Source organism: Cydia amplana, chromosome 9, assembly GCF_948474715.1.
Source record: "Cydia amplana chromosome 9, ilCydAmpl1.1, whole genome shotgun sequence".
NCBI classification, from domain to species: Eukaryota; Metazoa; Arthropoda; class Insecta; order Lepidoptera; family Tortricidae; genus Cydia; species Cydia amplana.
In genome coordinates, this window is record NC_086077.1 from 8529007 (window position 1) to 8673185 (window position 144179).

Below are 144179 nucleotides of genomic sequence, written 5' to 3' on the forward strand. Positions count from 1 at the left end.
GTTCTAATTAAAAAAATATTAACGTTAGAGCATTCCTGAGATGAGACCATTAGATTTTAGGGTTTGTCCAATGGCTAAGGTCACCCTGTATAACTACCTACACTAATTAACGGTTCCTGGCTCTACAAACTTAGTTTTAGAATGAACCGACCAGCAGCCAAACTCGACATATTCTTGTTTGACGATTCTATAGGTTGCTGGAGCATATTGACGCAATTTGTCATACAGAGCTTTGACATCACATCTGTAGACCCCTTTAGTTTCCATGCCGATTTTGGCTTATTCTATGGATCAGTTCGCTGGCAGTTTTCACTAGTATTGATCACGTGATTGGTCTACTAGGGATATCTTCATAGTCGGATGTGAGTTCCTTAAATGAAGCTGCTTCGTGTTTGATATGGAAGCTATTCTGAAACTAGTAAAAGCTGGCAGCAAATCAGAGCATCCAAGCGAAGTTTAATCCTAAAAGTTGTCAGAATGGTCCTCTCCAGTGCGAAAGCCTCGCTACTGTTTCAGAAACATCACACATCTACTTACATTTATAGTACAAGCTCATTATTTCCTACCTGGGCTACTAACAACACTAACCATTCAAGTTAATAAAGTATCTAAAACTCAAGTTCTAAGATACTTTCATGTACCTACTATTGTAGACACAGAGCTAATATAATTAGAAACATTTAATAATGTTAATGACTTAAAAATAATACATAAAGCGCGTTCATGTTATATTTAACTTATCGCAACGTTTAAAACGCAAGACTGCTCCAAATCCAATCTACTTAATTCATTTTTTTACGAGTCTAAAACGTATCAATCAATCAAATAAATGTATCATTATAAGATGGAAAATTGAATAGATTGGACGGTTATAATGGTTTTTTTCTTAACGACGAGGCAAGACATCACAAGACTGGTCAGGAAATTTTTATAGTTACGAAATAGGTACCTATTTGTTTGTTAGGGATCCAATTTTAAATCGACCCTTGCCTCACTCCATCGTTGAAAAAGCACCTTAAAACATCTAGAGAAAACATCAATATTAATGTTTTCTCAACGGTTATCAGCTTTTTTAAAACGTAATAATAATAAATAAGCAATGAGCTTGATGACTTAGGTATGTTAAACACATCTTATGTACATACTTGTACTATTTTGTACTAATACCTAAATTATGACATATCATTGGCATGGAACCCATATTATATAGACTCGGTTGGTAAGTGTTTGGAATTGTGGTGGTCATTATGTACCAATTTAGGGATAAACTTATTTTAAGTTAACATTTGCAAAGCATCGCATCGTTGAAAAATTAGTTTGTCGAATCAGGGATCGGAACCGGTTTTTGCAAAAACTTCGAAAAAAACACATTTTTCGAATTATTTGATACTCCAAATGTAGGAATCCGTTGTGTTTTTAGATTTTAACGACTTCGTATTATTAGATTGCCCAATAGAAATGAAATAATTAGCAAAGAACGCAATAATACCTTTTTCGTTCCCATACAAAAATACCGGTATCCGATCCCTGGTTCGAATAACGTCTTTACTGTCTAAATAAAATGATTAGAATTTTAACAACTAAGTAGGTAGGTACTTACACATCTCTGGAATTTTAAAGAGTGACTACCTGGACAGGCAACAGTCAAATTAAAATTCAATAGCTTTCAGGATTAACATAATTGTCAGATCCACATCAATTCCAACTACTAACGTACCGTAACAAAGCCATTACAAGCTAACAAAAAGCAATAAGCTACTTTAAAAAAATATATGTACTTAAGTACTTGGTTGCAACACAACAATACAATGACTAGACGATGTCTTTTTTTTTGGTACAGCGTAACAACTTAAATATAACAAAATAAGTATATTTCAATGTCTTTCTTCATGTCTTTATCGTGTGTCTTAATTCCAACTTATTTGAGCACATACCCCATAGACTAGGAATCCTCTAGACGGAGTTTAGAGCAATTATTTCATGAAACCGATGCTGCCAAAAATACTGGGGTGCGGGGGACGAGGCGAGCGAGTCCCGTGCCGTGATTGGTACAAAGACACGGACGTCACACAAAGACACTTTTACTCGAAAATGGAGTAAAATTTGTGGCAGAGATGGTAGCGCTACTATGCTCAGTCTAGAGAATGTCTTGTCTGTGACCTACCCCAATAAAAACAAAAAAACTAAACTAAACTCAAAACACAACACTGTAAACATAAATAACCATTCTGTACCTATTTGTGCGATTATGCACTATAAATAATATTCAAAAATAAAATATTGCGTTGTAAAATGAGCAACTTATTAAAAAATATATTTTAAGTAAATAAACTTTGTACTAAATAACCTCTGTTGAACCATGATTTTGTAAGGCAGTTAAGTCCAATTTTTTTAAATAATACCTATATAAATAGAATATTAAATTTGAAGTACTTTTTGGTACAGAACCAAATATATTTTTAAATAAATAATATAATGGGTTATTATTTAATAAAAATCAAACCCTTTAAATATCAAAGGAACCCTGATACTACTAATAATTTGTGCATACCTACCATGAGAAATTGTGCATTTCAAAAGAAAATGAACCATCATTATAAATTGTTCCCTACATTCAGAATGACAGATATTTATTAAGTACAATATAAACAAAACAAACGTAAACCCAAATGTGGCACCTTGATTAAAATACTGATATAAGATATTCGAAACATACTTCGCCCCGTAACAAAAAGTTTTAGAAATAGTTCTAACATTAATAATTGCTTTATTAAAATAGTGCCCGATTCAACAGTTACAGTTTTGACTTAGTGTTACGTTAAACTGCATTTCAACTGCTACCTTGAATCACAAAGGTCCAAGTCTGGCGTAATCTTATATGTAAGTCTAATTTACCTGCCTCCGGCCGGTCAATCAGATCTTCCTACATGATATACAACTCTTTTGTCCAAAATAGATTTTGATGCATATTAATAGGGTAAAGTCGCTTTTACAACGGGCTTTGCCTAAGGGTTTGGTTTCTTCCATTAACTAGCAGCTGCAGGCAAGCGTTGACGCATGGTATGGTCGCGTTCATAATTTTACGTGTATTATAAAAATTTTGTCTATGTTTTTCTTTTCTTTTTGTTTTGTTTGTATTCTTAGTTCGTTTTCATGTATACATTTTTGTATTCTCTGTTTTCTTTATTACTTCTTCCGTGTATCTTTTGCAATGTTTTAATATGTATATTTTTGTGTTATCTGTCGTGGCATCACCGAATGGGCCCTACGGAAGACCAGCGCTGGCTTTATAGCTAGCATTATGCTGAGTTGGGTCCATTTCGTGATGCACACTTATTGTTCTCTTCTGTTCTTGCTGTTGTTGTCTGTACATGTTCGTACATGTTTGTGATCGTCACGAATAAAAAATCTTTTATCTTTATCTCTAAGCACGTTTAGCACGCTTGGCTCTGTTAATGGTCCGAGCCGAAAACCTCCCTTTACTTAGCCCTATTACATACGCGGAGTCTCTTTGTGGTTCAATATAATCAGTTACGTCCTATCGGCTGTCTATTTTAGTAAAGCAATTATGTGGTTGGGTTATTGTATGGCGCACACGGCCGACGTGCCGGGCGCGTGGTCGAGCACCGCGCGGCGCCGCTTGATACCCTCGAGGTACACCTCGCGGTTGAACAGACCCGCTGCTAGCGGGACCCTGGAATTTTGGGAATTATATGGGACCTTGTTGTGATTGGTATAGCAAATAGTAACTACAAGAGATGTGAAATGAAAGAAAAAGCATGTTTTCAAATTGAAATCCGATGGTAATAGACGGCTTCGTACTTATTTTAACGTTTGACAATCCGTTTAGGTAGGTACAGTCAGCAGTAATAGTTGCTAAGCGGGTGAAAATTATCTTGACGCGACTTTATTGTGAAGACAATAAGAGCGCGTTAAGGTAATTTTGAATACCTCGCCCGCTTAGCAACTTCTGCTGCTGACTGTACCACAAAACATAATTACGACGGCGCTCAGGGTCATCTAGCTGCTGTTAGGATCCCAACTTTTTAGACTTTAAACAATTCTACAACTCTTTGCTAGCCACATAAAATACATATAGTCCCTGTACCTACCTTTTACGAATAAATGTGATGAAAGTGTTATTTTGCGGGTAACCGTTCTGACATTGCGTACTTTCATGTCATGTCAGTACCGGGACCAAGCGCGGCCGCAAACAAGCCACAACTTGACTACGTCGAGTTGTATAACTCGCACTTCATTCGTGACTGCACTGGAGCTGTCATTGTGGACCTTATGTCGTAGCAGTAAGGTATAGTTTGTACTCACACGTCGGTGCCGGGGCGTAGCGCGGCCGAGAACAGGCCCCACACCGGCTTATGGTCGCTGGTACATATCGACTGCACAGAGTTGTATAGTTCACACTTCAGCCCTGACTGCACTGGAGCTGTCATTGTGGACCTTATGTCGTAGCAGTAAGGTATAGTTTGTACTCACACGTCGGTGCCGGGGCGGAGCGCGGCCGAGAACAAGCCCCACACCGGCTTATGGTCGCTGGTGCATATCGACTGCACAGAGTTGTATAGTTCACACTTCAGCCCTGACTGGACTGGAGCTGTGATTGTGGACCTTATGTCGTAGCAGTAAGGTATAGTTTGTACTCACACGTCGGTGCCGGGGCGTAGCGCGGCCGAGAACAGGCCCCACACCGGCTTATGGTCGCTGGTACATATCGACTGCACAGAGTTGTATAGTTCACACTTCAGCCCTGACTGCACTGGAGCTGTCATTGTGGACCTTATGTCGTAGCAGTAAGGTATAGTTTGTACTCACACGTCGGTGCCGGGGCGTAGCGCGGCCGAGAACAGGCCCCACACCGGCTTATGGTCGCTGGTACATATCGACTGCACAGAGTTGTATAGTTCACACTTCAGCCCTGACTGGACTGGAGCTGTGATTGTGGACCTTATGTCGTAGCAGTAAGGTATAGTTTGTACTCACACGTCGGTGCCGGGGCGTAGCGCGGCCGAGAACAGGCCCCACACCGGCTTATGGTCGCTGGTACATATCGACTGCACAGAGTTGTATAGTTCACACTTCAGCCCTGACTGCACTGGAGCTGTCATTGTGGACCTTATGTCGTAGCAGTAAGGTATAGTTTGTACTCACACGTCGGTGCCGGGGCGGAGCGCGGCCGAGAACAAGCCCCACACCGGCTTATGGTCGCTGGTACATATCGACTGCACAGAGTTGTATAGTTCACACTTTAGCCCTGACTGCACTGGAGCTGTCATTGTGGACCTTATGTCGTAGCAGTAAGGTATAGTTTGTACTCACACGTCGGTGCCGGGGCGGAGCGCGGCCGAGAACAAGCCCCACACCGGCTTATGGTCGCTGGTGCATATCGACTGCACAGAGTTGTATAGTTCACACTTCAACCCGGACTGGACTGGGACTGCGCTTAGACGACGTAGACCTGAAATCACTGAACCCGTCAATTTAAGGATTAGTAGGGCAAGGAAAGAAAGGGTGGGTGTAGGCAGAAAGTGAAGAGAGTATAGGGAGATAGTGGAAAGACAGATAGAAATATGAAAGAGTGCTAAGGCTGTGAACATGTTTCCCACTGTATAAAAGGGTTTGTACTACGAAGGTTAGTTCTATTAGGCAAAAAGGCTAAGGACTAGGTATGTGTATGCGTGCTGTAAAAATAGAAAAGTTAATAACCGGTAAATATTCACCTGAGAAGGCTGAGGAATTCCCAGTCATAGTCCTGGCCTTGAAGAGTATCCGATCGGTGTATGCCGGGGCGCGCTGCTTACTTGAAGTGTCGAATTGCTGACTGCCCGGATCGTACTGTAAACATTTAGGTATGATTTTAGTCTTAATTTCCCTAGGGCCCCACAGACGCGATATTCAGTCAGTAAAGAAATTCAAAATTCGAATCTTATCTTTAAAATTTCAAGGTTTTGCTGGAAAATTTCAAAGTTCAAACCCTACGAATCAAGGGCCTAAGTATCGTTACGTAATCAATTAAACTATCGTAAAAATGTGTCCGGTCTCACAATGACAGTTTATGCAGATTATTTTAGACACCTGGTCGGCTTACCCTCTTATATTGCCGACTAACCAAGATCCTGCCCTACCTCTGTGGTAAAATCATAGAAATGTAGCTAGGTTAAATAGTGTTCAGATAAAAGTCCTACGCTTATAGGCGTCTATTTAACGAGATTATCGCGTTATCATATAAAACAAATACTGTATATAGAGCCTGTTCGGAAAGTGAAGAGTCGTGGAATGTATTGGGCCCCATACACTCCACGACGCTTCTCTTTCCGCACAGACTCTAACTGTAGAAGTACATAGTTCACCTTGTAGGTGGGTGGGAAGGTGATGGGAGCCTCCCGGAAGTCCCTGAAGGCCGCGCCGTCCTCCAGCACGGCCGTCAGCTGGTCGGCGTGCAGCAGCCCGTGCGGCAGGTGGTGCGGCAGCGGGAACTGAAGCGGAACTAATACTGGATACAACTGTAGAAGTTCACCTTGTAGGTGGGCGGGAAGGTGATGGGCGCCTCCCGGAAGTCAGCGCTGTCCTCCAGCACGGCCGTCAGCTGGTCGGCGTGCAGCAGCCCGTGCGGCAGGTGGTGCGGCAGCGGGAACTGAAGCGGAACTAATACTGGACACAACTGTAGAAGTTCACCTTGTAGGTGGGCGGGAAGGTGATGGGCGCCTCCCGGAAGTCAGCGCTGTCCTCCAGCACGGCCGTCAGCTGGTCGGCGTGCAGCAGCCCGTGCGGCAGGTGGTGCGGCAGCGGGAACTGAAGCGGAACTAATACTGGACACAACTGTAGAAGTTCACCTTGTAGGTGGGCGGGAAGGTGATGGGCGCCTCCCGGAAGTCAGCGCTGTCCTCCAGCACGGCCGTCAGCTGGTCGGCGTGCAGCAGCCCGTGCGGCAGGTGGTGCGGCAGCGGGAACTGAAGCGGAACTAATACTGGACACAACTGTAGAAGTTCACCTTGTAGGTGGGCGGGAAGGTGATGGGAGCCTCCCGGAAGTCAGCGCTGTCCTCCAGCACGGCCGTCAGCTGGTCGGCGTGCAGCAGCCCGTGCGGCAGGTGGTGCGGCAGCGGGAACTGAAGCGGAACTAATACTGGACACAACTGTAGAAGTTCACCTTGTAGGTGGGCGGGAAGGTGATGGGCGCCTCCCGGAAGTCAGCGCTGTCCTCCAGCACGGCCGTCAGCTGGTCGGCGTGCAGCAGCCCGTGCGGCAGGTGGTGCGGCAGCGGGAACTGAAGCGGTGTGGTGTGGGACGTAAAGACAAACACTATCTCTGGAGTATAGGTTTATTCTGATCTATGATACTTATGCTAGGGTATATATATAGGGTACATGTGAGAGAGTGTGCGTGCACACTACACCTCCATTCCAAAGGAAAAAAAAAGATTATAAGTTTAAATATATAATAATCTTTTTTTTTTGTTCATATATTTAGTAAGTGTTAATAAGAGTAAATAGGACACAGTTACACAGTTTTAAAATTTATAACAAAAAAATTATGCAAATAAAAATATTGAATTAAAATCTACGAAATATCAATGTAACCCTTTTATCGTTTAAGGTTATAGATTTGAAAAAAAAAAATTGCAAAAAGAAAAACCTTAGTCGTAAAACAAAGCAGATATAATTAACATATGACAATTGCAAAAAAAAAACAAAGATAATAAACACAATTTCAGCACGCTTCGATGACGAAACGAAATTACAAAGTAGGTACATTACACAGTTATATACTAGTCATAAGAAAAATAAAAACACAAAGATTTATAAAAAAAAAACACAAAATAAAAAAGAAATCACATTATTCAAACATTATCACTATTATAAAAAACAGTTCTTGTCCATTTAGGACACATGTGTCTAATTAGTCAATCCTAGGTAGGTACCTTTACTTTACATTCGGTATTTATCATATTTTAATACATCAATACATCATATTCTCAAATCCATAATTGTTGTTACATACTTGCAAGTAGTTTCTTAATTATTCCGTTTTTAAGACGTCATTATTGTTAAATTTCACTTTATTTATTATATTATTTTAACTCAAAGTGTGCATCCTGTGTGCATCACTTGCGGCAAGGGTACACAACGCATTTATTTTGTGGCCGGCCGACCTTAATACACATTTATTTATTTATTTGCTCAGGATACAAGGAATTTATTTATTACGCGCGCACACCTATTATTTCATTATTTATACACTCAGGCAGTTCTTTTAACACGTCCATACATAAAACCTTCCATGTGTCCAAGGAGTCTCCACGATTGATGCTCGATCGAATCATGGTCAGACGCCAAGGATTCCGTGCCTGCCTTGTATCCTGGCGTACCCTCGCTATACCGTATCGCTCAAGGCCGCCTCTCGGGCCACCGAAGATGCGATAGGCATGTTCTATTTATATATATTTTACTTCATATTTCCCTCTCATACACAAAACATTCAAAAACCAACCGTATAACGCAACACCATGAAAGCTTCAACATGTAAGAATTTCAACAACTCTTAGTTGATCAGGCTAATCGTTCTTTGAAAAACTTATATATATCAGCCTTCCCAAGCACTACTTAAATAAAAACCAATTCCTTCTACACATATCAAACTATACCTCTCAAAACTATTCCATCCTATTTCTTTACATAAACTTCCAATCTCAAACATTTCTAAACCACAAGCCATAAAAATCCAGCTTTAAAACAATCCTAAGCATACCTATACCAACTAATAAAACTTTTCATAAACGATCACAATCCTGTTTTATTTAATACTTTTTTTTACCACCCGATTCATTTATCGTCATTTATCAATATTGTCATTATTTAATTTCACTTTGATCTTAAATCCGTCAAGTCCATATTATATGTCAACTCCAAACACATTAAATTACAAAAAAGAAATTGTCTTAAAATCAAAATAATCCTTAATTAATAAAACATCACTAATCTAGTATAATAATAATATAATATATGGTTAAAAGGAGGTATGGAGGTATATTTTTGCATTAATGTGTTAAGTTTTGTGAGGTATGATATATAAATTACATTGAATTCAAAAGATCTAAAACACTGCAGGAAGACTATGAAATTTGAGATGAAATGACAGACTTCACGTGCCATTCCATATATGGAGTACACGCGCCGCCGTCATGTGGGCTATAGGTATTGGAGAAGGATGAAGTAATTGTGTCATAATACTTAAGCAAATTTGAAAAAAATATGAATGATCACCGGAAAGCAAATTGAGGCAAGGAAAAATAATAATTATAGGAAAAAAAATTAGCACCAAAATACACTTAAGACTGAAAATTAATTATTATTCTCGTTATATAATGACCGCCCTTTTATCCATATTGTGTTTCGTCATCTAGCGGCATTATCATAAATGAAATGTTATCAATAGTTCATACACTTATAAAATAATTAGTTAATGAATGCCTTAAAAATGTACGATTAAAAACTTTAAAAATAGAAGTCACTTCAATTATGTCTGTTTTTCACTTTTTTACTACCACTGTGATACGCTGGATCTCGTGCCTTGGCTTAGGGCACCCGTAGCTGCAGACCACGCCCTTATCCACCGACACGAGCAACGCCCAGCAGCAACCAACATCACAAAAATTACAAGTCTCAATTTTATTTTTAATTTTTATTAAGGTAATTCTTATTTATGTCTCGTTTACAGTCACACCTTATTTTTCTTTAAATTATTTTGTTTACTTCACTGCTCGGGAAATATTCATACGCACTTTATTTTTTCCACTGTTTTTATTACTGTCTATTTACTTAGTCGAACGCGAGGTCGAACTTTTTTTTTTCCGTTAATTTTGTAACAGAGTTCCGTTAAATCACTATAAGTTCGGATCACTACTTATCAACTGTTCCAATAGTCCGATAGGTTTTTTTTTTTTTTAAATTGTTATAACACTTTAATTTATGCACTAGTTTAACTTTCAAAACTGTCCACACTGTGCAGTATCTATAACTGTCAATATGATTGAAATCAAATGTAATGTCCTTGTAAATATTGTTGATTTAATTTGTATTCTTCGTTTTCTTGTTGTTCGTCCTCTGGCTGGCGTGGCGCGCCGCCAGTGCAGCGCAAGGCCGCACTGGCAGGATCGCCATGTGGTGTGGGACGTAAAGACAAACACTATCTCTGGAGTATAGGTTTATTCTGATCTATGATACTTATGCTAGGGTATATATATAGGGTACATGTGAGAGAGTGTGCGTGCACACTACAGCGGAACTAATACTGGACACAACTGTAGAAGTTCACCTTGTAGGTGGGCGGGAAGGTGATGGGCGCCTCCCGGAAGTCAGCGCTGTCCTCCAGCACGGCCGTCAGCTGGTCGGCGTGCAGCAGCCCGTGCGGCAGGTGGTGCGGCAGCGGGAACTGAAGCGGAACTAATACTGGACACAACTGTAGAAGTTCACCTTGTAGGTGGGCGGGAAGGTGATGGGCGCCTCCCGGAAGTCAGCGCTGTCCTCCAGCACGGCCGTCAGCTGGTCGGCGTGCAGCAGCCCGTGCGGCAGGTGGTGCGGCAGCGGGAACTGAAGCGGAACTAATACTGGACACAACTGTAGAAGTTCACCTTGTAGGTGGGCGGGAAGGTGATGGGCGCCTCCCGGAAGTCAGCGCTGTCCTCCAGCACGGCCGTCAGCTGGTCGGCGTGCAACAGCCCGTGCGGCAGGTGGTGCGGCAGCGGGAACTGAAGCGGAACTAATACCAGTATTAGTTCCGCTACAACCAGATACAACTGTATCCAGTATTGTATTGTATCTGTATTGTATCCAGATACAACTGTAGATGTTCACCTTGTAGGTGGGCGGGAAGGTGATGGGAGCCTCCCGGAAGTCCCTGAAGGCGGCGCCGTCCTCCAGCACGGCCGTCAGCTGGTCGGCGTGCAGCAGCCCGTGCGGCAGGTGGTGCGGCAGCGGGAACTGAAGCGGAACTAATACCAGTATTAGTTCCGCTACAACCAGATACAACTGTATCCAGTATTGTATTGTATCTGTATTGTATCCAGATACAACTGTAGATGTTCACCTTGTAGGTGGGCGGGAAGGTGATGGGAGCCTCCCGGAAGTCCCTGAAGGCGGCGCCGTCCTCCAGCACGGCCGTCAGCTGGTCGGCGTGCAGCAGCCCGTGCGGCAGGTGGTGCGGCAGCGGGAACTGAAGCGGAACTAATACCAGTATTAGTTCCGCTACAACCAGATACAACTGTATCCAGTATTGTATTGTATCTGTATTGTATCCAGATACAACTGTAGATGTTCACCTTGTAGGTGGGCGGGAAGGTGATGGGAGCCTCCCGGAAGTCCCTGAAGGCGGCGCCGTCCTCCAGCACGGCCGTCAGCTGGTCGGCGTGCAGCAGCCCGTGCGGCAGGTGGTGCGGCAGCGGGAACTGAAGCGGAACTAATACTGGACACAACTGTAGAAGTTCACCTTGTAGGTGGGCGGGAAGGTGATGGGCGCCTCCCGGAAGTCAGCGCTGTCCTCCAGCACGGCCGTCAGCTGGTCGGCGTGCAGCAGCCCGTGCGGCAGGTGGTGCGGCAGCGGGAACTGAAGCGGAACTAATACTGGACACAACTGTAGAAGTTCACCTTGTAGGTGGGCGGGAAGGTGATGGGCGCCTCCCGGAAGTCAGCGCTGTCCTCCAGCACGGCCGTCAGCTGGTCGGCGTGCAGCAGCCCGTGCGGCAGGTGGTGCGGCAGCGGGAACTGAAGCGGAACTAATACTGGACACAACTGTAGAAGTTCACCTTGTAGGTGGGCGGGAAGGTGATGGGCGCCTCCCGGAAGTCAGCGCTGTCCTCCAGCACGGCCGTCAGCTGGTCGGCGTGCAGCAGCCCGTGCGGCAGGTGGTGCGGCAGCGGGAACTGAAGCGGAACTAATACTGGACACAACTGTAGAAGTTCACCTTGTAGGTGGGCGGGAAGGTGATGGGCGCCTCCCGGAAGTCAGCGCTGTCCTCCAGCACGGCCGTCAGCTGGTCGGCGTGCAGCAGCCCGTGCGGCAGGTGGTGCGGCAGCGGGAACTGAAGCGGAACTAATACCAGTATTAGTTCCGCTACAACCAGATACAACTGTATCCAGTATTGTATTGTATCTGTATTGTATCCAGATACAACTGTAGATGTTCACCTTGTAGGTGGGCGGGAAGGTGATGGGAGCCTCCCGGAAGTCCCTGAAGGCGGCGCCGTCCTCCAGCACGGCCGTCAGCTGGTCGGCGTGCAGCAGCCCGTGCGGCAGGTGGTGCGGCAGCGGGAACTGAAGCGGAACTAATACCAGTATTAGTTCCGCTACAACCAGATACAACTGTATCCAGTATTGTATTGTATCTGTATTGTATCCAGATACAACTGTAGATGTTCACCTTGTAGGTGGGCGGGAAGGTGATGGGAGCCTCCCGGAAGTCCCTGAAGGCGGCGCCGTCCTCCAGCACGGCCGTCAGCTGGTCGGCGTGCAGCAGCCCGTGCGGCAGGTGGTGCGGCAGCGGGAACTGAAGCGGAACTAATACCAGTATTAGTTCCGCTACAACCAGATACAACTGTATCCAGTATTGTATTGTATCTGTATTGTATCCAGATACAACTGTAGATGTTCACCTTGTAGGTGGGCGGGAAGGTGATGGGAGCCTCCCGGAAGTCCCTGAAGGCGGCGCCGTCCTCCAGCACGGCCGTCAGCTGGTCGGCGTGCAGCAGCCCGTGCGGCAGGTGGTGCGGCAGCGGGAACTGAAGCGGAACTAATACCAGTATTAGTTCCGCTACAACCAGATACAACTGTATCCAGTATTGTATTGTATCTGTATTGTATCCAGATACAACTGTAGATGTTCACCTTGTAGGTGGGCGGGAAGGTGATGGGAGCCTCCCGGAAGTCCCTGAAGGCGGCGCCGTCCTCCAGCACGGCCGTCAGCTGGTCGGCGTGCAGCAGCCCGTGCGGCAGGTGGTGCGGCAGCGGGAACTGAAGCGGAACTAATACCAGTATTAGTTCCGCTACAACCAGATACAACTGTATCCAGTATTGTATTGTATCTGTATTGTATCCAGATACAACTGTAGATGTTCACCTTGTAGGTGGGCGGGAAGGTGATGGGAGCCTCCCGGAAGTCCCTGAAGGCGGCGCCGTCCTCCAGCACGGCCGTCAGCTGGTCGGCGTGCAGCAGCCCGTGCGGCAGGTGGTGCGGCAGCGGGAACTGAAGCGAAACAAATTAATATATCGCTGGAAAGGCTCGGGAAAACGCCCGTCATTTTTAAAACATAACCATAAATTAGAACCTATTTATAAGTCGAAAATGTTCGTTCAGTAACTGGGGCATATTTAGGTAATCGTTGACATTGGTATAAGGAAGTCTCTGTTAACGGAACAGGGTTATGTTTTCTGTAGGAATTGTTGTCTGCTGTTTGGGAATTCAATAGGCTACATGACAATTTTTTTTTTATGGTATCAATCGATCGGGTTTGTTTTTAGGATCAAATGTCTATATGGGACCCATTGCATTAAAGTAACACAAAAGTCAGAAATTGTAGTCAAAGTCCGACAGTCGCACTTCACTCGCGAAACGCTCTATACAAAACGGCCAGAGGCCGTGACGTCATCGCCCACGTTGTAGGACAAAACAAGAAAATTGCGTTTTTGTCGGTGAAATATTGCGTTTATGTATATAGTTGCTATACAATATTTTTTTTGGTGAAATGTAAGGAATCGAATGGTACCCTTACTTTTATCGTTTTTGGAAGTTAAAAAAAAAAATTTGCAACTTTCAGGTCCTGTATTTTTGTAATTTTTCAATATTTTATTTTAATATCCACATTATTGTGATAAATTGCTCGTTTGCTATCTATTTTACTAGAATTTGTTATAAAATTCAACATGTGTCAACATCCCTATTTAGATGTGTTGTTTCTGGTTTCAGTTGAAATGATTATTATTTTAAATATTTGTAGGTAACGAGAAATATGGTAAGTGCCCCAATTTGTAGTCAGCGATTAGTCGACAATTAAGTTGGCAATAACGCCGATCGGCCCTGTCTAATTGGGTGTCCGAGCACCGATTAGTCTGCTAGTCAGTCAAATCCATAGTTGGTATATTGTCTACTGTCTAGCCGCTGACGTCAAAACTCGCCAAGACAAATGCAATTTAGATTTATCAAAATAAGATTTAAGTTAGAATTGAATGGGAGACCTTATTATTTGTCTCTGGTATCACTAGTAGATACTACTTACCTCTGTCTGCTCGATCCATCGTAAAACAGCAGCTCTCGGTTCACCCAGCCGAAAATTTAGATCACCGCACCAGAAAACGTAATCAAAGTTATTTGTCACATCTGGAAAATAGCAAGTGGGTTAATCAACTTTTTCTTGCCACGCGTTGCTATGGTTACGGTCTCCTGAGTCACTCTTCTAGGTTTTTCGTACCTATTTAAATGAACCAAACTTGCATTTTATGGTAGTCATATGACCTTTCCATAATGGGACATCTACTGAGCGTGTTAGTAGAACATGGTACAGCAGTTCTTCTAACAAACTATGCTACAATTGTCTCCTCGCTGATGGGACAGAATAACAACAAGAAATAGTTGATTGACCCAAGTATGGTGGTTAGCGTTTTTCAACACAATATTATACGGCGTATAGAACGAATAATATAAGCAAACCATGTCATTAATTAACCTTATAAGTTATAACATATCTATATGCTGATACAAATATACAGTTTCAGTAATTATGATGAATTTTATACAACTACTAGCGACCCGCCCCGGCTTCGCACGGGTTAACAAATTATACATAAACCTTCCTCTCGATCACTCATCTATTTAAAAAAACCGCATCAAAATCCGTTGCGTAGTTTTAAAGATCTAAGCATACATAGGGACAGACAGCGGGAAGCGACTTTGTTTTATATATGTAGTGGCACCATACCTTTACTTTTATGTCTGCACGGTAAATTCTTTGGTAAATCAATAGCCCTAATTATTCTCTTGATATCTGACACTCTCTCCTTGACCTTTTCCTGGTGTGCGGTCAAGTGCGCGGTCACGAACAGAAAGGTCGAGCCGAACAGCGCGAACGATATGGCCACAGCGCCTTTCGTTCGGAAGGCGGTACCCGGCCTTACGGACAGGCTAGCGTCCTCTGGTAGCGAGCAGAACCATATTAGATCTCTTCTTATGAATACTGTTAAGTGGATTGTTCCTGTGAAAAGAAGATCAATTTAATGAATTTCATCATGTCAATGAATGAAACTTCCAAACCACTGTTTTCTGCACAGAAAATTTTTAGAAAATCAAATAACGTTTGGCGGCTGGCATAAGGGAATGGCCGGTAGGCTTTAGTTGTGGTTGACTAAAAGTTTTATAACGGTCGAGAAATAAAATTAAAAATCCATGTATTAATCGGCTATAAAGAGTGAAACACTACCTACTCAATTTCATATATTATGATGATTCAATAGAATCAGATCAGACCAAAGTTTGGCAGCGATTTCGATAGCATATACTGTGCAAGTGTTAAGTAAAGGTCATCATTTCAAAGAAGTTTGACGTTTAAAATAACACTTGCGCAGTTTGGGCTATCAAAATCGCTACCAACTTAGCTTAGTCTGACTAGAAAATTTATTTTTCCACGATACATATTTCTTACGGTTCGGGTTCGGTTCGGTTAGGTTTTAAATTTGGAATAATCTAATCAGACATGCTATTCGAATATACGTAAATCGCATTAACTGAGCGTTCTTAATGAATCGATCTTGCTTTAATTAAGTTGATTAATTATGTTCGTTGTAACGCGCTAAAGAGACCGGTAATTAAAACGGATAACGTGAAAATTCCTCTAGTACGAGTACAGAGCCAAGGCTACTTGATATTGCTAATACCTATATAAGAAGAAGAAACCTGATTATGTATACAATATAGCTTGATACTATTTGCGAATAATATGTTATCCTATACGTCTTATAACACTGTGTCTTATATTAGCACATTGCTGGAGAAACTTGCATTTATCTACCTTATGTTAAGGGGACAAAGTTAACTTTACTTTAAAGTCATTTGTATGTCTATTGTTTGATGTGACGTGACATTAGGCATCTCATTGTTGCCAAAAAGAGACCAAGAATACCCCTCTCTTTCGGCTTCCATACGTCCGTACTAACGTACTAAGGTAACAGCGATACTCTTATAACTAACCATTGATGGACCTTATATATTCGCAATAAGGTTTAAAATATGACAGTTATAAGCGTGCACAATCACAATCGTAATTATAATTAATGTGTTTATGATGCGATCAAGTGTGATAATTGTTTTTTCATTTAGATTAGATACATCCTGAGTTTGTAAATATGTACAAACAGGTTTGTATATGTTTACTTCAACAACACAAAGGTTTGTTATTAAAGCTTAGAGATTTCTTCAAATTGTGTCCTTATGAGACAATAAAATGACTAAAAAAACGTTTCCATCATGTTTAAAGTGTCTTACCTAAATAATAAGAATGAAGAAGTAAATGTGACGGTCCTAGGACTTCTTGAATGGTTATTTCCCACTCTGTCCGCTCCGAATATGACTCCTGAGTGCCGATGGCGAATATGTCTGGGACATGTTTCACTTGGTTCGGGAAAATAAAATCGGCTAGCTCTCTGAAATTATAAAATGTCGCTTAACATTTCTGAATTATTTTATTTCTAACTATGATATTGATCACTGCAGCCAATAAAGATGTTTGAAAATACACCTTTGAATTGTTATTTCCTTTCAAGAACTAAGTGAATATTATGAAATTACTACACTGTTTCGTGAAGATACAAAAGTCTAGTGAAAAGATAATAATTCCGAATATTAGTAGCTACCTATTATTAATACTGCGCTTTCACTAGACTAATTTAAATATTTGACGAAATCTCATAAACATACTTGGGTGGAGCTTGGCCATTCATATTCCATGTTCCCACAAAGATTTTCACCTCCCTTTCTGGAAAGACGTGTTCCAACTCAGCAGCACCCAGAAGGGAGTGGGATGCTAGCCGCCCATACAAATAATTCCTGAAAAACATCATGTAATGAAATAAGAAATAGTAATATAGTGTACCGCCTCGGTGGAGAGTGACTAGCGGCGCGTTCAACGACCAGCGTCGAGCGTCCTAGAGCGACTAGTGTGTATTGAGGTCACTCGCATATGCTTGCAATTTTTTTTAAATAGACGCCGCGCCGAACGCCCGGCTGATCGCCACGGTCGAGTGTCCTTTGCAAATTTCTATTAGTTTATAGTCAGAATCCAAACTCAACAAAACAATAATATACATACGAATTTGAAGCCTACATATTTGACTATGAATTTTAAAGTACTTTAGGATCTTTGAACATTGTTTTTAATAGACAATTATTACGACAATAATAAAATCCATGCTACTAATAAATAGTATAACAGAACTATAAAAAACATTGTATGTTAGCACACAGAATAAGACACATTCTGTCAAACGGTATCATCTTGGGTCGTCCCATTACTTTTTCGTCAAGTTCTTAAATTAGACCTATTCTGCTTTCGTCACGCATTCTACATTGAAAGCCACTGACGAATGTAGAATGGGTGACGAAAGCAGAATAGGACTAATTTAAGAACTTGACGAAAAACGAATGGGACGACCCAAGATGATACCTGTCAAACAACTTTGTCAGTAGAAAAAGGCGCGATTATATTTTTCTATGGGACAATAACCCTTAGCGCCAATTTTTTATATTTTGCCGCTTTTTTCTACTGACGGAAATGGCTTGTCAGACATAGAAACAACCTATAGATGGTCAAGCAAACCTTGTCAGTAGAAAAAGGCGAGAAATTCAAATTTTGTATGGGACGATATCTCTTCGCGCCTACATTTTTCAAATTTGCCGCCTTTTTCTACTGACAAGATTTGCTTGACCATCTATATATACAGATTATAAAAAGCATTACAAAACCATAAAGCACATAAAGCCAGCATGAAGAATAAGCATTGACACAACCTCTCCCTCGCCTCCTGAGTGGGAATGAGCCGAAGCACCTGAGCAGCGAGCAGAGAGTTGCGAACCAAGCTGTCTGTGCTACCCACACGGGAATGAGATCTGGTTATTGTTGACTTTGTCCTGTATGGAAAGTTATGATGTAAGTATCTATACAGCGCACAACACATACTTTTACCAGTTATTAGTGTACATTTATTGTAAGTAAGCATCAATAAAAAAAATTTGAAACCTGACAAAAACACTGCCCACTAAATTTCAAATCAGACTTAATAAATATAATTCTAAATTAACCAAGGAAATGTACACCTTGATTTAGGTCTGCATTATTATCTGCATAATTATTACAAGAGAGAGGTGAAAAAAGCTGTGAATACAAGAAAACTACCTTAGGAATGAATGATTTTTTAACACATTCACTGCACCAATTAAGAAATTCATAATTAACCATACTTTGAATCAGTTCTTTCGACGCGGTGCCACGGTGAGCATGTTAAATGAACCTTTTAATTGCATTAAACCTCTGTCCTTTAGGGGGCTACTTCATTATTGATTTGTCAGAATGAATTTTTTTTATCAAATAATTCAAATTGATTAATTTTATTGTATTGTTTCCTGGCATCCTGCCACTGTAAGGTTTTAAAGTTTATGGCGTCTTATCTATTAGGTACAGTAACAATTAATAATTTTTAACTTACTTTCTTTTCCGATCTAAAGAACTGCTTCTTTTATCACTTTCAGGAGATGATGTGTGAAACAGTGGTTTGGTGTCATTAGATATTAAATGATCAGCTGATAATCTCTTGACAAACAGTTTACTCTTTGGTTTTATACCTTCAAAGGACCCTGAATGTTCAAAGTACTTTCGAGGATCGTCATTCTTTGGAAACTTAACGGTAACTTTAGGTATTTCGTCAGACTTAGTGTGTGAGACTGAGTTTTCACTGTTGCTAGTGACTGGGCTGCATGGTCTGGAATTGGCGACGGGTTTTGACTGTGCATCTACTAGACTCTTCGGCCGAGATCTTCTGAAGAACGTTTTACAGCACTGAGGATTGGTATCGTCGTCCTTGTGAGAGTGATCACTGCCCTGGCTTGTGTTGTTGCTAAACGGCTCCGATGCATTCTTGTGGTTATCAATAGACTCCAGGCTCGTATGAACTTGTAACTGACTATGAGCAAGGAATGGGTCGGCCGGGGAAATCGGACGAGACGTCGACTGAGAAAACTCATCATTGGAATCTGTATCGACATAGCAGCCAACTTTGGGTGACTTTTTAACGAACAACCGTTTCCGTAACGACAACTTCTGTTTGGTTTTGGTAGGTGAAGTGGTCATATTGTGTTATATGCCACCAGCTCTATTAATTTATGTTACTAATTACATTTTATAGAATTTTATATAAAATATAGACAACATAACCTACATCACTTTGAATGACATTTTGCGCTACGGAATCTGTCAAAATCTCGTGATACGTTCCGAAGTCTGCACATGCTTGTCGAGTCTATTTATAACATAAATATTCGTATAATCAACTGCACAGCAAGTTATACACAATGTGATTAATTTTATGTTTATTTTCCTAAAGTTTTGATGTGCACAACATAACTTTTCCATAACAACAGTTATGAATCATAATAGTTGTTATGGAAACCGTAACGTAGGCAGCATCATCACAAAAAAAAAGGTGCATGTTAAGCCCCCTCCAGACTATGTGCGTGAATCGCGGGCGAAGCCGCGAACGCGAGTGTGGAGGGGATTTTACGTAGTATAAAGTGGAGTCCAGACGAGACAATTTTTCGCCAATATGATGAAATTGTCCGATCAAATCAGGACGTGCGACGTGCGGACGCAAACGCCAATTTGCTCGCCGAATTCGACTGTCGATTATGACCGATATTACCGATAAAATGGGGTGCGTACGCAAGAATACCAATTTGTGACGCTAGTATTTTCGTTTTGGAGCGTTCTTTTTAACTTAGATGGCTCAAATATATCTTAAATTCGTGATTAAATTGCAGATTGGCGCCAATTTATTTTCTGATCAAATCGGTCGATTTGATTGTCCCGTCTGGACTCCGCTTTTTGCAACATGTGTACCAAATGTGTACCTACTATTCTACCATTTCTATCTAAACGACACCTTCCTTATACTGTGCTCCTACTCTATCAACCTAGGTACTTCGGGATCTTCAAAAATGTAGAAGATTCTATACGAAAAAAAAACTTAGTCTGGAGGTCTGGATAAAAATTGAAAACTTTTTACTTGTTTACTAAATTATTAAATATAAACGGTAATCGCAGCCAGAACGAATAACAATAAGGAACTAATCTGAATAGCTGAAGCTCCGCCCCCAGTTCCAGGAACGAGTAGGTTGTCTCCCACATATTCTGGCGTCGGTGACAGGCTACCTCCTACCACAGACTGGATTCCGTCACCTATTGAAAACAAATAAATAGTTATTTGTACAACAAGAGATCAAAGTTTGATATTTCTTCGAGTGCTTATTTTGAGTCCCGTGCAAGCGAAAGATTCTATATTAGATTCACGAGCGTAGCGAGTGAATCAAATTTAGAATCTTGAGCGTAGTAAGGGACTCAAAAGCGCACGAGATGTAAATAACTTTGATCTCGTGTAGTTCACAAAACTTTTCACCTCAGCAGTGAGAACATATTAGAGAACCCGAAAAATGTATTCCTTCTTCATCACTTACCTCTATTCACTTCTGTTTTCTTAAGATATACCAACAATTAAGTTTTCACCTCAGCAGCTCGAACAAGGGTACTTTGCTACTTAAATACAGTGAGCAAAATGCGATTTTGCTCACTGTTTTTAAGTAGCAAAGTACCCTTGTTCGAGCTGCTGAGGTGAAAAAGTAATTAAGTATTCAGCCGGTCAAACTAGTTTGTCAGTAGAAAACGGCGTAAAATTCAAATTTTCTATGGGACCATAACCCTACGCAACTAATTTTTTTTTAAATTTGCCGCTCTTTTCTACTGACGGCAATGGCTTGACAGACTTTACTCGCCCATTGGAGTAGCGATGTGACGAGTCTACTTTTTTTTCAATTCGAATCATTCGAATTGATTCGGCCGCTGATTCGAATTCAAAATCGAGTTGACTCGACTCGACGATTCGCGTGGTTCGCGACAAGGTCACAGGCACAGGCGCGGAGCGAGTTGAGACGGCGAGTTACGCGGCAGTTGTTGTAAAAAGAACCTTTAGGGCACGAAATTAAGGTTTATTTTTGAATGACCATACTAGCAGTGAACTCGAGTTGGGATACTTGGGATGGCGAATCAAGCGGCAGTTGTTGTAAAAGGAACCTTCGGGTCATGGAATTAAGGTTTATTTTTGAATGGTCATAGTACCAACTCGAGTTGAGACGGCGAATCGAGCGGCAGTTGTTGTAAAAAGAGCCTTCGGGGTACGGTTTTAAGGTTTATTTTTGAATGGCCTTAGTAGCAGTGTGATAGCGTTGACTCTGCTCGGCGAGTTGGCGAATTAGTGATTCATTCGTCGAGTTAGCTAGTGGTCGAGTTGATTCGAATTGCCAATAGTCTTGATTCGAATTAACTCATCTGTAAGCTGATTCGACTTATTCGAATCAGATAACTCGACTCGCCCATCGCTACATTGGAGCGCTTTAAAGTCCAGAGTGTCCAGACCTTTTACTTACTTATGGCACGATATTTCGAATGCAATGGAAGCGGTACATCGACAAACGCCAATCGAATAGAAAAAAATGTACCGGGATGACAGATGCTACGGAAAGTCACATGACTATTTCCAAACATTATAAAACTTTCGATTGGCGTTATCTATCAACGATTGTCATCTTGGCTATGCCCCCAGGTATTGCAGTAGCGAATACTATTAATTAATTAATGGGGATTATAAGATTTATAAGATTACGTATTTATTGCAATAATTACCTATATTGCAAAGGTCGTTAGTGCAAGCTCGATAATAAGTGCGGAATGTGGAGTCGGTAATGTCGTGGTTGAGGTAATCAGGGGTTTCCTCGCAGCCTCTGATGAAACTCGCGATCTCTCCTATAGGATCCTGGAAAAATGTAATAGGGTAAGTCAGTGAACTTAAAAACTCCTACAATATTTTATAGTTAATCTCTAAATAGACCGACTAGCGCGTACATCTAATAGCGCGACATCGAGTATGGACTTGCGCGAGAACGCAACTCATTGTAGCTGGTCAGGAAGCTCACATGTTTCTGTTTTTAAAATGCAAGTAAGGGGAGGAGGTGAGGATTAGATGTACTTAACATGATAGAGTGGTGGTCTACTTTAAATCAGCATCATATAGGTAATATGATCTTTTAAACATGATATTAAATTTCGAATTTTGGAGCAAAGTAATCACATTTTACGGTACCTACGTGACTGATAAAAATGGTAGAAAATTTTATGTATACTAACCATAGGATTTGTCACTAAATTAGCGACTCAACTTCACTGTTAGAGTCTGTGCGGAAAGAGAAGAGTCGTGGAATGTAATGGGGCCCAATACATTCCACGACTTTTCTCTTTCCGAAGTCCGAACAGACAGAGTATATCTTTTAATGTATGATTTACGGAAACGCCTAGAACAAAAGAATAGCAACCACCCTCTTACCATGAACTCCTGCCGCATGATGGTACAGTACGAGTAGGGGCAGTCGACGGTGCGCGTGTCGTCGGTCACCTCCGCGCACGACCGGTCGGTGTCCACGGACGAGAACGAGCATGCGTAGCATCTTAGCTCACCTGCAGAAAACATGGCAGATTATACAGCACCGAAGAGACGTGCGTGATTTTCAACGGACAAGTGCGAGTCGGACTCGCCCACCGAGGGTTCCGTAACCTAAAAAGGAAAAAACGAAACCCTTATAGGATCACTCGTGCGTCTGTCTGTCCGACCATTCCCCCCTTCCCCCTTTAGCTCCGAAACTACTGGGTATTTATTACCTAATATAGGTGACAGGAAAACCTATTAGAAATGTGCAGTCAAGCGTGAGTCGGACTTAATGGAACCCTTGGAACGCGAGTCCGACTCACACTTGGCCGGTTTTTTTAGTATTTGTTGTTATAGCGGCAACAGAAATACATCTGTGAAAATTTAAACTGTCTAGCTATCACGGTTTATGAGATACAGCCTGATGACAGAGACAGACGGACAGTGGAGTCTTAGTAATAGGGTCCCGTTTTTACCCTTTAGGTAAGTACGGAACCCTAATAAATGACGTACAAAAAAAACAGCGCTGCGGTTTTATTGGCCGGGGCTACGTAAGTAGGTATTATAGGTACCTACTAGGTGGGTGTACTACTAATAGTAAATGCTAGTATTAGTCAGATTAAATTAAATACAATAAGGTCAATGTGGCGAAGAGCGTCTATCAGGTAAGACCACCTACAAGCTTCTTCGTCGTCGCTTGTAAGTTGTAACTCTTGCATTTGTAAGTAGTTCATACACTACTCTGTATAGAAATTACGTACTTTGTACTTATTCAAATACGAGTCTTGTTGCCCCATGATGGTCTTCCCAACCAAAAATTTGAATATGCCGATCTTCGCCACATTGACCTTATTAAATAAAAAGTACCTACCAGCTACTAAAATGAAATGTAATGCTTTTAGCATAGCTGTTTTATTTGATTATTTCTATTATAATAAGTAAGTATATTTATGTACGTATGGCATAACATAAAAAAATTCAAATCATTAAAGCTCGACTTACCCATGGATTTTCCCACCAGCGCACAAAGCACTAACAAAATAACACTTGTATTCATTGTATTTCTTAAACAATTACTTAATCGATACTGAATGCATGTTATTTCCCGCTATCTTTGTTATCAATATCGTAAATGATAATCAAAATCAAAATGCGGACTTATATCAGTCAGTGATAATTGGCTATTTTAGCCGGAAGTAAATACCTATCCATTAGGTACCTATAATATATAATTAGTTTTTATCTAGTCAGCCCATGCAGCGAAGGAGAGCGGCGAGCGGCACTTTGCTAATACTGACCTTAACTGTGATATAAAAATGATATTAAAGTGAAACCGTCCATTTTTGCCCTTCCAAATAAAACACCTAAAACATCAAAAGCAGAATAGGATTGTGTAAACCGTAATCAGACTAAGACTTAACCCCTTACCTCCATCATCGCTATTCTGTGCGTTAGTTACGTTACGTGTCGTCAGAAAATTCACCACTGTCTCCCATCGTAACGTCATTGGGTCACGGCAATTTGTAACGGGATTATTACATAAATGCGACTCCAAGTGTGCGATGCACGATTGTGCGACATATTTTTTTAACCACACTGCAATTCTGCGAAGTGATATTGTGCGACATATCACTATTCGATCAAACTATAGTCCGGCAGTATTTTTGATCGAAGTTAAATTGTGCGACATATTACGGCTCGACAATACTTCTATAGCACGAAAGTATTTATGGGTCTACGGGTATTTATTTTTAGCATGGTTTCAGTACACTGTTTCTTCTCAAACACATTTCCTTCACAATTGAACTAGACGGAGCCCCGTTTCGCGGGGCTCCTATTTCTGGGCGCTTTGCCCTTCGGGCATCTGAAGCTACCTAACGAACCTAACCTACCTATTGATTTAGTATGACCTCCGTGAAAACATTACACTTGGGGGAAATATAGGTAGGTAGGTATTGTATAGGTTAGGTTCGTTAGGTAGCTTCAGATGCCCGAAGGGCAAACCGCCCAGAAATACTAATTAAGTTGTGAAGGAAATGTTTTTGAAAAAGAAACACTTAGTGCGGTGGGACTGTGGTAAAAATAAATAAAAAATAAAGTGCGACCACGGTTAAAACGCGAATATTTCGCACAAACGATGATTCGCTCAAACGGCACATCGTATAGTCGTGCATCGCCTAATAATGTTTCGCACGAGCAATAGTTCCCACAAATGACATGTCGTACAATCGTACATCGCCTAATCATACGTCGCACTAACAATACTTCGCACAAGCGTGTGTCGCACTCCCGTAGTAAACCCATTTGTAACAACGGCGAAAAGTTTGCAAGCTGCACATTTGACGTTTCTTTCTTACTGCACTGCTATTATGACGTCACAAAAATGGTGGCTGCCTTTTTCAATTCTTCTTTGAATATATAGGTAGCGATATATTATTTTGAGGAAATAAAAATACCAGTTGGCTATCGAAGATATACGAACTTATACGAAGATATACGAATTTGCTTTTTAGAAGCAAAAACGCTGCAGTTATTCATGATTTAAAATTATCTGACCATACTGCCCAAACTGTTGCCATACCTGCCTCAAATAAGAAAGTATTAGAATCATGGAATATTTGGAAACGTGACATGAACAAAAACAATTGTAAAAAATTTAGAGATTGCATTAGTAAATTATCTTTTAGCGATACATTTAGGGCAAATAATGCTGACGAAGCATTCATGGAATTCCATGAACTTATTACCCTCTTTTTTGAATTATGCTTCCCACTAGTCAAAATTAAAATACATAACACGAGAAAGACAAAATGGCTAACAACTGGGATTAAGATTTCTGCAAAAGCTAAACGAGATAGGTATCAAAGATACATACATTTCCCCAATGAGAATCACAAACAAAACTATAAAACATACGCAAGCCTATTAAAAAAATGCATAGTAACTTCTCACAAAATATCAAATGCAAAATATGTTGAAAGATGTAAAAATATTGTCAAAGGTACCTGGAATGTAATTAAAGAAAATACTAGTAACAAGGATTTACAAAACAAATGCATTGAATCAGTACTGGTCAATAACAATTTAATTTCATCACCTGACAAAATCGCTACTGCATTTAACAATAAGTTTATCGATGAAATTAATAATGATAGCAGACAGGGAACTAAATATACAAATAATGTTTTAAAATCTAGTTTATATCTAAAACCAACAGATCCATCTGAAGTCTATAGAGTTATTAAAAATTTACGGAACACTAATTCAGTAGGCTACGATAGCATTCCTACTTGCCTCATAAAAGAAAATGCTGACCTGCTGGTATACCCGCTAAACCATATCATTAATTTATCAATTAGAGATGGATGTTTTCCTCATAAACTTAAAGTGACAATTGTGAAACCAATTCTTAAAAAAGGTAAACCTTCAGATATGGATAATTATAGACCGATCGCCCTTATTCCTGTATTTTCGAAAATAATTGAAAAAATTGTTTACCATAGATTAGTTGAATTCATTAATAAATATAATATACTTACCAATACACAATTTGGCTTTCGAGCAAACAAAACTACGGCTTTAGCTGTATACGAGCTTGTTAAAATTGTCAGTCAATGTAGAGATGACAGGACTCCTGTATCTGCTATATTTATGGATATGTCCAAAGCCTTTGATCGAGTGTGTCACAAAAGGCTTCTGGATAAATTATATGCCTGTGGGATACGAGGAAATTGCTATTCATGGTTAAAGTCATATCTCCAAAACCGATACCAGTGTACTGAAATTCAAGCACATTGCCAAATAAATAATACATTCAACAGCTACAGGTCTGAATATAAAAAAGTAATGTATGGAGTACCACAAGGCAGCATTCTTGGTCCGTTACTGTTTTTGATTTATATCAATGACCTACCGGTTATAACAAAACATAAAATACTACTTTTTGCTGATGATTGTTCCATAATTATTCGTAGTGATGAGACTGAAAACTATGAGACAGAAATCAATAATGTGTTTCATGATGTTAATGTTTGGATGGAAACTAATAACCTTCAAGTAAATTTACAAAAAACTAAGCTAATGGAGTTTTACTCGCCACAGGGCAAACAAGTCCAACCAAAGATTAGTTATAAGGGTTGTGAGCTAGAAAACGTTAACCAAATTAAATTTCTAGGCATAATAATTGATACTTATAGTAACTGGCACCACCATACAGAGCATATTTTAAACAAATTAGCCAAATTCATATACCCTCTACGTAGACTAAAAAATATATCATCAGAACAAACAGCCTTACTTGCCTTCCACTCATATATAATGTCAAATCTGCGTTACGGACTAATAATGTGGGGAAACAGCAGCAATAAAGATAGAATCTTTACATTACAAAAAAAATGCATTCGTTCCGTTTACGGTATCAATCAAATGGAATCATGTAGATCATATTTCATCAATAACAGGATACTTACTTTCCCATCACTTTATATATATGAAATCTGCATATTTGTAAAAAATAATCCAGATTTGTTTCCTGTAAAAAAATCTAGTACTCAACCAATCCGAACCAAATACATGTACGATATAATACGCGCTAACCCTAAATCGGCACTATTTTCAAAAAGCGTTATATGTATGAGTATAAAGATATTTAATAAACTTCCCACAGACCTTAAAAAATTCGCATCATTACCCTTCAAAAAAAGATTGTTTGATTGGCTAATCAAACATTGCTTTTATAGCATAAATGACTTTTTACAAAGTTAGCTAGTTATTAAGTACCTACAATTTAATGATATGTCTATCTATGTAACTGTTAATGTTAAAAGTAGTTCTAAGACAACTTACTAAATATTGTACGCCTTTGTAAGGCAGGATATGGAGAACATGAAAAATTTGTACCACCTTTGTAAACCCATAACCATACAATAAATATATTTTGATTTTGATTTTGATTTTTGAACATTTATAAATAATTAACTTGTATTAAAAAAAATGTATTAGAATACATGTGTAAAAGTAGAGTTATCGTTGTCATATACAAAGAGGAATCCAAAATTTGAACAAGTTGAAAGAAGTCCGAAGGTAATTTAAACTGTCGTGGCACTGGTCGTGGCCTAATTAGGTTTCCGTTAGCCGTGGTGCAGGCGGTAAGGAATCTGTAATTACTTTAACCATGGGCCTCACCGGAACACCTTTACGACCAATTTTAATTAAAAACCTGACTAGTGATTGATCCAGATCCATGACCTAACTCCAATCACACGTACACTCAAATTACAGTAAAATTTTTCCTTGGAATTAGGTGGAAAATAAAGTAGAATTGTTGGTTAGTTTTTTTATTAACACTACCAAATATTTTATTATACCTAGAGTTTTACTAACATAAAGCTCAAAGAAAATAATGTAATCACCAATTTTTTCTCTACTATTTCTATATGTCGCCCATTCTAAAAACTTATTAAATAGGTACCTACCTACAATGTCAGCACTAAAAAGAAGATTCTATTTACGCAACATGCAGCAGAATTTACCAAACAAATTATAATAATTAATTATCTCCTACATCAACACTAAACGTTTTTGCACGACTAATTTTCCTAAGAATATCGTTTCTTCGTTTTGTCAATATTTCTATGAAGAGCAGACCAACAGAGAAGACAGTTCCGTAAAATAGCACCAGTAAGGCTGGGTAGCAGTCCACCATGCTCACGGACACGAAACTTCCCCCTTGGCCACTGCATTTAGGTCGTTTTTCGTATAGCAAGCGATTCTCCCTGGATTGTAGACCGTGTTCTTGGATACGTTTTGTTCTAGAAGAAAATTTAATTTAATGAACATGAATAAAATGTACCTAAGGGCTTCTAATCTCGTACAAATGCCGTTTTCCTCGTGTTTACGGACACGCTCACATACATATAACTACTTAGGGCTGAGCGGTGAATGGCTCAAACCTGGAAAGTGAGTAGGTATGTGTGCGCGAAATCGGCTGGACTTGAAGTCACATTTTTTTTCTTAGCGGTAGGGTTACCGCTACTCGTATCTGTATACCAACTTTGTAGTAACGAAATAATGTGAAATTGCAGGACTAACTGCGAAGTCGGTTAAAGAACTCACCCTAGTTTAAACATTTCCTTGTAAGGCGTATTTTTTCTAACCGCCAACCACGGGTCGATCACCTGTAAATACTGTATTTCCTTAAGCCCACACTTTTCGCTTTCTTGGAAGTACTTTCCTACAAATTTGTAGCCGACGCCGGTCTCCATATGGAATGCGAATAGACCCTGAAAAAGTAGGTAGTATTTTTTTAAAAGTTTCGTCTTTTAATTTAAACCCAATCTTTTAAAATTTCAAAGAATCATTAGTTAAGGTTGATGAGCTAGTATTCGACCATGTTTTTAAACACTCATGATATTGCTTATAATGTGTCACTGTCAGATCACTCATGGATGCGATTTTAAGAAAATTGAACCTTTATTTACTTTAACTTATTATGACTAGCTCAACCCATCAGTGGCGGCGCGTCAAGTAGGTATACATATCCATAGGCAATAAGCCGGGGCTAATTTGGCTTACATATTTCCTTTACAACTCTGCTCAAACGTCCAAAAACAGGCAAGCCGGTGGGAATCGGCTTTTATGAACGCGCCGTCACTGCAACCCATAGTATATTATGTACCTAATGGAGCGCTCATTTATTTCTTGCATATAAAATGTATGGCGTAGACATATAGTAAATGTCACCATCACAAGAGCTGCCATTAAAAAGTCGAATAGGTACTCAAGAACTCAAGATGATCATTATCAGTCTTAACCTTTCGCATTTTCTTAATGCCTTCTTCCATAGGCATGAACCTAGGTGTTGACCCACGCGGCGCCACCTTTGTTTCATAAATGGCCTTTCTGACAGGTTCCGTTGCGGTCTGTAAAAGAGTTAATCATAGACCTATTAACTAAATTTAATTATTTTCTTACTCAATTTTTTATGACTAAATTACCTATTGTCTGTAAAACAATAGATGCTTGAAAAATGCGTTAAATAAAACGTTATTGTATCTATTAAATACTACTAAAACTAATAAGTTCCTGAACTTACATAACCAGATTGCCGGTATTGTTCATAGTACTTAAATATGTAGTATTAATAGCAACAATAAAACCCAAGACTAGAAAAGAGCTAACAGTATTAAATATATCAAAAACGGGTCACTCACGTATTTTAAGTCGAAAAACGCTCGACATGTTTCACTTTCGTACCGAGAACCAACCCATTTGTGTGCAACCCATCGTTTGACAATAATGCCATAAATGAGGGTAGTTTCTCGTCCCCCCTGCCGCCACCGGCGCCTGCGCCGAGTCATCGAGCGCGGAGAGCTGCGGCCCGCAGTCTGCGCCGGTCCGTCACCGTAAACGCAAGCTCCTGATGACACATCTCGGTACGAAGTGAAACCTGTCGAGTTTTTCGACTTAAAATACGTGAGTGACCCGTTTTTAATATATTTAATATGTCTTTGTCTCACGCAAGTTTTGTGATTAAAAGAGCTAACAGTGTTAAGGATGACTCACGCTAGACCGGGCCGTGCCCGGGCCGAGGCGTCCGATGTCTCATTTTCTATGACGGCTGATCTGATCACGCGGTGCTTTCCATAGAAAACGAAGCGCAAGAAGCTCCGGCCCAGGCCCAGCCCGGTCTAGCGTGAGTCATTCTTAACAGTTTCCTATACACAGCATCACGTGATCACTGATCACCGTCACCTGTCATAGAAAAAGAAGTGTCGGGCGCCCCGGCCCGGGTCCGGACCGTTGTAGCTTGTAGCGTGAGTCGTTTTACCGAGTGGGGAGCAAAATAGGCACATTTTACGGTAAGATAAAACCTCAAAGTCTTTAAACTTACTGAAAAATAATATTTGTTGAAGACCGTGTCATGGACGCCGAACTTAATCCTGGAATGGAGAAGGTCTTCCAGTGTTTTTATTTGCGAAGAGCTGGACTGCAGGAGAGCCACGATGTTAGCAGAATACGAAGTATACAGGAACATCAGAGCCAGGAACAAGATCAGCATTACAATACGGCCGAGGGAGCCTGTTGGGTATTTAATGAGCCTTGAAATATGTTTAGGTAAAGTGTAATCCCGACTACTTCAGAAATCACTCCTAATTTCATCATAATACGAGGGCTGTTTGATAAGTTTTCCGTTTTCCAAATGTATTAATATCACGGGCCGAAAATATCTATACAACCGTTTTAAGCCATTTTTCAGAGGTGGGATTTTTTTTAAAAAAACAGCATTCTTTTGTTTTTTTCTCATTTGACAGCGATTCAGTGAAAGCGTGAACTTAAAATTGTGAAAATGGAGAAAGAGCAGTATCGGTCTGTAATTAGATTCTTGTTTTTGGAAGGAAAAACATGTGATGAAATAAAAGTAAGAATGCAAGTTGTTTACCATGAATGTGCTCCTTCCATGACAACCGTCAGATACTGGTTTAACGAGTTAAAGCGGGGGAGAACAACCGTCTTTGATGAGGATCGCCCAGGCCGCCCAATTGAGGTGACTACAGACGATATGGTTAAGAAAATTGAAAATATCGTTTTAGCCGACCGCCGAATTAAACTTCGAGAAATCGTTGATGCTGTAAATGTTCCAATCGAGCGGGTACAAAACATATTAGAAGAAACATTGGGTATGAAGACAGTATCGGCGAGGTGGGTGCCGCGTTTACTCACGGAGGAGCAAAAACGGAACCGACTGACTACTTCGGAGCAGTGTTTGGCCATGTTCAAACGTAACCCGAAGGAGTTTCTGCGTCGTTTCGTGACCGTAGACGAAACGTGAGTTCACCACTACACCCCGGAAATGAAAGGGCAGTCGAAGCAGTGGATTTTACCGGGTGAACCTGCTCGAAAGATAGCAAAAATCGTCCCAACGGCTGGAAAGGTCATGGCGACCGTTTTTTGGGATTCGCAGGGTATTATACATATTGAGTTCTAGAAAAGGGGAAAACGATAACAGGGCAGTACTATGCCAATTTATTGGATGAATTTGACGCTGTGTTGAAGGACAAACGACCCCATTTAAAAAATAAAAAAGTACTGTTTCATCACGACAACGCACCAGCTCATTCGTCTAGAGTTGTGATGGCTAAATTAACACAATTACGCTATGCCCTATTGCCTCACCCCCCGTATTCTCCAGATTTGACCCCATGCGATTTATTTTTGTTTCCCAACCTGAAAAAATAGCTAGGTGGTAAGTGATTTGGATCAAATGACGAAGTCATTGCCGTCACAGAGGCCTATTTTAATGACTTTCCGAAATCATACTTTTTGGATGGTTTATTGAAGCTTGAATATAGGTGGAACAAGTGTATAGAGCTAAAAGGAGACTATGAAGAAAAATAAATGCATATAAACCAAAATAAAATAAATTAATTAAAAATTAAAAAACACGACTGCAGTTTATAAGCGAACTGAAAAGCTAAAAATAATTTTTAGTTATGTTAGGTACTAAACTTAATGAATGTAAAATATAATATATAGGTAAGTGTTCTGTCAGGGTCGTAAACAGCAAACGGAAAAGTTTAGGCTCATTTAGGATCGTGACTGTACCTGCATATTTTATTTCGATTGCAGTCGGGGACCTTGATATATTGAATTTTTCCCATTCACAGGTCCCCGACTGCATCGAAATAAAATATAGAGGTACAGTCACAATCCTAAATGAGCCTAAACTTTTCCGTTTGCTGTTTACGACCCTGACAGAACACTTACCTATATATTATATTTTACATTCATTAAGTTGAGTACCTAACATAACTAAAAATTATTTTTAGCTTTTCAGTTCGCTTATAAACTGCAGTCGTGTTTTTTAATTTTTAATTAATTTATTTTATTTTATACATTTTAGTGACCATACAAACCAACCACATTTTTTATATGATTTAAGGCACTTAAGTTGCTTCAAGGAGCTTTCATCATGTTAATATTTGATATGTTAGCATAAAACGTGCTTAAAAACCTAAATAGGATGACCCAAAAACCAGACGTATTGAAAAGTGCTATGGCTTAATATCTCTGCAACTACATAATTATTTCCCATTAGTTGGCTTTTGGCCTTCGCAATTAAGATACTCAGGGAAGCTGCAGAAAGCATGCACCTTTCTTACGTTCCGGGCCTTCGGCCCTACGCGAAGCTCGGCCTTCGGCCTTTGCAATTAAGAATCTTGGGCAAGCTACAGAAAACGTGCACCTTTCTTACGCTCTGGGCCTTCTGCCCTACGCGAAGGTCGGCCTTCGGCCTTCGCAATTAAGAAACTTGAAAAAGCTGCAGAAAGCGTGCACCATTCTTAGGCTCCGGGCCTTCGGCCCTACGCGAAGTTCGGCCTTCGGCCTTCGCAATTAAGATACTTCGAGCTGCAGAAAGCGTGCACCTTTGTTACGCTCCGGGCCTTCGGCCCTAAGCGAAGCTCGGCCTTCGGCCTTCGCAATTAAGATTCTTGGGGAAGCTACAGGAAGCGTGCACCTTTCTTACGCTCTGGGCCTTCGGCCCTACGCGAAGGTCGGCCTTCGGCCTTCGCAATTAAGAAACTTGGAAAAGCTGCAGAAAGCGTGCACCTTTCTTACGCTCCGGGCCTTCGGCCCTACGCGAAGCTCGGCCTTCGGCCTTCGCAATTAAGATACTTCGAGCTGCAGAAAGCGTGCACCTTTCTTACGCTCCGGGCCTTCGGCCCTATCCGAAGCTCGGCATTCGGCCTTCGCAATTAAGATTCTTGGGAAGCTGCAAAAAACGTGCACCTTTCTTACGCTCCGGGCCTTCGGCCCTACGCGAACCTTCGGCCTTCGCAATAAAAATACTTGGGGAAGCTGCAGAAAGCATGCACCTCTCTTACGCTCCGAGCCTTCGGCCCTACGCGAAGCTCGGCCTTCGGTATTTACAATTAAGAAACTTGGGGAAACTGCAAAAAGCGTGCACCTTTCTTACGCTTCGGGCCTTCGGCCCTACGCGGAGCACGGCCTTCGGCCTTCGCAATTAAAATACTTGGGGAATTTACAGGAAGCACGCACCTTCCTTACGCTTCGGAGCGTCGACCCTATGCGGAGTTCGGCCTTCGGCTTTCGTTACTAAAATACTCGTGGAAGTTGCAGGAAGAGCCCATCTGTCTTAAGCTCCCAGTCTTTGCTTCTCGTAAAATATTGTTTCACAACAGTAGCACGTGTGCTCCGGGATTTGCAAAATTTTTCGTGCAAAATTAAAATCATCATCAAAGACCTGCCTTCTACAGTCATGAATGTCATGATAATAGTGTCTTCTATTCAAAGTCTCAAGTTAAATCTTATAATAAACAGCACAATATGTTTATTCAGAGTACCTGAGCATTTCTCAAATAATTTGTACATTTCGATCACATCTTAGATTTCTATAAATATTGGTATGCTGGTAAAGTACATGAAGCTGAACAGTTTCCACCATATTTCCCAAAATGTCCAAGAAAGTTTGTATGAAACATTCCTTTTTTGTTACCAAATGTGTAAGGAAATCTAGTCAATCGTTCAAACCGTTCCTTTCGTATTTGACACTTTCGCAATTGAAAATAACGTAAGCGCCACGTATGACGTTGTCGTATATAGCTGCAAAGAGAAATGTCATTAGCGCGATGTAGAACATTTCGTATTTTCTCTCCAACGATACAATTAAACATATAACTTATATATATTCGTATGATCGCCTTAAAAAATCCTTTCTTTTAATATCCCATTCAATAGATTTTGACAATTCATTTATCTTTGCGTTATACTTATATTTTGTAAAATCTTGTCCTACCAAATGAATAGTTTAAACCATATTTTGTGTACAGTTTTAGAATCGTCTTTCAAAATCCTTTATTTTAATACCCAACTCGATAGGTTTATTGGTTTTATTTTTGTTTCGGTTGCACAATTTGCAGTGCATAATCCGCCATATTGGTTTTGTGATGACGTCACATAGCCTATGTTACTCGGGATGATGTAAGGATTCCAATGATATCTCAAACACCTAAATCGGTTCAGGCACTTAGCTGTTACGGTGTAACAAAGAAACTTACATACCCACATACAAACATGAACCCTGAAAACAATACACTCTTTTTTTGGGGCAGTCGTGTAACAACTGATAACTTTTTTCATAAACGGGTACTTATCAAACAGCCCTCGTAGAGTTCAGTTTTGGAATTACCGGACATGCTCAACTTTTCGGTATTATCCTTATAGACCTTACACTTTACAGCTGAAGCTTCTAAACGGGCTTGATGTTCAAGATGAACTGATCACAAATGCCAAAAGGGTTCCCCAAACTTTTGAGAACAAGTAGGACAAATTAGGACAAGCAAAATTATGTGAACAAGCTCTAAACTAAAAGAAAGTTTTGACACCAAACCTTTCAATTCGACAGTGCTTCCTTGTTGACAAGCAGCCCCAAAAATCAAAAGAACCACATCAATCACACTTGCTCTTAAGATGCCGGAATCTGCTTCTACCTAAAATATATTTTCAAAGGGTTTTGCAAACTAATATACTTATATCCAACAAATTAATTATGATTACTAGATGTACCTATTCTAAAGCAAATTCAGATTTTCGTCGTCGGTCACTTCTGGGCAAAGAGAAAACCCGTCAAGGAAAAATACATTAACAATGCTTCATTTACCGTGTAAGAAATTGCATAGATATTATACGGGGATTTACCGACCGCAGATTGCAAGTCACTATACGATGCCACTCTAAGTTTTATTGACCTATACAAGAGCCCTTGAGGCCTATCTACTTGCAGAATAAATTATTTAATTTTGAATTACAACACGCACGTAATATCTAGTGTAAGTACCTTTTTATCTTCATGTCCGCGTGTCTTCTTCCATTCCCAAATCGTGACTATAAATAGAACTATAACTAGTAATAGAAGTAAGGCTATGGAGCTGTACCAAACTGATGCCCGAAAGGACAAAATGAACAAATTATTTTCATATGAGAGCTTTGGTTGCCGGAAAACAAATTTGGACCGAGTTGGAGTTGGGCTCGATATGTAATCGACTATGGATATCCGTTCTGATGTAAAAAACATCGGTGAGCCTGTGGAAATATTATTCTGTATTAGGATAGTTGGGAAAATGTCCAATTACTAGTAATCTATAGGATATTTTACGGATAGCGCGAAAACAGTGAATATTATTTTCATCCTACGATTTGGATGTTTGGTACCTACTAAATCATAATTTTCCTTTACCTACCTATAACATTCTCAAACATTAGATCATTAACAGTTTTGAATGATTCACGGTTACTAGTTTCACTAGACTTATATCGACCGGGATATCGATCGTAATATCGGGAGCTTAAAAACAATACCAAAGGTAATCACGGTTCATATCCCGGTCGATATAAGTCATTATAAGTCATTAGATCATTACCTCCAATTTCCACCTCTTCCCTAACCAAATAACCAGTCATTCCGTTCCAAGTGCCATTGACTCGATATCCCCAAGTGTTAGCAAACACATATTTTCTGGTCGCGTTGAGGAAATCTAATAAGTGGTTCGTTGTTGGAAAATTTACTTTTGTTATCGTGTCGGTGTGGTCGTTCCTGAACAATGGACAATGATTATTATTTTATTACTTATGATGACGCGTTGATGTTCTGAAAAGCAACGCTCAAGATTCCACTTTTCAAACCACTCGCTAATAAGCTCGTGGTTTCTTCGCTTGCTCGGGTATCAATATTAGTTGTCAAGCGGACCCCAGGCATGAGCCGTGGCAAAATGCCGGGATAACGCGAAAAAGAAGAAGAGCTACATGCATTGCTCCATTATTTGTGCCGTTTTCAATCAAAAGAGTACATATTGTTGGTTGTCAACAAAACGCTATTTCCATAAAGCTTAAAATTGAAATCAACCTTATCGACAACCGACAAAATGTGGTATCTTTAAGTTGAGAACTTCAAATTTGGTTCTTTCTTAAATACCATACCTAAATCTTCTCGTCTTTTCCTAATTGTTTGCTGAAGTTTGTTTCCGTACTTTATTGTCGACCATGGAATTAATTAGGTAATTCTACAAAAAGCTAAGAAATATGACATAAAAAAAACAACATACACGTTATCATAAAGGTGGTTAATGCTGTCATTATCGGTAAGAACGTAGCAGATTGCAAGTTCAAAACTCTCCAGGTCTAATCTACGTAAAATTATTTCTCCCTCCATAACTTCCTTTTGTAACCTTCTGCTTTCGTTCCAAGTGCCGTAAAACTCCTTCTTCCAATCCGTGTTATAACCTATTCTGTAAACTGCATAAAAACTGTACAACTGAATAACTTGAGGCGCATACGCATTCCTCGCTAAGAACCGTATACCCGTGTATAATCGTGAATTTACTTACTGGAGATTAGTATTACACATAAGAATTTGTTTTTGAATGCCTATTTGTAACTCAAGAATGCTGAGAAAATATAGCAATCAATTTAAATAAAATGGAGTTGCGTTTATATGGGCGTAACATTACGTTTGTATAGAACTTTCTGAATGGGAATTACTTTAAATATGTAGGTACTTACTAAGATGTAACCTGTATGATCCGTCTCCCAAATGATGAGCAAGTATTACTTCAGAATCAACCAATATATCGAAGTTAGCAACCGCGTTAGGAATATAGCTTTCAGACGTATCATTATTGCCAGAATCTATCAGTATCCAACGGAAGGGTGATCTGAAATGCTTGTTTAAACTGCTCTGAAATCAAAATACAGGCTGATATAAATAATAATTAATTAGATTTTTTTTTTATCATTAATCCTGTTAATAACATAAAGTTTGCTCATAATATTATTACACTTTGTATACATCAATGTGTAAAAAAAAGTACGGTAACTATGGTTTACTGTTTTTTTTTTTTCATTCTTAATTTTCAATAAAATGACAGTAGGTAATTGCTAGATTCAGAAAAATGTGATTTACGATTATAATACGCATCTCTGAGCCACCCTGGATAACTTTTACTATAAAGATACGTAGGTACTTTTTGAATGTAGCAATGTCTGTCTGTGTATTTTTTGTCCGTATGTATTATTTAATCTCCATTAAGAATTCAATCAAGAATCATTATTAAGAATATCAAGATACGATACCGTTCGAAAGTAGGAAACAATGTCCGGGCAATCCAGATCAGCTAAGAAGACAATATGCTGGTCCTGTGCATGTCGTTCGGGCATTGTGCCCGCCTTCAAAAACTGCATCATGGTTATTTGTGTCACATTTTCCCCTTCGAGTGCCGAATATAGTTGCAGTTTCAAATCTGTTAAATAACAATTTTTTTGAAGTCTGGGATATCTTTATCTCTTTTCATCCTTAAAATGTTTAAAAAATTTGTAACTAAAGTTCAGTCGTAAATCAGTGATATCGATAGGACGAAATAAACTGTTACGGATTTTCTAACCTATAATATAAGAAGTATAACGGTGCAAAATTAAAAAAATACAGTAAAAATATAAATAAAAACCAAATCGTGTAGATCTATTTTCGATCCGAATTATTGTCAGTTTTCTTACTGGAAGTCCAGCAAAGCATAGCGATCACGGCCGACGGGCGCTGCATCGCGCGGATAACGTCGGCAACCATCGCCGGCTTCGATGCTTCTTCCGCATGACAACCAACTGAAAATAATAATACTTACTTAACAGTTTTTTTTTTATGCGAAGAAAGATCAGTAAGTGTCGTGTTCTTATGAGAAAAATAGTAATAAAAAATTTGTGACGCGAATTTTTTTTGGCCTTTTTGTGGAGGGCCGACCAACTTGGACGAATAAAAAATGTTTTTTTTGAGACAAATTTTTTACTTCTACTTTTTCTTAATCAGAATACGATACTGCACATGGGGCTTAAACGGATCCCTACTACTTTTGTTACACCTTGTATATTATGAAAGTAGTAAAAACTTAAAAAAGGTAGTAAAAGTAGTAAATGTCATAGAATAAGTATTAAACAAGAACGAGTAACTAGAACTACTCAATGAAAATGTATATTAAGTATCCGTGGTAAATCAGTGTGTATGTTAGTACAATATTCATTACGTAGTAGTTACTTAGTATTTAGCTAGTTAATTGAGAGTATCGTTTAGAATTCACGAAAAAATACCCTGTATAATAAACAGAAACACCGCAAAGCAGAACTGTTTCATGATGAGTTGATACTTGATTGCAGCATCGATTCAAGTGTAAAAGCAGAGACAGCTGGACTTTATATGAAATAGAAAGTAAACACAGAATTGCTGAAATTGGCGTGTCGATTTACACTTAAATTATTCAGGAATTGGTACAATGCCAGTTCGCTCAATGACACAATTGGCAATTTATTATTTTATTAGGTTACTTTCGGTTTCCACGGTATTTGTAGTGAAAATTTATTCGTGTGTTATTTTGCAATCATTTTGTTTTTAATATAGAAAACGCAGTACGTAGGATTCGATGTTTTTTTAACAGCTAGCATTATTCATATCTATATGTCTTCGGGTAAACATAGGTAGATAATTAGAAATCTGCAATCCTGCAAAGTGCTGCGATATAAATCGATACATTCTTATATTGGTACCTTTATACATGCACACTCTCAAAGAGTCACGTAAGTACCTACTTACGTACCTACATACATAAAAAATTTGGAAATACATTACAAACATAATGGAGTACCTAATTAATAACTTTCGATTGGCTTTTTCTAACAACGATAAAACGATTTTATAGTTTAAGAATGTATTTCTCCAAAAGAATATATATTACAATACACTTACAATTTAATATACCTATATACATTAGATTTTCACTTGGCTAATCCCCCGATGTCTCATGAAGGTTACTCAAACAGGGATCAGTTTCCTTGTAACGGCACTAAAATCGATAGGTACGTAATATAACGCACACTAAATTCGTTATGAATGTAGCCCGTTTATTTGTACGAGTATCCTAATTGTACAGGTATGTGTATTGTGAAACCAGTGACCACGTGTACTTATCTATCACAACCGATATCTTTATTTATAAGCAATGTAATTACTGTATCAGTTCTCATTTCCTATACATAATTGTTATTGTCAATAAATACTCATTCAAGTATTTATCATCATTTGCATTCATAAGTCGGGTATGTGGAGTGTTCAACTCATGTATGCTGAAGTATCGCTTTGTTTCTTGACATTTAATCAGCATCAAAAATACTACATTCTTATTTTGAAACCGCCTTAAGTAGGTAATAATTTTATAATAAAAGTGTGAATTACTTTGAACTATGGACGTTTTTGCAAAAGTGCTGACAAGCAATGGAATGGATTCAGTTTCGTTTCAGAAACAAGGAGTAACTGCATCCGAATGGACCCCATTATTGCCGAGGACCTCGGAGACTACACGATTCTGCAAAGGTATGTTGCATATGAAATCATTTTCTTGAGTTGTACGTGGTTAGCTTAAGGACATATCCACCTCTACCAAAATATGTAGGCTACAAGGGCAAATTATTTAACTGGGAGCGGTATATGAAAAATTGAATCAACTGGCAAAAACTTCCCTATAGGTACAAAGAGGTGTCAGGCAAGGTGACACTATCACCAAAGTTATTCTCCGCTGTTTTGGAACAAATTTTCAGGAACCTCGAATGGGAACACCTTGGCCTCAACATAAATGGCACACGCCTAAGCCACCTAAGGTTTGCCGACGACATAGTCTTGTTTGAGGATAACCCAAAAGAACTAGAATGCATGCTAATAGATCTAGCAAAACAGAGCAAGATAGTGGGACTGGAGCTTAACTCAGACAAGACTAAATTGACGACAAATTCTAAGAGACAAGAAATAGCAGTCAATGGATACATTCTAGACTACGTAGAAGAGTATGTGTACCTAGGCCAAATAATATCTTTCAAGGACCAAATGGATAAAGAAATTGAAAAAAGAATAGCGTCCGGCTGGAGCAAATACTGGTCACTCAAAGAAATCATGAAAAGCAACCTAGGTATACGGATAAAAAGTAAAACCTTCAACACATGTGTCCTTCCATGTCTAACCTATGGCTGCGAAACTTGGTCTCTTACTAAAAAACAACGAGATATACTTGCGAAATGCCAGAGAGCGATGGAGAGGAGCATGCTCGGTATAAAATTGCAGGATAGAAACCGCAACTCTGACATAAGAACCAGAACAAATGTAGCAGACATCCTCACCCACATAGACATGCAAAAATGGAGATGGGCAGGCCACACTATAAGATGCAAGACAGAGAAGTGGAGCCAAAGAATTCTCATGTGGCGCCCCACAGATGGGTCAAGATCGAAAGGCACTCAATTAACACGATGGGAAGACGAAATTATACTCACAGTGGGACCACTCTGGACAAGGGTGGCAAGAGAGAGGAAATACTGGAAGGAGTTGGAGGAGGCCTTTGCCGACAGCACAGACAAGACATCCTCTAGACTGAGCATAGTAACACTACCCCCTCTGCCACTCATACGGTAGTTTTACTCCATCTTCGAGTCAATCCCGTGCCGTGATTGGTCCGTGTCTTTGAACGGACCAATCACGGCACGGGATTCGCTCACCTCGTCCCCCCGCACCCCCGTATTTTTGGCAGCATCGGTTTCATGAAATAATTGCTCTAAACTCAGTCTAGAGGATTCCTAGTCTATGACCGACAGGCACACTGAACTAAGAGACTTCATATAAATATTCAAAACTAAAAATTACTACTAAAATCAACAAATATGTTGAGAATAAAGGGCTATATAAATAAATAAATAAATAAAAATATGAAAAATTGAGCATGGCATTTTTTTGGAACAGGACTTATTGAATTAAATATATTGTTTTACTCGATTATCATATGTATCATAATAAGAGTCTTTGGGTCGGTTATTGAACGATTATATTTCCTCCTAAGAATTACTTACCTAGACTTAAATTAGAATTTTTTAAATATGTATAATTTAGTAAAATTAAACAACCTATCATAACCAGGATACATTTGTACAACTACAGTCCTTCCAACAAGGAATGCCCACGGATATCGTCCACCGACCGACCGTAATAAGCTATGTAAAAATTTCCACTGCCCTGCATGATAATTAACAGTCGCGATAAAGATGTTTGTTTATATTTACCTTGCTCATCAAATTATCACGACGTAACGATATAACGGTGATAATATGAGTATGCACTTGTATGTAGCTTAGGATGTATATTGGTAAATATCAAACGCAACAATGTAAGCAGTTCTCTAGTGAAATGCCATCAATAATGAAGTCCCTGTATACTTATAAGTAGAACCCTATCTTGATTTCAACTATGATTACAATTATTTGGCCTGCAATTATTCGTTTAGCCTGGTTGGTAGGAACTCTGTCTACGGAGTTGGAGTTTATTTCTTTGATAAGCACAGTCAGTACAGATGAGTTATGGATATTTTCTATGTATCTCAACTATTTCATTATTATACCTATTATATCGTCGTCTAGTAAACACAACACAAGTCTTATTCGACTGTGAGACTAATAGATTGATATAGACTGATAGGTAAACAAGTAACCAACTTACGCCAGTCATGAAACAGCTAAGTTCTAATATGTAAATCTAAACATGCACGTGACTTTGCTTCTGATCTTATGAAGTAACGAGTGAGACCTCGTGGTACATATGACATAACAAGTATGCCAACATTTTGTCTAAATATCTTCAAAAAGGTACCTACATATCTTACAAACCATGTGCCCTAATATTCGTAAAGACCTATCCGAAATAAATGAAGACCCGAAGCAGGCGATAATACAATAAATAATCATTATTAATTAAGCTAAGCTATTCCTTTTAACTCTTTATCACTCTTTCATATTAGTGCGTGCGACAGTGACAGTTGCGTTCGCTACGGAGCGTAAATGATTGGCATCTCACGGCGATTTTGTATTGGTTTAGTCAGCGCACCTCTATTATTTTTTAAAGCAATTGTAAGTACCTGACTATAATTAAAATTATACTTATTAAATTATCTCATAAATTCCTGTCATAAACCTGGCAAACCGCAATAATTTGTTTTGGCTGAAGTGCCTACTTAGAAAAACGGTTTTGCAAACATCCTATTCAATATATTTATGAATGTGTGCGAACGAGTACCAATAAGTGGAATCGAATGTGTATTAAATATTTGCACTGATAAAAAACTTAGTAAGTTATTGACTTATTTATTTACTTTAAACAATGCGAAGGCCATTGCCTTAACTTAAATATAGAATAAGGAAGTGAGTAGGTACTAGGTTTTTTTCAGAAATAGGTATCCTATCACTACCAAGTACCAGCCACCGACTAGTTTTTTCATTCAATAGGTAAGGTTAGCTGTGATTTAGTTTCGCAAACGTGGGAATCATGGGATATAGTATTAAAAAAAGTTTTAGGTGCCTATAATGGTTTGTGTTGTGACACTAAATTATATTCATCTTTATTCTTTTTAACGGACTTCATTTTATAACTATCTTATAATATAAGTTAGGTAACTAATGTGCCTCGGCGGCCAAATATGACTTTTATGTGCTATGATTTTTTACATAAGATGTGGTTTTTGGATAGTGTGGACCTTTCTTTAATATTTCTATTATTATTTCTAAAGAGCGTCTTTTTAACTGCCGGTACCTACAGTAGATTTCAGCAGTAAATTTCAGGCTGCATGAAATCAATTTGAAAATGATCATACTTATTGCAAAATGCAAAGTGTGCTGTAAAGTGTGCTCTAGCCTAGCGTCTTTTGAAGCTGGGCGTATTAATATCTAAGGCACATTAACATACCACCCGAGCAGTTGATAGTCGAGTATAAGTGTGGCAGCCAGGCAGTCTGCCGCGCCTAAGCCATTACTGCACCAGACCGGTAGCAAAACCTTCAATTACCGACCAATCAATTACTGACTGACGCACCGAACTTGCCAATGTGCCGTTACTGGCTTCGACTTACGACGGCTTATTTTTTTATTTTACTCTGTTCTACTTTTTTGGCACTCTACTATACCGAAGAAATTATATTATTTATGTGGGATTGACATCTTAGTTTTTGAGGTTAGCGCGTTAGGAAAATTAGTCCGAGTCATCCTTTTAATGTAATTAATAAATAAGTAAGAGACGAGGCTCCAAGGCTGTTTTTATGTTTTGCCTGGTTGTAACTGGGGCAGTAAGTAGTCCGGCGCGTGCCAACTGGGCCAGGCATGGATAATCTTGTTCAGGTCCAGGTTGTCGTACTGAAAGTTACCCTGAAAATTTAAAGTATTTTTTTCCCGCATCATGGTATAGAAATACCCGACAGATAAATTGAGTATCGATTTCGATGCATGTTTGAAGACAAGAAAAGGTTCTAAAAGTTAAAATCAGCTTGAATTTTTGAGATTAGACAGGGACATTATTTAATAAGCCAACCTCTTGGCGGAAACTTGTATATAACTAAAATATAAATACAAAAGTGTAGCTAAAAATAATTTTGCTATCAAGAAATTGATAACCTTTCCAGTAGTTCAATTACAATTGAAGTTCGTCACGCTGCAATCGATATCGATGTATTTAATTAAAGCTCATTAAACTACAAGATTTCTTAACGTTACATAGAAGTTGATATATTTAAGTTAAACTATATTTTGAAAATCGATGACACAGCTCTATTAAAATCCAGTTTGACATCGCGGGTGGCGCACTCTAGTGGCCAGTGAAAGGCGCATTACGTGTATGCAACTATGCACCCACACATTGCAGTTAATTTGCTCTAAACATCGGAGAAGTGGTTAATAAGTGGTTAGGGTAAAAGGTGCAAGGACGGAACTGCATTCCGTAGTGATTGATCGGCGATTTCAACATTTTCAACAGAAGATGGCTCGGACATATATTAACGTTATTACTTTTCTGAAACAAATAATCAATTGCAGATATAAATAATTAATTAATAGAATCTTTTTTGTAAATTGTAGAAATAAATCTCCTTGGTAATGTAGTGATGAATAATAAAATTGGTTTCTTCTGTTCCGATTATAAGATTAGTAGAGAAGGATAGACCATTTTTCGTGGGTGCGAAACGTACATATTAATAAATAAAACTGATTAGTACCTAGATGTAGGCAAAATAGAGTAAACATTTTTTTTTCAAAGTCGAAATATAATCATTTGTACTTTCTTGGATCCGGCCTCCCTTAGACTGGCGACTGGTTTGCGACTTCGGGTTTCGGTGTGTACGCCACACATATGCTCTTGTGGACGGAGTCTTGTGGTCTTGTGGACGGGCTTGTGGTTGTGGTCTTGTGACACCATGGATTATCTTGTCAAAAAAGTGCAAGACGCTTTTCGAGACATGCGTCGCTTAATGACATAATCCGTCGGTCTCTTGCCACCATCAATGTGCCTGCTCTTCTTGAGCCGACTGGCATTTTCAGAGACGATGGCAAGAGGCCCGATGGGGTGTCCTTAGTTCCTTAGAGCTTGGGACGGATGTTAGTGTGGGATGCTACCTGCGTAGACACACTGGCACCGTCCCACCTCCAACGGACTAATGTAAAAGCGGGCGGGGCGGCGGAAAGCGCCGAAATATTAAAACGTAACAAATATAAGAGCCTCGGTAGAGAGTACCATTTTGTACCATTTGGAGTTGAAACTCTAGGTCCATGGGGTCCCAGCGCGCATAAGTTGTTCGCAGAAATCGCGTAGCGTCTGGTTGACGTAACTGGTGACCGAAGAGCTGGCGGCTACCTCGCACAACGTATCAGCATTGCGATACAGCGAGGAAATGTCGCCAGCATCCTTGGTACAATGCCTCAAGGCCCTATTTTAGATTTAAGCTAGTTTTTAATTTCTTTTAGTAATACACTGTATATATCTTGTTAGTAAACATTAGTACTTCATTGAAAAATGCACCACCTTGAACGATGATTTAATTAGCGCCGTTGTTTAGGCTTAGAAATAATATTCTTACGGTTGACGACATATTTGATATTATAAGTCCACAAATGTGTTCTTTATAATATTAGATTTTCTAAACGGTTAGTGGCCGGTAAAGACCCTGAGTTACTTTTCAAGGATTACCTTTTTCCTGTAGCAAAATGTATTCTACATGATATTAGGGTATTTATTATACCAACGTGAAGTGAATATATAGGTACATTATAACACCGCCATTAACCAGGCTAACTCGTGGTTAAGATGTTGATATTAAGTCTGAATCACAATATTTATTAAATTTTTTAACATGCAAGTTGTTGAATAGTGAAACTAGCGCGTGTACTAAAATATACATATAAGTTATGCATTTAGTCTTGTGAATGGTTTAGGTACATTTGTGACAGCGACAGGGGAATTTTTGAAGTGTTACAAAGGTTATCACGAGATTCCAATATAATCCCCATCACTGTCAAGGACCAAGTCGCATTCAGTTCGTGTTAGGCGGTTATCACACTGGATGCGATTCACACGTCGCTCCGTTACGTGAATAAAGTTTTGTACGGAACACTAAAAACAATCGGCATGATACCTTTAATAGCTGCAAATATCAGTTTTTTGCTAATATTTTTTCCTCAAATTTGCAACCGCTTAAAATACTGATGGAAAACAATAATAACTGACCTCTAGCTAGTTGTTTCCATACGGGATTGAAGGGTATTATAATGATAGAAAGTGGGGCATAATGTTAAATTGATATAAAAAAGAGTGTAGCATAGCGTGTCATGGATTTATTGCGAAATTCAGATCGCAAAGGTATCGAATTACAATTTACTTTAACAATGTTGATGTGATTATTCTTTCGATGATTTTTTTTATGGATTATTTATCTTATTGATCTTAATCTTTTGCAAAAAAGCGCTGGTAGCCTAGCCGACTTTCAATCCGGAGGTCACGGGTTCAAACATTAGAAATTAGGTTTCATTTGAATTGATTTTACACTTAACTAAGGTCAAGGTGGCGAGGGCATATTAAATTGTTGGTTGGATCACCGTCATAGGGCAAGAATTCTAGTATTTGAATAAGTTCTTCGCTTCGCCCATAGGTACCTACACAATCAATAAAGAAGAGCTTCAGTCCTTCTGCTCTAGTTAGAAGCGACGAAAGAGCTTGTAAATAGATGGTTTTATCTGACAGACGGTCTTCTCTTCCTATATAGGTACATATGTATCTATACAAAATAATTTACTTAAGTATAATAAAATTAAATGTAAGTATATATAGTTTATACATCAGCCCTGTTTTAACGGAGTTGCCGTATTTGCGCGATCTTGTCGTAAATCAGCACTGAATTAAGGCAATTAGATACGTTGCAATACAAATGTCGCAACAATGGTCAAACAACCCAGCAAAAGCATCGCATTGTTTCTATCTAGATTTCCTTTCAGCAAGTACCACGCAACGCAAGGTTGCTGTGGCTTTGACCCTGCTCGGCTGATTTACAAAACATCTAGTAAAACATTTTTTTTATAAAATTTTGTAATTTTTATGTTATATAACACATCAGATAACAGGATAGTGCCTGTTGTATATGGTTTCGAGCAGGTGATGGGAGTAGAAGTTAAACACCTTATGTGTGCTAGTATAAGAACGTATATTCTCTAAATGCCTGCCTATATATACACGTTAGGTTGCGCTGACACAAGCAATATGCGTTTATGTCGCAGTAAACCAAAGCGTTACTGCTAAACACTAAAAGTGGACATTTACCACATTACACACAAGTCACGATCTCATTCGATCAAAACTGGAGAAAAAAATCGACTCAAGTTTTCTTTTTTCATTACGTAGCCATTTTACATAAGACTTCGTATGACGGTAACGGAATTTGACACTTTGCAAGGAACAATTTGTGTCACATACTTTGGGTCATTAAGTAATATAAAACACTAGTACCTATTTAATTTAAGCACGAAAGCGACTGCAATGTCAGTTTTAGTTTTTAACACATGTAGATCCATCAACACTAGGTACATTATATGTTAAAAACGATTCGATTTCTTAGGTTGTAGGGTATTGATGTTTGACTTGATTTTCATACAAACTTATGTTATTGAACTCTTCTGAAAAAAAATGTATCTCATACATAAGTAGGTATTTTATTTATTGAAGCAAGGTAAATTTTACAAGTTTTTAATTTGGTACCTAGTGTACCTGCCTACTTACATTTACTTTTACCCATTTTACCAAGCTTGGTATCTATTGGTGTGTTTGTGAACCTTATTAGTTAAATCTTGGTTTGTAAGTAGTCGAATGAGACCCGGTTTCCATTCAGTTAAAATTTAGGCCCTCTGACACCGAATAAAATGCCTGAATCCGGTTTTGATCTCAACGTGTTTTTATAATAATTATTATCCAAAGCGACTTTGCAGTTTGGCTATAAATATTTAACGAAGACAACGTAATGAAAACACTTTTTTCTATAAAAATAACCATGTTTATTCGACAAATAAGTTAATCCGCAGTTACAAGTCATTCACTCGGTAAATAGGATATAGAAGAGAATTTAAAAACAACCACCATACTCGTATACCGAATATTTACATAAGATTCCTTCTCGGAATATGTTTAGGACTTCAGTTGTGATTTCCACGGATCGTCAATTATTTTATCAATATTTATAGATGGTTATGGTGAGGCAACACGTCTCCGCGACTTGAAAATCCTAAATAGGTTGTCTTCAATCAGAAATGTCACTGTTGACAACTGACACATCATAACCATAACAAAATGACATAATTCCGATGTCAAAATGTATGTTCGAATTGGCCTCTAGGTAGTAAAAGTATTTTTCATTTCTCATGCTCTGAAAGGGGGTCATTGTTGTTCGAAAAGGTGTGCAGAAAGTGATACGTTTCTGCACTAGAGCAGTTAACTTTCCAAGTACGATTTTTTTTTATAAACAATTGAAATTTGGTTTTACATAGATTTGTTACACCATTTCCATTCTGATTTTTCACCCCCCATTACATAAATAACGATTGTTTTTCCTAAATTGTTAATTAAAAGTACTCTCGAGAAACAGTATAAAAATTTATGCTAAGTCATGTTTTTTTAAATCACATGCATTTTACTTTCCTCTTATTCGAAATGATAAGTAGAGTATTTAACTCGGGTGAAAGGCATCATTTCAGCCTCGGACTATTGGCGCTCTCACTGCGTTCGAGCACCAAACTAAACTACCACGGCAGAAATGAGTGCCTTTCACCCCTTGGTTAACAATCTACTATTTTTCAGGAGTCCAACTTATGGCGCATTTCTGCGTGATTGGATTATAATTATGATGAGGATCCGTAAATACTCGATGGAAGTTACCACCAAAGGTGCCTCGCGCACGCTGTTTGAGATTTAACTACAAACACCTGCGCCTCGGCCGCATTTTCTTCTCCTATTTAGAGTCTTATGAACGCACTCCAAGGTCTTATTTCGCACATATGTATATAAGTTAGTCTAATATTTTCGTTATGAACATCGTTCAGACGCCAACGAATCGAATATATCGGAGCGGCCTAAGCGTTCACAAATATCGGAACAAAGTATGTAAGTATTATCAAGACATTAAAGAGCATGTTCAGATAGGTACCTACGTATTTGTGAGCACCTTAGGCGCTGCGACATTCTGATGGCGACTGTACCTACAGTGTTTATTGAATTTTTATTTAACAGTAGGCGCACAGCACAGGTTCAAATGAAAACTGATAACCAATATATTAACAGATATAGGTACTCATGTTTTTGAGATTCGTCTAAGCAAATAACTCGTGCCGTTGGTGTGACAATTTGCACATATCACACTTAACATTTACAATTATACATACCTACTTATTATTTTTATTCTGATGCGTATTTATTCTGAATTTCCATTCAATATTTAGTTGATAATTTTAAAAGTACCTAAGTGACATATATTCGATAACTCATTATATACATTCTTTAAGTATCAATGTTACTTACGGTTGATTAATTTACTCGGACATCGGTTGGTAGGCTTGTTAGAAAATCGACCATTTGACGCAGCAAAATTATACCAAAAACAAATTGCATAAATTATTGTTAATATGTGTACCATCAGCATGACCAGCACATCTTGCAGCGACTCATATGATTTTATATTATATTATACATTAGCGACCCGCCCCGACACGGGTTTACAAATTATACATAAACCTTCCTCTTGAATCACTCTATCTATTAAAAATCTGTTGCGTAGTTTTAAAGATTTTAATTAATAGGAAGCGACTTTGTTTTATACTATGTAGTGAAGTTGCGTCTATCTGTCCTAAGTATCTGCTGGACGCAATGGTATTGAAATTGAATTGACATCACATTGGTAATGAATACGTATCGCTAAAATTCTTGCCACAAAGTTCGCTGAGAGTCTCTAAAAACCGCAATTTTTAAACTTAAAAACAGAATATCATCCAAAGTCGGTTAAGCGGTTAATACTCGTATTAATTTTTTCATAAACGCTTAATCTTGACCAACTTTGGACAACTAATAACCTACAAGACAATACATCTATTACAAAATATAGGTATGTGTGCTCATAAAACGGATACACTATTTGACTTGTTTTAAAGACATCTCGTGGCATAGCAAATATTTGACTATTTTTGTGAAAAATGGCGATATTAATCAGCGTTTAAATAGGTATTACAAGTCATGTGTTCAATGATGCATTTAGATACTGAAATATTATAATATATGGAAAACTTCCTAATATAGCGACATAAAATAGCGAAAAATATAGCGAACAGAAAAATTCGAATCGGGCCGCTGAGCTCGGTAACTAATGTTTTCCGCAAACTGTCTGATTAATTATAAAAATATACATATCAGGTTATATTCTGAGTAGGTATTGAATCTAATAAATTTGTTGCTATCTTTGGAAAAACACGAAAGATTAATTATTAAAAAATACAGCTATAAATGATTTAATGAGTTAGTTAGGTACTGACGCGGTATAATTTTGGCATTCATTTGAATTATAATTAAGCTGTACCTATATAGGTAAAGATAACACAGCTAAAACTTCTCTTGCATGTAATTTTTTACAAAACACATTAAGTAAATTAAATTGACTGTGACAAGTATTCCTTCTGATAATTCTGATCTTTATGAAATATAAATGATAGGAAAGTGACAGGATTAAACTTCTCAGCGAAGTAAATAATGTATCTGCAAACCTTACGATATGTTATAATTTTTACGGATTTCCTAATTAGTATTCCGTACTAAGCTTTGTTCACGGAACACTTATTTTTTATAGAATGTCATTGTTTTTTGAAATTTTAGCTATAAAAGTACATATATTCGAGAAAAACTTGTATCATTTTTTTTAAGTAGTTTTCTCTGAAAGTGCAGTGAAAGTGGAACATGCGCTACTTCGAACTGCAGTGAGTGTATGGGTCTAGACTCTAAACTTGACCTTTCGTGCTCGTTACGATTACGTAAGTGCGTTTATGTAGGTAATTAATGTAATTAGGATTATTTTGACTGCTCCATTTAAACCGGAAGCATTGCAATGCCGACTAGACACGATTAACTAATGTGTTTATAACTGGCAATTGCAATTTAAGTTTAGGGAATACGATGTAGCTAACTAAAAGGCTACAAAAATATTACGAAGATATGTTGCAGATCTATTTGATAAATATGTTTTTGTGAAGCTATTTTCTAATGGCAGATACTTTTGATGCGTTGTCTAGTTTGCTACTATTGACTGTAATCAGTCGGTACATTTTTCTTTTATATTATTAGACTATAGTTCGTTTTTTTAGCATAGGAAAAGACTACGCGATCTTGACATGTCTTTTAATTGAAAAACGCTTTATTAAAATCAGTAAATAATTCTTATGAAAGCAAAATAATGTAAATAATCGTATATGATTCATAATTGTTACATATATATCTGCCGTGACTTTTTTTCAAAAGTGTTTTTCAACAAAAAAAAAGTCAAGATTGTTTACCTTTTTTCTAATGCTTAAAAAAGGAACTATACTTATTTTCATTTCAGGTTCAGTATTCTACAAGCTGATTTGTAATGCTAGGTATTCCTTCGAAGAAGAAGAGGTATTGCAACTTGCAATTTAAGTAACTCTAGTTGCAACCAGTTTGCAACAAATGCCTATTAACCGGGGGTCAACAATAAATGGTTTCCAAAATTAACACTAGTAGGTACCTATTCGATCCTTGAAGGAATACCTCGAATTACAAATCAGCCTATGTATAGGGTTACCAGATACAAATATAGAATTTCCTGACAAAATTCCTGATTTCCGAATATTTTTCCTGACATTCATATTTTTGACAAACGACGACGACGACGGGTGAGGGGGGGGGGGGGTTGTCTAGCCGTTAGCGATGGGCACCCGATTGAGCCGATAGCCGCGTTTTATTATTAAGTTTTATTAAATTTATTTTTTGTATTGATTTAAGTAAATAAAAAGGTACTTTATAAAGAAGTCTATCAATTCCAAAAATTCCTGACATATTCGTGTTCCGTCCCCATTCCTGACAAAAGGCCAAAATCCCTGACATGTCAGGAAAATTCCTGTCATCTGGTAACCCTACCTATGTATGATGGCAAGTACAAAACAATTAGTGTAACGTACCTACGTAACTTATGGTAGGGATTATTAGCGTATCCAACTCGAATAACCAAATATGAAGATGAAAAAACCCTGAGAATATTTGTATTCAATTACATTTGCGGTAATAGTAGGTACTAACTATAGTATATTTGGTATAGATAGGTAGATTTATGTTGTATACAGTAGGTATATTTATTGTATTGGATGAAAATAGATTTAAATTAGCGATATTTAGTTAATAATTGTATTGTGATTGTGATATGCCTATTATGTAAAATTTTTCAATTATTTCAATTTGACATTTTATATTTAAGTATTTAAACTTATAATTATAATGATGATTTTGCACGCATGCATGCAAGCTAGGTACATGATCTGTAACACTATATATTGTAACATCCACATACTGTATCAATGCAAATAAATAATTTCTGATTTCTGATCAGTTCAGGTTTCTAGATTGAAAGGTGGGGTGAGATGGTTTTGAAATAGTTTTCGTAAAAAATATTGTCTGCGCCACTCCGCGCCAAATTTTGGTCTAATATCATACAGAAACCCTTCTGATCAGGTGATTCGTGTTCAGGGTTTTAATACTTCAGCTCAACCATCCTCCATGCTCGCCGTGCTATATAGGGCCGAAGCGTCTGCGCTCGCGCCTATTGCGAACAGAGCCGCACGCTCGTATGACGCCTGAATGCCTACCACTCCCGCGCCGCGAACGCATACAGCTTTACGTTCCTAATTTGAATATATTATTTTTTTCGAATAACTTAAAAACATATTTATAAATAAAACACTGAAGTGGTTGTGGGTGATATTCAAAATTTTAATGTTTTATTAATTTTTTGGTGATTGGACAGTGATGCGGACACGGAAGTAGTGATTTAGTGCACCCTGTTTAGAATTGAACTATCAAAATGTTGACCGGCTGGCAGTTACTTTTATCGAAATGTAAGTTTGTAAATTTATTTTTAAAGAATAACCTAACATAATATCCCAATGTAAGCAGTATTTTAGTACGGTTATAATATAAATAAGTAATTGTGCTGCTATTATTTAGCTTCAATTAAATATTTATTTATAAAAACATTAGAATACAAGTCTAGTGACTAAGCTTTAGGTACTAAGTATTGAAATATTATGTTAATGCGATATTTATAGAATGTAGTTGCGCCTATTTTAAGGGTCATTAGTACTGGCAGTAGATGCAACCCTGTCAAATTCATAATTTGTATAGCAACGGTTCTATGAAATATTTGTTTACTTTTTGTATGTCAGTCGATCAATAACAGTCCTCATGTAAAGTCTGAATATACTATTAATATACACTTTCGTAGTTTAACTATGCTATATATCTCTGCTAAATTAGTGATAGGATTATCCCCCACACTATGGAGACCTGACGACTATTTTTAGGGTTCCGTAGCCAAATGGCAAAAAACGGAACCCTTATAGATTCGTCATGTCTGTCTGTCTGTCCGTCTGTCCGTCTGTCTGTCCGTCCGTATGTCACAGCCACTTTTCTCCGAAACTATAAGAACTAAGTATACTGTTGAAACTTGGTAAGTAGATGTATTCTGTGAACCGCATTAAGATTTTCACACAAAAATAGAAAAAAAACAATAATTTTTTGGGGTTCCCCATACTTCGAACTGAAACTCAAAAAATTTTTTTTTTATCAAGCCCATACGTGTGGGGTATCTATGGATAGGTCTTCAAAAATGATATTGAGGTTTCTAATATCATTTTTTTCTAAACTGAATAGTTTGCGCGAGAGACACTTCCAAAGTGGTAAAATGTGTGTCCCCCCCCCTGTAACCTCTAAAATAAGAGAATGATAAAACTAAAAAAAATATACGATGTACATTACCATGTAAACTTCCACTGAAAATTGGTTTGAACGAGATCTAGTAAGTAGTTTTTTTTTAATACGTCATAAATCGCCTAAATACGGAACCCTTCATGGGCGAGTCCGACTCGCACTTGGCCGCTTTTTTATTTTCTATTTTCTATACCCTTTCTAGACCCTTTATCTCGGGAACGCGTAGAGGTATCAAGTTGAAATTAAAACCTCAAGTCCACAGTCCCTTGAAGCTGTGAAAAAATCAAACTTCTAAGTTAAAAAAAGATACGGCCGTTTATGTCGCAAAAAACGTATAGATATATTAGATATTTCGACACTCTCGGCGCGATTCGAACTTTAAGATACCTACGTCAAATATTATACTAGATACGATATTGATGGGATATATGTTACTGTCAAAATTTGCGGTTTCCAAAAAAAAACCTCACTTTTGACACTTACATATCCCGATATCCGATCCATAGGTATCGTAGGTATTTGACGTATCTTAAAGTTCGAATCGGGCCGTCTCAAAGGAAAAAATTTACAGGGTGCTTCTCGTTGACCTAGAACTATGAAATTTGGCAAGTCTTAAACAAGTACAGACTACAGGGAAAAATCTGAAAACTATAAATTTGTAAAAAATAAAAATGAACTAAAAATATGTTAAATTTGTACGGAACCCTCGGTGGGCGAATCCGACTCGCGCTTGTCTGGTTTTTAGGGTTCCGTAGCCAAATGGCAAAAAACGGAACCCTTATGGATTCGTCATGTCTGTCTGTCTGTCTGTCCGTCTGTCCGTCCGTATGTCACAGCCACTTTTTTCCGAAACTATAAGAACTATACTGTTGAAACTTGGTAAGTAGATGTATTCTGTGAACCGCATTAAGATTTTCACACAAAAATAGAAAAAAAAACAATAAATTTTGGGGGTTCCCCATACTTAGAAATTTTTTTTTCATCAAACATGGGTATCAATGGATAGGTCTTCAAAAATGATATTGAGGTTTCTAATATCATTTTTTTCTAAACTGAATAGTTTGCGCGAGAGACACTTCCAAAGTGGTAAAATGTGTCCCCCCCCCCCTGTAACTTCTAAAATAAGAGAATGATAAAACCAAAAAAAATATATGATGTACATTACCATGCAAACTTCCACTGAAAATTGGTTTGAACGAGATCTAGTAAGTAGTTTTTATTTAATATGTCATAAATCCCCTAAATACGGAACCCTTCATGGGCGAATCCGACTCGCACTTGGCCGCTTTTTTAATAAATCCTGGTTGAATAAAAATTTAAGTACCTAATATTCTCATACATTTTTTGTACCGTCATTTGTATCAGGAATGCAACGGAATGGAAAACACTATTTGGATGTTCAAAAGAGCTCGTGTAGAGTAGCATAACATTTTCTTAATTACAAAATATTGGTGTAACTTTCCGAGAAAATAGGAACATGTTTTCATAGCTTTGGATTAAAACAAATTTATTAGGTTAGGGGGCCTGAGAACCTTGACCTATTAGTGAACATTAATGATCATAATGACCTGTAACCTGTGACCTGTAAGGGACCTGATGTGAGCTCGGAAACTAAATAGATATACACCCTGATACATTTGGTGCGGTTATCAGTAATAAAAAAAAATGTTTGGAAAATTAGCTTAGTTGCTACTTGCTACCTACCTTTATTTACATTATTTTTCTTTCGTGGTGCAAATAATAATCTTTCTTTATTATTTCGCTATTGCCCACAATATTACAAGGAGCTTTAGCAAAACCGGTAGAGCTTTTTTTAAACGTTAAAAGCATTTCTCAAATAATTTGTACATTTCGATCACATCCAAACATCCATGTTTCATACAAACTTTCTTGGACATTTTGGGAAATATGGTGGAAATTGTTCAGCTTCATGTACTTTACCAGCATACCAATTTTTATAAAAATCTAAGATGTGGTCGAAATGTACAAATTTTTTGAGAAATGCTCATAAATTGATTACCATCTTCTTCGTTGGGTCCTTTCTTACTTTCTAAACTGTTTGGATTCCTTGGACGCAATATTCTTGATAGTTAATACTTTGTATCCATTGATAGCATTTGTCAATACACAGAAAAAACATTGTATCAACCAACCATACATGTATGATAGACTAACTAAAAAAGTTTTATTAAATTGGTCGACGGAATGTATGGCTTAATCGTGCCCGGTAGATGTATTTTTTTTCTCGACATAATAAAGATAGTCAGGATTGTTATGATTATGACTGAAAGCATACCGCTTAATTCATCCACAATCTACGCCAAACACAATAGAGTGATTGGATAGGTAGTCACCTATCGATAGAGTTGATTCTTGAGCAAGGTTTAATTTGTCAATCCGTGCGAAGCCGAGGCGAGTCGCTAGTAATTCATAATAAGCAGTTTTTTATAATTGCCTTACATCGTTATGCTTTTAACTTCCATGTTTTCATATTTGTATATGAGCTAAATAATAAAAAAAAAACATAGTTTGAATCAATCGAAAGTACTCCGGATCCGGATTGATGATCAATTTTTACACAATATTATTAGCAAAGTTAGGAACTATAAAAAACAATCTAGAATTGCACCCTAGATCTTTTATCGTCGCCAAGATGAATCACACGTAATTAACAACTTTTGACAGGTGTCAACTGTCATCAGTAGGCGAAGATAGGAGTCACGTTGTAAGAGACAGTGAGGAGAGACACGTGACTAATTGTATTGGAATTAAAAACGTAGTGGCGACTACGTCAGAAGTAAACTGGATTAATAAATCGATAAAGTGAAATCGTTTATTTATGATCATCATCAGTATAACAATATACACCTTAATTCTTATTTAGGCACATGAAACATTTATTACTACAGATGCCCCGAATAGTGGTTTTGGCCGAATACCGAATACCTAATATTCGGCCACTCTCTCGGCCGAATACCGAATATTCGGCGACCGAATATTCGGCATGAGATGCGAACATTGTGAGTCACAATTATTATGAAAACTGTTCGCCAACAAAGCACAACTACATTTGCTTTGCTAAGATTTATTTTTTGTAAAACAAAACTAATTAATGTACCTAGTTAGAGTCAACCAAATCAGACCCATGATAAAAATAAAATATTTCGTCATCAACAAATGCTTAAAAAAGGGTCTTCCTATTTAACGACTTTCCAATAATACATTTTAAATATTAAATATAGTAGGTACCTCATTTTTGAAATTTTTTTGTGTCATTTTTCTTTTTAGGTAGGGGAACAGATATTCGGTATTCGGCCGAATAGTAGGCAACATTCGGCCGAATACCGAATATTCGGCAAAGTGGCCGAATAGGCCGAATACCGAATAGTTGCCGAATATTCGTGGCAACTCTATTTATTACCATCCATTCTTGAGCGATGATGAGGAGGAGATATTTTGATATTGCATGTTCAGAAGTTTTTACTTAGAATTAGTGTTCTTTATTCTGAACGACCAGGCGTAGGCGGTCTAGCATGAGTTGCGTTCTCGCGCGCGACTCCATACTTGAAGTCGCGCAAGATGTATGGGGTCGCGCGCGAGAAATCAACTCATGCTAGACCGCCAGACATGTAATTAGACTACACCGAGGCTTTTTACGAAAAAGAATTACCATTTTTTTATTAAAACAATATAATTATGTATTAATTAAGTGGCTCTATCAGGTAGTGAACGGTAATTTCTAAGGTAAAGATAGTCAGCGTTAAAGGGACAGTAGATTTTAGGTAAAATTAAAAAGAAAGCACTTGGAAACTTTAGTTATAAATGGTATGTATGATACTGGCATTAGTTACTTTACTATTATATATCTAGACATACTATACTAGTTCGCAGGAAATGCATGGTCGAAAAGCTACAATAGTCGTTTGTTGCATTGTGAGTATTGTGACAGGCATCAGCTCTTCAGAAGCAAGGTTGTGCATGACACACGACATGGCATCTGATTAGCCATTATGTACAAATTGTACAAGTCTGGGCACTGGGATAATGTATTACATTCCTGGAAATGTAACGTATATATACGAGTATGTACCTATTGTGCGAAATTAAATCTTATGTCGGCATATCGATTCCACAGGTGTATTCATGCAGTAACCCCGATTTAATTAAATTTAACTAAATCTGATAGAGTATTGTGCTCAAACATATTTGGCTTATTTGGCTCTCTGGCTCTACCTACTTATAAGCTCTACTAGATCGGTTGAGAGCATGCAACTAATTTGGCTAATTACCTACCAACGGGGGTAGCCAGTCGAAGCTTTTTACAGATGGCGCCAGTACCTATAGGTTTCCATGTCAAATTCAGGTATTTGTAATATGGGCCTTGTTGCCTGATTTAAATTTCTAAATAAAATAAATAAATTCTGTTTTCCTTTTTAGAATTTCGTTACCCGGCTGCTAGTCCTTAAATATACCTTTATCTAAACCTAGAAACAGGGAAACCTAATATGCTGGAGGCATCTGTAAAATCCTTTAACAGTTGCCAACACCATTTTATTACGTTAATTATTGAAAAAAGTAGGTAGGTACATATATAGACACCAACGATAGGCGGTCTTATCACTAAAATGCGATTTCTTTAATTTAGTTATACTAGTACCTGCCTAAAGCTAACGAAAAATTGATTAATGATACATAGTTAATTATATTGTATAAGTATTTTTAAATTCCAGAGGTCGGTCGTGGGCTAAGATTGTACTAAAGAGTTAAAAATATACTACTTAGAATTTTCATTATTCACCATTAATTTCCTCAAGTGTGAAATGAGTTGACACGGTCAGCGGATACCAATTTGTTAATCGATTACAAAAATAAGGTAAGATAGAGACACCGCTCTACTATAAAATGTGACAACCTGTTTATCGACAATGACTTTACATATTTACATCATTGAAGTCCAAGCCAATCAACTTTTGTATTTAGTTTTTTGTGATCATTATGTATTTTTATTAGCTCAACCGTATTGACACGTCTCGTTGACTTGTCACTAGTACGAAAACCAAATTAATGCATAAAAATTAATTCCGTAATTAAATAGGAACACTAACAGGCAAGTTACCTCAGTAATTGCGGGACACACTAAGCTGCTTGGATATTTAGTGGCACCGCAATAACGATCTAGATGCGAGTTAGCTCGGTTATTACGAACACTAGGAGCTGATTTATTGAGTACGGAGAAAGGAGTCTAGCCAGCCTGCCGGCTCTCTGTCATTCATTAGGCGAGCGCTGTTAAGCTGTGAATCTTTTTCTGAGGGCCTATTCGACTCGTCAAGTGACAGGAGTGAATATATGACTACAAACTTAACGAAAGTGGAGAATGTTGATTGTTGATTATAAACGTTCTTAAGAGATTCATTACATATATGTACCTGAAGGATTCAAATTTTAAGATAATTTCAAAGCAGACCACAAACCATAACATGCGCATAACGCTGTCATTTTATCTCTTTTGCGATCGAGTCTTGCGAGTGATACTTTTTTATCAAAATAGCTAATGAAGGAATCCAGATACAAATACGTAGCTATAGCCTACTTGCCGGCAAGCCCCCAGTTCTTGTATATCTGGTTTTCTGTTGCTGTTGCTAATGAAGTTCCGTTTGATTTAAGTATTAATTAGATAGTCCTGTCGCGTCTTATGTGCTAATTAACCCTCATGAACCTATGTATTTTCTTAACTATTAGTTATATGTAGTCGTAAAAGAATAAAACTGGAAAGTTATGTAACAGTGAGCTGCAGGTTTTACTCGACTCCCCTACATGCATGACAATAGTTCTTGGATCCAGTATCCTTAACTTTTAGAAATAGACAACTCATTATAAGTTAGAAGACAACATAATATGTTGTCTTCTAACTTATAATGAGTTGTCTATTTTATAGTTCTGGAACTCTGAGACTATAGTATGTTACGAGTAGGTATTCACTAACAACTAAAGGTTTTTCTTCGTAAATCGATCTTTACCTACTTCATCTACAGAATATAGAGCTACTAGTACATAAAGTGGCATTCAATAGAACTTGCTAACTAACTTAACTTTTGTTTACATAGTTAGCAAGTTCTATTGAATGACACTTTAGTACGCACTGTTAAGTTACTAACTAGTTTTTTTTATCCATCCGCTGTAGTGACAGATAATCAAGAGTTAGTGGAATCTTCCAATACATATTTAAGTACTTACGACTACATTAAGTCCATCGAGTAAAATGGCGTATGTCCATCAGAATTCAGATTCATGTGCGTCATTTCGCTACGTGAGATCAAGTGCGCTTACCAGCCAGCCTGTCTGCCGAAGGTAACTGCTCCAGGTCTGCCATTGGCCGACGAGTCTTATACGATACCTGCACAGTAAATACTTTATTATCAGTAGGTACCTACTTAACTCCTTTAACTAGTAATATTAGCTAAGTTGTAGGTAAATACTTAATGGCATAGGTACGCATTCCATTAGGCACCTACTCATTTCTACATGACTTTTCAGAACCTGAAAAGTCTTGAATACTTCAGGATTTTTTCAATTTGAATATACTATTTAAGTAGAAAACATGTAGTAAGTAATAAAACTAGTGACTCTGTGAGCTGTAGACCTTGCGAACCCCTATAAGGGTGTTACCACACCAATTGATCGATGGCATCGATGGAACAGTCAACGTCGATCGATGGCCGATTGCAGGGTAACACCCTAACTCACCAACCATACCTACACGTATCGACACCAAAATTCCAAATAATTATCGAACACAAAGTTCACAAAATATCACTAGAATCGGTTGAGAAATCCGACCTGGGGGCCGATTTTTGAAATTCGACCGCTCCATTTTGTGTATTTCGTTCAGTAATATCTCCACTACTAGGCATGTAAATTCTACTAATGGAATTGAAAACGAGTGGTCAATACCACTAGATTCCCAATTTCTATTTCTCGTATATATTTGCTCGTATTTCAAAAATCAGCATTTCACCGTTTTCCTCCGATTTTCGAGTGACGAAATCGAGCGATCGAAATTAAAAAATCGGCCCCATGTAGAGGAGAACAACCGAGCAGATATAGGGACGAAATTTTACTCAAATTGAAAATCGTTTATTATAAAGGTATGCAACTTTTTCAAAAAGTATATAAATTATGTGTAAGAAGATTAATGATAATGCATACAATAGGTATATTAGTTACACCCAAAATTACAATATCAGGACATTCCATTCCATAACTAAGCGGTCCATAATTCCTGAATTGTCCAGGTGTACGGCCACTGGGTCCTACATACATAGGCATCTAGAGGAAAGTTGAGGAATGGTTGCTTAAAACAAATTAAATTATAAGTATAAATCAAGTTAATATATAATAATCTGCAAAGCTTTTTCAGCCCTTGTATAATCATTCAATCAAATAATTAGATACTTGTATAATCCGAAGAAGTGAATATATAAGTTTTTGGCAAAAAATATCATTTTTGGTACATGCTTTTATCGCTGACTGTACTTTTCTTACGACAGACAACTAATTTTCATCGAGACAATTCTATAAAAACCCCTAACACAATTAGGTTGCGTTGTTTCATCACAGAGTTCCTATGGCCACCTCCTGTCTCCATCATCAGATCAGCTCGATGGTACCATAATATTGCATTGTCACCCGACTTACATGTGTAGGTATGCAAAATTTCAGCTCAATCAGAAACCGGGAAGTGGATCAAATTTAACTTGCAAGATTCCATTACATAGTTACATACAGGTCGACCTAATAAAAGCTTGTTAATAAACTTGCGGGATTTTGTGAAGACATTTTTCTACAATTCCTGTAAAACTATACAACCCAATTCTAATTACAATGTATAACGAAACTTGCCATTTTAGACTAATGGACGCATAGAATGAATAGCTTCTACACCATTAAATAAAAAACAAAGCAAAACAAAACCACTGAATTTAATATTTTGTGTAACAAACTGTAAATGAAATGCTTATTTTGGAAGTATTTTCACAACGATATCCGTAAAGATGACGAAGGCCATAGAACAAAATCTCTAAAACACACTTCGTTGGAAAGTACATGTCAGAGTTACGTATCGTGTATGTGTAAGAAAATTAATGATAATGCATACAATAGGTATATTAGTTACACCCAAAATTACAATATCAGGACATTCCATTCCATAACTAAGCAGTCCATAATTCCTGAATAGTCCAGGTGTACGGCCACTGGGTCCTACATACATAGGTATCTAGAGGAAAGTTGAGGAATGGTTGCTTAAAACAAATTAAATTATATGATTTATATAAGTATAAATCAAGTTACTGGTTTATGTTTCTACACTGTACCGTACCGCCGGAATGCATCGGCCGGTTCAATAGAAATCTGAGATCTGCGAGTACGCGGTAAAACCACTACTTCTAACGAGTTTCTCAATTCCAATGCCAATTTTAGTAGCCGACTCGACAGGAACGTGCCGTCTTATGGTCCTGGTTTTTGCGCGGTGGAGTAATACTAATGATGTGCGTACGTGTACGCATCTGATTAATTGCATTTTGCAAGTTGAATTTCTGCTGATGTAAATTTAATGTGTAACAGAAACTTTACTGATTTATTTGAAAATCTTGAAATATTACATGCCATAGAGATATCATTATTATTGTACGCAAGAAAACAAAAACGCAAAATACCTACTTACCTACCTAAATATAAAACCATTTTTTATCAACAGATATATGTTTACAATAAACAGACAAACGACTGAAACAAAATTGCAAACTGGCTTGTTTCTGAAACATCTGTTAAACGTACCTAAAATTCTTGTTTTTAAAAAAGTTACTTATAAATTCATTTATCTTATACCTTTAAACGAGCAATTCTTGCATATTTATTTATCTTATACCTTTAAACGAGCAATTCTTGCATATTTATTTATTTATCTTATACCTTTAAACGAGCAATTCTTGCATATTTATTTATTTATTTATATATATATATATATTTCGGGGATCTCGGAAACGGCTCTAACGATTTCGATGAAATTTGGTATATGGGAGTTTTCGGGGGCGAAAAATCGATCTAGCTAGGTCTTATCTCTGGGAAAACGCTAATTTTTGAGATTTTATATGTTTTCCGAGCAAAGCTCGGTCTCCCAGATATTACCTATAGTAGAGAACCCTATTTTGTCCATCAGTATTCTGTTCAGGCAATCGGAAATAATAAAATTAACTGTCTTTGTGTGTCGATGACGTGCGCAGCATTACGCTGATTGTCTAAATATTTAATGGTGTGGTGATGCCGTTAAACGTACATATTTATATTTGCACTGTTTTGACATAATGTACCTATAAGACAACATTAAAAATAAAAAGCTAACAATATTATGAGATGAAAACTAAAAAAACAGGCTCCAATTCCTAATAAGTACCTATGTATAAATAATCTGCAAAGCTTTTTAAGATACATGTATAATCTGAAGAAGTAAATATATAAACTTGCGGGATTTTGTGATAATATTCAAGCACTACAAAGTGGCAATTTTAGGTGATTTTAACATTGACTTGCTTTCCAAAACAACAGAAAAAAAAGTTTTAATAGATTGTCTGAAAACAGCAGGGATGAGAGCTCTCGTCTCCTTCCCAACCAGAATATGTAAAACCACAGCAACTTGCATCGATCATGCCTACACCAACGTCCCGATACAGCATGTACTATCCGTAGAACCATATGATATGTTTGTGTCTGATCATAAATGCATAATTGTAAACCTCTCAATAATTAAAACCTTACAACTTAATAATGTAACCTGGAAACGTTTGTTCTCAGAAACAAACAAGCATAATTTTATTAACTCGCTTTTAAACTATGATTGGAATCGTATTCTATGTAAACAAATACGTCCTGACCTATTGTTTAATTCCATTGTTGACGTTATAACACACTTATATGACATTAATTTTCCACAAAAAAAATACCCTGTACGTAACATATCTAAAGTTTGGGCAAGTGAATCAGTAAAGAGTGCGCGTAATCAGTTACGTATAGCAAAAACATCTGCAACAATTAGTACAACAACACCCGTACAACCTTATTGTTCTGATCTACTAGCGCTTGAGAGTAGGTATGTAGCCGAATTATGTGCGAGTCGTAAACAATATATCAAAAATATTATATCAAAAAGCACTAATATCTGCCAAACATCATGGCGGGTGATTGCATCCGAAACGGGCAGAGGTAAGGCAAAAAACGATGCGCTTGATATACTGATAAGCGAGTCAGCTGGTCAGTCAGCTGAGTGCCGCGCCGCCGCCACCGCCGCGGCGCTGAACCGGTTCTACGTCGACGCAAACAAGAACACTGGAGCCCGCGCGGATATACCAGCCGCATTACGCTATCTGAGTAAGTATGTAAACAAGTACGTTGACCTAATTACAATTGAACCGTTTGATATGCAACTTGTAGAAAAAACGTTACAAAAAATTAAGCGTAAGGACTCTAGAGACATAAATGATATGTCCACGCGCTCTCTTGACCTAATACCTAAATTTGTTATTAGTATACTTTGTAATTTATTTAATAGATGTATAGAAACAGGCACTTATCCTAGTAACTTAAAAAATATTAAAGTACAACCGATCTACAAAGGTAAAGGAGAATTGAACAGATTAAAAAACTACAGGCCAATATCCCTTATACCACTGTTTTCTAAAGTGTTTGAAAACCTTTTATGTGATAAACTAATGTCTCACTTTAACTTAAATAACTTAATAAATAGGCAACAGTATGCCTATCAACAGGGCAGGTCGACGATTGATGCTGCGCGGGACGTGGTAACCAGAGTGACCGGCCATCTCGACGCCGGGCGACAGGTGGCCGCCATATTCTGCGACCTGTCGCGCGCTTTCGAGCTGGTCGCCCATCCTCTGATTCTGGCTAAGTTAGATCACTACGGCGTTAAGGGAAATTACCTTAATATAATCGCTTCCTTTTTAGCTGATCGCAGGCAACTAACTTCTGTCCGCGGAGCTAGATCTGACCTGTTGGAACTTGGTGACACTGCCGTACCTCAAGGCTCCGTTATGGGCAACAACCTGTTCTTAATACTTATGAACGATTTCACAACCGCCACCGACGATGCAGAATTTGTCATGTTCGCCGATGACGGTTGTGTGATCGTCTCAGCTCTAAATCAACAGGAACTTAGATCTAAACTTACCAAGGTAATGAACGACGTCGCATCATGGTTCTCAGTGAATGGAATGATACTGAACGTGGAAAAAACAAATATCATACAGTTTTGCTTACGTGAAAAAAAAGAACACAACCTAAATATCCACTGCAATAACGAACTTGTTCCCCAGGTGGACGAAGTAAAATACCTAGGTCTCATAATAGATTCCGGATTAACATGGAATCCCCATACTGACTCACTATGCGACCGTCTGTCTTCTGCCTGTTTCGCGCTCAGTAGACTGCGCCCCAGTCTACATCCTACCAACGTGAGGAAAGCCTATTTTGGCTACTTTCACGCCTTACTTACCTACGGTATAGAACTATGGGCAACATCAGCCAACCGCGACAGAATATTTAGATTTCAAAAGCGGGCAGTTCGTTACATGTGTGGGGTCCCCTGGGATCACCCCGCTCGTGAATTGTTCAAGGATGCCAAGATCCTTACCCTCCCGAGCTTGTATATTCTCGACGTAGCCAAGTATGTGAGAGGTAACCTTGAACAATTCCCGACGCGCGGCGACTCGCACAACTATAATACTAGGCGAAGAGGCGAACTGCGTCCACCATGTACGCGTCTAGCCAAGTCTAAAAAGTGTATCCCCTCAATAGGTCCTAAGATATATAACCACATACCCTTAGAGATTAAAAATGCGAATAGTAATCGAGGTTTCGTGAATAAACTTAAGGCTAAACTTATGTCTGAAGCGTACTACTCTGTTGACGAATTTTTCAACGGCGTGCACTCTTGAACTGGTTCACAATCCCATACTATTAAAATATGAATTTAACACGTCATAAATACACAAATTATATAATAAATTATAACCACTTGACTTCTTAACCAATTTAATATTATATACCTACCTGTAGACTGTTGTGTTGTTAACTAACCGCCTTCATTTAGATATAAATAGTTGTAAATATGAAATGTACCTAACTGACGTGTAAAACTATGTTTTATAAAGGAATAAATGAAATGAAAAAAAAAAATGTGAAGACATTTTCTACAATTCCTGTAAAACTATACAACCCAATTCTAATTACAGTGTATAACGAAACTTGCCATTTTAGACTAATGGACGCATATAATGAATAGCTTCTACACCATTAAATAAAAAACAAAGCAAAACAAAACCACTGAATTTAATATTTTGTGTAACAAACTGTAAATTAAATGCTTATTTTGGAAGTATGAAAGATGACGAAGGCCATAGGAGAACAGAATCTCTAAAACACACTGCGTTGGAAAGTGCATGTCAGAGTTACGTATCGTTTATTCAAGTCAGGTGGAGAGGCGATTAACAATTAGTGTGTCAATAGAAACACCGAGTTAACTTAACACCGATAATTACTTAAGTGTTGTTGAAGCGACAACCGCGGATAATCGTAGTGAGAACTTTTCTAAATGGACGTTAAGTAGTTAACTGTTGCATTATATTACCTACTTGTACCTGACACTATAGGTAATGTTAACACAATGATCCACATAATATACCTATGTATAAATGTATGACTAATTTTGGTAACGTAATGGAATACAGGCTATCCGATCATTCCGATCCAAACTCATCGCCTCCTATGAAAATCTAGTTCCGTCCAGATGCTCCAGTCATTGTTAAACCCTTCACGGATCGTTTCACAGAGGAATGACAACAATTACACATACGCCCTTTGATTCCACGTATCCGTGGTCATTGTTCGAGGATCAGTGTGATTAGTCGTGTCTCGGCTGCACTTACCCGTTGACACGGTGGCGTGTAAATAGGCTTCTGAAAAAAACACGTGTCAACCATTGTCAACACAATATGAGTCGTAAATTGAGTTATTATCTCTTTATATGTCGTGAATTCAACAGTAGTTGCAATTGATTGTACTGTAATTTAACTGGAATGTAGACATTATAAAAGTTGACTGCAGACGACTGCTATATTTTTGCATTAATTTTAAAAATAATTTTAACTTTAATCCACACTCAAATATTGTACCAGGCAAAAATTACCACATTAAAAAGTAAAAAATAAAATAAAATATATAAAAAATAATTAAAAAATTAAAAATAAACAAAAATAAAACCAAAATAAAATAACTTAATATATCTTTTTTTTAAAAAAGGGAACCGCCTTCAAAAAACTAACCCACTGAAAAGTACAAAATAATTATTATACGGCACCCCTTTACGTGTCCAGTCCCTATCCCGTCGTAAAGCCAAAAAGTAATGAATACCTAATAATAAGAAAATTAATAATCATCCGGGTAATTACTTAGTTTTTGAAGTCGGTGCCAAACCAAAATTTTTGAGAACCGATATTTTAGACAACGAAGAACGCTGCACTTACTTGCATTATAAATACATACTTAGTTTACTCATTAATTTAGTTCTTGTAGATTCTACGTACTCGTATTTTTTTCTGATTGGTAGTATAGACTGTTTGTTGGTTTGGCACCGCCTTCAAAAACTAAGTAATTACCCGGATGATTATTAATTTCCTTATTATTAGGTATTAATTACTTTTTGGCTTTACGACGGGATAGGGACTGGACACGTAAAGGGGTGCCGTATAATAATTATTTTGTACTTTTCAGTGGGTTAGTTTTTTGAAGGCGGTTCCCTTTTTTAAAAAAAAGATATATTAAGTTATTTTATTTTGGTTTTATTTTTGTTTATTTTTAATTTTTTAATTATTTTTTATATATTTTATTTTATTTTTTACTTTTTAGTGATAGGTAGGTACTTCATTTATTTTAGGTTTTGGGCTAAAATACTAGTTTGTTAGGCTCTCCGTTTAGTTTTGGGCTAGTAACTACCTACTAATGTTGGTGATGGCCTAACTCGATGATAATCGCGACACAACATAATACATATGACGTTTTGGTGCTAAACGATTTGTATGTATATTGATCCCACTCCCACTCCCATTCTCAGTCTCAGTCCGAGTCCGACTCCCACTCCCACTATTTTATCTAAATCGGTTTCAGCAACAAAAATTTGTTGGTAGGTATACCGATAGCATGGCCACCTACCGGGTCCAATTGGTTCTTCAAACCATCCATGTACTGTACACTAAAACCTTCTCCAGAATGTAACAAACACTCTTCTGAAAACCGTATCAAAATCGGTTCAGCCAAACGCGAGATAATCACGAACAAACATACACACATACATACGTACATACATACATACGGGTCAAACTGAGAACGTCCTTTTTTTAAAGGCAGTTAGAAAAAAGTTCATCGACCCACCTAGTGGAACTCTGCCACATAGGCACACGACGACAAGTCGGTTAACCAAAACAAAGTGTGCCTATGTTGCACCAAACCTAAGTTCCACTAGGTACAGCAAGGGTTCAGCATCAGCTCTATCTTGGGTACTGCTCTCCCAAGTGCTGATCATGATGTGATGGATGACCAAAACAGCGTGGGCCTATGTTGCACCAAACCCGAGTTCCACTAAGTACAGCCAGGGTTCAGCATCAGCTCTATCTTGGGTACTGTTCTCCCAAGTGCTCATCAAGATGTGACGGATGACCAAAATAGCGTGGGCCTATGTTGCACCAAACCTGAGTTCCACTATGTACATCCCGAGTTCCACTAGGTACATCCAGGGTTCAGCATCAGCTTTATCTTGGGTACTGCTCTCCCAAGTGCTCATCAAGGCGTGTCGGATGACCAAAACAGCATGAGCCTATGTTGCACCAAACCTGAGTTCCACTAGGTACAGCCAGGGTTCAGCATCAGCTCAGATCTATGTATACTAAAACCTTCTCCAGAATGTAAGAAACACTTTTCTGAAAACCGCATCAAAATCGGTTCAGCCAAACGCGAGATAATCGCGAACAAATATACATACATACGTACATACATACATACATACATACATACATACATACATACATACATACATACATACATACATACATACATACATACGAGTCAAACTGAGAACCTCCTTTTTTTTTGAAGGCGGTTAAAAACACCATCTATTTGTATTTTTTCTTACGCAGATTTTTTAAGGAACACGATTCTGATAACTTGATGATGATTGTTATGGTTTTGATCTTGTTTTGATTCCGTGCCCATCGTCTCGGTGATTAGTGCGCGTCTCACGCACAGTTTTCATTGCATACGTGACGATGTGTTTTTTTTTTTAATTTGGCCCATTGTCAAACGCTTCCTTGTAAACACGAGATTTAATGCTACAGAAGGAAAAATGTTGCATAGATGAAGAGGCGAAGACCGTACAACATTTACCCAATGCAATCCTAAATACAATCAGTGTACAATTCCTATAGGTACTAAATATATCTACGTTAATTAATTGGCTCACTTAGCGCCACTTGCACCATTTCACTAACCCGGGGTTAACCGGTTAAATCAGAAGTTACCATGGTTACTAGTATATTTTGACATTAAGTTAACGGTTTAACCGCTTAACCCTGGGTTAGTGGGATGGTGCAAGTGGGCCTTATAAGCTATAGGTACTTGATCGATGTTTATCTAAGCTGATTATACCTATCTCAATGTATAGTTAATACTTAATACACTACATACCGATTGAGCAAATGCTAACGAATCGGACGAGATCCTCGTGGCTACTGACCGATGTGTTTATAGTGCAGACTACGGCCTTTTCATTCACTAGACCATAACACATAATTTTAGCCGATATCAAAAAGGAGTTTCTATATTCAAAGTATCAAAGTAAAGCGTAATTAATCTCTGTTTAGGGACAGGTACAGTCAGCTGCACAGAACTGTACCCCCCTGCATAGAAGTTTCTATGCAAAGGTAATAAGCGAATAGTTTTGCTGACTGTACATCTATTGTAAGAATTAAAACGGTAGTTCTTTTTTTCAATAATTAACATATTGTGTTATCTGCATAAGGGGAGTTAGGTTACAAAATAAATGTTTAAGTGGTGGAATAAGATAGGTGACTTTCCCTTGCTATTTACCGATAGGTACGCATATTAAGTATGGCAGACGACAAACGTTTCTAGAACGTTCACATTGCCTGCCATATGTCATCAACTCATCAATGTCATCATCATCAAGATGTAGACTTGATGCATGTCTAACTAAAGTCTTACTCTTAATAATAAGAATTACACTTACGCCTTTGCGCCAGAGTGCTTTAACCGCCATGGATTCCCTGATGTGTGCAGTATAGTGTGCACACTTGACCAAATGTTTGCTGAATGCATTCTTGTTTGAGTCACTACAAAGCATGATAAGGGCATGACACAAATATTTCACCGTGTAAAAGTAGTTTAACGTCATACGGAAGTAATTTATACAGATAATGCAAGTTTTGAAGACGTGGATTTAAATATCAAGTCATTGGATTGGAAGGATTTAATGCAGATTTTGCAGATCTATTCAAACCTCAAGTAAAATTAAAGTTCAAACGAATAGTAATAAGGAATAGATAAATTGACTGCAGTCAGAGACATAATTATGCACATTTTACAACAGGAAGACATAACGTGGAAGTCTTATTTGAAGGTTACAATTTCGATCTAATAATGCTCATACAATCACTTAATTACAACGTTTATAATGTTATGTTACTGATTTGATTATTTCGTAGTTAAACTAATAATACCTAGTTTTGTCAGGTTCTACTGTAGCTTTCTAGTGATTATCTATGCTGCTTATTACAAGAATTGCGAAATAGTACAACTACGTAAAGTAAACACAAGGTCTTTTAGAGTATTGTTTCGATTTGTCGCTTAAACGGCTTTAAAATGGTATATACTTTTCATTATAGAAGGTAGTAATGTTGCAATATTTTACCAAGGTCTTGAGTTACCCAATAGCTACCATAAAAAGTATCCTTGAGCCAGTAAACACTAGGTCCTAGGTTATTCCTAAATAGGTGCATACTAGGTTAATGTAAGTCAAGTTTCAACGGGCAACGAGTTTTTAATTTGTTTCAAATTGCTTACTATATAGGAATGTTTTTACGAATTCGATATAATAAGTATATTTATTTACCTGCGTTCCTAGTTACAGTGTGTCTAGGTCAACTACTTATTTGATTCTCTAGTACTATGAATATGAACTACTAGTATGAACATCAGTCGAAGTCTTCACATGCAATATATTTTGCAAAGGACATAAAATATGAGATGCGTTAGTCTTAGTTTACGGAGGACACCATTTTGTTTTATTTGATAATGATTAAAATTTGTTTTAATTAAACAAACTTTTAAGTTGTAGGCACCTTATCTCATCTAATCTTTCATCTACTTACCTATATAATAGTGACATCGAATCGGTCGAAATTCGGTTAAACATTCAAAGTTAAACGCAGATGGCGCTGCAATCGTTTAAAAAAATCCAACGAAACAAATCATAGACTTCTGTCATTTTTGTTTCCTGTATACCTAATAGTACCTATACCTTTGGGTTTTTAACCTCATTCCGAACTAGTGTGACATAGTTCGAATTTCGTATTTTGTTGATGTCGTTCATGCGGGCTCACGTACAGTACTCGGCGATAAATATTGCACATCGGAATTTCGGCTTCGTAGAGCGGTGTCTCGTTCTCTCTCGTTGTCTTTTTCTGAAGATCGGTGTGCAATATTTATCGACGGGTACTGTAGGTACTTACCCCACATTGTTTAGAAAATCAAAACGAAAGTACTCTGAAAATACCCCAAAATGGCACAAGCTCACCTGATCTTAATGGAGTTCACTTTGTTATTAAAGTTTAGGTACTTACTCGTAGTTCCAATTTAGTAGGTCCCTTTTAGTTCTTGATGCCAGTAATTTCAAACGTTCGGTTAGTTCTGTAAACTCCCAATTAATTTAAAACACAGCATGTTTATTGTGTTACCTACAATGAATTGCCATGAACTTAGAATGTAAGTCAGTTTAGTACAAAACTGTTTGTTTTCAGTTTTCTTCGTACCGCAGCGATGGGTGATGGCAATCATGGGTTTCCTGGCGGTGGCCAACGCGTACACCATGCGGGTGTGTCTCAACATCGCGATTACGCAAATGGTGCGACGGAAGGCCGCCTCCACCGGCTACGCTGAGGGTTCGTGCCCGGCTGAGGTCGAGGAAACTACGGCTGATCCTAATGTAAGTACCTAAGTGGCAAGTTAATCTGTAACCACCATTCGGGTATGCCTCCGCGTCGCTGTAACAGATGCAGATGCTTTGGTGGGCTAATTCCGCCAGCTATGATGAGGGTTTTTGCCGATAAGGAGGTCAAGAAAACCACGCCGGACTTTAATACGAATAGGTGGTAAGATATACGAACTGTAATTGTTGCGTCGGTGAGTTTCTTGTACTTACGAACATCGCCATCACGCACGCAGTGGAGCGTCGCGTCGGTGACCAAAAAGGATCCTACTTAATATGTAAGTTAGAGTATTAATATTACAATCTCTAATCCAGCCATACTCTAAGTGTGTTCCGCGGAACCCTAGGGTTCCGCGACACCCCTGCAGGGGCTCCGCAAGAATTTAGAACACTATGCCTTAGTCGCCTCGAAAAATTTTACTATGCCGCCACCGTATTGTAGGATTCCATCAAGTATTTCGCTTTCCAAAAGGGTTCCGTCAAAAAAAAAAGATTGAGAACCGCTGCTCTAATCCAATAAGCGGTGACGGTTACCTGCATAAAACCACGGCAAATGAACGATCTAAATGTGCTGGCTCAGCCTGGAAAATCAAGATGGGTAGATACTAAAAAGGAGCAAGCAAAGCAAGGACTAGGAGCAATACGCTAAAAATATACAATTTTACTATAGGGAGCTAACTAGTTTTTTTTAATAGCTTGTCCAATAAAACTAAAATTAGGTTAGTCACTTAATTATTTACCTAACTACAAATTGCTACTCATTATTATTAGTTGTGTCATTGTTGATTGAGCTGTGGGTGTGGGCGTCTGTGAAATTGAGACATATATACCTATCACATTATGGTCATAGATTATTAATTACCTTTATACTCGTAGTAGAATAGATACCTACCTACCTATTAATATATCTTCACATATTAAATAGGTTAATAGTCCGTAACTTTAATAACTATCCGTTTTATGAGTCAGCTTAGCCAGGACTGCGAATGTAAAAAACATGATGATGAGTCCCTAGAAAACTTTTCCAGGACTAATTTAAGATAAGAGTTTATAATACCTAAATAATAACACAAAAATGCAGTTGCTACACCTACTATAACTATAACAATTTGTAGGCCTCCGTTGCGAAATTACAAACTCAGATTTTTTTCTAGATATACTTAAATAAAAAAATACTAAAGAACAGAGTCATTTGTGTTTATCCTTTCAGGATTTATCCGGTTTCGACTGGAACGAAGAAACCCAAGGTATAATACTCAGCGCGTTCTACTACGGCTACATAGTGACGCACTTGCCTGGAGGCATGCTGGCCGAGAGATTTGGCGGCAAGTACTCGCTGGGCTTCGGCGTGCTGAGCACGGCCGTGTTCACCTTGCTGACGCCGTGGGCGGTCAGCGTGGGGGGCGCCACTGGACTTATTGTGCTGAGGGTGCTGGAAGGACTGGGAGAGGTGAGACTCGTTTTTTATTTGTACTCACTTGCGTGTTTTGAGCACTGTAATCTTCACGTAGCTAACACCGTGCGCGATAACCATGGTTGGCGCCACTGTGCTTATTGAGTCGAAGGTGCTCGAAGGCTGGGAAAGATGAACACAACTAATCTAATGTCGGCTGTATTCACACTCGTCAAGAGCCTCGCCGAGTCTCGGCACCGCTGATCTAATTGGAGAAGCGCGAGACGAGACAAGGAAGAGCAAGACGAGAAGGCATGTACACACTCGTTCTTGGCCTGTCTCGGGATCTCTCGACGAGTTTGTACAGCCCGCATAATGTACAAAAACTAAAGCGTGCACAAGAACAAAAAAAAAAGAAAGTGAATCAATGGAGGTTTTCGCGTGGAGGCATACGTGCCATAACATCCTACCATACGATTCCTTTTAGATTAAGTTTATGACCCTCGATACATACCATTGCCGGAGAAATAAGAATTCCTACGAACATATTGAACATAAATCATTTTAGTATCATAATACGTCTTAGATTATAATAAAACCTTTGGCCTTTTCAGGGTACCACATTCCCAGCATTAAACGCCATGCTGGCTCGGTGGGCCCCCATCACCGAGCGGGGCCGCATGGGCTCACTAGTGTTCGGAGGGGCGCAGATTGGCAACATCGCCGGCACTTACCTCTCCGGACTCATCATGAAGGAGACTGGCGACTGGCAATCGGTGTTCTACCTCTTCGGTGCTGTTAGCATACTGTGGTTTATTCTATGGGTAAGAAACTACTTACTTGCTTCTAAGAATTAGGTACGGAAACGTGAGCAATACAATGGACAAGAAAATTATGAGGTGCACTATTAGGTACCTCTTATAACAGCGGATTGCTAGGTATCATACCGAGAGAGGTGTATTTATAAAAACCTAAGATACATGATGTTTGCTTTTAGACATCTTTGTGATGAATAAAAATTATAGTTAGGTAGGTAGTGTTAATCAGTGATATATGAATTCATGTGACCCCACCACACGAATTCTTGGATATATTTGTCTCCTTGTATACAGACATAAAGAACTATCAGAACAATATATTAAGCAAACTGGTTTTTTTAACAGTCGGTGCTCTGCTACAACGACCCCGAGTCCCACCCGTTCATTTCCGATAAGGAAAAAAAATATCTGGAGGAAGCCCTGGGCAGCCACCGAAACAGTCAGCCTTCGGCCATCCCGTGGAAGGCCATCTTCATGTCTGTGCCGTTGTGGGCCCTTGTGTGTGCCCAGGTAAGTGAACAAAGGTCAACTACTCACTACATAATTGTCTTAAGTGAATCAATTTCTATTACTACAACACATTTACACTTGACCTAAAAGATAGGAACTCCATTTGTTACTGGGTTACCTGCGTTGTAGATATTTGACTTTTGTATTTCCTAAACTTAATAAAATATAAATAAATTAATTGTAATTACACCAATATTATGTGCATGTTCGAGTATTTATTACACCGGTAAAATTATCATTATGAAAATTTATAGTGTAGGAAAGTCATATTTATCACGATAAGGAAGCAACACACATTTGCATAGCTGCTAGGTGACGGTCAATAGAATTATTCCAATATAATACTTATATTATATTATATCTAATTATACTTATTAGAATTATGTTATACCTAACGTTGTTCGGAAGTTCCTCTTCTTCCCGTAAACTCGGCTGCTTTCCATCCATAAGTACCACCACTTAAAATGGAGCGATGCTAATCCTGACGTCAAACAAACATTAGTTACGTACAAAATGAAAGCTTACCCCTAGTTGACTCAAACGTCCTTACCACGTTACAGATCGGCCATGACTACGGATACTTCACGATGGTGACGGACCTGCCCAAATACATGACCGGCGTGTTGAAGTTCGACATCCACCGAACGGGGACGCTGGCGGCGCTCCCGTACGCGGTCATGTGGATATGCTCCATCGTGTTCGGCTGGATGTGCGACAAGATCGTCAAGCACAACTGGATGACGGTTACTAATGCCAGGAAAACGTTTACAACGATAGGTGAGAACTCAAGTTTCAATTATCAAAGATGAAGTTTTCGAGCCGAATCACTCTTCAACCAATGCAATCATATTTTATGTTAACTGTAGGCGACATCCGAAAGAATAGGTAGTATATGAATCATCATCAAATATCGATGAATGATAGAAGAAAGGTAGTCGTAGTAGTGAGATATTCTTTGTATCTAAGGAAGGACCACCTGTTAAATGCAACATTAAAGCGGAATCTGACTTCTTCTGTCACATGCGTGTTGTTTTTTCTCAATAAACATTTTTTCTAAAACAATCCTTAGTTTGATACCTGTATTAATTGACGATTGGTAATTTTCAGCGTCAGTAGGCCCAGGAATCTGCATGATCCTGGCCTCATACTCGGGCTGCGACACGACGACCGTTGTGATCCTGTTCACCGCCTCCATGGCCCTTATGGGGGCCTTCTACCCCGGCATGAAGGTCAACGCGCTGGACCTGAGCTCCAATTACGCGGGCACCATCATGGCCATTGTGAATGGCATCGGGGCGATCACAGGCATCATTGCTCCGTATTTAGTGGGGCTGCTGACGCCTGATGTGAGTAGTGTCATTATGACAATTTTGGCAGAAAGTAAACTTGAAATTACCGATTCCATACCTTAATAAAATCCTTGCTTTCCCTGAAATATCTCAAATCAAATATTTTTTCCCGTCAAGTTACATAATTAGGTACATACTTGTTCTTTCGTGTAGTCAGATGCACATATACAGCATACAGTATTGAAATTGAAGCAAAATCACAGAGTGCCTCCACTTTTTTTTTCAGAGCACCTTAGTGCAATGGCGGCTCGTATTCTGGATAACCCTCGCCGTGTTCATCGTGACGAACCTGGTGTTCGTGGCGTGGGCCTCCGGCGACGAGCAGTGGTGGAACATCACCGCCCAGGACCCTCGGAAGCAGCAGGAGGCCGAGATGACGCGATCCGTCAACGCGGAGATCAAATTGTAACTGTTGGATGCACGAAAATGAGGGAATTCATTGTATGTGTAATGTAAAAACTGGATTTTAGACGTCAACGTCAAAAATTAACCGCTTGGCACCTATCCGTTGCAGGCTGTTGATGAAAAAGTGAGAAACTTATATTTCCACTTTTATTAAATCTGTGTCGAACTAGGTTAAAAAAGCGACGGACAGTTAAAGTATGAACGTGCATAGACAAAATAGTGTCAGTGATGTAGTAGCCAACAATGGTGCAAAAAAGAAAATATGATCAATGGAGAACATGAGCAGACATTGAAATGTCGGTAGGTAACCGTCATTCGAAGTTTCGAACAGTACGGCTGCCAGTAGTTTGACACTCACATATTCGCTAGCGTGTGCGTAACTTACTATCTAACCATCACGCTCGTACTCGCATAGGTATTAGTGCGAGAGAGATGTATAAAAAGTAAATTACGCAGACGTGAGCGAATATGTCAGTTTGACACTGCTAAAAGAGTTGTGGTACGGCGGATACTGGGCCCTTGGGAGTGATTGGATATGAGTGTTAAGAGAACTAATGTACCTATGTAGCGTTTACGTGTAGTAGTACTTAAGTATTATACATATTTAAATTAAACTTTATAGGATTTTTATATAAATTGACAATGTCGAGGCTTTAGCTAAAGCAGGTTCTTGGAGAAGTTGGAGAGGACAGATCAAAAACAAATCAGCTGATTATGTGATTATACTTATGTCGTCCACTTAGGTAGTTAATCATAAGTACCTAGCTAATAGGGAAATATAGCGTTTAATGATAGATATAAGGTTTATTAGGGAAAAAAATATTGTAATCCACAGCCAGCCAGTGTAGTGTAGTCTGATAGTAATTTAAAATAGAGACATCCAAAATATCAAATAAAAAAATTAAATATAAATAAATAAATGTTAACGGTGATGTTTTAGGTTCAATATACAGGCTGTATCTTAACGCCTAAATAACTATAAATACGCGCGCGTAGCGAGGGAAAACCACAGCGCCGAAAACAAAAACAGTTCTGAGAACGCAACTCATGCTAGACCGCCTGTTAGGCGTATTTGGAAAAGGCCTAACTCTAACTTAGGCCAAGATAAGTATGCAACGATTTTGAGAGCACACGCTGTGCAAGTGTTATTTATACGTCATAATTTCATAGAAGTTTGACGTTTAAAACAACACTTCACGCGGTTTGTCATTTCATAGTTCGTATTTTTAAGATTGCATTATTTTGCAATGGGCTGGTTATGTCTGCCGAATGCCGGACGACTTATGGGCCAAGTTAACCACGGAGTGGGAGCAGAGTCTAACCGGGGATCCGGCAGACCTCGTCGGCGATAACTTGGACTCCTTTTTGAGCTAGACCTAAGCACTAAACAGAGGCGAGTGGAAAAAGAGGGGGACAGCCTTTGCCCAGCAGGGCCAGCAGTGGGACATAGTGGGCTCCGAATAATAATAAAATATTTTTGCATATTCTTTCAAAAATGCCGTGGTATAAAAATTGGATTGTATCAAAGGGGAACATAATTAATCGAACCTTGTGACTTTGAGTTTCTCGCTACGCTCGTGAGTTAAAGAATTTTAAATTTGATTGGGACTTAAAATCAGCTCTCGCACCCCAAACCATCTTTGCTCTCTTGTTTCAAAAACAACTTTTATATTATGAAGTAAATAGAAGTAAGTTAACATCCACCTGTTTTATAACTCATATGAAGTATTTTGTAATTATAATTTATAATATTAAGTGTTTCTTTCCTAATTGTTGTAAATATAATCTAAGTTATCTTAATTCGGACTTATAAAATATTTCTTAAAAGTATAAAATATGTAGCTATCTGTATTGTGTATTTATAAAACAAGTATTATAATCGTGTACATGATAATGAGGTACATGGTAATCAGCTACTATGTATAAATATAAGTTCCCCCTATATGCAGACATGCAGGGGTGCATTTTACGGACTGTACTTGACACGGCTTGCTGTCTTACAGCTAGGCAGTTATAACACTGGACACGATTCGCACGTCGCTCCGATGTTTGAGCGAGGCAACGCTATGCGCGTATTATAGCGACATCCCGCTCGCCATTGACATAGATATCTAGGGACTGGCTTTACGGGCAATAATAATGAGGCATGACAGGGGCCAGTACAGCGGTGTGAAATCGCTACAACGCGATTGGTTGACGAGTTCGCATCACGCGCGCGATTGGTTGACGAGTTCGCATTACGCGCGCAATATGGTCGCAAGCGCAACTAGTCGGGTTAGCGTTAGACTGCACGATTGGCTGGAATTCGTGGGAAGCACCACTGAACTAGTACGATGTTTAGTGCCCCATTAGCCCGTCCTTATATTATACGTCAATGCCGCTCGCACATCGGAGGATCGTGCCAATCGCATCCAGTGTGATAGCCGCCTTAGACAATGATCTGTTTAAATTAGAATCACACTTTGGATTTGAATATGTTTTCATTTATATTAACAAAGGCACTTTTAAATTATGTATGTATCTACCAACGGTTTTGTTAACATACTTAAGAAAATGTATCACTGAAGGGCTGTGAACATGTTTGATTAAGGTATTTCCTAAAAATTGCCCTCAAAGTGCATTTGTGCCATTATATAGGTATTATTTTATACGGATGAGTGAGATATTCGAACAAAACGACAAGACAAAAGTACAATATCAAGATTAATTTGTTAAATAAAAACATTGCTTGAATTCATTGAAGTTTTATTGATGTAATTGCATTTATATCTATTAAAAACGTATCGTATGTAGATTTTAGGTAGATAGCTTTTCAGTTTTTACACACATGTGCTTTAGGTTTTCGAAGTCATTAGAGGCGAAAAATCTAAGTACCTACACATATACCTACCTACATAATATCTATACACAGTTCACAGTTTATTCAGAGTTTTCTCGATATTTCTTTCTCAGAAATGTGGTAAGCAAAATTTGTAATATAAGTAAATTGCGCATTATGAATAAGCTACGTTTTATATCGTAAATATTTTATGGCTATACGATAGGTGTAGAAATTTTATCACGCAACAATGGAAGCATACACTATTTTTCTTGTGCTTTTTATAATATTAAGCATACAACAGGTATGGCTTTCTTACACACTATTTAGGTAAATTATTAGTAGGTATAACATTATTTTTGGCTTACAAAAATAAATAAGCAACTTTAAAACAAAAACAAATTATTTAATCTAATATTTTAAAATATGTTGGTTGTGAATGGCGAAAACGCTTTTTCTTTATTAATATGACATCAATGAACTTAATTAATAATAAAGGTAATTGACTTATTATTATAATAAGTCAATTAATCATTTTAAGTCTTGTTGTAAAGTAAGCGGTGTTATGTCTCACATAGAAAGAATGAATGCTGAAGAAATGCTCAAATTCAAATAGGTACATAAAACATTTATTTTTCAGTATAATGCAATGAGATATGAAGTACCAAGTGAGTTTCGATTTATAAACTATGTACAAACTGAGTATTATCTACCAAAGAAACGAACAATACCATGGAACAGAAGAAAATATTCAAGAAGACGTTTTCTGTAATTAAAGTCCTATTATATGTAGCATGTCATAAAATTATTTTTACTTTAGATTAAACTACAAAATTTTGCCTAACCACACTGGCACCGCATTCTAGCCCCAACCGCACTGCTGTGCATGGTCGAGCTACGCAGGGTGGGTACAGTACAAAAACGCTTTGTATCAAAATGTAGGTGTAGATCAGGGATGTTGCGGATACCGATTTTTTGACATCCGCGGATGCGGATGCGGATTTTTAAAGGCTCACATCAGCGGATGCGGATGCGGATGTCAAGATCGGTACATAAAAAACGTCAAAATTACATTTTAGTAATTTTTTTTTCAAAAAACCGGCCAAGTGCGAGTCGGACTCGCGTTCCAAGGGTTCCGTACATTAAGTCCCACTCACGCTTGACTGCTCATTTTTAATAGGTTTTTTTGGCTAACGACTAAATTACCTAGCACTTACGCCAATGCTAAGACGTTCCTGTACCGACCTGTTCCACATCCGCATTAAACTCCGCATCGATTTTATGCTGATGTGGATGCAGATGCGGATGTTGAAAATAATGCGGAAGTTCCGCGGTTGCGGATGCGAATATTCACAACATCCCTGGGTAGATACTTCCACAACAGCGCACGAGCACGCTACGCACGGACTGACATCACTGATACACACGTGACCTGTTCCAAAGTGCCGCCCACGCACATGCTATACGATCTGAACTACAAACTGCTAAAAAAGCTATCATCCTCATGATTCTGGTGTCCAAATGTTGTGGATTGGCTAATGCTAAAGTATTCACATAACATTTGTTATCCCCACTCATTAACTTCAGAATCGTAAAACTCTTCCAAATTCACTCTTCTTACACTCGGGGGCAAAGTCCCATAACTTTCAAACAGTTCATTGTAAGACCAGGGGAAAATATGGGTCAGTCCATTTTTATCATAAATTATAGTGTTGCTGTCTGACTCACTGGGTTTTGATGATTTTTCAGTTTGCAGCTTTTTGTACAGATCTTCAAGAGATGGTTGGAATGGGTTTGTTTGTTTTTGTTTCTTTGAAGCAACTGTAAGACGAGATACATAAAATTACAATAGTATGTAAAAGAGTAAAAGTATAATTAGGTTACACAAATTGTAACTGGTGCTAGTCATACTAACACTATATTAACTAAGGCAGCGGCTTTATTAAGATGTCGTCAAACACAAACTAAAGAAGAACATAGCTTAAAGATATTTTCTAGTCGTTGACACTAACACCATAGCATTAACAACTATGAGGAAACTACTACAAATGAGTAGAGCCAGACAAAGTTATATGCCATTTCCAGTGGTAAAGTGTGGCAATATCATCATTAAAGTCAATGTTCTATGAAAATATAATGTTTATAATGACACTTCCTCATTCTGTTCTGTTTAAGTCAGTGCAAATTATCTTAGACGGACTGTATGAGTTAACTGAAGTTGGAATAATGTTATTTACCAATTTCCCTCAGCATCTGTAACTGTTCCGGCAAGTAGTGAGAGAAGCGACAAATGCTCCCAAACTGACATTCTCCCCTCACAAACCGACTGCATGGTTTTTTCACACTTTCTTCTACCAGGATAGTCTCCGGTTCTGAAATTATATAAAATTTAACTTATCTCACAATCAATAAACAAATCTTTCTTATGAAATTAAACCTGACCTGCTAGCATGAGTTGCGTTCTCGCGCGCGACTCCATAAATCTTGCACGACAGAACACAACTCATGCTAGACGGTCATTTTATTTGTAAATATATTTCAACCTTGTTGCATCATAGCTAACAAACAATGACATTTATATAATAAATTAGCAAAGGACCAAAATATCACCTAAATATTTAAATTACCTTTATACTGTTGATAATGTTCTTGGACTATTTTTTGATGTACAAGCCCTTTATTGTGCGTTTTCACGATTGCCGGCGTAGCAACCATCGTCTTGTCACAATATTCACAGTGGTAGCGTTTACCCATGTTTAGGTACCGTAATTGTAAATCCTAGATTCATTAATGCATAACCAAACTCATGTTATATGTATATTACATAGTTAATTTTATTTACATTCAAGAATTATGTTTAATGTTTATCAATAGGTTTCAAAATACCAATACCATATGACGTACATTGACATTGACAATATGATATTATTGACATTGACATACATGGGCTCCACAGACATTTTGACGACTGAAAGTTAGTCCAGACTTTGGTCCAGACGGGACCAAGGGCAACCAAGGGGCAGCCAAATTGTCAATTTGATCAGAAATGAATTTGGCGTAAATTTTATCTAGCATTCACGCGTAAATGTTCACAATCATACAATTGAATCAAGTGGGATCGGCAAACCGATGTCCTTGAATTTCATTTTTGCGTCCGCACTACTCAATTATATTGACAATTTAATCAGATTGTGCGAACAACTGTACCGACTAGACTGGCCTTAACGTCGAAAAGTAGGTATCAAAAATCCCATGCGATTTGTTGTAACGTTAGTAGAGCCCTAAAGAAAGATTGTCAATTCAATAAGTTCAGAAACATTTAGAGGTTGTTGTTATTGTTATACCCCCTACCGTTAGAAAACGAAAAAGGGACTTCCCCACAAAGTGCATATACTTAATGACAAACATAATATAATTATTATCCTTGAAACCGCATTTATTCGTGTGGTGTCCATTTTATAACTTTTATTGCATGATATTTGCCTAATAGGATAGGATTTATGCCTAATAGGAGGACTCGACCACTATGTATTTACCAACTAAGATTGAAATGAAATAAATTATTATCTTATCTTATCTTATTTGCGAAGATGACAGATGACAATGTTTCATCTTGAAGGCCTACCGCGAACCGGAAAATCGAAATTTCTATCACTTGATTTCTATCATTTTATTTCTATTTGTTTCGAGCGAGAGAGAGGCAGATAAAGAAATTTCGATTTCCCTCATTACCCTGTTTCGCGGTAGGCCCCATCCTAGTACCTTAGTGTCACACAGGCTATATAATATAGGTAGTAGGTATATTTTTAGGGGGGTTTATAAACCTACATCACAGATTATATAATAGTTCTTACTACATACCTAAATGTAGAAAACCATATATGTATGTACCTACAATCTACAACATATTTTTACTCTTCAATATGTTCTCACTTCTCACTGCTTGGGTGAAAAGTTGTACAGCTTGGCAAAAAAGAGTAGAAATTAAAAAGTGGCAACATTGTAGTGTCGTCCCTTTCAAACCAATTTATATAAGAAAATGGGACGACACTACTTTTTAATTTCTACTCTTTTTTGCCAAGCTGTACGTGCCATACGAAACCAGTCTATTATAGCACTTCGCGCCTTACAATTTACAGTCCCTGGCTATCTTTAAAATTTCTAAATTAGAATATTACGCTTCCTCGGGATTTTAAATCAGCACTCGCAGCGAAAACTACCTAACTTAGCTCTCTTGTTGACCTAATATCTATTAGGATTAGGATAGGAAATCCGGAAAAATGGAAGGAAAGCTTCAGTTAAATTTAGTTAGGAGATGAAAGCATTCAGCATATTATTTTTATTAAAAACCGAACGACCCAAGTCTTGGAGACCCAAGTATTTTAAGTCATAAGTCAGCAAGTTAATAGGTACTCGTATTAGGTACTGATTTGCTTGCACGATAATTTAAATATATGACGTAGTAAGTATTTACATTTTCTAACTACTTAAATACCTTAAAATTTACATACTTATATATAAATGAAACCATAATCAATGCCTAGCTAGTCTGGGTTTCTGCGCTGAAATCAATACAAAAACGTAAATCTACATTTTAGTAGTTTTCTTATAGTAGCCCGAATCTACTTTGCCTTAAACGTAAAATAGAGTCCAGACGAGCTGGGCAAATCGACCGATTTGATCAGGAAAATAATTGGCGCCATGCAATCTCATCTAGCGTCCACACGTACACAAATGTAATCACCAATTTGCATTCCATAGATATTAACTTCGAAAATTGGCATTTTTGTGTCCGCACCTGATTTGATCGGGGAATCAAATTGGCGTTTGCGTCCGCACGGCCTGATTCGATCGGACAATTTCATCAGATTGGCGAAAAATTGTCTCGTCTGTACTCCACTTAATTCTTCTTATTAATTTTTAAGTTATCGTTCATTTAAAGTGCATATTTCATGTGGAATCAATAAAGTCCTTTATCAGCAGAGCACACGTAGTCTTCCAATAAAAAAATCATGTCACGATAGCCCAGGTATATCTAACTTTAGGAACAAATCTCGAGTTCAAAAAAGACAATATCATGGCTATCTCCGAAACTATAGAATTTGGCTGATTATATGCAACAATTAATGAAATGTTTGGGGTCAAAGTGAAATGCCGTAATTCATTAGGTATTGTGTATTATTGACTTTGCCGTTTCTAAACTTTTTTTTATATATATTAAATCAAGTTTATATCTAGCTGATGTAAAATATACTTATTAATTTATTATATCTTATTATATAAAAGATATATAAAAATCTACCTACTTACTTGTAAAATTAAAAACATTAATATAGATAGAGTATCATTAAACTCTCATGCAATATTCTACTTAATCAAAATCTTAAAATACATATTTGATGCACATGGTAAAAATAACATGGAATAATCATAACTTTATTAGTCTACTAGTATTCGACCGTTCTCGAAAAACTCATAGCTGTAGTAGGCGTCGCTACAGCGTGGTGCCAAGTTCTAGAAAACCCTTCAGAACCTTCAGGCGCGGCCTGCTGTAACAGCGAAAACACGCTTGGCGAAGCATTAAACGGTGGTTTTAGAGGCAGTTGGTGAAGGTGCTGCAATATCTTGAATAAATTGATCTGATCTTGCGGTGACAGTGATTCAATTTGTCCGAAACCCTCTAACGGCCGAAGAGGGGGCAAAGGTTTAAATGGTCCAATCGGCTCGAGAGGTGGCAGCGGCGGCAATGGTTGGAATGGTCTATTCCTTATAAGAGGGCGAAGTGGAAGCGGTTTAAATATTCCGAAGTGATCTAGCGGTGGAAGAAATCGCTGCGGTTCAGTGTGTCCACTCCCTTCTAGTTGCCGAAGAGGAGGCAGGTGTTCAAATGGTTTCATTGGTTCCAGCGGTGGTAAAAATGGTCTATTCCACTCTAGAGGGCGCAGCGGAGGCAGTGGCTTAAAGGGTTCCAATGTTTGCAGAGGTGGCAGCGGTGGCAACGGTGGCAGAGGTTTAAACCCTCCATTCCCTTCCGGCGATGAAAGAGGTGGCAGCAACTTAAATGTTTTATTTGCATCAAACGGTGGGAGCCAATTTTGCGGTGAAGTAAATGACTTCCTAGTTGGAAAAGAATTTCTTGGAAGTATGTTAGAAAACGATGGGAGCCTGTTAGAAATATCGGGGTTTGAATTTTCTAAAGGCGAATACGGATATTCGGACTGACCGGGCTCGCTGTTACCTGAAAACAATAGTTTATCTGTTAGAATATGAAGTTTTTCTCCGAATAAAATGGACTGCAAGTGGCAAGCAAGTAGTAGATTTTTTTTAATAATATACACGCTAAGAGCAAATTGCGAACCGTTCAACACTTTCTTTAGAATTTAGAAAATAATCGCTCCGAAAGTCAAACATATTACCTACTTATGCTCTCCCCCGTGCTTTAAATTACAATAAAGTTTGAATTAAAAAAATCTGAAAATAAAACCAAGAGGAATGCTTTCCACGAAAATGGTTTTGAGTCTTTTTTATAAGAAAATAATCTGCCTATTAAAATGACGTAAAAGTACCGCGAAGATACGCCCTTTTACTTGTAGGAAGCCCTTGTGCTTCATATTGTATAAAGATACGGAACCCTCCATTAACCTTGATCCGACGTGCACTTGGCCGGTTTTTTTACCTGCGATAGCCTCTGGTACTTAATCTTTCCACGAAACTGACGAAAACGTTTACGAGGTTTTATGAGACAACTTTACATTCTCGAGTATTTTACTATGACGTTATCGCTCATGAGAAAACGATTTATAAATTTCCACCCGGCTTGTGAACCACTGACCGTAAAGTCATAAAATATTATTTTGTAAATTAATTACCGAAAGAATTAACCTGCAGCCCTGACAGTGGCGAGTCTTCTTGTGGAGCCATTCTCGTTTCTGCTGCTGCTTCTGGTAAATCAGGCATGCTATCTCGAAGAGGAGATTTTTGATGTAAAATTCTGAGACTTTTTATTGGAGAAATGTCAGTCAAAGCTTCAATATCAGATCTCACAAGCGATTCAACACCGACGTCTGATAATAAATCTGATCGAGCGTCTTGTTCAGCATCTTTGGAGGTCGGTACATTCTCCTCTGGGGTTGCAGTTCTTAATTGCGAATCTTCACTTGCACCTTTTGATTCAACTGGTGCTATTTTAGAGTTCTTGTTTTCTCCAGATCCGGTTTTAGAATTATCTTCGCTTGGACTTCGCAGATTGGGCGTTTCTATGTTACCTTCTTCAGGAGCTTGTCTTGATTCTTTAATGTTTATATGTGATGCATCATCTCGATCAGCAGTTTCAGATTTGATGATTCCTGATTTTAATTCTGGCTCCGCATTATCATGTTCATGTTCACCTGATCTAGTTTGGCTTGAGTCACTATTTCCCTTAGAATTCCTTGAAGTCCCTGCACACTTAGCACATGGGCCTGTTCTACTAGATCCTGCAGCTTTTTCTGGATTGGATGCTCTGATGGCATCTTTTTCATCATTAACGTCTGCGGACCTGGTTTCTTCCTTCGTACCTTCCTTGCTGGTTTCGTCGGTAGATCGTTCGTGCCTTTCCGAGCTTCCCGATTCTCCAGCGCTACGTTCTTCAGTAGCTTCCGACGTATCAGACTTGGACATAGCTTCTTTTTCTTCTACTGTCCCCTCACTAGAATTTTCTGGTGTACTTCTTGAACTGGCTGCGTCACTTGCTGCATCATCGGATTTATCAAGTGATCGTTCTTCTGGGGAAGTATCGGATTTATCAACTGTGCGTTGTTCTGGGGAAATATCGGATTCTCCAGCGGTTCGTTCTTCTGAGGATATCGAAGCCGGGGCCTGAATAAAACAATAAGTTGCATTAAGATTCATTATTACTTATAATAAATATTTACCTAAACTTTTGCAAACAATTTTTCTTGAATATATTGTAATTTATATGAAATATACTTTTCATTTCTTATGCTCTGAAAAAGGGTCATTGTTGTTCTAAAAGGTGTGCAGAAAGTGATAGGTATGTTTCTGCACTAGAGCATTTAACTTTCCAAGTACGATTTTTCCCATTTATTTACGATAAATTGAAATTTGGTTTTAAATGGATTTGTCATACAATTTCCATTCTGATTTTTAACTCCCCATTCCATAAATAACGATTATTTTACCTAAATTGTTAATTGAAATAGAGAAATAGTATAAAAATGTATACTCAGTCAGGTTTTTTATAATCACATGCATTTTACTTTTCTCGTATTCTAAATGAAAAGTAGAGTCTTTAACTCGGGTGAAAGGCATCATTTCAGCCTCGGACTATTGGCGTTCCCTGCGTTCGAGCACCAAACAAATGAGTGCCTTTCACCCCTTGGTTAACAATCTAGGTACTATATTTTCGTTTTTTCATTGAAAGTTTCTTTTAACACTTAGCCATTAAAAAAATATTACAAGAGTAAATAAGTAATGGGATAGGGGGAGAGGAAAATAAACAAAAAATATAATTAACTTACTTCGTCCGGTATTACTTTACATTGGAGCCCCGCGGCTAAAAACACAATAATTGTAAATAGTTTAATCATATTTTTCTTTGATGCTTAAACCATGACTCGCATAATCTAACTGCCAGCCCGTGGCCTGCTTAGCTGATCTTATTAGGTTTTGCCATAAAATTGATTAGAGACGCTGATTCACTTTTAAAGTTAAAGTTCCACAGGTATATAACTTGAAAAGGAAGACTTTTTTGGGGCTACAGGGCAGTTATTTTCATCGGACAGTGTCCAAATCAGTGAATGTATTTAAAAATTATCTTTTAGATTTTTTATGGAAACTTCACTGGCTGGCATCTCATAAGGCGGCGAGCTTTCCCTTTCTGGTTGATGTTATAATCGCAGTTACTTATAACCCTCTAACTATTCAGGTTCCGTCACAGAGGTTTCCGCGTTTTCCGGGCGGGGCGTGAGCGGGGCACGCCGCGTTTACGTATAAAACGCTAACTTTCAATGTTGACGATTCACAGCTATTATAAAGCTAGAGAGCAAGCGCATACGGAAATATGATTTAAATCGACAGTTCATACAACAAATAGGGACCAAAGTTAACAAAATAAAATGAATTCTTCCTCTGATACTCTTGATGGAATCCTAATATCTTTTTCAAAACTTAATTGTTGGTATATCTTAAGAAAACATGAGTGAATAGGTAAGTGATGAAGAAGGAATACATTTTTCGGGTTCTCTAATATGTTCTCACTGCTGAGGTGAAAAGTTTTGTGAACTACACAAGATCAAAGTTATTTACATCTCGTGCGCTTTTGAGTCCCTTACTACGCTCAAGATTCTAAATTAGATTCACTCGCTACGCTCGTGAATCTAGTATAGAATCTTTCGCTTGCACGGGACTCAAAATAAGCACTAGAAGAAATATCAAACTTTGATCTCTTGTTGTACAAATAACTATTTACTCACATTATATAGGTACTTAAATACCATAAATATCAAATGTGTGTGTGGACAAAAGAGGGACTGGTATGTTTCCATTAAGTAAGTAGGTAAGTACCTAAATTTCCACTCTGAGTCCAATTGGCTTTGGCTTGATCCCTATCCGTTATCATCATAACTCACATAGGTATCTTCATCATCATCTTCCTGACGTCACGGATTTTTGCCACGGCTCATGAAAGTCGGAAGGAAACTAGGTCTTATTGGGACAACTCCGATTTCGTCACGATGTTTTTACTTGGTAAATATCAAATTACATTAAGTATCAAAAGTTTCGAAATCTCAATGGCACGAGCCGAATCGAAAGTCGCTCACCCTAACCGCTTTCTCATAGATACCCATAAGTATTTTTCTTATTTAAAAAATGTTTTTTTATTTTTCCTTTATAATATGTCGGGTTCGGCAAAGTCAAAATTCTGGTCTTAATGTACTTACTAGTTTTGTTAAAGACCGATCGATTGGCATGTGTGTGGTATGTCGCTTTATTATTATTGATAAAGCATTGATTAAAGTCATGCTATTTTAATGATTGTTTTTTATGTTTTTGTTTATTAGGGCATCGACTGTGGGTCTACTAATTGCATTAGACAGGTAAATAGGTTACTTATTATTAATTCACTGCAAAAACCTGTTACACGGTACATTTGTTAATTAGGAGAAATTGATAAGATGCAGAGCAATAGGTAACGAATTTGCAACGGCAGTAAATGTCAATTTGGTTAGCCTTTGCCGCAAAGCCGTCGACTATACATTCCTACGCCAAGAGGATTTGTATGTGGGATTGAGGAGGAGTTTCTTTGATTTCATCATCATCATCTTCATGTTAATTGAGGTACCTAACTACTGTGTATGTTTTTTTTTGGTTGGATGGTTGGTTGGTTAGAAGTGGAACGTTGTTCTTTGAGGATGTTTTTATTACCTACAATTCAGTGTTAGATTGGGTTAGGTTAGGTTACAGTACAGCTATTTAAAAAAAAACTTCATAAGTATCTCAAATATGTAAATCTAATTTTGTAGGGACTTTTAGAATAAATGACAATTGTTTAACTACTCATCTAGAGCGGTCAGCTGGGTGCCTAGCCAAGATTACAAATCACATCGACAAATGCCAAACAAATAGAAAAAAATGTATCGGACTGACAGATGCTGCGAAAAGTCACGTGGCTATTTCGCATGGCGTTTTCTACACGATTGTAATATTGGCTAAGCCCCCTGGTATCTCGGCCCGAAGTCGCGAGTTCGAGTCGCGCCCGAGGCGGAGAAATACAAATTTAATATATCATACTTCATGTAATTGGGGACGTTTACAATATTTTCTATCCCAGTTTAAAGCACCAAGAAAGGGTAAGTAAGTACCGGGGTCCCGTTGTTTTCCATAAAGTTTTAAGTCATAATGTATTGTTTGTCATATTATCATTAGTCATAAAACTGAAACCGTTAACATTTCAGGGTTTTCGTTAGGTTATCCTATAGATAGGTGAGGTTAGGTTAGGTTTGTTTTATGTCAATCCTGAAAAGTGACGCGTTTCTGAACCAAATGAATTATGACTAACGAAAATTCTGGCAAACAATATATTATGGCTTAAAACTATTTGGGAAATAATAGAGACCCGTAAGTACCTACTTATTACTATTATTTAGCTATTAGGGCTGTACAGTCGACGTCAAAGATATGTTTACACTTTTGCATCTTACCTAATCCTTTGTAATAAGGCGAAAAATTTAAAATTTGACGTCGTCTGTACAGCGAACTGAAAAATTGTATGGACACATTGTGAAAGGAATTAATTCATAAAGTGGCCATGCACTTTTGCAGCATGTACATCATGGGTCAGTGGAAGTTAGATATCAGTCCTTTTAAATTGGAATACGTCCCGGCAAAAAAGAAGAGTACGCCTACTAGTAGCACTAAAACATTTTTCCATAGACGCCATTTGTATTTGCCTAGCCCCGGGTCCTCCCAAATGACAAGTAGTTCAATGATGGCGGGAAAGATGAAACCCATGTTTGACAGGCAAAAAGCTCCGAGCTGGAAAAAAAAATACATTTATTTGTAACAGACATTTCTGAACTTGGTGGTGTCAGGAAGCTTAAAAACAAACTGGAATGCCTACTGGAGATTGCGTGTAGAGCAAAATATGTATTGAGTAAATGGTTATTTAACTTTGTAGTAGAAGGATATAGTAATTGAAGGTTACCTATAAGTTACCTACTTATTTAGCAAATTTTTTGTTTAATTCGCAATCTGAAGCCTGTTTTTAAAGCTTCTTTAGGTGGTATCATTGGCTTTATTAATTAGGTACGTAAAATATTTCTAATAAGTATTATTATTACGTTTACTCTTTGTTAACAACCACCAAATAATATTTATTTAAGATTAAATCTCTAAATTACTTACCAAACCCATCAAATTTCCAATATTAGGAAACCCAATAGCGATAGCGCTAATAACAACGATGCACACAGCTCTGTACACTCTTTCCCATAGCCAGTGCTTCTTAGCGTCGTGTTTCTTAGACATGTAGTGCCATACCAGGTTGAAAGGCGCCCAGAAATTTAGCGCGAAGGTTATGAATATCATGATGCCCATTAGGCACTTTAAGACTACTGGGAACCTGTAAAACAACATCGATATCCGTTAATTTCACACTTGCTAAGTCGAGTCGTTAGTAAAATAGACTTGATGAATTGTTTTTAATAATTCGTAATATGTAAAAATGAGAATAACTTTTATAGGTAGTAGTTTAAAATCACGTAAAATGTATGTATCTAATATATGTTGGAGTCAAACAAAAGAGTTCTAAATATGGTATACCTATAGGTACTTTTTAAATTTTGGCAACTTGAAAAACTTGTACTTACGCGCTATCGATAGGGAAGTTCAGAGTCACCGGAGATTCCGAAAGCTCTCCAAATCCCCAGTAGCCAAAAAATCCAACCAAAATCAAAAATGAAACCACTACGCACATACCTACAAATACAACAGAAAATATGTTATAAAATAAAATATATGTATACAGTCGAGTTCACACCCATCTTTACAAGCCGTACCTAATGATGTTTATGAACTTGTCCGTACCATAAACCAGTACCATATAATTACATGAATCTCACAAAATTACAACACATTACAGTTAAATTATTAAAAGCCAAAAAATTTACTTACTAGCGCAAAGCACCTTGGAGAACTTGAGGGGATCTTTCATATTGTTCTCAATAGGCAGCGAGACCCCGATACCCTCCATACTGAAGATGGCAATGCCACTGAACTCGAACAGGCCCAAGCCATCCTTCCAACCAGGAATGGTGCTGATTGGTGGGGGATCGCGCATGCTGTAGTATAATGTCGCCACCACGCATACCACTGAAAGAACATAAATTGTTATTTCTCAAACATGCAATGAAATGTCGTCGCTCCGGGCGTTATATCAGGCTTCGAAGTATCACGTTTAGGGCGGAGCAACTCCAGAGAACTGTAAAGGAATTTCATACGAAATTGAAGGCCTAGGCCGGGAAGTATTTTTTTTTAAATTCTAATGTAAACATGGGGTATGTGTCCATGAACAGACTAAACAGCCGAATTATATATATTTTTTATATTTTTGGTGAATGAATGGTTATCGGACCAAAATATCCGTGTTAACGCCTGTTATACACGAACGTACTGATATTAAGAATACGAATCTGTATGATTCAATGTGTTGATGAATAAATTTAAAATTTTGTCTATACGTAAGTCACCAGAGACCATAGACAATATTTAAAATCCTCTGCATTTATTTTATTTATAGAAATTGAGATTCTTATTATCAGATTGTGTATAATGGCCCTAATAAGGTCTATTCGAACACTACACACGCGAAATACGGACGACTTCCGTAAAAAAAAAAACAATTATGGCGGGATTAGAAGGAAAATTAAAAAACTTTTGTTGTGAAGTTGGATTTTTATTATAAAGATTATAAATTTGTTTTTTTGAGTGGTGTATTTTTTTTATTTCATTGCATGTTTGAGAAAAGCACTATACATGCCTAGCCGTGAAAAGGTCTTGCCGGCTTCGTATCACTATCCGGCCTCCCTACGGTCGGCCGGCTATACCTACTCACCCGGCAAGCCCTTCTTTCCCGGCGTCTGCAGTAATGTACTATATATTGCAATAGCTTTATAAGAGCGGTCAATGTAACACGACGGAAGACTTACCGATAAACACATCGGCAAGCAACGTAAAAGGCGCCAAATACTTCAACGTGGTTATCATGCACATCAGCAGTATAGGAACCAGCAGGATGAGCACATACAGCCGGAGCCTATTTATGTCCTCGTCCGCTCCCTCGGCTACTTGGAGGATTGTCTTTGCTATGATGATCTGGTAAACGCAGCAGGCACCGAACAGATCTATGCAGATGACTGTGTCTACTGCGTACCTGTAACAAGTGTTGATCAACGAACATCGGTCGATATATGACGTCAGCGAGATTTGATTTTAGAATAAAGAGTTACAACTGTCGCTTTTGCGTGCATATGCAATTGTACATCATTATGTTTAACCGTTATATTTCACGAATTGAAAATGCGTCTGTTTGATAGAAAAGGACGTTCTTATATGCTAGGTATTTAGAATAACGCAAGTCTCGACCTAAGCCCTCTTACGCATACACACATAATGATCAAGGGCAGCTTTATTGTGCACAGTGCGACCGGATTGCAATTCGTTATAACGAAGAGATAAGAGATATTTAAAACGAAGTTCGGTTTCGCGAGCCATATATACGTGTTCATCAGAGAAAATTGTAAGGGTCGCCGTTGTCGGATACGACATGGAAGACTATATAGATTTAGATTTAGATTTATTTATTTCATAATATGAAATTACAATATAAATTATTTTACACTAATCTATACGAATTTATATTATGATCGTCAAGTAGGAAAATAACAATTGATTATAATTATACAAATGTCAAGCAATACACCATTTAAAAACCATTATAAGCAATCAATTAATTAACTAACAATGTCAAATAATATAAAATGAAAAAACAATGTCAATACAGTAAGCATGGATATCTCATAATGATCGTCAAATAAAAATAAAAATGAAATACAGGTCAATAGAAAAATTAGTTACATTAAATTTATTGTATTACAGGTCATTTCCATATATTCATTTACAGAATATAATGGATTATCCAATAAAAAGAGTCTCAATTGGCGTTCAAATGATTCGTCAGATGGTTCGGTTCGCAATTTTGCAGGTAGACGTTCATAGTACGTTGGTCCAATCACCCTCGGATTTTTGACTGAAAGTGCCATGCGACGCGGCACTGTGCGTAGTCTACCCGTGGATCGGAGCTGTTTGCCCGCAACCTCGACACGTCTGAACATTAGCAAATAATTTCTTACAAACACTAATACTTGAAATATGTAAAGTGAGTAGTGTGTCATTATGCCAATTTGCTTGAATAGCTCCTTACACGAATGTCTGGCTTGGACTCCGGCTATCAATCGAACCGCCCGTTTTTGAAGTATCAAGACTCGCTTTGAATCTGTGGAATTTCCCCATATTAACGTCCCGTAAGATATTAATGAATGAAAATGGGAAAAATACACAGCCTTCAGTGCTTTCCGTGATATAAGTGGCTGTAGTTTCTTGATGGCGAAGACAGCACTACTCAACTTATTGCATAATTGGTCAACATGACACTTCCAGCCAAGGTTCGAGTCAACCGTAAAGCCCAGGAATTTGCTCTCAGAACACAATGGCATTGGGCCGTTTGCAATACACGAAGGTACTGCAGTGCCACGAGCTGAAAAAATCATCACGTTTGACTTCGCGACATTCAAGAGCAACCCATTCGACGAAAACCACAACTGTAGCTGATCACATGCCTCACGGATTTTCTCAGCAAGCAGTTCATGGGTTTGGGCCCTCACGACTACCGTTGTGTCATCCGCGAAGAGTACTGGTATGCCGCTCGTTATTGCTGACGGAAGATCGTTAATAAATAACAGAAATAAGGTATTGCCGATCGCTGACCCTTGAGGGATGCCCAAGTTGACGTGGCCTGTGTCTGATTTTCCATTCGTGGACATGTTCACCACCTGCCTACGGTCCGACAGGAATGACGTGAACAATTTGAGTGCATAACCCTCAATACCGTAAAGACTTAGCTTGGCTAATAGCAATTTGTGGTTTATAACGTCAAACGCCTTTGATAAGTCGCACAGTACGCCTGCCATCTTGTGCTTCTCATCAAGGCCCGTAATAATAGAGTCAAATATTTTGTGTGCTGCCATTGTAGTTGACCGTTTTTGCCTATACGCATACTGGTTATCAGTGAGCAGGTCTTGTTTTTCCAAGTATGCCATCAAGCTAGAAGATAAAATGGACTCCACTATCTTTGAGATCGTGGGTACTATGGTTATTGGTCGGTAGTTGTTCACGTCATCCTTCTCTCCCTTACCCTTAAACACCGGGCAGACTCTAGTATTTTTAAGCACATTTGGGTACGTACCACTTCGAAACACGAATTAAATATATATTTAGAATAAATACTTGCAAGAAAAAAATAAACCTACTTATGATTACATAACGCTACCTAATGATAGGTAGAGTCTGTGCGAAAGAGAAGAGTAGTAGATAGAATTGGATCCCATACATTTCAGGACTCCTCTCTTTCCGTACAGACTATGTTAGAATTCATTGCCAGTGACATAATACATTTATTTCGTTCTCTGCCAGTATAATTTAACAGAGATGTACAAAATGGTTTTAAAAAAGCATTTAAATACAAAATGCAAAATACTTTTCAGATTTACTATTTCAAATGCAAAATACCAAATAGTTTTGCGTTTTGTATTTCAAATGCTAAATGCAAAATAGGTATTTTCAGAATACTTTTTCAAAATAAAATACCTTTTGACTAAATCTCAGATAATTTAATTTATTTTAGGTATTTATCATAAGAAATAGAGACACAATGCCGAGCCGAACAAAAACGTCTAATAACATGGCACCTTATGCATGACATTTTGGGGCATTTCTCAGGAGGGCCATTTTTACGTGTCCGGGGCAAAAAGGTATTGAATTTACTGTTCAATAAATCTGAATTAATTCAGGCATGATTTTCAGCATATATTCTGTCTGGGACACTATCAAACTATTTATTTATTATTTATATAATACATCAAAAAAATATCCAAATGCGAAAAATGATGTTCGGTGGGCGTGTCCCGCGCCCAGATTTTTTGAAACAAAAAATTATTACTCAAGATGGGGCATTATATCGGAGTTATTATCGGTGTTCACGCATAAGGTATTAGTTAACTGATCATATTCTTTATATCAAAGTAATGTGTTTGCTCAACACATTGAATAAAACCAAATTTGCGATGTGTCCCGGGCTGTTGACTGATTTCGGTGTAATTTACAAACCATGTCGGTACTCTTACAAAATTGTAGACCAGGAACTCAGTGGCTCAAACAAAGTATGCTTTAGTTGTGCCTTAACCGTTGAATAAAGTAGAGGTGCAGTCACAGTATACTAAGGTAGTTTTTTAAATATTTCTCTGTCATTCGGTGGATTTGGTTCTATGTTTTTTTGAGATCGGTGGTGCAATTTTCTTCCACAGTTTTAGTGCATTTATCGTTATGCAAGTGATTAAGAAATCCTCGAAAGTACCTAAACCCATCATTATTACATCTCCTCTGTATCATTCATACTATTTCTGTAATTGCTAATAAGCGATTAATTTTGACATCACTGGTGTTGATTTCCTTGGTTTCGGTGGATTTTTTGACCACCGATATCAAGAAAGTGATCACCGAATTCAAATCCTGCTTTGTAAACTAGTTTGTTGTACTTTATTTTCTAACTTATCACACCTAAAAAGTTCAAGATACGCTTTATAAACGTAAAACTATGCTTGTACGTAAATTAAGTCATAGTATAAGTAAACAAAATCATTAGTTTATAATGAGTAGTGTTTTTTTTTCACGAGACGTATGTTGAAAATCGTAGACCCAATGTTTCTTTCTCTCTTTTCGCTGTTGTCTTGATTTATCTTCAAACCAATAGAGTATATTATGTGAATTTGTCCTCTGTATCACTTGAGACCCTACACCACGATACCTTTAAACGTGTCAGTCATATTAAATAAATGCAGTTAATCCCACTTCGTTTAAAATAACTTGTGTTTTTACATACTATGCAAGGTGTACCCACAAAACAAGGGATTATAAATAAAGTGGCCTTCTATTGTCGAGATCGCTTCAAAGGCACTGAACGTACCTACTGATCAATATTTCTAAAGCATAGCCATGAACACAAATCCAACATAGCCAATGTTTTAACAATCCTCAATGTCTGATGTATTTATGTTTAAATATCGGAGTTACAATTTAGCTCAAGTGTGTGAGGGTGCAGGAGATCATAATTAATAGGTGATTTGATCTTTAAGCATTAGTCAACAACTTTAAATAGTTTTAAATTGAGGGAGTTCACGCTTTAAACCTCTGTCATTCAAAAATACTACATATTTATAAGTCTAGCACAATACTTGTTTTCCGTATTGTTTACATTGTTTTATAAGTGCATTAAATATTTTTGAGCATGGAACACCACTCAAAAGTATCTTGTTTATCGGGTGTAGGTAACATAAGTTTCTTTTTGATGAGTGTGCCGTTGGATTGTGTGAAACAAACATTTTCTTCTTCATCGCACTTATGTGCGAATTTGTGGTCGACATGTCTGAAATTCGTTTCAGGACCATACATCGCCCTATTTTATGAGGATAGTCAATTAGTGTGGGATATCTTCTAGAGATGTTGTTTCATAAGGCGCAACTTGGTTATTTTAAAATCTTGAGTAAACAAAGGAACTATTTATTAAATTTATGTAAGCTATGCTATATCATTAGCCTCGCTACATCGCATATCAATTCTCATCAAATAAGAATAAAAAATATTAATAAATTATAATATAATTTAGATATAAAATTGAAGTGTGATTTCTGTGTAAGCATTTTTGAATTCGGTGACGCAAATTGATTTCAGTGCCTGCACATGATTTCGGTGTTTTTTAAATCTGAAATATCAAAGAAACTATAAGGTTCTAATGGAGGCCTCCACTACCAATATTTTTTATATTAAGGCTAGATTTTAGGAAATAAAGTTGTGTATCAAATAAGTAAAAAATTATTATCGGCACCGAAGTCAGGCACCGAACGTCATCTCTGAGAATCGCCCTTGGTCATATTTATCAGTACGCGTATCAATAAATTCTGTTAGGTATGTTATTAATAATAGTCCGTCGGTTCCTCTCTCTGCGGCCCTGACCACCGGCAGCTTGGGCCTTGCCCCGCTGCTGGCGGCACCCTAGGTTAGGTTTTTTATAATGTGTTTATAATATTTTTTATATTGTTTTTGTGGGTTTTTTTATATTTTAATTTTATATACATATTGTAAAAAACCACCCTAAGAAGAGAAATAAATAAAGGAAATAATACTCACTTAAAAAATAATGTAAAAAACTAGACTAACGAAAAGAGAGCCATTTGGCCATGGCCCCATTTTGTGACTTGTGTGTACTGATGGGTAGGACATCAATTTAAAATGAGTTTGTATGAGTACCTCATTTTCTAAAATGAGGTGTTACAATGTCTTACTTCAAATGAGGTGAGGTACTAGCATATTTTCAGCGTCAACTATTTCCATTAATTCCAACAGCGAAATTTTTTTTAAGATGTATGAAAGCTTGCAGCACTTACGCTTGTTGTCTTTCGTGTTTAATTGTTAACGTATTTTCGGTGGTGACGCGAAGCTCTTTGGGTATTTCTAATTCATTGTTTCATTTTAAAAGGATTTTTGAGGGGTTCATGTCACAGAGAGGCGGTGAGTGATACAAACTCAACGCATTTCTCGGTGGACCTTTTGTCGTTGCAATAAGGTTTGTAGTTCGGCAGTTGACAGTGTGGATCATTACTCGTTTCTTCATTTGAGACATTTGAGTTTTGAGGGTCGCAAGACTCGCGAGTGAATTTGAACGGATAAGAGTTTTTTTGAAATTTGAAGTGTGTGAATTATTTGTGTGGCAAGAGATGTTTGTGATGCGCGCGAGTAAATGAGTAAAATGAATAGAGGAGTGAAGTAAGACATTTTTGCGGTACGAAGTACTGCGACAAATTAACAAAATGAGTGGTACAAATGAGGTGCCTCACGAGTGAGCGACTCAACACTACTTGTGTGGCCATTTATTTCGGTTGATTGTGCATCTAGTTCTTATTTTATTATTATTACACTTTTCTTTTATTAATAACGACTGGACTGGTATTGTTAAAAAGTGCAAAAAAATAAACATCAGTTTTTATTGATTACGCATTTTAACAATACCAGGCTAGCAGGCGCCTCTATCGGTCAAATTCGGCAATACAAGCGTCATTCGTTCATTTCATTTTGTTTGACTGGTAATGTTGGCTGAACTTAATCACAAAGCATTTTGCATTTTGAAATGAATATTAAAAATGCAAAATACATCTCGAAAAGTATTTCAAATAAAATACAAAATGTTTTTTACTAAAAGGCATTTAAATGCAAAATACAAAATAGGTATTTTGCATTTTGTATTTGCATTTTAAATAGAAGTATTTCAAATAAATCGCATCTCTGTAATTTAAATAATTCAGACGAGGCCGTTGGAGGTTGTTTGCTTTATGTTTGAGGTTGATTATAAATTTGAAAGCAATATGTCCTACCTGAACCACTTACTGTATTTCCTCAACATCGGGAATGGGCCGATCTCCATGGCAGCCTCGGCCACGTCAGGGTACGACAATGTGGTCACATGCAGTCTTTGGTACAGCACTTGCGCTGATTTTACTAATAACTGAAATGAAAGAGACATTTCTTACCTGACAGTCTTAAAAAAATATGTTCAATTAAGACCTAACCTAAGGTTTTGAGGATATTTGAAACCGTCAATATGACTAAAAGTTATTTTTTCTACTCGTCGGCTGCAATGCTTGAATTAAGACTTCGTATACCAAAGTGAAATCGCATACTTTTTCCACTATGGGACCCCAACTCAACTATAATATTCATTCCGATACAGTTTAGTCAACTATAATGAAATTGACCAATCGAAAGCGCGGAGCAAGTACCAGGGCCTCATGAGTTACGAGAAGGTGTCGTTGACCAATCGGACGAGGGCGCGGGGCACGGGGGCCGGGTCGCGTACGAGTATGAAGTTATCGCGGGATACATAGCGGAATGTCCAAGTCGCAAAATGTGCAGGCTAAGTAAAATGAGCAGATCGCAAAATGTGCAAATCTCATAATGAGAAGATCGCAAAATGTGCAGATCTCATAATGAGCAAATCGCAAAATGTACAGATCTCATAATGAGCAGATCGCAAAATGTGCAGATCTCATAATGAGCAGATCGCAAAATGTGCAAGCAGATCGCATAATGAGCAGGTCGCAAAATGTGTAGATTTTGAAATAGAGCTCGGATTCTACAGGTCTAAAAAGCGTAATCGTTGCCAATAAGGCTTCTGTTGATTACCGAATGTTAAAATATTTTTATTATAAACAAACCTGGTATCTTTTTTTATTATTTTGATACTTTATCGTGATCTGTTCGTTTTATGAGCAAATAATTTATGAGGCAGAGCTTTGAAATATGCCCGTCGGCCTTTCTCGCAAGCAGTTAGGGACTACACACAAAGCAAACGACATTACGATATGCACTTTTCGCGACCTGCACTTTTTACGATTTGCACATTTGGCGACCTGCGCTTTTTATGATTTGCACATTATGCGGCCTGCACTTTTTACGATTTGCACATTTCGCGACCTGCTGTTTGTACTATTTGCACATTTCGCGACCTGCTCGTTTTACGATCTGCACGTTTTACTACCTACACCTTCTGCGATTTGCACTAGTGCTCATTTTGCGACTTAGACATTCTGCTATGTATCCATTTTTTTTTGTTGAATCGTAGAAAAAGTATTGTATACAATAGTGATATAATCAAGCTTTTCAATCTCGTACCTTACTTAGGCAACTCAGCAAGCTTCGTTGCCTAAACACGGTACTCGACTGAAAAGCTCTCCATTATATCACGATTGTATAAAATACTATTTAATACAGCACGAGCTTCAGCATCAATAACAGGCAATGATTCACATCCTTGACAACAACAAAGAATCTATGTAGCGTAAGATCTGACTAAGTAATAGAGGCCCAGAAAAACAAGCAACAACGGTTGCACTCCGGGAGTGCCTATAGAAGTGAAAACTCACCTCATTATGTTACCGACGCCCGGTAACACGATACATACGTTTAGCGGAGGTATTCTATTTATTTATTATATATTATTATCATTCTCAAATAAGATCACACTTTTTAATTGACATGTTTATTTACATACTGCCATGACAACGTCAAATTATTTGAACATAGGTAAAGAGTCTTGAAAACTTGGAGGATACAACTAAACGGAGTAGCCATTAACAGGCTTTCCCCTCTGTCGAAAATAGGCGGCCAACGGTCATACACAATGTATGGACTGACGTTTATCTGACATGGCTATTTTTACGTTACGCATACATTTGACGTTCCCCTCCCCCGCAAAAATCGGCAGACTGTTTTGTACAGAAAATTACAGACATGGCGTCTCCGTTTGATTATATCCTCCAAGCTTGAAAAGGAGTCCGCAACATAAATGTCAAATAACATTGAGTTGTTCTTTATTGATTTAAATGCCATTTAAATTATGAGTGGCCACCTTACGGGGCTTACGGTCACGTGATCGCCTTACGCCCCTTACGGTCACGTGATCGCCTTACGCTGTCTCGAGTTTATCATTTTTCCCCACCTAGCTCATATAACTACTCGTCTAGGAAATTAAACACAAAACTCACAAGTATTACTCACATGTACACAGTACGTGATATAGAACCCGTAGACTACCGTCAGCACGAGCGAAGTCCACAGCCCCGCTTTCATATACGCTTCGTGTATGCCTAATATGCCACCTCCAAGACATCCTTTTATTAGATGACCAGTCGATTCAAGGACGCTGAAATATTAAATTACCGTGTATTTAATGTGTGTGTTATACGTAGGTATCTTAGAAGTGATTAAGTGTCATTCTATGGAACTTGCTAATTATGTAAACAAAATTCACTAATCATTAGTGTCATTCAACATTCAGCGACAATTTCAATATGTCGGTTTGTTTACATAGTTAGCAAGTTCCATAGAATGACACTTTAGTTTACATAGGAATTGTGCTAACTCCAATGGTGTAACTAAATAGGTACTTAAATAAAATTACCATAAAAAATTCATGAATAGGGAAAAACCCTTGACTGGTAATGAAACATGACGCTTCGTGTCAACAGCATGGTCATTAAATATATTTCCAATGACGTTCGTTCTTGGTCTAAAATCGATAGTTCGGTATTCGGTAACTAGATATACTTTTCTCGCACATAGCTCGTAAATATTCAATCTAATCGATTTGACATTTCACAACTGAACAAGCCAGAGTCTGTTTTACAATAAAAAGCAAATCATTACGCAGGGGCTCGATTTGACATAATTTAATGACAGCTCCGCACATAACGGTCTTTAGCACGAACTCACGAAGGCGTTGTCGCAGACAGGATTTAGATGAGTATATTGAGCACTAATTTAGCGTAAAGGCGCCGTAAGTTGCCGCAAATGATTCGGCCTTACCTACTATTTATTTTGATTCATTGTCAATAAAAAATACGAGCACGTCGCATTTAAAACCTACAACTGCGGAAATGACTTTCCATTCCATTACAAGATTTTTATCCGGGCTCGTCTACGATATCAACCTACGACCTCTTAGGTAGGTATATAAATTCTCTTAAAACTGGATCCCAAACTAATTTTCTTTTGTGACAGAAATTTGTTTTTACGCACAGCAAACCTAGGTAGGAATAGGAACAAACTATGCTACCCGGAGTTAGTCAATATTTTATTTATTTAATTTATACATACCCACTTTAGCCATAATTTCCCTGAAAGGCAGAAACACTTGACTCCGCCACGGGATAAGCATTGCCTAGTGTTAAGGTCAGTAAAAACTGTATACATGTGAATATTTTTTCAGAAATTATCAATTTATTTTACTTTACCGGTTCCCAAAAACATTCGTGGAGTGCATTCGAAGATATTACCCTCCTATCAAAAATTTCCATTCCCGCCGGGAAGATATGCCTAAAAATAAATATTTTGAGGGAGACTCACTTGGTAGGTTTGGACAGGTTCCGTGCAGTGACAAAGTCAAAGGGTTCCTTATCGTAGTGCCTCAAAAATTTTTGAACCGGCTCATCAGCTGGCGGCGGTTGTGGAGGCGGTTTTATCTTTGGATCCACCTCTGTTTGTGTGTGGTTATTCTGTGAATAAAATACGCTTTATCTTTCCTCATTTAGGACGGACCGCAAAGGGATAGCATGATTAAAACTATTACTCTTTACTTTATTTTATAATTTAATTCGGGCAAAAAGGCCCGGCCCATATTACATATACCTTATAGTATAGAACTATAACATACCTATATACATATAATTTTATAAACTAAACACTATTTTGGCGACAGAATGCATGATCGCAGGTTAATGATAACGTTGGCAACTGTGAGAGGAAAACAATTCCGCAGATCGATATTTTATCCAAGAAGAAGTCATTGAGGCCTTGGTCATTTTTTCCTTCGTATATTTACATTGTAAAACCCTAACCTAAATAATAATTTTAACGGCCGTCACGGCCACGTCTCATTTAGGGGAAACTGTTGTACCTTGGACATGGTTTTACCTCAGAGAGATGGCAATATTTCCACATTGCCACGGTTATTGAAATATTTCATTTATATTATTTGAAACGTTATTATTAAGTATAAAAAACAAGCTATCAACGAAACTTGAGAGCGGCTGGTAACTCAAGAAAAAAATTAAAATATAAATTGTGTTATGAAAAGTATTTCGAACTTTACATCAAGGATGATTATTTCATGTTTTGCTAATAGATAGTAAAACTTAATATAATAAGTTAATTAGGTACTCGATGGTAGGATCATTTCAGCCTAATCTCAATTGGAAGTGCTAATTACCAAGCTTACTTGTCCAAAAAGTTGCTTTGTTGTACCTCGGACAACGAAAATGTTGTACCTTGGCCCGTACTTGCTACTTACTGAAAATATATTTTTTTTACTTAAGGTTTCATATTTGCCGTATTTATAATTATTAGTTATATGCGTTATAAGTTACCAAGTAATCAATTTTATAAACAATGCATAAAATGTTTTAGGCAAAAATAAAAAAATTTAAAATTATATTTTTCGAAGGTAATTGTACTAGAAAAATCTATTCAATGGCGTAAATATGCTAAAAATATCTGTGATTTCATATATAAATATTTTTTCTATGATTAAATTATAAATAAATTAATTAAAATTATCATGTCCGAGGTACAACGAGAAATGACCAAGGTACATCAGGGGTGTTGTTCCTTGGACACATTTCCCTTTTTTTTTTCGTCAACGTATCCCATCAAAATAAATAAACTGATCTTTAAATTTTATATCGTAATAGATAGTTTATTAATGTATCTTTGTATTCGGATAAACAATAATTCTGCAGCCATTAGTTTTATTTTCTAAAATTCATAAAAGAAAAAACTGTCCGAGGTAAAACAGCTTCCCCTACCGTGAAGACGAATCGAGCTTTCTCTTCAGGAACGATAAAGATCAGGTTCTGAGTAATATGTTCCTATATACCTAAGTAGTTTCAGATAGGTACGACGGTTCTGTGATACTTCTGATTGAAACGAAGATATTGATATGTTGAGATCTGTATACGTAATTATACCTGAACTTGTTTAAATAAGCCACACGTGTATAAATAACTCAGAAAAATGGGCACAGGCCTATTTATTTTCGATTTGTTTTCGATGAATTCAAGGTCGGATTTTTTTTGTGTCTCTCTTCTTGGTGGAACCAGTAGGCTTAGCACAGGAGCGCCGCGACAGACTACCCGTCCTTCTCTTATTAATATAGTTAGAAAAAGATGGGCAGTTTAACTCGCGGAGGAAATACCTACATACTTTCTGTCGTGGCTTTCCGGTGCTAAGCCTGCAGAGGGGGATTTTGCTCAGTGCGGCCAACGAGAGATTTCTTAGAACTAAGAGATTTCAAAGCACGGACAAAGCTCTTAAGTTCCATCGCCCAGACTGTTAACTGTACATCGGTGGACCGTATGCCTTTTGTAATAAGGTCCACCGATGTACAGTTAGGAGTATTGCAGTATTTGTACTCATTATTCAGAAACGTTGAAAGAGTTGAAGGAAAACGTTTATTTCAGTTTATCTTCGACTTTATCTAGAAGTAATTTTTCACTCTTACTTATAAGTTTGCTGTCCACCAATTGTAATTTATTTTGGACACTTTAATGATAAGCTATTAAATACCTACCTACTCTTTTATTGTAATGTCTGCATAATAATTCAATTTACCTAATTCCTAGACCCCAATCAGCTCCCATAAAACAGATGGCGTTTTGCTAGGCTAACAATAATAAAGACACGATTATGAGAACAACATACATTTTTACTACATATATGGAAGTATTTATTATGAAATAGGTACTTACATGATTGGCGCAAGTCAGTTCCATGTTATCAGCTACACACAACCTGCTCTGTGTGTGATCTTTGAGTCAATTAACTCTCAGATCGTCTGTATGCGTCCAACCTTGTTGTGTACAGTCAACCAGAAAATATACAAATAAAACCTAAAGCTAAGTGAAGCCAGAAGGAGAAAAAATTAGGCTGAAAATTTTGAAAACAACAAACTTTGGTCATCAAAGCACCATACCTACCTATAACTATGAAAACATGACTTTTATAGGGGCATAAGGGGCACCGCCACATTTTGTTCTGTCAAAGACGTCAAAGACGACGAAGATTTAGCTTAGTTAGACCAATATCTATACATACGTATAAAAAATCTGGTTTATAAATATATTTTAAGTATACTTAAAAATTATTACATTGACACGATTAAGCGAAACTACACTGCCTAAGGTAGAACGACAGGTTTTCTATTTCTAGATACCTACGACAAGTTCTAACTTTTTGCCAGATATTATGTTTTGTTTATTTAATTTCATAACCTTTACCTCAAATACTAGTCCCGTGTTTAAGTAAGTACAATTCTTGCCACAACAGATTTTTGCGTGCCTCTATCACGCTGTGTCAAAAAATACGCGCCTTGCTTACCTTCAAACAAAGAAACAAACATCTTGCAAATAAAATTTCCCACTCTTCTTACGCGTGCCAGCTTTTCAATTCAACCCTTTATAGGGGGTTATTCCCGAGATAAAAAGTACCTACCTAGTATTGTACTTATGATTTTATGATCTGTAGGTACCTATTAGATATAACCTATTTTTAGATTTGGTAGATGTTAGATTTCTTTCACTCTTTGTTCAGACAGTATCATATTTGTGCAACAAACATCTCAGTATCCAAACATACACCGTTTTATATTCACTAACATATATAATACTATCAGGAAAAACGTTAATAGTTATTTGTCGTATGTTTTTTATAAGAATGAATGATGAATAATATCTTATTCGTGGTCTCTACTGCTCTTGGCCATATATTAAAACACCTGGTAATAATAAGCTATTTTAATAATTGTGCAAATTGACAAGCATCATTTCCAATACCTACTAAATACGTATCTTAGGCATTTATAATGGACCGATACGATTGGAGTAATGAACATCACTTGAGGCAATATGCGGTGATGGGGATATTTAATGAAATCGTCAATATCGTCACCAATTTGTTAGTTACATCGGAAAGTTACAGTGTGGTTGCTGTATCTATAGCAACATCACACTGAAATTATGTTTGGTAAGGTACCTAATATCTGGTGGTGGAATGAACTCCTTCAGAGGTTTCGAGGAACTTCAAACGGAGTTCTGCAAACAAAGAGTGCAGCAATATTGGATACATTACAAACCACAGAATACAATGAATTCAGTCGATCGACCAAGTACCGCAATGTAACGAAAATTGCTTGCAAGTTCTTAAGCCGTCTAAATAGGCTTTTACTTTAGAGAAAACTTGCTACTTCTCCGCATTCTGAATAGTCCTATATTTTTTTCTAAAGCATCCAATTAAAGCCCATACGTGTGTTACGAATCTAAGCTAAGTAAATAACCAATTTGTTATTAGTGAAACCGAATCATACTGGTTCTTAAATTATATATTTAATTTAGTTATAATATTTATACTTTCCTGCTAATCGCCTCAAAATTGTCTTTGTCAATAAGACACAGATCGTATATCTTATAACTTTATATACTTTTAAACGAGCAATTCTTGTTTATTTATTTATATATGCATATATTTCGGGGATCTCGGAAACGGCTCTAACGATTTCGATGAAATTTGGTATATGGGGGTTTTCGGGGGCGAAAACTCGATCTAGCAATGTCTTATCTCTGGGAAAACGCTCATTTTTGAATTTTTATATGTTTTCCGAGCAAAGTTCGGTCTCCCAGATATTTTATCTTATTTGGATTCCACAAGTTAAGGAAATTAGATGTTAAATATTTTTCCTCAAGACCTAAACAAGTTATAACAAACTGGTTTTACAGCTCTTGGATTAGGTTGCCTAAGTAACAGATCGGGTAAAACCTACATATTTAATAAGCATGTTTATAATAAACCGTACGTAATAAACACGTTTAAAGCATCCCAAATCCCACAGAGATCTGGGGCCGATTTTTGAATTACGAGCGCTCGATTTCGTAACTCGAAAACCTGTGGAAAACGGCGAATAGATATTTGTGAATGAAATACAAGCAACAGAAATTAGGAATCTACCACTAAGTAGATTCCTTAGTATTTTTCTAGATTAACTACTCGTTTTCAATTCAATCAAGTAGAATTTAAATGCCTAGTAGTGGAGATATATTGAGGGAAGCCACAAGAAAGCGAGCGCTCGTAATCCAAAATCGGCCTCCTGAGGGCCTACCGCTAACACCGAAGTAGGTACATAGATTGCGGGCATCCTTCTCTTTTACTCCAATTAAGATGTAATTAGAATAACAGAGAAAGATGACCGCAATTTAGTTCGCGAACTTAGGTGTTCGCGGTAAGCCCTCTGAAAACTTTAGTGCGTCTAGAGGCCCGTCGCTCTATATCTTTCAATTTCTGTAGTAAATATCCGTATAAATTTTTATATCCGATGTAAATCGATGTACATACGGTAAAATCATATTACAATAATTGTTTTACGTTAAGTACTGACGTACATACGAACCGTGTGACGAACATGATGTGAAAATACCTATAGAAGTAGGTAATAATAACTCTTTGATAGCCATGGTAAATAATTAGATTTAGATATAGTGCAGTGCAGTGAGTTAGCACTTTTATCTCATGCGATGCCGCTTGGAACGGTTGTTGCTTGGATCGTACTTAGCTATTAAACCCTCTAGCCACGAGATTAACTCTTAAACCCCCAAAACGAGAAGGGAGAAAGGTGGTTCCGACGGTCCAGTTCGCGCTCTGTTTTTACCTAAATACGTGAAGCGTGGTGAAGCTATCAGCCGGGCTAGCACTAGCACATGATTGGCGCGACAGTATCTCGCGGCGAGATAGACTACCCGTCCCTATTTTATTAACACAGAAAAAGACGGGTAGTCTATCTCTCCACGAGATACTGTCGCGCCAATCATGTGCTAGTCCTACAGGTCAAGTTTGATATCATTTTCGAATAAATTAGGGACAAGAAATTGAGGAATTCATATTTATGCACGAAATATTAAAATAATTTATATGTAATTTTTAGTCTCTACGAGGTATTAGGTATTATGAACTTCACAATGACAGTGTGTGGCGTTGTGCCGTTGCACTAAATAAAATAAAAATTTTGCCCATTTCTTCTTCATTCTGAAAAATATCACTTCAAATTTTATTTTCCATTATTATTTTTGGAGTAAGAATAATTTGTGGCGCGCGACGGTACCGATTCCCATGCAAATGGAATTATAGCCAAGGCTAAAGATGTAAAGATTAACAAATCTAAAAAAGTAACTGACACTAAGGTTTGTGGATGCTAAAAAGATACAAATTTATCGCTAACAAGCACACATCACTCAGGACAAGGTTGCACAGTTCATTTATCTTAATTCATGGAATAATTTGGTAGAGAACTAAATTATGACGACATTAAATTGGTTCGAGAATCGATGCGAAGGAGTTTATAGACACATAATATACAATATCGCGGCCAGTGTCAAATATTATTTATGTACGCCATTGCCAATAGTTACTTTTGTCGAAAGAAAAGACATTCAGTTAGATGACGATGACATTTAACCTTTCAAATCCTATTACTATCCCATTTTAAAAATCTAAACCGCCTTCCACCTTATTTTTTAACCGACTTCCAAATCTAAAAGGAGGAGGTTATCAATTCGGTTGTATGTTTTTTTTTATTTTTTTTTTTATTTTTTTTATTTTTTTTTATGTTTGTTACTCCATATCTCCGTCATTACTGGACCGATTTTGAAAATTATTTTTTTGATTGTATGTATATGCATACAGATTGGTCCCGTTTTTGTCAAAACCCAGTTCTGATGATGGGATCCATGAGGAATCGAGGGAACTCCTCAAATCTTAAAGGCACACATATAGTGATTTTTGTATTTTTATCAACAAATCAAGCATATACATTCAAAAAAGTGACATTTGATGAAGTGGAACTGCTGATGATGATCAGAACGGAACTCTTCAACGATGCATAGCACACGTCTGACGATTTGTCCTCTTCGTTATGTTTGTTAAGCAAGTTAAGTTTTTAAGCTACATTTTTGTCAAGCTCGAGTGCTGATGATGGGATCCATGAGGAATCGAGGGAACTCCTCAAATCTTAAAGGCATGCGTATAGAGATTTTTGTATTTTCATCAACAAATCAAGCATATACATAAAAAAAAGTGACATTTGATGAAGTGGAACTGCTGATGATGATCAGAACAGAACTCTTCAACGACGCATAGTTCACGTTTGGCGATTTGTCCTCTTCGTTATGTTTGTTAAGCAAGTTAAGTTTTTAAGCCACAATTTTGTCAAGCTCGAGTTCTGATGATGGGATCCACGAGGAATCGAGGGAACTCCTCCAATCTTAAAGGCATGCGTATAGAGATTTTTGTATTTTCATCAGAAAATCGAGCATTTTCATTAAAAACTGTCGCATTTGATGAAGTGGAACTGCTGATGATGATCATAACGGAACTCTTCAACGACGCATAGCTCGCATTTGGCGATTTGTCCTTTTCGTTATGTTTGTTAAGCAAGTTAGGTTTTTAGGCACATTTATGTCAATCTCAAGTCCTGAACATGGTATCCATGAGGAATCAAGGGAACTTCTCAAATCTTAAAGGCATCCGTATAGAATTTTATATATTTTCATCAGAAAATCAAGCATTTACATTAAAAACTGTGGCATTTGATGAAGTGGAACTGCTGATGATGATCAGAACAGAACTCCTCAACGACGCATAGTACACGTTTTGTGATTTTCAATTTCGATTTTGACTTGGATTGGGCCCCGGACTCCGGACTCGGACCCGTACTCGGACTCGGACCCAGACCCGGAAAACCACTATGATACCTAAACTAAATCAACCACTATGATTACCATAAAATGTATACATATTACCAAATAAAGTATAAGCACCGTTAAGTGGGTTTGGCTAGTAGTTAGAGAAGTCGGTTTTTTTCTATTAAAGATTATTAAACATTTCATATGAAAGCAGGCGTGTCTCACATACATACAGGTAGCTAAAAGTACATCCGTTCGGCCCCAATTTTGGGGAAAGCCATAAGCCGCGCGTGGCGATGTCGCCACCTAGCGGCCATATCTGTGCTGATCGTAACAGACGCGTTTTGTTAGAGTGAGTCTTCTGTACTTAGCACTATTATTTATTCTGTAATGAAAGCAAGATTAGTGACTTGATATCGCGACGTTGGGACACGGAGGTAACTTTACTACAATTATCGCGACGTATTATAAGAGTTGAGGGGTTAAAAGGTCTGGTTATATTCCTATCAGGAATCAAATACTTTATTTAGAATTAGAACCTATTGTGTATAAGTGGCAGTCACATATTTTATTTTTTCTATAATTTTCAATCTGGAGATCGTGGGATCAAATCCTGGGTCACACACAATCAATATTTAATTATATTTTTTGCTGAAGAACTAGATTAACGTTTTGTTAAAAACTAAACAATTTGACCAATATTGATATATCTTAAAAAAATAACTATGGCTTTTTGTTTTCTCTTATTAAGGAAGAAAAAAATTAACTACATTTTTACTGAAAAATTGCCGATAGATTATTACGTTGAGTAAAATTAATACTGTTGTAGAGTACGTGCGGTAAAAGAAGAGTCGTAGAATGTATTGGACCCCATACATTTCACGACTCTTCTCTTTCCGCACAGACTCTAGGTTTAGGTATGACCAGTATTTTAGCCAAGTGAAAATTCGAAGGCAGCAAAATATTTGATTATATTCAGTTTATCTTATTTTATCATTTAATTATAATTCCATCTGCTGTTTGTTTAACGAGATCATAAAGATAGCGCCGCAATTAGTACAGTCAGTTTCAAAAGTGGTTCAATTCATAAGGTGGAATTGACGAATAAATGTAGCGATACCTTAAACATTATTAAATCATAGCTAACTAATAATCATCATTATATATTTATCTAATTTCAAAGCAATTAAACAATTAGTAAAGTTTTACGTGTTCAGATGGATTGGTTTGCCATTCATCATTGAGACTGAATTGATGATAAAATAAGGCTTAATTCAGTTGCCAAATAAATACTTGGTACTTGCCTAAAAATAATCAAAAGCTGTAACGGCATTAAAATACAACTCATATTGATATATTTTAAGGCTCCGTTTTTGTTGCCAAACTATTAATTTTAGTATAGCCATTTTAATTTTTTTAAACTACCCAAATTTGATTAATTAGTTGACCGGTTAAATACGTGCCATAAAATAACATTGGGTATTAGCCAGTATTAGGTATTGAGTGTATACTAAGACGAAAATAAGAAACGGTGTTCGAATTCAGTTAATAAGAGTTTAATTATCACGGTAAATATTAAACAGTAGGTACACAATGATTTAGTCCCTGACAGGGAACTTAAAAATCGGAGTAATAATCAAGAATTTAGATGAAGTTTGGTTTGATTCTGTTGGAATGGTTTACGTATCTCTCTTGATAAAAAAATAAAATAAAAAAATTGTTTTTGTCTTCTCCGAGACCACGGGGACAACGCCGTCCTCGAAACGTCGGAGGCTTAAAGCTTAGATACGCGATTAAATCATGTTGTACAATTTAATAATAAATAAATTTGTCAATGCATATCAAACACGCTTAAATCCATGCAAAACTTAAATGAAAAGTAGTTAAGCATGGTAATTTTCATCTTACTGAAATGAATAATATTAAATTACCCAGGTCACGGTTATAAACATGAATACTTTTTCCACCTTATGAAAATGGAAAAATATGAAACTGTGTATTAGGGTAGAGCGTTTTTTTCTCAGTATTTTGGTTTTCTAAATAGTGACAAAAGGTTGCCTCTTGGGTTCACAATAAAACGTTATTATGACGATATTACTATCAAAAGGGAGTAAATGCCCCCGCATATTAGAAACATATTCAAAGTACTAACTACTATTAAGGGATTGGGTAATTTTGATATGCATCGACGCGTATTATGGTAGAATAAATGTTCAATACTATTTAAGAGCCAACAGCCAGCCTATTATGGATAGCTTTATCCATCTTTATCCACGTGATAAAATAACTGTCACTGTTTAACACCGTGGGAAAGAAAGTGACGGACACCGTTTTATCACGCTGTCACGTAGACAAGAACGACCATCATATCCGTACAGGAGTGGTCTTTTCTCCATACAAACATACTCGACTGTTTCCTCCATGGGTTTTGAAGCTAGAGCAATGATTTTTTCAACACAGATTAATATTGTCAATATCTGTGTCGGACCGTTTTGCTTTTTTTGATATTTTAGTTTTTTAAGGCGCTAGAGCTCTTCAAAAATGGCCAAAATGGCCTAATTGTCTATGCCGCAATGAGTGGTGTGATATTCAAAACTGATATCAATTAGCCAAAAAAGCAAAACGGTCCGACACAGATAATTTCATAATCATGTGGATTTCCAAATTTGGTTACGATTGGATAAGTTTTGGAGGAGGAAACAGTCGAGTACGAAACCTCGATTTTGAGATTTTTACGCAGGATTTTTCGCCTTGCCCTTATCGCACTAGTTTTAGGAGCCGCTTCCGTTAGCGAGACGGGTATATTTACCTAAAATATTTAAATCTCAGCTCCTGTTTCGTCTTAAGTTTATAAAACAAATGTCACTGTTGATGTAAATGTCAACTTATTGACGTGTCGTTAAATATAGCTTACATTTTGTTTTTATATTGTATAATATGATTTATGTAATTATAATAGAGTACATATAACTTTCCGGTTACTATTTCAAATCAATTACTGAATCATGTTTTACTGGTGTTAATGTAGGCCTTTCCATCGGCGGAGCGAAGCGAGTTGGACACATGACACATACGACTATTTCATATTTGAGCGATCGAGCGCGAAGCGGCTCAGGTGGCCTAGCCAAGGTTACAATCGCTATCGCTTCGACAACGAAACGCTTTGTGTCTCTCTATCACTCTTCCATGTTAGTGCGACAGGGACAGTTGCGTTTCGATCGCTACGGAGCGTTAGCGATTGGTACTTTGGCTACGCGGCCAGTTCCAGTTTGGACAAATGCTTTCATGTGTGTTCGATAATTACTTATATGTGGATTTTTTCCTGTATTAAGTACCCCGCAAGGAGACTATTGTTACATACTAAAGTTTTGGTTTTTATTGTGAATTTCATAATTTAAAAAATATTTAATCTTAATACCATTCCAATTAGCTGACCAACGGCGGGTTTAAATTCAGCAAGCTGTACCCGCACCTTTTTCATTACTTACACAATTTGTTGCACAATGTTTAGATAAATACTTACCTACTTACTTCATGTACCTAAGATGGACTAATTACCTACCTAACCCTTATATTATACCTAAGAACTGATGTAAAAAGTAATGAAATAAATGCATTTGTATTTGTAACTTAATTAATTATATGTAGGTATGTCACTTTATTGGACATAAATAATTTTAGAAAAAAAAAACTGGTGTTCGGAGCCCTGAGTAGATTTTTTAAATTTAAGTTATGCAAACACAGATTCGAGGTCTATAGCTTACAGAGCCACTAATTAACTTATGGCGATTGGAAAAACTTTGTCTGCCTTGTCTCGCTGGTGAACAATAGTACCTACCTACATTACATTACATACCTAGGGAGGTGAATTCGTGAATGCTCCAGATCGCAGGTGTTTGTGGCCCGAACCGAAAGTGAGGGCCATAAATATGCGATCTGGGGCTTTACGAATTACCGCCCTTGGTTTGTCAAATTTTTACGTCTTGCCTTGGCCAGGAAGTGAGATTTTCTCCTCACATAGCGGGGAGAAAATCCCACTTACGGGCATACGGGTAAACATAATTACTAGTTCAGTAAAACATCATTGACATTGAAAAGCAACACTCGACATAGAAACGTGACCACAACATTTTACACCAAACAATAGAAGACAATAAGTTTTTAACTAGCGTATTTTGTATGTAGGTAGGTATGTGCTTAACTATTTAATATTTATTACACTTGAACTTGATTATTATTCTACAATTTGACATGCACATTGGATTTGTTACGGGGAATTTATTTAGCTCTATATGCTGTATTTAGAAGCCGCATCAGTAGATATAAATGAAATGGGAATTGTTTATACGACAACGGTTTCACGCACTTGAATTTTTAGTCGCCGAAGGGCCCGAAACATGTCGCCAATAACTAAAAATTCCAGTGAGTGAAACCGTTGTCGCATAAACAGTTTAAAATATGTCTCACGGAAGTTTAATATCGATGAAATGGGAATTCTAGTACCTATAACGGTTTAACGTATGCGACAGTGGCAAGCATCGAGACCTTATGAGTGGGAGTGAGAAGTCAAATCGTGGCGATTCCTACTTTCCGCTACCGCTAACGCGCAATGTCGTAGCTAAGACATAACAAACCCAGCAGACAACAGACGTTACGTGCGTTAAACACATAACAACATAAGGAGCGACATTCAACTTATATAATATGATATCATTTTGGGTTTATGTTGATTTGGCATTACTGACGATCTCACTAATGTATAAATACCAGCGAGATGCAACTGCGAGTGAGGTCAGATTAATATCAAATATAGAACAGCCGGTCTAGCATGAGTTGCGTTCTCGCGCGCGACTCCATACATCTGGCGCGACTTCAAGTATGGACTCGCGCGCGAGAACGCAAATCATGCTAGACCGCCAGATTTGTAGAGGTGGAATACTCATATGCGCAAATAGAATAAATAAATGCCCTATAAGTTATGAAGGGTATGAGAACTGTGCTAGTGATGCAACATAATTATGAAATTAAACTATTCATTTATATACATTTGATGTCATTTATTGATTAAGCTACCAGTGTACACCGAAAGTTGTTAAAATAGGTATAACATGTATTACGTAGAAAACGGAGATTAGAATAGCAGGTTTTTACGGCTCGAAGTGTTGCATTTGTGTTAGATCATCAGTAATACATATTGACGTAAAACACCTACCACAGAAGGTCCCTTTTCTCTGCGAGCGACACATGATTGTGCTCGCGGATCTAACATTGAAGACGACAATTAACGTTATTTGACATCCAAGGAGTTGATTAAACATTTAACATTCACATACAAGAGGGAGGCTTCATTCCTTCAGTCATCAAACATTAACAATCGTATCAATTCTTCTATAAATAACTTAAATGGGTCAATCGACTATTTCTTGTTGTTATTTTGTCCCATCAGCGAGGAGACAATAGTAGCATATATTGTTAGAAGAACTGTTGTAAGTACCATGTTCTACTAACACGCTCAGTAGATGTAATTATGGAAAGGTCTTATAACTACCATAAAATGCAAGTTTGGTTCATTTAAATACGAAAAATCTAGAATTTTAAGAGTGACTCAGGAGACCGTAACCATGGCAACGTGTGACAAGAAAAAGTTGATTAACCCTAATATAAAATTTAAGAAAAAATATAACATATCAATAAAATTTCGTAATTTTTAAATTACATTCGTATAAAAGTTGAGTAGCAAAAATATATTAATTAAAACTTCCCATTTATGTCGTTAAGACACATATAGCGTCGGCGGCTACTTTGAAAAGCATAAAAAATGGCGTATTGTAACCTGTAACATGAATCACATACGGCTTAAGAGCGGGGTTATTTTATTTATGCGATAAACGTAGCGGTAAGCGCATTGTCATTTACCCCACAATCCGTGATCGCATGCATTCAACGGTGCGTTTATCGCATAAAACAACCTCTCGCTTTAATGTACATAAATATTTTGAATGCTACATTTATATTTTATTTAACACAAACACAGGCCAATAAAATTAGACGAAGATACACTTCTTGTTGAGTTGAGATTACAATATTCAATATCTCTCGTATGTATAGCTATTAGTTACAACTTGTATTTATTATCATTTGTATTTAACTGTTATTATTGTATAATGGTGCGAAAAACTATTATCAGCATTTCTTTAGTTATTCTTGGCACATTTAGCCTTATTTTTATATCAAATCGATAGTTTATTTCAACATATGTTTAGCTCTAAAAAAAATCGTTTAGTTACTATTAATGAAAACAAAAGTTACATATGCCGCCGAACAGCTACGCATATCAGCTTCCGAACTATTTAACACACTTATCAATATGATGCCGATTTAGTAATACCGCTTCATTTTATACATTTTAAATCACCTAACCAGCAATTATTTATGAACCTGAATTATAAATAATATTAAATTGGAATGTTATCAGAACGTTGCTAAATAATCATAACTCATTAATTATAGTCCAAGCAACGTAATAATAGATTTTTGATACTTATGAATTGACCCTTATGTATATGTATCTAAGAGTCTTAGACTAAGACGCACCGTATAACCGAAAGATTTACCTTTATACATATACGATAACGGTCAATTTATAAGTTTTATAACTGTCAAAAATTAATTCTTAGAGTAGCTATAACAAATACTTCCATGATACCTTTATCGCGGATGAGGTATGTTTAGGATATAGCCAGCATTGCATTGGGCAATAATTGTTGTTAAAAATAATAATTAAGTACTAATCTAGTAAGGTATTCGCTCGCTTTACAAATCAATCAGACACGCTTTTAATCAAGACAAAATTAAAACCACTAATGGTTGAAAATATATAAATTTTTGTACTTTACTTTGTTGTGCGCAACTCGGTTCATTTATAAGTACAAAATGATAAGATATTTATAACAGAATATTAACAACTAGCGACCCGCCCCGGCTTCGCACGGGTTAAAAAATTATACATAAACCTTCCCCTTGAATCACTCTATCTATTAAAAAGCGGCCAAGTGCGAGTCGGACTCGCCCATGAAGGGTTCCGTATTTAGGCGATTTATGACGTATAAAAAAAAACTACTTACTAGATCTCGTTCAAACCAATTTTCGGTGGAAGTTTACATGGTAATGTACATCATATATTTTTTTTAGTTTTATCATTCTCTTATTTTAGAAGTTACGGGGGGGGGGACACACATTTTACCACTTTGGAAGTGTCTCTCGCGCAAACTATTCAGTTTAGAAAAAAATGATATTAGAAACCTCAATATCATTTTTGAAGACCTATCCATAGATACCCCACACGTATGGGTTTGATGAAAAAAAATTTTTGAGTTTCAGTTCGAAGTATGGGGAACCCCAAAAATGTATTGTTTTTTTTCTATTTTTGTGTGAAAATCTTAATGCGGTTCACAGAATACATCTACTTACCAAGTTTCAACAGTATAGTTCTTATAGTTTCGGAGAAAAGTGGCTGTGACATACGGACGGACAGACAGACGGACAGACGGACAGACGGACAGACAGACAGACAGACATGACGAATCTATAAGGGTTCCGTTTTTTGCCATTTGGCTACGGAACCCTAAAAAACCGCATCAAAATCCGTTGAGTAGTTTTAAAGATTTAAGCATACATAGGGACAGACAGACATCGGGAAGCGACTTTGTTTTATACTATGTAGTGATAACCCACAGACAAGACATCCTCTAGACTGAGCATAGTAACGCTACCCCCTCTGCCACTTATACGGTTGTTTTACTCCATCTTCTAGTCAATCCCAAAGTTCAAAGTGTTCAAAGACACGGACCAATCACGGCACGGGATTCGCTCACCTCGTCCCTCGCATATTTTTGGCAGCATCGGTTTCATGAAATAATTGCTCTAAACTCAGTCTAGAGGATTCCTAGTCTGTGATAATCAAATGTAGCGGTATCACTGGCACCTTCACACACGCCAACTTAAGAGCCAACAGGAGTGGTCATTTCTCCATGCAAACGTACTCGACTGTTTCCTCCGTGGGTTTTGAAGCTAGAGCAATGATTTTTTCAACACAGATTAATATTATCAATATCTATGTCGGACCGTTTTGCTTTTTTTGATATTTTTGTTTTTTAAGGCGCTAGAGCCCTTCAAAAATGGCCTAATTGACTATGCCGCAGTGAGAGGCGTGCTATTCAAAACTGACATCAATTAGTCAAAAAAGCAAAACGGTCCGACACAGATAATGTCATAATCATTTAGATTTCCAAATTTGGTTACGATTGGTTAAGTTTTGAAGGAGGAAACAGTCGAGTACGAAACCTCGATTTTGATATTTTTACGCAGGATTTTTCGCCTTGTCTTTATCGCTCTAGTTTTAGGAGCCGCTTCCGTTAGCGAGACGGGTATATTTACCTAAAATATTTAAATCTTAGCTCCTGTTGGCTCTTAAAGTCCTCCCCCCTCGCACTCAGAACAGGTCCATGACGGAGCGCTCGGGCGCGTCGCCGAGGTCGGTGCGCTGGTCGAGCACGCGCAGCGCGTGCGGCGCCGGCACGTGCCGCACGCCGCGCGCGCGCAGCGCCTCCCCGCCCGTGCCCGCGCGAGGATTCCTAGTCTATGTGATAATCAAATGAAGCGGTATCACTGGCACCTTCACACATGCCAACTTAAAGTCCTCCCCCCTCGCACTCTCAGAATAGGTCCATAACGGAGCGCTCGGGAGCGTCGCCGAGGTCGGTGCGCTGGTCGAGCACGCGCAGCGCGCGCGGCGCCGGCACGTGCCGCACGCCGCGCGCGCGCAGCGCCTCCCCGCCCGTGCCCGCGCGAGGATTCCTAGTCTATGTGATAATCAAATGAAGCGGTATCACTGGCACCTTCACACATGCCAACTTAAAGCCCTCCCCCCTCGCACTCTCAGAAGAGGTCCATGACGGAGCGCTCGGGCGCGTCGCCGAGGTCGGTGCGCTGGTCGAGCACGCGCAGCGCGTGCGGCGCCGGCACGTGCCGCACGCCGCGCGCGCGCAGCGCCTCCGCGCCCGTGCCCGGGTGCGCGCGCAGCAGCGAGCGCAGCCGCCGAGCCTCCTCGTACTCCATGTTCAGGAGCACGCACGATTCTAGCAGCCTGAAATGTGTTAGGAGTTAGACTTGACCATCGCAGTAGCGGGTGACCAACTATTTCTTGATTTTATTGAGTCCCGTTAGCCAGTAGTAGTTTGTTAGTTAGGAGTACTTGTGCTGACTGCCACTTTATGAAATGGGCTTGTAACTTGTACCACAATAAAGTGTATATGAAATATGAACTAAATTTTAAAGACGAGAACGTGACCGAGGCACCGACAAGAAAAAGTTGATTCACCCAAAGTTTAAACATTTTTTATTCTACAATAAGAATCTAGAGTATAAAGCGAACATAAATCTACGCAAGCTACTGAATAACGAGGAAGATAAGTAAGGTATAGAAATATGGTACTTGCCAAAAAAATTGCTTATTAAAATACAATATTCCAAAAAAATCACGAAACGCAACGCCAAAATAAACGGAAAAATGAAAACTAAAATGAGGAATCTTAAAGGCAGTCCAAAATGAAGACTATGAAAAGCATTTTTTATTAATTTAATTTAGCTCGCACGTGTTTCCGCGTAGCGTACGTACGTATGTATGTATGTGTTGTGTTACATTTCATAAAAAAGCAGTTATTTTTATAAGTACACTACATTTTGCATCTTGTTTTCAATCAATCAGACAGTCATAAAAACAATGTTCCAGCATAATACATAGTGGATGGTATGTCTTATATAAATAACTTAATAAATAATAATACAGTAATTGGTCAGCCGTAACAAAACCGCTCTATAGACTTTAACATCTCCTTGTTAAGGTATAAAATCGAATTAAAAAAAATTGAAACCATTCGTCAATCACGAAATAGCTTTGAAACACCTGTACCTACATTTAATCGGTCCTATCCCAATGGCTCAAATATGGGTCGTAATTATAAGGCGTCGAGAGGTCGTGGGATCGGAGAGGAACAGAACACACGCTATACATTCACAATACATGTTGATCTAACAATAGCGATTACTAGAAATGCAACGGATAGTTGTTTGGCCGGATACCGGATACCGGATATTCAGCCTGACTATCGGCCGAATATTCGGTATCCGGCCGGCGGAACTATACCTACATTTCGGTTTTTCAGGTGCGCATTGTGCAAGTTTTGACCTGTTTCGTAGTGAACGTTCGCGCGGACCCATTTCTAGGTTCGAAATGAGTGCGCGTGCAAGTGAGTGGAATGTTTAAATTGTTATAAAATAATAAACGAGTACGATTATGACGGTGACTGTTTCTTATTCCAATTTTGTTTACTCCGAAATCAAGCAATGTTACTATCCGGTATCCGGCCGGATGTTAAAATATTGGCCGGATAGGCCGGATACCGGATAGTAACCGAATATCCGGTGCATCTCTAGCGATTACTCACTTAGGTAGTAGGTTGGTCTGCGACGCGCTCTTATTAGGCGGAGCGAAGGCCGGCACGAGGTTGCGCTTCACGTCGTGCGTGAATTGGATCGTGCCGCCCGTGTTGAACCAACTTTCAAGCACCACCTCCTAAAATAGTTATTTACGATACAAGTGCCGAAAAGAGGAAATTCGAAACGAGTGGCGATAAATTACACGACCGAAGGGAGTGTTTTAAATCGACACGAGTTGCGAATTACCTATTCGCACGTGTATCGTACAACGTTTTACAGTACATATGGCACTTTAAACTTTCGACATACGCACGGAAAGTAGCGCCATATGTACTGTAAACATCATTTATTAGTCACGTGAAATGAGGAACCGTAATCAGATTGAAAAATAATAACATTCTTAGGGGATGTAACTGTTCGATCAAGAAAATGCCGGGTGTGATTCAGCGATCATAAAAAACAAGAGCTCAAGTGCACCCAAAGCAAGGAACTGATTAGACACTGTACCACAAATGTGCATTTACAAATTCCACACATACGTGTTATAAGTCTACGGGTTAAATCCTAAGGCTATTGAGGAGTTAATATGGTGGATAACAGTGTGATTAAAAGTTTTGCGGCATGCGACTGACTCGTATAAATATAAGTAACTAAAGTTCGATATTCCAATACAAAGGCCAACTAGGGAACAAACCAAATTATTTTTTAAGGAAAATATTTTGATCATTTTTTTTAAGTAGTCACACTACCATATTTAAATTATAGACTGAAATTGATATCATACACTAAAGAAAATGTGACGCGTGCGGTGGCGGCGGTCAGCCGCGTAATCTGAAGACGCGGGTTCGATTCCCGCCTCGGCAACCGGTGGGTTTGGTCCCATTTTCTTTAGTGTATAATATACAGGGTGCTTCCTGTAACAGGAGCAATAAATTAAACTGTAGGCTGTACTCCTCAAACTGACCAACATATGTTCAGCAACTTTGGAAAATAACTCATGTTTTGATTTTTATTACACTTTTAAGTTTATTCTAAGACGCAATGTATTGCAAATTTTGTTATGTTTAAAGCGTGACAAGCAACGTCAACTGATGTCAGCGTACATTGAAGGCAATATTTATTCTATATGAAAAAGAGGAAGTCTAAAGGATTCGTAATTTTTAAAAGTTGCTGAACAAATGTTGGTCAGTTTGAGGAGTACAGCCTTTAGTTTAATTTATTGCTCCTGTTACAGGAAGCACCCTGTATATTTCAGTTGTGTAAGGGCCACTTGCACCATTAACTAACCCGGGGTTAACCGGTTAAACCATGGAGTTAACATGGTTACCAGTACAATTTGACACTGGATTAAGGATTTAACCGGTTAACCCCAGGTTAGTGGACTGGTGCAAGTGGCGCTAAGGCGTTAACTTTACCTCGAAGATGTACTGGTCGACGCTCTCAGCCAGGAAGCTCCTGAACCTCACGGCCAGGACAGGGGCCAGTTTGGCCGTGGCGTTGTTCATGCGCGTGCAGAGCGCGGACAGCGGCGCGCACAGAGGCGTTGATACGCAGAGCGCTATTTCTTCCACTACCAACATCGCGTGCCATCTGGAATGAAGTTAGTATTTTTAGGGTTCCGTACCCAAAGGGTAAAAAACGGGACCCTATTACTAAGACTTCGCTGTCCGTCCGTCTGTCACCAGGCTGTATCTCATGAACCGCGATAGCTAGACAGTTGAAATTTTCACAAATGATGTATCTCTGTTGGCGCTATAACAACAAATACTAAAAATAAAATAAAATAAATATTTAAGGGGGGCTCCCATACAAAACACGATTTTTTTGTTCTATTTTTTGTTGATGGTGCGGAACCCTCCGTGCGCGAGTCCGACTCGCACTTGGCCGGTTTTTTTTTCAGGAATGTTTTATTGAGTCTGAACGGGATCGGTCTGGAAAAAGTGGGAGGCCTTTGCCCAGCAGTGGGACAGTATACGCTCCTATTTTTTGCATCTTTTGTATTTTGCCTCTAGCTGTTTTTCAGCAGCGCTTGCGCCTCGGCAAACACGCCCGCCACTTCAGAAATTATCATTGCATAGCTATTCCGTCACAGCAGCAGGTATTGGCGATGTCTGTGAAGCATCACTTTATCGCCATAATGTAGTATAGCTGTAGGAACAGTCGTCATCAGATATATCGGAGCGGCTAAGGTGCTCACAAATATCTGAACACGCCTCTATAGTCAAGGCGTTAGAGTGCGTGTTCAGATATTGTGAACACCTTGGCCGCTCCGATATATATGATTGGGCGATGCCCGCGATGATACTCACTTCTGCCGCCTGTAGTCGCGCATGGCGGCGCGGAACTCGAGCAGCGCGTGGTCGGCGAGAGCGGTGAGTCCGGCGTCGCGCAAGCGCGCTAGTAGCGCCGGCGCTTCGGCAAACACGCCCGCCTCTTCAGAGTCGTCGTTAGACAGCGGCTCCGTTACGGTCGTTAGCTATTGGCGATGGTACTCACTTCTGCCGCCTGTAGTCGCGCATGGCGGCGCGGAACTCGAGCAGCGCGTGGTCGGCGAGAGCGGTGAGTCCGGCGTCGCGCAAACGCGCTAGTAGCGCCGGCGCTTCGGCAAACACGCCCGCCTCTTCAGAGTCGTCGTTAGACAGCGGCTCCGTTACGGTCAAGTTTGATATTGGCGATGTCTGCGAAAAAAATACAAAGTTATTAAAAAATCCTTGAAAATTGGTCCTCGTCTTCTTCGATTTAGGTAAGTTTTCGACATATTAGAACAAAAAACAACTTAATCAAATCTAATTTTATTAACTTTGTGTTAGTAGATCTCTCGGGCCTTGAATTCGTTCGTTAACTGAGCGTTTCTTTAATTTTTTTGCCATTTTTATATATTGTGACCTTTTTTGCCACTTTTGTGTTATTTCTACTCAGAATCACGAGCTCTTTCGATCCTAACGGGATAAAAAAATGTCCCAGAGATTTTTTCCTATTATGTTACCATTTCCCCATATACTTTGTATGGCGGTAACAAAAAGGAAAGTTCGGAAAATGTATGGAAATTTTAGGACACTTTTTTTCAAGGGTGATAAGGGCTCGCGATCCTGACTAGAAATAACACAACAATGGCAAACAAGGTCACAATATATAATAATAGCAAAAAATAAAAGAAACGCTCAACTGGGAACAACTGAAAAATATCCAATAGTAGGTACCCATATTTAATTACTCAAACGGGTCTACCGCGATGTAGTTTCATTGTTTCTAGTAGGTACAATCCGCTGCAGAGAAAAGGTACGCCCTCCGCATAGAAGTTTGTATGTGCTAAGCGAATAGTATTGCTGACTGTACCTATAAAATAATTGCACTAACAAACTCAAAACTGAGGAACTTACGATATCAAAGTGGCTCAATTCAGGCAACACTGAATTGCGACGCATCACTTCATCAATAGCTTGGTTTTTCGCCTTCTGCTCCACATCTTTCAGCGACAAGGCGTCATCATCTGTGAAGAGTGTATAAAACTTGAAGTTTACAAGCAAATTTACACGTTAACACCATACAGTAAGGTTCAGTATCGTTTGTTTTACCTGTTTTTTCTTTTTCGTCATCAGCGTCCGAGTCTGATTCGTTAGATTGTTCGCCGGAGCTGGACGCTGATCCGGACTCGTCATGGTGTTGCTGCTGGGTGAAGTGTTGGAACTGGCGACGGTAGTAGTGCAGTTGGAGGTAGTGCTGTGAGAAATTAAACAAATTATAGCAGTGTAACATTGATGACATCAAGAATATACGAAACTCTATTTACGTCCATATTATTTATCGTAAGTTTTCCGAAAGCTTAGGTTTTGTTTCACGGCGCCAAAACGTGGAGTCAGTTCATGCTAATTATGATTACCTACTCAATTTTTATTTTCTCAAAATTTTTTTAGGTGTAACTTAATCGAGAGCCGAATAACTTTAATTGGAGCTGTTTTCGATTCAGCTTCGTCAAAATTGCTTGAAGATGTGGTTTCAGCACAAAATGTGAACCAATTTAAAAATAAACTAGACATCTACTTGTCAATTATTACTGGATACAGGCAATATCAGTTGTCACAACTGCCTGCCTGCTTATAGAATAATAGAAAATTAAGACATTTTCTATTATGCTACAATAACTACTCAAAAATAAAGCACCGACAGGACAGGACATAAGCAAGTGAGCAGTAAGGTTGATGCCGTATGCTGCGCTCAGGAAACTCCTCAACATTTCTATAGAACATGACACTGGAATCTGGATGGCATCTATCTGAATTCTGAATCAGAGGAGCGCCCGCGAAAACCGAATTTCGCAAATTGCGGGGATCTTTCACTTTTACTGTAATGAAGGCGTAATTAGTAGAGTTGTGTAATTTTTCTTTTTAGTTAGGGGCAACAGATATTCGGTATTCGGCCGAATAGTAGGCAACATTCGGCCGAATACCGAATATTCGGCAACTATTCGGTATTCGGCCTATTCAGCCACTTTGCCGAATATTCGGTCGCCGAATATTCGGTACTCGGCCGAGAGAGTAGCCGAATATTCGGAATTCGGCCAAAACCACTATTCGGGGCATCTCTAATCAAAACCCGCAATGTAATGAAACTCGCATGCGAGTTCTCGCATCGTCTAAATGAGGCCTAAGTGTAAGGCCTGAGTGGACGCTGGAGTTGGGCGTGCAGCGGGGCGGGGCGTGCGGCGTGCATGTTAAACAAATGCAAGCGTATAGGAGCGGCCTTAGTGCACGCTGCTCAAATCACTTGAGAGCCCGACGCCACGCTGCACGCCCCGCCGAACGCTCCGCTTCGAGCGTCCACTCAGGCCTTACACTTAAGGTTGATGCCGTACGCTGCACTCAGGAAACTCCTTAACATTTCTATACAACGTGACACTGGATGCTATCGGCATCTATCTGAATCAGAGGAGCTCCCGCGAAAACCGAATATCGCAAATTGCGCTCAGCAGCTGCGTCAGCCGCACGCGCCACTCCTCAACAAGCTCCAGTTGGAGCTCGAGAAATATTCGGTACTCGGCCGAGAGAGTAGCCGAATATTCGGTATTCAGCCAAAACTACTATTCGGGGCATCTCTAATCAAAACCCGCAATGAAAGTTGCGAGTGCATGCGAGTTCTCGCATCGTCTAAATGAGGCGTAACGCACCCAATGATATTATATAACCATAGATAAGTTTTACTCATACTTGAGGAGCACAAAAAATACTTCCATATTTTTTCTGTGCCTACGAAGAAATCTGTTATTTTTGATTAATTTTCTCATCCTATCCATCTTTGTCACACTCGTTGTTAAACATAAGGTCGTCTCTTTCTCTTTCGGTGTGCGGGAGCTCGTTAGCACGTGCACATTTCTCGCTTGTCCATCCGCGTCTAAAGGCAACTTGTCCAATTTGTCACAAGTTTAGCGCTTCAATTTTGGATCGCCTATAACCTATCTTGAGTTATAAATCATTGAACGCACCAGACAGTGTGTCCACTGCAGCAGGCCGGTGCGGGCGTGGTGCGCCGCGTTGACGACTCAACAAGCTCCAGTTGTTCGAGAAGTATTCGGTACTCGGCCGAGAGAGTAGCCGAATATCGGTATTCGGCCAAAACCACTATTCGGGGCATCTCTAATCAAAACCCGCAATGAAAGTTGCGAGTGCATGCGAGTTCTCGCATCGTCTAAATGAGCCGTAACGCACCAGACAGTGGGCCCACTGCAGCAGGCCGGTGCGGGCGTGGTGCGCCGCGTTGACGACGGCGGTGACGGGGTCCGGGCCGGCGCCGGCCAGGAACGCGGCCGCCGGCAGCACGCCCAGCGCCGCGCTCAGCAGCTGCGTCAGCCGCACGCGCCACTCCTCAACAAGCTCCAGTTGGAGCTCGAGAAACTGAAGCCTGTCAACAAATATAAAAATAAAAAAAACCGGCCAAGTGCGAGTCGGACTCGCGCACGGAGGGTTCCGCACCATCAACAAAAAATAGAGCAAAACAAGCAAAAAACGGTCACCCGTCCAAGTACTGACCCCGCCCGACGTTGCTTAACTTCGGTCAAAAATCACGTTTGTTGTATGGGAGCCCCTCTTAAATCTTTATTTTATTCTGTTTTTAGTATTTGTTGTTATAGCGGCAACAGAAATACATCATCTGTGAAAATTTCAACTAGTCTAGCTATCACGGTTCGTGAGATACAGCCTGGTGACAGACGGACGGACGGACGGACGGACGGACGGACAGCGGAGTCTTAGTAATAGGGTCCCGTTTTTACCCTTTGGGTACGGAACCCTAAAAAGCCTTTTATTTCTGGGTAACAACAACTTAGTCTTTAGCTTAAATTTATCTATATTAAATTACTCCAGAACCTTCCTAAGAGGTATAGGCCTGGGAACAAATAAGGTATGTTAAGTATTTTTGATTTTTTCACCATCGGCCTCCACCTAGAGACTTTCAAGTAAAACCTCATACGCCACAGTCAATTTATCGAAATGTGATTCCAACTTTCGTAATCTCGCCGCTAAAATACTAGAACTAATCTCGGATTTTATCATCTCAAAAGATGATTGCAACCAGTTGCATTGCAGTCTATATTAAACCGAATATCATTTGTTTTATTTTTCGCCATTTTGAAACATAAGTACAAGGTATCTGTAGCTGTTTCTTGATGAGTAAAGATTAGCCCTCCATAATATGTATTCCTAGTAACTGATAATCAGGTACCTATACAAAAGTTTAATTTTTACTTGTTAATATGAAACTGCAGTTACCTATGACAACATACGGAGAACTGCTGCTCTTTGGGCCAGATTTTTTCTCTTTAATGTGCTTTACTCTTTTACTCGGTCTTTTGAAACCCACTGCAAGACACTGTATATTGATACGTCGATGATCCCGATTCGCAAACTACATTGAATATATGTATTAAACAATAGTTTGACGCTCGTCGACGGCTAAATGGTGCGATTTCTCGAAGGATTACGTAACGTTCTTCAAAAAAAAGTAAAATTTTCTTAAGGGTCAACTGGCACCTTTGATAGTACAGTGGAATCTGTTTATTATGACTCCGCCTATACTGACCAACCGCTTACTGTGACGTAATTACTGTGCGAAGTTTGGTTTTCATATAAAATTCTTAGTGACAAAGTCGGATAAAATGACTTCGCTTATAGTGACAAACCGCTCTCTATGACTTAAAAATCTTATTTTCATGAAATTATGTCCGGTTATACTGACACTTCGCTGGTTTTCGTGGCCGTCCCCACATCTTTCCCTGCGAGGACGTTTGGTGCGTGCGTGGCGTTTAAGTTGATTTAGTTTTGACTCTCGGTGACAAGTTGACAAGTGGTTCCAGGTTATTAAAACTCATTTCTTACAAAGGAATTCGAGATTAATTCGGAAAAATTAACAATAATAAGAAATTAATCCACTGTGCTTTTTTATGACATCCGCATAGTATGACGTGTTTGTCACTTCCCTTCGATGTCATTATAAGTGGATTCTACTGTAGCTCAATCCAGGGTTACCTTAGTTATAATAATCTGTAGCTGCAAGACTTACCGGTGTCCAGGCTGCGGTAACACAGCATACCGGTCCTCAATAGTTTTCAACAGCGACATGAACCAATCAGCGCCCCGCGGCACCCACAGCACGGACCCTACTGCGGAACCCATGCCGCCTGCCACGGGCTCGATCCATGACTCGGTGTCTAACGTCTCGTCCATTTTTGATAAGGCATCTGCAATTCAATTTTAGGCTAGTTACACAATAAACTAACAGTAATAGTAGCCTAGTTATACTTGGTCAACCAGATCCTGACAGTAGAAAAAGGCGGCAAATTTGAAAAATGTAGGCGCGAAGGGATATCGTCCCATAGAAAATTTGAATTTCGCGCCTTTTGTTACTGACAAGATTTGGTTGACCAGCTATATCACTTTATTGTACACAACACAGATTTACATTCCATCCAACAGCCAGTATAAGATCGATCGGTCGTCAGCGTAAGAATGGGTCGATTTGGTCTGCACAACCACTACGTTGCAATCTTATTACGTTTTACTTTACATGCGAGAGGTAAACACTAAAGGAACCTAGGGGAAAGACCCCGGAAACTAAATGGATTTCAAAGGAATTTCTGTCCAAGAACGATACGGTTATATAATGAATTCTTTGTCGAGGTTTTCTCAAGCGACTACCATATGGGGTGTGAAAAAAACATTAGCGTAAAGTCTATTTTTTTATTCGGTTCGGTAGACTAAAATGACATTTCATAGTATGAAATGACACATGATGTTCATACTATGAAATGTCATTTTAGTCTAAAGAACCGAATAAAAAAAATTACTTTAGGTATACACGTTCTTAAAGTGAGGCCACACGGATGTGAAATCTCTAATTTAGGTAGACAGCGGTTATGAACTATGATAATCAATTACCACCAGGCGGCCTTTATAGTCGTTTGGCACCGAAAGGGAAAACAATCTTACTCTCACTATTAAACAAGTACCTAAAGTGGAAATAGACGTGAACAAACCACACACTCACATTTCTTTTCAACAGAAAGCCATCTCACAAAGATCTCCGCCTTCGTCAGCACCGACAACACGCTGTTAACCTCATGCCCCGTTATCAGCACCAGTTCCCGATGGAAGCCTAAAGCCTCATCCACAGCGTGAGCAAAGGCCGCGTCCATGTCCGCGCGTTTTTCCTTGATCCCGTGTCCAGGGCCCCGTCGATCGTCGATAGTGTGCACGAAGACCTATGAATGGCCACCCAAATGTGTCGAAGATGGTATTTAAAAAAAACACTCACATTTCTTTTCAACAGAAAGCCATCTCACAAAGATCTCCGCCTTCGTCAGCACCGACAGCACGCTGTTCACCTCATGCCCCGTTATTAGCACCAGTTCACGATGGAAGCCTAAAGCCTCGTCCACGGCGTGACCAAAGGCCGCATCCATGTCCGCGCGTTTTTCCTTGATCCCGTGTCCAGGGCCCCGTCGATCGTCGATAGTGTGCACGAAGACCTATGAATGGCCACCCAAATGTGTCGAAGATGGTATTTAAAAAAAAACACTCACATTTCTTTTCAACAGAAAGCCATCTCACAAAGATCTCCGCCTTCGTCAGCACCGAAAGCACGCTGTTCACCTCATGCCCCGTTATTAGCACCAGTTCACGATGGAAGCCTAAAGCCTCATCCACAGCGTGAGCAAAGGCCGCGTCCATGTCCGCGCGTTTTTCCTTGGCCCCGTGTGCGTTATACATGCCGAGGACGGTGTGCAGTCTTTCCGCCGCGAAAGAGATTAGGCCGGCGTTGAACTCGTCCTGAAAATAATATTTTGTTGTAAAGAATTCAGTAGTGTCAACTCAACTTGAGTTGACTCAAGCTTCTAATGGAGTTCTTTTTGCCTACCCCATAGAAATAGTATAGCATCAGCGATGACAATGTCTGTGGCCTACCCAATCTTTGGTCCGGTATTGTCATATCAACTGCCGATTAAAATGATTATGATGACAAATTTATAAATGACGGTGTTGCAATGTTGGTTTACAACTTACATAATTACTTCCTCCAGGATCTATCATCAGACCAGCTTAATGATAAAGGAAAAGATGTAAAATTCACTTCACATGATTTAGTAAGTTTACGGTGGTGGAATTCCAACTTGGAACCATCAAAACCTTTTTTTTTTATTAGACTAATTTATCTTAAAGTCTCCCAATGCAGGACGAAGGTCTCTCCCCTTGATCTCTATGACTACCGTTGTTGTGCTATTTCCCGACAAATGCTTAGGAACGTATAAAAGTCATCCCATCTTCACCGTTTAGGTCCGTCCGCGCTTATCTATAATATATAGTACACATAGTCTATAGTACACACACACACACACACAAATAAAACACAGTAATACTTACAACAGCCCGAACATGCCTCAACTGCAGTTTGTCAGCAACTGGCTGTACATGTGTCCTCACGAAGCCCTGGTGATCCTTGATCCATGTGAGCGTCTGAGTTAGGAACCATTCAGGGCGGTCAATGCGCGCGGTCTGCCGAGACCCAGTGAAGTGGAATGTAAACCTTTTCTTCAGTGGCCGTAACAGGACTTTTACAGGTAAACAGGGATTTTCTGCTGGAAGAAGGAAAATATTATTGATGATATATTATATTTACGCATAGTAGCATAGAAATAGCATTTGAATAGCGTATAGAAATAGTGTAAGTTTATTTTTTTCAAAACAACCGGGTTTGATTCCCGAGCACAGTACAGGTTTTTTAAAATGTATGAATGTAGTTTTTAGGGTTCCGTAGCCAAATGGCAAAAAACGGAACCCTTATAGATTCGTCATGTCTGTCTGTCTGTCCGTCTGTCCGTCTGTCCGTCTGTCCGTCTGTCCGTCTGTCTGTCCGTCCGTATGTCACAGCCACTTTTCTCCGAAACTATAAGAACTATACTGTTGAAACTTGGTAAGTAGATGTATTCTGTGAACCGCATTAAGATTTTCACACAAAAATAGAAAAAAAACAATAAATGTTTGGGGTTCCCCATACTTCGAACTGAAACTCAAAAAATTTTTTTTCATCAAACCCATACGTGTGGGGTATCTATGGATAGGTCTTCAAAAATGATATTGAGGTTTCTAATATCATTTTTTTCTAAACTGAATAGTTTGCGCGAGAGACACTTCCAAAGTGGTAAAATGTGTGTCCCCCCCCCTGTAACTTCTAAAATAAGAGAATGATAATACTAAAAAAAATATATGATGTACATTACCATGTAAACTTCCACCGAAAATTGGTTTGAACGAGATCTAGTAAGTAGTTTTTTTTTATACGTCATAAATCGCCTAAATACGGAACCCTTCATGGGCGAGTCCGACTCGCACTTGGCCGCTTTTTTTTTCTTCTTATTAAAATCGATGACATGGTTCCTAAGAACAGATCTTCGTATGTCTTATAGTTTCAGACTTTCCCATTCTGACCGATTTAAATGAGACACCCTGTATAACTTGTATTTTTTTTGATAATGCAAATTTACTTCTTTTTTACAATTTGCTGTTACCTAAACTGAAATCCCCTGACTGTATTCTGGCTTGTTCATCGTCTGGTTCTTCAATAAGGAATAAAAACTTGGTCAGATTATGGAACTTGACCATAACATCTTTAGGCAAAGGGGACATGTCCGGACGCATTACTACTGGCCATTTCAGCAGTTTTAATACATCTTCATATTGTCTGCAAACAAAAAGGTAAATTGTACCCTTACATAAGCAGTATAATATGTTTAGTCCAAGGATTGTATGATACAACATGTTAATTTAATTTACAACCATATAGAAGCTAGTGCAGACCATATTATAGGGTATATGACAGTATTTAAAATAAATTAGTTTACACCATGCATGAAATAAAGCAAAGAGTATGTAATTTGATTGTGATGTCACATGCTAGTGTTTCATATAATTTCCAGTATTAAAATCAGTAATTCCAGTAATTCCAGTAGCAAAATCATATCGACAGTTCGAAAAAAGAAACTGATTTGACTAGTAGTCAAATACCCTATTGTATGCCACCAATAAAAAATTATAGATCATACTTAGTTAATTTATCCTTAAGTATATTATGCCAGTAGTGTGTGTATTCCTTGAAATAAGTGCCTCTGTGGCCATCCTGGTATTGTAAGCACAGCTCTTTAAGTGCTCCAAACAGCAGCACACTCTGCTCATCTTCATTACAGTTGGACAATTGACGGCTAAAACAAAATCATAGATTAATTTTTCGGTATCGTCATGGGTCATCCCATTCGTTTTTTGACAAGTTCTTAAATTAGTCCTATTCTGCTTTCGTCACCCATTCTACATTTGTCACGTTCATCTGTGGTCTTTCTCATCTTTGGTCATATTTGTTGTTTGCCTTTATCTTATTCCGGCTCATTCTGGTATTCGTCATCAACTTCTTTGGGCATGTTCGATGTTAGTCGATCTCGTTTTCAGTCTGTCAGTCATGTTTTAATCAGAATTAAAGTTTACAATAATTGTAAAGTTTACAAAAATTTAAATTAATTAATATATTCTACTTACCACAAATCTTCTACTTCTATATAAGTCTTCAAATATGACTGGGCCTTCACTAGTTTATTGATAGCTGCAAACCTTTTGTTTAGTTTGTCACGCAGGGGCTCAGTTTTTACCAGAAACTGGTCTAGTTTGTTTTGCAACTTTTCATTTTTCTCTTTGAGCTCCGCTATTTCAGCAGGCTTTTTCTTTGCTTTATCTATTGATGACTTCACTTTTGTTGGGACTTCAGTGTTTTTCACCTGAAGCTGAATAAACATGAGTGGATTATGTTTTTTATTCTTGATATAAATCTATCAAACTCAATTTTAATTTATTAAGCTCGTAAATCCCGGCGTACTTGTATTTGAACTCTTAAAAAAAGAAAAAAAAAAGAAAGTACCAAATTCAAAAGAGCAAAAATAGGCTTAAAGGTCTTACGAGGAATGAGATACAACTTAAATAAAAATATATCTTCTAACTTACTACTCCAATGTTATGAGCCAACTCTAGAAACTAGCAACTTTTTGGAGTGGACCAAAATCTGCTAGAAGCACAAGTTAAAAGCTTCTCACTTCTTTTTATATTAAATGATGCCTTTTTCTTATGGAACACATCTAAAATTTATAAATCAGTGAAAATAAGTACTTACAGAGTTTTGTAATTTGTCGCGCTTTTCTACATATTCATTTTCTAATTCATATGCGTTAGCCAAGTTATTAATATCATCTCCAATCTTAATATTAAATCTTTGGATAAGCGCCTGTTTGTCTTCTTCGTTCATAATTGAATATTATTTAAATTCATTCGTTCTTGAAACATAAATTGCATTGTATTATTACTTAGATAATAACATTGAAAGTTTAATTTTAAATTGGGATTGGGAAATGAAAAAATCAATACACTTTGAAACTCCACTCCAGCAACACAAAAATGACGTTCAGATAAAATGTCAATGTCACGAGTGTCACTGTCAATAATGTCATATATGAATTTCCATTCGCGATTTTTAGATTAACTCAAACAGCTTTGGGAGCATTCCACTTGTTAAAGCCGTATCCAGACGCGCTGGGCAAATCGACCGATTTGATCCGGAAAATAATTGGCGCCAATCTAATCTAGCGTCCACACGTAAACAATTTAATCACCAATTTGCATTCCATATACTAACTTCACACAACCGAAGTGCTACGTAGAGCAAATGTGGGTGGTATCGAGGTATACCTCATGCGACGTCAGCTTCGGTGGTGCGGTCACGTTTCGCGGATGAACGACCAGCGTGTGGCTAAGCACATCTTTTATTCTGAGCTTGAGGAGGGCAAGCGAAAACAGGGCGGCCAATTCCTCAGGTACAAAGATGTGCTTAAGCGTCACATGAAAAAGTGTGGCGTAGAGCCCTCGCGATGGGAGCAGCAGGCAGCCGTGCGTACGGAATGGCGGGCTGCACTAAATGCCAAGATAACCGATTTTGAATCTCGGCGGCGCTTGGAGCTTGATGCCAAGCGTGATAAAATAAAAGCCAGACCACCTGCGGCAATACCCTACAATTATGTCAACGGTGTGCTCACATGCCCGCAATGTTCGCGAACATTTACTAAAAAGATCGGCTACATCAGCCACTTGCGAGCGCACCAGCGACAGCAACGGAGTTGACAGCAGTCGCCGTGGCCGAAGCCGGCCGTGGAGTTATTATTATTACTAACTTCGAAAATTGGCATTTTTGTGTCCGCACCTGCTGATTTGATTGGGGAATCAAATTGGCGTTTGCGTCCGTATGGCCTGATTCGATCGGACAATTTCATCAGATTGGCGAAAAACTGTCTCGTCTGGATTCCACTTAATGCCAAAAACTAGGTATAGTTGGTCAAACCAAATTGTCAGTAAATAAGAACAAAAAAGTAAAAAACTATACTCATCCTTTTCTTTTGGGTACTGGTACTAGTTTAAGACAAAGATAGTATGATTCTCTTTGTCTATGTTTGAAATGATACAGTCCTTTGACAAACTATTCATATATATAAATAAATTGTTCATTCCCAATATTAAATAAAAAGCAAATTGCACATGAGAATGGAACACAGTTGTCAGTGGTATTGGTATTCAACTTCAAGTGACATTTGGCTTAAAGAACTCGCATCCAGGCCATAACTGTTAAAAAAAATCAAGTGACATTGACATTTCGTCACTTGAGCATTGAGCAGAGCACGTCTCGATCTCATAATATTAATTTAATTTTATATTTCTATTTTAATTCTATTGTTTGTTTCTATTTAGGAACATTTTTTATTGCTAACATATAATTAGCCTCGAAATGTGGGCCTTTTTGGCAAAGAACAAAAATGATATTATTTACTTATCGCTTTTATTGTTCAGTGTTGCAATAGGACCGTATTATCGGTCTATTAATTCAGTAAATGCAAAAAAGTGGGCTGGAACTGGTCTTGGATTACTTCTCATTGTTATTGTATCGGGATATAATGCTGTACATCCTATTTTGTCAGCTCTTCTCGGCATTTTAGCTATTAAACTGGCGACCGTGAAGTAAGTTATTGTTTGTTTGTTTTATAGCGATCCGCCCGCCACCGTGATTCGCATGAATTACAGTAGTTAATCAAAAAAGTTATAATAAAGACATCCTTGAGTATGTACATTATGAGATTGTAGTAAAACACAAGGTCCCCCAAACTTTAATAAACAAATAGTAATACATTCACTGAAATCGTGCCTTTACCAATGTCATAATTATGTATGTATTATTAAATTATTCATATTACTGTAATAGCCGAAAAACTTGTTTGGCAACTTTACTACAAGTAAAACTAGGAAAGTGATTACAGTTAGGTTAATGAGGTCATGGACATTAAATAACATTAATGTGCATAAAAATTCATAACAAACTTCCAATAGATATAAAAAACGATAAAAGTGATAATATATTTAACAAAAAACATACAAAATATTTAATATAAAATAGTTTTTATAATATGCAAGAGTTTATTGAGACTTAAATTTATGTTAATTTATATAATACTAATGAAAAGATCTCATGCATGTTAAATTTCCATATTTATGTTGATATTGAGATTAAAGTTTATGTTACGTAATATTATTAGTTATATAGTAAGTTATGAATATAGTACTTAACACATTCACGACCAGGAACCCGCTCGTGAACTTTGCTCAGATGCCGGACAACCCGCTTGGCGGGTTGTTTTATATGCAGCTATAGACAACCAGTTTCTGGGGTTGTACACCATTTTTTGTCTGGTAGTGAATGTGTTAATTTGCAGTGCCCTTACAGGGTTCATAGCTTGTTCACCATTCTAATGAAAGACCTTATTGTACCTATGAAAGCAACAAATTACTGAATGTTAATTTGATCTGCAGCAAAAGAAATCATATATTCTAATTCTTTATATTAGGTTAAAGTTAGCAAAATTCTATAAAGATGCAATTAGAAGTCATGTATTAGATGGCATATTATGCTTAATTTTTTTAAATCCACATCCTCACCTACATAAACCCACTGACATACCTGTATTTTTTTTTTCAGATATTGTCATGTGGTCACATTCTTCCTCATGTTTGGCTACCTGTTTTGCTTTAGACTATCCGATAAATTTGGTCTCCCACTACCGTCAGGACAAACCAATCTCATTGAGATGATAATTGTCCTTCGAGTTGTGGGAGTAGCATTTGAAATCAATGGATCTTGGTTAGCGGTGGGAAAGGCTAACAAAAAGAAGGAAGAAAATAAAAGTGAAGTAAAGGAGACGGACAAGGATGATGAATTTTTGGAAATAATTAACCCTAACCTTGAAGACTTATTTCATTATTCATTTACCTATGTTGGCTTGCTTACAGGTAATTATCACTACATAGTATAAGACAAAAGTGCTTCCCTGTCTGTCTGTCTGTATGCTTAGATCTTTAAAACTACGCAACGGATTTTGATGTGTTTTTTTTAAATCGAGTAGAGTGATTCAAGAGGAAGGTTTATGTATAATTTGTTAACCCGTGCGAAGCCGGGGCGGGTCGCTAGTTGTTTATAAACCTTTAGGTGGCAGACATAACTTCAGAGACTTTAGACATAAACATGCCTATCGGAATGCACAAAGGTTGATATTTGGATGTAGCCGCGTCAGTTGATGTCTTTGTCGTTCAAAGGGTTAACTAATTATTTCTTCATATAAGCAGTGCTATCTTGTAAATTTCAGGTCCTTACTACAGATACAGGACTTTTGATGACTATTTCCACTTGCCCTACAGCAAGTATGCAGACTGCCTGGGCGCCACAATCAACACACTGAAGATGGTGCCTTTGTACATATCCTTGTATCTTGCATTGTCCAACATCTGGCCATTAGAGGTAGATATTGTTTAGGTGTTTGGTAAATCTCCAAGTGCTCGCTCAACATTCTAACGTCTAACATTCAATAGGGTTTCTTCTATCTCTCATAATTATTTTTATTTTCAGTATGTCCTGACTGAAGAGCACAACAACCGAAACTTCATCTACCGAATGATGTATCCATGGGTGCTGTTTGCCGCGTTCCGCCAACGCATTTACTCCGGCATGACACTGGCTGAGAGTGTGTGCACGTCGGCTGGCGTCGGCGCGTATCCTGTGCAAGGCAGGAATAGGACCGGACATGGACCTACTGTTGGATATTTGAAGCTCAAACAAATGTACAGACTTATTTATTTAATTCAAGGGTCTGACGGGCTTATAGTGATAAAAACTCCAATAATATAAAATGAGACGTGTAATCTCTTGTGGTACAGGAATATGACATTAAATTCTTTATAAAAGCGGCCAAGTGCGAGTCGGACTCGCCCATGAAGGGTTCCGTATTTAGGGGATTTATGACGTATAAAAAAAAAACCACTTACTAGATCTCGTTCAAACCAATTTTCGGTGGAAGTTTGCATGGTAATGTACATCATATATTTTTTTAGTTTTATAATTCTCTTATTTTAGAAGTTACAGGGGGGGGGGGGCGGACACATTTTACCACTTTGGAAGTGTCTCTCGCGCAAACTATTCAGTTTAGAAAAAAATGATATTAGAAACCTCAATATCATTTTTAAAGACCTATCCATAGATACCCCACACGTATGGGTTTGACGAAAAAAAATTTTTTGAGTATCAGTTCTAAGTATGGGGAACCCCCAAAATTTATTGTTTTTTTTTTTCTATTTTTGTGTGAAAATCTTAATGCGGTTCACAAGAATACATCTACTTACCAAGTTTCAACAGTATAGTTCTTATAGTTTCGGAGAAAAGTGGCTGTGACATACGGACGGACAGACAGACAGACAGACATGACGAATCCTTAAGGGTTCCGTTTTTTGCCATTTGGGTACGGAACCCTAAAAACCATAAATTATAATGATAGGCGATTGACCTCTGTGGCGCTTTTATTATGATGTTCATGCAGGCGCTTCATAGGTCTAATTTTGACTCGAACATTACGAGTAAGTATACATACAAGACTTAATCTGGCTATTTATAAGTATTTATGTTTACAGGACCGAGGAAGAGGCAAAAAAAGCTCAATATGATTTCAAAACAATGGAGTCCATGGATGTATGGGGCTGTGAGACCGTGGAGACACTGCGCGACTCCATGAAGGTCTGGAACAAGGCTGTGCAGTACTGGGTCGCTATGGTTGTCTACAAGAGGTTCCCTGTTAAACCGCTCAAGTAAGATTTGTTTTTAAGCTGGTTCTATCAAAGATTGAACTTTAAGCAAAGGAATACCAAGACGCGTAAAGTAGGCAGTGGAAAAAATTGTAGCCACAGACAGCTGAAGTAGATGACGCTGTACGTTAATGGTAGCTCGATTGTTAAACGGGAGCCCGCATTATTTTACACTACTTTACTCGTCTTTCCTTTATCTACGTTTGAGATATAACTGGACTCAATAGATAATGGATTCAATAGATAATGGATTCAATAGTAAATATAAGTACCTATACTAGATTGTGTCGAAACAGCGCAATATCATAAAATCAAATCGTTAGGCTATTTAACACGTTCACTGTCCCAACTGTTAACTGTCAACCTTAATGTAAGGCCTGAGTGGACGCTCGAAGCGGAGCGTTCGGCGGGGCGTGCAGCGTGGCGTCGGGCTCATAAGTAATTTGAGCAGCGTGCACTAAGGCCGCTCCTATACGTTTGCATTTGTTTAACATGCACGCCGCACGCCCCGCCCCGCTACACGCCCAACTCGAGCGTCCACTCACGGCCTTTTAATAGAGGCTTGCCGTGACCCATATGTGGGGCACGGGACAGTGAACGTATATCTACAAAGCTGGCTAAATGAAACTATACAAATGTATATGCAATTTCATTTACTCTATTCTTGTTCTGTTCTTAGCTTTGTTGAAACGATTTGTATGGCTTTTATCCTCCTAAGGCCCAAGGCCCTACCTATAGTACCTATTCAGTTCGATGTCATTTATACCCAATCCTTTTACTCGAGCGGCCTGTGGGTTAACTATACGAAACGAGCCTACAATGCATTAAAAGTGCAGTACAACAATGCATTCAGAATGCTGTTGGGCTTACCTAGTAGATGTAGTGCATCTGGCATGTTTTGCGAAGCTAGAACAGACGGTTTTCCGGCAATCATGCGCAAGAAAATAGTATCTCTGCTAGGTCGAGTGAGAAGCAGTCCCAACAGTATTCTGAATGTTATTGCTGACAAATATGATAGCCCAATTCTCGCTTATTGGATTGAGCAAATTAAAGGGGTAGCAACTAGCCCTTATTAAATATTAAATGTGTATGTACCTACTTATAACTAATACTAACCCTTAGCTTTAAGTTTAATTTATTTGTTTTAATTTTACTGTTTGTTACTAACAACTATGAAGTCTGTTCTTCGAAATAAAGATATTTTATTTATTATTTTATTTATTTATACCATGTTCGATTGGAACAGAGTCGCTTTTGCTTTCTTTCGTTTAACCTTTTAACCGCCAGACGGCGAAGGAATATGCCGTGCTCCCGACCCCAGGCGATCGCAATTATTTAAGCGAAATAGAACTTTACGGAGGCCCGCGTAAATCCCTATTACATTGGCGAAGTTGTCGGCTGTAGTCGTCGTTGGCGTCCGTGGCAAGACTTTTCGATGACGGCCGCAGCCGACTGGGGCGGTCAAAAGGTTAATTTTAAATCAACGCAAAATCAACTCTATTTCCTACAATTTAGGTTCAAATTTCAGTGGCAAATTTTGGACGTTTCGTTTGTATGGCTGGGCCTTAGGGAGGCTATATCAACACGATTAGTTCCGTAGATTAGGCCATAATCTAGGCTGTTGAGGAAGTAAAAGCGTGTGCAAGTCAATTTATTGTATGTATGCCCTCCCTCGAGCTAAATGCTGAGATGTGTAATCACATTTGTATTGTATTTCCCAGGATTCATGCAGCGCTGTTTGTGTCTGTGATATGGCATGGATTCCATGCTGGGTATTTCTTCTGCATTTATGCTTGTCCATTCTATTTGATGGCCGAAGACATTTACTACAAGCTTTACTACAAGGAAGCCACTGGAATGGTAAGTAAATTAATCCATCATATCATCAATATATCGAATATTGCATGCAAGTTCTCGCGCCGTGGAAATGGGAATTTAGTTTACGTTTTTGGTTGGAATGGTTATATGTAGACGCCGGATTCTTGTCGCGATCACGTGACAAGAGGGTGATTTGGGGAGTAAATGGAACAGTACCTATTAATTAATACGGATTTATTAAGATAAGATAATACAAAAAAAAAGATTAAAATGTCGACGTCGCTCGATTGTTAACGGACTCTCCGTAACAGATCAACAGTTGTTCTAAATGACTTGCGGTGAGGCTACGTCTTCTAGCAGAATAATGGAACAGTGGGACGAAATAATTGTATACCAAAAAAATATGACGTACTTTTTTATGTTATCTTATAATTTAAGTATTATCTTGTTCTACCATTCCATTTACTCCCCAAATCACCCTTTTGTCACGTGATCGCGACAAGAATCCGGGGTCTAGTTATATGCATGACTTGGGCCTTTGGCGCCAGATACATTATTTATTTCACGGTTGATTCGTATATCAAAATAGTACTCGTACCCACTACCACGCCGCTCGCGAAAATACGCATTTTTGGCATGACTTGCAGTGTCGTCGGCAATACCCGGGCTGGAAGCTTTTATTTTTCCCACCACCCACTACATAATATCGCATATATTAAGTGTTTGTCATATTCTCTTTGGTCTTGTGTGTGAAAAAAGGAAAATTTTAATTTTCCCAATGATCGTCATCATATCACATCGAATGCTTTCTTATTTTTCAGAAAAAGAGGATAATTGGATTTGTGATGTGGTTCTTAAGGTCCCACTCAGAGTCATATCAAGCGGCCGCCTTCCTTTTGCTCACTTTCGATCGAATCTGGATATACTATTCGTCCGTGTACCACTACTGGTATGGAGTGTGGCTCGCGTTCCTTTTACTGGGTATTGTGTTGAGTAAAACACAAAAGCGTAAGCCCAGGAAACTACAAGAGAAATTAGACAATAAGTCGGAAGAAAAAGTAAAGGAAAATTGATGAAAAGTGATTAATATTTCATAGAGATTTAGAGAAATTATTATTTTTGTAATTGAAACCGATTTAACTGTATTTTTTATGGATTTTGTTATGAGATTGCTCAAGAAATTGGTTTGGTATGTTTAAGATATTTGTTTTTAATCAATATTTTTACTTTTATATCAATATATCGAATGTTGCGAAATAATTGCTAGGTGAACAAATGAGATTTCCTAATTTGAGATTGTTTCTGTATACAGGCTAAACTAAATCAACGTTGACCAATAATTTTCACCACTGATAAAAAACATGTTTTTATAGTTATATATCATTGTTATGTAATGGTACTAATGGTAAAGTATATATAAGTCGTGATAGTTTAAGATACAGCAGCAAAAATATTAAAACACTCGTATAAAGATGAATCTGTTGCCATGACAACATACGTTTTTGCTGCTGTTTATTTTAGGTACATTAGTTATAAGGGTTTTGAAGTACCTAGTACCTAGGGTATTTGGTGTTAATTATGATTAGGTTGGGGATTTTATATTGTCAATTTTGGAACATTCTAGCGTTTCTAGAACATATCGATGGCAACTACATCAAACTTTCAGAATGCCAACGTCACACACCTAATATCTCTCCTAGCCAGTTAAAGCATGTTGAAACTCGACCGGAATGGGGTTGGCATTAAAGCTTTTTATAGATGGCGCCAGCATACTTATCTCTAGTTTTGTTCAATGAGATCTGACACTTCGTATGCTCTTATAAAAAAAATTGCTACTTAATTAGCCTTGAAATTATAAATTATAGTCTAAATTGTCTGGGACGTATACGGGACAAAGCATACGAAAGGTTAAGTTAATGGTGGTACAGATGCCTTGATGACTTATATGAGTCTTATGACCTTGTTGGTGTTCAGTTGGTTAAATGTGACGTTATCTATAAAAAGGGACCTTATTGTCGATGGCGCTTACGCCATTATTAACGATGCTCCGATATATAGTGTGTCAAAGGACTGTCTTATTTCAAACATAGAGTCATACTATCCTTTTCTTACACTAGTTCTAGCACCCAAAAGAAAAGTATGAGTATAGTTTTTTTGTTCCTATTTGCTGGCAAATTGGTTTGACCATCTTTAATACAATGCCGCGTAAGCGCCATCGACAATAAGGTCCCTTTTCATAGATAATGCCCCAAATATACTTGCTAAACTAAGTAAATGTTTACATTCCTATTGCATTCAACCCGTAACTACCAACACAAATACTATAAATAGATTTCTAGTCTTAGTTATAATGACAAATGAATAAAGGTGTATATTTTATTTGAAATGTTTATTTCTTTAATAAATTTTTGACAGGTACTATAAAATGGAAGTCTTGCACCAGAAGTTAAAACCTGAGTGCATCAAAAATTGGCAAAAAAAAAACAAAAATGCTTCTATGTTTAGGGAAACCTCTTAAACTAAATGCTTACTATCAGTTTAGGTGTCTTATTGATTTTCTAACACATCTTATATTTATTTCAATCGCTGTATAATCACTAGGTTTTGAGTTACATATATTTTAAAATTAAGAGACACGCATATACATAAGGCACTTAAGCCACTTTACGACAGTATATTTTAGATCACAAATACAGTAAAAAAACATAAAACAATATTAGCACTTACACGAAACTTTTAACCGCAGTCTTTTAATTTAAGAGAAAGTGTCATAATTTCATGTGCGTTTCTTGACGTATAGGCGTACAAAAGTTTACAATAACAGCGACCTAGTAACATAAATTCTGAATTTCCGTAAATTACATATATATTAGCACAATAACAATAAACAACTAGGTTAGTTTTCAACCCCGCGTCATACTGTAGAGGTATAGCTGTGTCAGGTATGTCAAAACCAGTATCACGCTGAAAACAGACGTAATAAAATACATTAGAATGGCACTAAAAGCAAATACGCACAAATAAAGCTTAAAATAGAGTATTTGATACATTGAACTATCTACATAGCGCTTTTATTCTGGCTCGTCTCAAGTCGTCTGAAGGTT

At 38.0% G+C, this 144179-nt stretch overlaps 10 protein-coding genes across 13 annotated transcripts in view; 2 read left to right on the forward strand and 8 right to left on the reverse strand.

Moving 5' to 3' along the window:
- Window positions 1-3540: 3540 nt before the first annotated feature.
- LOC134651082 (inositol polyphosphate 5-phosphatase E) lies at window positions 3541-19592 on the reverse strand. The gene is made up of 10 exons (XM_063506069.1): window positions 18754-19592; window positions 18059-18178; window positions 16970-17098; window positions 16538-16695; window positions 14979-15251; window positions 14280-14380; window positions 13124-13249; window positions 5736-5850; window positions 5335-5473; window positions 3541-3694 (listed from the first exon to the last, which is right to left on the reverse strand). The coding sequence occupies exons 1-10, from the start codon at window positions 19392-19394 to the stop codon at window positions 3580-3582; spliced, it is 1917 nt and encodes a 638-aa protein (XP_063362139.1). The 5' UTR covers window positions 19395-19592; the 3' UTR covers window positions 3541-3579.
- Window positions 19593-20340: 748 nt separating this feature from the next.
- LOC134651080 (uncharacterized) lies at window positions 20341-23926 on the reverse strand. The gene is made up of 4 exons (XM_063506067.1): window positions 23794-23926; window positions 22693-22823; window positions 21996-22125; window positions 20341-20498 (listed from the first exon to the last, which is right to left on the reverse strand). Exons 1-4 carry the CDS (start codon window positions 23846-23848, stop codon window positions 20341-20343), a joined length of 474 nt encoding a protein of 157 aa, XP_063362137.1. The 5' UTR covers window positions 23849-23926.
- A 4975-nt stretch (window positions 23927-28901) lies between these two features.
- Window positions 28902-38470, reverse strand: LOC134651062 (uncharacterized). The gene is made up of 10 exons (XM_063506047.1): window positions 38359-38470; window positions 37939-38105; window positions 37369-37543; window positions 36912-37101; window positions 36231-36403; window positions 35648-35892; window positions 35201-35300; window positions 30683-30870; window positions 29604-29711; window positions 28902-29072 (listed from the first exon to the last, which is right to left on the reverse strand). The coding sequence occupies exons 1-10, from the start codon at window positions 38426-38428 to the stop codon at window positions 28902-28904; spliced, it is 1587 nt and encodes a 528-aa protein (XP_063362117.1). The 5' UTR covers window positions 38429-38470.
- A 1410-nt stretch (window positions 38471-39880) lies between these two features.
- Window positions 39881-77071, forward strand: LOC134651063 (putative inorganic phosphate cotransporter). 2 transcript variants are annotated; one of them, XM_063506048.1, is made up of 8 exons: window positions 39881-40219; window positions 72370-72554; window positions 73768-74007; window positions 74565-74774; window positions 75114-75278; window positions 75839-76055; window positions 76386-76624; window positions 76854-77071. In XM_063506048.1, the coding sequence occupies exons 1-8, from the start codon at window positions 40090-40092 to the stop codon at window positions 77034-77036; spliced, it is 1569 nt and encodes a 522-aa protein (XP_063362118.1). In that variant the 5' UTR covers window positions 39881-40089; the 3' UTR covers window positions 77037-77071. The 2 variants fall into 2 exon arrangements, with proteins under 2 accessions (XP_063362118.1, XP_063362119.1); XM_063506049.1 differs by lacking the exon at window positions 39881-40219 and adding an exon at window positions 53197-53343.
- Window positions 77072-81384: 4313 nt separating this feature from the next.
- Window positions 81385-82635, reverse strand: LOC134650696 (zinc finger matrin-type protein 5). The gene is made up of 3 exons (XM_063505628.1): window positions 82478-82635; window positions 82088-82222; window positions 81385-81671 (listed from the first exon to the last, which is right to left on the reverse strand). Exons 1-3 carry the CDS (start codon window positions 82602-82604, stop codon window positions 81415-81417), a joined length of 519 nt encoding a protein of 172 aa, XP_063361698.1. The 5' UTR covers window positions 82605-82635; the 3' UTR covers window positions 81385-81414.
- Window positions 82636-85879: 3244 nt separating this feature from the next.
- LOC134651048 (pre-mRNA-splicing factor CWC22 homolog) lies at window positions 85880-88494 on the reverse strand. The gene is made up of 3 exons (XM_063506027.1): window positions 88370-88494; window positions 86733-87707; window positions 85880-86088 (listed from the first exon to the last, which is right to left on the reverse strand). Exons 1-3 carry the CDS (start codon window positions 88436-88438, stop codon window positions 86044-86046), a joined length of 1089 nt encoding a protein of 362 aa, XP_063362097.1. The 5' UTR covers window positions 88439-88494; the 3' UTR covers window positions 85880-86043.
- Window positions 88495-91148: 2654 nt separating this feature from the next.
- On the reverse strand, window positions 91149-106173 carry LOC134651070 (proton-coupled amino acid transporter-like protein pathetic). Its single transcript, XM_063506057.1, has 9 exons — window positions 106037-106173; window positions 103638-103786; window positions 102291-102435; window positions 100109-100239; window positions 93557-93780; window positions 92523-92720; window positions 92219-92327; window positions 91755-91971; window positions 91149-91385 (listed from the first exon to the last, which is right to left on the reverse strand). The coding sequence occupies exons 1-9, from the start codon at window positions 106058-106060 to the stop codon at window positions 91188-91190; spliced, it is 1395 nt and encodes a 464-aa protein (XP_063362127.1). The 5' UTR covers window positions 106061-106173; the 3' UTR covers window positions 91149-91187.
- A 13747-nt stretch (window positions 106174-119920) lies between these two features.
- On the reverse strand, window positions 119921-134496 carry LOC134651049 (RAD50-interacting protein 1). Of its 2 annotated transcripts, none has more exons than XM_063506029.1 (14): window positions 134207-134496; window positions 133582-133823; window positions 133098-133253; window positions 132564-132736; window positions 131419-131630; window positions 130581-130827; window positions 129062-129239; window positions 127213-127405; window positions 125086-125230; window positions 124891-125000; window positions 124007-124188; window positions 122926-123100; window positions 121519-121646; window positions 119921-120158 (listed from the first exon to the last, which is right to left on the reverse strand). In XM_063506029.1, the coding sequence occupies exons 1-14, from the start codon at window positions 134336-134338 to the stop codon at window positions 119951-119953; spliced, it is 2481 nt and encodes an 826-aa protein (XP_063362099.1). In that variant the 5' UTR covers window positions 134339-134496; the 3' UTR covers window positions 119921-119950. The 2 variants fall into 2 exon arrangements, with proteins under 2 accessions (XP_063362099.1, XP_063362098.1); XM_063506028.1 differs by having other exon boundaries at window positions 131419-131633.
- A 1325-nt stretch (window positions 134497-135821) lies between these two features.
- On the forward strand, window positions 135822-142195 carry LOC134651068 (lysophospholipid acyltransferase 7-like). Its single transcript, XM_063506055.1, has 7 exons — window positions 135822-136095; window positions 137108-137418; window positions 137772-137923; window positions 138032-138243; window positions 139087-139260; window positions 140979-141117; window positions 141897-142195. The coding sequence occupies exons 1-7, from the start codon at window positions 135866-135868 to the stop codon at window positions 142146-142148; spliced, it is 1470 nt and encodes a 489-aa protein (XP_063362125.1). The 5' UTR covers window positions 135822-135865; the 3' UTR covers window positions 142149-142195.
- A 1709-nt stretch (window positions 142196-143904) lies between these two features.
- The window catches only part of LOC134651050 (keratin, type I cytoskeletal 9-like), an 18329-nt gene continuing 18054 nt past the window's right edge, over window positions 143905-144179 (reverse strand). For both annotated transcript variants that reach the window (XM_063506031.1, XM_063506032.1), the window contains exon 5: window positions 143905-144039. In XM_063506031.1, coding sequence (XP_063362101.1) covers window positions 143979-144039 — 61 coding nt within the window. In that variant the 3' untranslated portion in view covers window positions 143905-143978. The remainder of the gene's footprint in view (window positions 144040-144179) is intronic.

Bases quoted from the DNA above. Each gene is read 5' to 3' on its own strand.
- LOC134651082 (XM_063506069.1), bottom strand. From the start codon at position 19,394: ATGACCACTTCACCTACCAAAACCAAACAGAAGTTGTCGTTACGGAAA. The intron at 18,179-18,753 runs GTAAGTTAAAAA...CTTTCCATACAG, and splicing joins TCTTTAGATCGGAAAAGAAA to GACAAAGTCAACAATAACCA. The intron at 17,099-18,058 runs GTTGTGTCAATG...GATGTTTTTCAG, and splicing joins ACTCAGGAGGCGAGGGAGAG to GAATTATTTGTATGGGCGGC.
- LOC134651080 (XM_063506067.1), bottom strand. From the start codon at position 23,848: ATGAATACAAGTGTTATTTTGTTAGTGCTTTGTGCGCTGGTGGGAAAA. The intron at 22,824-23,793 runs GTAAGTCGAGCT...TGTTTTCTGCAG, and splicing joins GCTGGTGGGAAAATCCATGG to GTGAGCTAAGATGCTACGCA. The intron at 20,499-21,995 runs GTAATTATTGCA...TGTTTTCAATAG, and splicing joins TAACGACCTTTGCAATATAG to GTGACGGAATCCAGTCTGTG.
- LOC134651062 (XM_063506047.1), bottom strand. From the start codon at position 38,428: ATGGTTGCCGACGTTATCCGCGCGATGCAGCGCCCGTCGGCCGTGATC. The intron at 37,102-37,368 runs GTAAGTACCTAC...GTTTTTATGCAG, and splicing joins ATCATACAGGTTACATCTTA to TTTACAGAATAGGTTATAAC. The intron at 35,893-36,230 runs GTAATGATCTAA...ATATTTCCACAG, and splicing joins GGAAGAGGTGGAAATTGGAG to GCTCACCGATGTTTTTTACA.
- LOC134651063 (XM_063506048.1), top strand. From the start codon at position 40,090: ATGGACGTTTTTGCAAAAGTGCTGACAAGCAATGGAATGGATTCAGTT. The intron at 76,056-76,385 runs GTGAGAACTCAA...GGTAATTTTCAG, and splicing joins GAAAACGTTTACAACGATAG to CGTCAGTAGGCCCAGGAATC. The intron at 76,625-76,853 runs GTGAGTAGTGTC...TTTTTTTTTCAG, and splicing joins TGGGGCTGCTGACGCCTGAT to AGCACCTTAGTGCAATGGCG.
- LOC134650696 (XM_063505628.1), bottom strand. From the start codon at position 82,604: ATGGGTAAACGCTACCACTGTGAATATTGTGACAAGACGATGGTTGCT. The intron at 82,223-82,477 runs GTAATTTAAATA...ATATAATTTCAG, and splicing joins ACATTATCAACAGTATAAAG to AACCGGAGACTATCCTGGTA. The intron at 81,672-82,087 runs GTAAATAACATT...CTCGTCTTACAG, and splicing joins ACAGATGCTGAGGGAAATTG to TTGCTTCAAAGAAACAAAAA.
- LOC134651048 (XM_063506027.1), bottom strand. From the start codon at position 88,438: ATGATTAAACTATTTACAATTATTGTGTTTTTAGCCGCGGGGCTCCAA. The intron at 87,708-88,369 runs GTAAGTTAATTA...TGTTTTATTCAG, and splicing joins GTAAAGTAATACCGGACGAA to GCCCCGGCTTCGATATCCTC. The intron at 86,089-86,732 runs GTTAATTCTTTC...TATTGTTTTCAG, and splicing joins CGCCACTGTCAGGGCTGCAG to GTAACAGCGAGCCCGGTCAG.
- LOC134651070 (XM_063506057.1), bottom strand. From the start codon at position 106,060: ATGGAACTGACTTGCGCCAATCAT. The intron at 100,240-102,290 runs GTGAGTAATACT...CTTTCATTTCAG, and splicing joins ATATCACGTACTGTGTACAT to TTATTAGTAAAATCAGCGCA. The intron at 91,386-91,754 runs GTAAGTAATTTA...TTTTTTTTCCAG, and splicing joins TTGGAAATTTGATGGGTTTG to CTCGGAGCTTTTTGCCTGTC.
- LOC134651049 (XM_063506028.1), bottom strand. From the start codon at position 134,338: ATGAACGAAGAAGACAAACAGGCGCTTATCCAAAGATTTAATATTAAG. The intron at 133,254-133,581 runs GTAAGTAGAATA...ATTTTGTTTTAG, and splicing joins ATAGAAGTAGAAGATTTGTG to CCGTCAATTGTCCAACTGTA. The intron at 125,231-127,212 runs GTGCGTTACGGC...AATTTCTCACAG, and splicing joins TGCAGTGGGCCCACTGTCTG to CACTACCTCCAACTGCACTA.
- LOC134651068 (XM_063506055.1), top strand. From the start codon at position 135,866: ATGTGGGCCTTTTTGGCAAAGAACAAAAATGATATTATTTACTTATCG. The intron at 136,096-137,107 runs GTAAGTTATTGT...TTTTTTTTTCAG, and splicing joins ATTAAACTGGCGACCGTGAA to ATATTGTCATGTGGTCACAT. The intron at 139,261-140,978 runs GTAAGATTTGTT...TGTATTTCCCAG, and splicing joins TTCCCTGTTAAACCGCTCAA to GATTCATGCAGCGCTGTTTG.